Source organism: Symphalangus syndactylus, chromosome 4, assembly GCF_028878055.3.
Source record: "Symphalangus syndactylus isolate Jambi chromosome 4, NHGRI_mSymSyn1-v2.1_pri, whole genome shotgun sequence".
Taxonomy (NCBI): Eukaryota; Metazoa; Chordata; class Mammalia; order Primates; family Hylobatidae; genus Symphalangus; species Symphalangus syndactylus.
In genome coordinates, this window is record NC_072426.2 from 159413250 (window position 1) to 159528780 (window position 115531).

Below are 115531 nucleotides of genomic sequence, written 5' to 3' on the forward strand. Positions count from 1 at the left end.
TAATATATGAAATAGATAATACATACCATCCAAATTAAATTTATTTCAGGAATGCAAGTTTGATGTACCGTGTGAAAATCATTCAATGCAACAAATGATGTAAGGAAACAAGCATGGGATCTTCTCAACAGACGAAGAAAATGTCTTTGAAAAAAATCCATCATAAAAATTCTTAGTCAACCAGGAAGATAAGAATATCACTGTTATCTCTTCATGGGTATCTAGGGGAAAAAAACAACCACAAACTGCATACTTAGTGGTAATTTTATTCTGATTTTACTTATTCAAGAAGCTATACTTCCTGAGATCAGATAATACGAAGTGTCAGCTACCGCCACTGTTATTCATGATACAGAATATATTTTACACCCCAGCAGAGCAAGATTAAATTATTAAAGGGTCTTAAGAATTAGGAAGAAAGAAACAATTTGGTTTTTCACAGAAAACATGATTGTGTACATAGAAAATCCAAAATAATTACACACTTAAAAATACGATTTCAGCAACATCATTGAAAACAGTCAATATAAAAATTATGTGCATTTCTATATACTAACAACAATTAGATAATACAATTTATAAAAATACAATATAATAGCCTCAAAAATCAAATACCTAGGAATAAATTTAATGAAAATGAGTATATTAGAGTTCTTCAGAGCAACAGAATTATTAGGAGATATTAGATTATGTATTATAATCTAATGTATATATGGAGGGAGAGTTTTTCTTTTTTTGATTTGAGTGTATTTTATTTTATTATTATTATACTAAGTTCTAGGGTACATGTGCACAACGTGCAGGTTTGTTACATATGTATACATGTACCACGTTGGTGTGCTGCACCCATTAACTCGTCATTTACATTAGGTATATCTCCTAATGCTATCCCTCCCCCCTCCCCCCACCCCATGACAGGCCCTGGTGTGTGATGTTCCCCATCCTGTGTCCAAGTGTTCTTATTGTTCAATTCCCACCTATGAGTGAGAACATGTGGTGTTTTGGTTTCTGTCCTTGTGATAGTTTGCTCAGAATGATCGTTTCCAGCTTCATCCATGTCCCTACAAAAGACATGAAATCATCCTTTTTTATGGCTGCATAGTATTCCATGGTGTATATGTGCCACATTGTCTTAATCCAGTCTATCATTGATGGACATTTGGGTTGGTTCCAAGTCTTTGCTATTGTGAGTAGTGCCACAGTAAACATACGTGTGCATGTGTCTTTATAGCAGCATGATTTATAATCCTTTGGGTGTATACCCAGTAATGGGATGGCTGGGTCAAATGGTATTTCTAGTTCTAGATCCTTGAGGAATCACCACACTGTCTTCCACAATGGTTGAACTAGTTTACAGTCCCACCAACAGTGTAAAAGTGTTTCCTATTTCTCCACATCCTCTCCAGCACCTGTTGTTTCCTGACTTTTTAATGATCACCATTCTAACTGGTGTGAGATGGTGTCTCATTGTGGTTTTGATTTGCATTGCTCTGGTGGCCAGTGATGATGAGCATTTTTTCATGTGTCTTTTGGCTGCATAAATATCTTCTTTTGAGAAGTGTCTGTTCATATCCTGAGGAGGCAGTCTGTCTGTTCTCAGATCTCAACCTCCGTACTGGGAGAAGCACTACTTTCTTCAAAGCTCAGTTGGAAATGCCCGTCTTCTGTGTCGCTCACGCTGGGAGCTGTAGACTGGAGCCATTCCTATTTGGCCATCTTGGAACCTCGGTTTTCGAGAGTTATTTCTTTTAAGGGAAAAGGGAGCTGGCAAGTTTGAAATCAGTAAGGCAAGCTGGAAGGCTGGAAATTCAGGTAAGAGTTCAGTGTTGAGTCTGAAATCTACAGGACAAGGCAAGTAGGCTGGAAATTGTGGTAGGGTCTCTGTGTTGCCATCTTGAGGCCAGATTCTTTCTTCTTCAAAAAACCTCAGTCTTTTTTTTTTTTTTTTTTTTTTTTCAGACAGAGTTTTGCTCTTGTCACCCAGATTGGTGTGCAATGGCGCAATCTTGGCTCACTGCAACTTCCGCCTCCTGGGTTCAAACGATTCTCCTGCTTCAGCCTCCCAAGTAGCTGGGATTACAGGCATGTGCCACCACACTCGGCCAATTTTGTATTTTTAGTAGAGATGGGGTTTCACCATGTTGGCCAGGCTAGTCTTCAACTCCTGACCTCAGCTGATCCACCCACTTCAGCCTCCCAAAATGCTGGGATTACAGGCATGAGCCACTGAGCCTGGCCAAAACCTCAGTCTTTATTCTTGAGGTCTTCACTAGTTGGACGAGGCCCACTCACATTCTGGAGGGCAATCTGCTTTACCCTAAGTCTGCTGATTTAAATGTTAACCACTTCTTAAAAATACCTTGACAGCAATATCCAGATTGGTGTTTGACCACATAACCTGGCCCCATAACCAAATCGGCACACAAAATCCTTTATAGTAGGTAAGGCTTTGTCAAAGAGATCTAGAAAATGTTTCTGGGAGAAATTAACGAAGACCTAAATAAATGAAGTGATATATCATGTTCATGGATTGGAAGACTCAGTGCAGGTATTATAAAGATGTCAGTTCTCTTCAAATTGATTTTTATATTTAATTCAATCACAATTAAAATACCATCAGGGAATGTGTGTGTGTGTGTGTGTGTGTTGATATTATTCTAAAATTTATAGGGAAATACAAAGCACCCAAAATAGCAAGATAGTCTTGATGAATTTGAAAAACAACTTATATCAAGAAATATCAAGATTTATAAAATTATTAATTAAAATCATCTGTTATTGGCACACAAATGGACAAATAGCAATAGAACAGAACAGATCATATGCATGTGTACAATCCCCTGATTTATGACAAGGTGACATTCCGTGCATTGATTAAAAGACGGTCTTTTCATTAAATTGTATTGAATCCATTGAATATTCATATTTTTATTTAGAAGGGTGTTGAACTCCACTACCACATACATACACAAATACATTACAGATGCAAGTTCTTGAATCTAAATTAGAAAGGGAAGATTATGAAGCTTTTAGAAGGTTAATATAAGAGAGAATATCTGTTTTAGCTTGTGGTAGCCAAAGACTTTCTAAACAAGATGCATAAAACATTAACCATAATGAAAAAGATAAATAAACTGGACTTCATTAAACTTTAAAACATTCTTATTCATTCAAATACATCAGCAGTGGTTTGACTGTGTCCCCCAAAGTTCATGTGTTGGAAACTAATCCCCAATGCAACAGTGGTGAGAGATGGGACCATTAAGAGGTGATTAGGCCATGAGGGCTCTGCCCTCACAAATGGATTAATGCTACTATCGTGGGAGTGGGTTCCTAATTAAAGGATGAATTCAGCCCCCTTCTTCTTGCTCTCTCTCATTTACTCTTGTGCCTTTCACCTTCTGCCATGGGATGATGCAGCAGAAGGCCCTCATCAAATGTGGCTCCTCTGTCTTGGACTTCCCAGCCTCCAGAACCCTACCGGTCTATGATATTTGGTTATAGGAGCACAAAATGAACTATGACAACATCATTAAGAGGGTGATAAGGCAAACTACAGAGAGGAAGGAACTTGTAATACATAGCTGGCAAAGGATTTGTATTCATATATAATTTATTATATAATAATTGCTCATTATTTATAATTCCTACCTTCACTAAAAATCCAGACAATTACAAGGTTAAACATGGAAAATGATTTAATAGGCACTCTCTGAAATGGCCAATAATCTTTTGAAATGATGCTCACCATCCTAGGTCAGTGGGAAAATTCATACTAAAATTTCAATGCTCAGCCTAGGCAACATGGCGAAACCCTATCTCTGCTACAAATACAAAAATTAGCCTGGTGTGGTGGCATGCACCTGTAGTCCCTGCTACTCAGAGGGCTGAAGCGGGAGGATTGCTTGAGCCCGGGACGTTGAGGCTGCAGTGAGCTGAGATCATGCCACTGCACTACAGTCTGGGTGAGAGAGTGAGATCATGTCTCAAATAAATAAATAAATAAATAAATAAATAAATACATAAATAAATACTCAGTGCAGTTTTACTACAAGACCCAACTGAATGGCTTTGCGAAAAAAAAAAAAAAAAGACAATACCTAACATTAGCAAGTGTATGGAGCCACTGGAACTATCAGAGATTGCTCATGAGTGTGTAAATTGGTACAAATTTGGAAAACTGGCAAGAAGTACTAAGTCTAAATGTATGCATGCCTTATGACCTAGCAATTCCATTCCTGGGCATATTTACAGGAAGGAGAAATATGTACATATGTGTATCAAAAGATATCTACAACAGTGATCATACAAAATTCTTCACAACATAGGAAAACTGGAAATAACTGAAACATCCATTGGCAGTAAAATGAATGATAAATTATAATATATTCCAACAATGGAATAATATACAGCTGTGAAAAGGGAAAATATTACACATGGCAATATAGTCAATATAGATTGTCATAAATCAGGTGATTGTACACATACATATGATCTGTTCTATTGCTGTTTTCCATTTGTGTGCCAATTACATGATTTTAATTAATATTATAAGTCTTGATATTTCTTGGTATAAGTTATCTAACTTGTTTTTCAAATTCATCTCAACTCAGTGTTAAGAAGCCAGATATGTAGGAGTGCATGCTGGATGATTTCATGTTGTACTGCGTGATCTGGGTTGTGGTTACATGGAAGTGATGGTGTTTGTCCACGAAACTGGACGTTTGAGTGTTGTATACTTTATTTGATCCTGGTACTTGTGATTCAAAATTTCATAACAATTTCCTGCTACCCTTTATGATTTGATGTGTGTAAGTAGAGTTTGCAGATAATGTAGTTCTATACAGAGCTATGAATTTATTTTTATAATGTAAATTTTTTTGTATTAAGAATCATTCCAAGTGACAGAAAATTTGGGAAATCAAAGTATTAACATTTATAAAACCATTCTGTTGTTTATAACATATTCTGGCCATGACTTTCAAAAGCACTGATTTCTAGGGGGAGAGGGTATCAAAGAAAGACCTTGACTAAAGAAAGCTCTTTCAAGTGGGAAGGGCATCATAGAGACTGGATCTTGAGGAGGGAAAGTCAGGAGATGCCTTCCTACTCAGCTGCATAGCTCATGAAGCTAACAACCCGCAGAGTTATAAATGTTGTGGGTGGATTGCCTTCACATTGGCCTTGCAATCATCTGCTACACTGAGCACCATTACATTTCATGGTGGACATTCTAAGGTGTGACACTGTGTACTCTGCTGTCAGGAGGCTTTCCGGGGAGAAGCGTCTTGCCAAGGATTTCTTGCACTCCCAGCCACCTGACTGGTTTAGTCTGAAATTTCAGTATTCCAGGGTAGTATGAGAAAGGCCCTATCTGGTAACAAAGAAAGCATAAGAAAGATGGCTAAGGGAACAAAGGGACAAGGCTTTAATTTTGTTCTTCATCCACAGATTGCCTTCAAAATAAAGTGTCTAAGCCTGGCAGTCCAGGTCTCTTTAAGCTGGCTCCACCCTGCCCACCCACCTCATGCTGCATCTATCACTGCGTGGGACCCTGCTCAGGCAGGGGCACCTCGCTGCCCCTTGAGCTCATTTTATCCCGCCTGGCTCTGCAGCATTTCTGACCATTTCTGCCCTGGCCGAGACTCACTGCTGCCCAGAGCAATCTCCCTTCTCTGCTTCTAGAGGGGAGAGGTTGTATGTTACCCGCCTTGTTTTGTCCACAGAGGTTAGCAGAGACTGATACAGACAAACCCTTTTTCTTTCTAATTTTAGATTCAGGAGCACATGTGCAGGTTTGTTAAATTTGCCTGACGCTGAGGTTTGAGTTTCTATTGATCCCCTCACCTGAATAGGGAACAGTACCCAATACACAGTTTTTCAACCATTACTCCCCTTCCTTCCTCCCCCTTTTTTGGAATCCCCTGTGTGATGTAGACAAATTGTTTACTTGTATAGCTGTAATTAACCTTATTATAGTTCAGCCTCAACCCTTTAGAGAGGAGGAAACTAAAGCCCATGAGACTTGCTTAAAGATACTGAACATATTTATTTTTTAAAGTGTTAAAGTGATTAAACAATGTTGACGTGAATGAAATAAAAAGCGTTAAGTTCCCCATCTTCATTCCCACTCCATAGAGCTGATCAGTATTTTTACTTGCAGACATTAGTGGAGCCCTAGAGAAAGAAACCTTTTCTCCCAAACAAGGCATTACTTTACAGGACTTGTTTTGTTCACTTACTATTTCACGTCAGCACATGCAGATGACTTAAATTCAAATAGAGAAAAGCCTTAAGCATGTTTTTTTCCTGCACTAAAGAGGCCCTGCAGGTGGCTGTGGGCAACCTATGCAGTGGCTTCGAGCAAACGAACGTAATTAGTAATTAAGCAAAGCGGGCATCCAGGACATCAATTTCATCTTCCTGGCACTTTAGTAAGGGCCTGGCCTCTCGGGGAGCGACACTCCTCGCCCGGCCACTTTGTAAGAAGCATCGAGCGTGGAAAAGGGGCTGGGGGTCAGCACTGGGGCCCTCTGCCAGGAAGAGAGACTGGCGGCCAGGACACGCGTCTCCCCAGGCTGAAATGGGGCACCCTGTCGCGGTCCTTCCCTCCCTTCCCGGGCTGGGTGGCTGGTCTTGGCTCTTCTGCGAGTCCCCGGCGGTTGCGGTCTCCCGGCACCCGCTGAGCAGCCTCGCTCGCCTTCCTCTCCCACCCGCCTCTCCGTGCTCTCCGGGGCTCCAGCTTCCTCGGTCTGGTGCCTGGTGAGTATTTCGGAAAATACCTGGCTCACAACCACCTCATTTCGCTCCCAGTGTCCCCGTGCGCCAGCGGACACACACCGGTAGGTGACTTCTCTAAGGTTGTGTCCCCAAGGCCTCCCTGGATTACAGCGCCCGCTGCTCCGTGTGACCCCGCGGGAGCCAGAATGCGTTCCGCCTCCCGGGCTGCAGGTCGCGCAGGGAGCGAGCGCCGCGCGGCAGAGCTGGGCTCCGAGCCGGATGCGCCCTCCTTTCCGCTTCAGAGCAGGCTGCCCGCCCGCGGAATACCGCACGTCAGAGCGGCCTCGCAGGACCCGCAGACCAGCCCCGCCGGGCTGCCGCGGTGACTGTTCCGACGCCCCCGACCCCCCACCCCGAGGCGGCGGGAAGTGTCGCCGGCCTCCTCCCGGCCCAGCCTCCGGGCCTCCCGTGCAATCACTACGCCCTGGGACCCGGAAACCGTTTTCCGGTCTTTCGCTTTCGGCTGGCGCGGAGCCTGGAGGCCGCGGTGCTGCGTAGGCTGGGCCGGGCGCAGGAACAGCCCCGTGGCGCCCTCCCTGGCCGCCGCCCAGGCGGAAAACGTCGTTCCGGGGACCTGGCGACCCCGCAGCGGGGAGCGCGCCAGGTCCGTGCGGGGAAGGGGGCGGTGTGCGGCCGGCACCGCCTCGCACCACGCCCCCGCGGGCCCGCACTTGCCCAGAGTGGACCCCGCGGCCGCCAGCCAGGGCGATGGCGGGGCTCTGGCTGGGGCTTGTGTGGCAGAAGCTGCTGCTCTGGGGCGCGGCGAGTGCCCTGTCCCTGGCCGGCGCCAGTCTGGTCCTGAGCCTGCTGCAGAGGGTGGCGAACTACGCGCGGAAATGGCAGCAGATGCGGCCCATCCCCACGGTGGCCCGCGCCTACCCACTGGTGGGCCACGCGCTGCTGATGAAGCGGGACGGGCGAGGTAAGGGCCGGCGCCCCTCCTGGAGCGTAACGGGGTCCACAACCCCATCCCCACCCTCCGATCGGCCAGGAACCCGCTGCTTGTGGCGCTGGCCGCAGGAGAGAGGAGCCTGTCACCCTTTGGAGAATGCACTCCCAGTTCTATTCGTTGCCCCTTGGCACCCGCCGACACTGCTAGTGCCCCATCCCAAAGTGAGCATTTTCTTTGTGTGTAGCACCAGATGCGGTATTTCCAAACCGCTGCCCTCGGTCTTTTCCCACCTCACCGCTGCTCAGCTCTCAAAGCCCTGCCTTTTCCTCCTGCCTTGGCTTGGGAAGCCTTAGCAACAGAAGCTCCCTGGGAGCACAAAGCGGTTTTAAACTGGCCAACACCTTAACGCTTAGAGCCGCCCTCCTCTGGCTGCCACTTTGGAAAATAAGAGACTAGAGATTAATTGGAGGCTTCCTCCCAGCATCACAAGACTTGACTGCTACTTCAGTTCCCTCTTGACAACTTCATATTTTAGCCCTTTAAAGGAGGTTACATAATAACAATTAAGAGATGGCAGGGCCTTCAGGCAGACTTCTTTGGAGGGTTTCAAACGCCTTGTTTATTAAAGAGTGAATTTTTTAGTTAAAATCATGTTTTAAAACAGAGATAGACATTTTATTGATGGAAAAAAATCACGTTAAGTTAGAAAGCTCTCAGAAGTACCTGGTATTTACAACCCCCCGTCAGGGAGGGCGAACTTGATCTCAGCGTTTTATTTTCATCAGGGATTAAATTGAGGTACCCAGAACTGAAAAGATTTGCCCAAAATGGCATATTTTGAAATTGGCCCAGACCAGAATCCAGTTTCCTCTGGGATTATTTGTTAGTAATCATTTTACAGGTTGAGCATTAACTAACTACAAAGCTTGAAGGACTCTTTCTCATTTTCACTTGTTTTCTCTAATAAAAATAATGATGTCATTTCAACTTCACAAGATGAGGCCTCATGGAAGAGTGTTTACCAAAATATTAAAAATACTTTGACAGAAAAAAATCAAGCGAACTCTTTGCCAACCAAATATCATCATGAGTGATGTAACAAGTAATCCAACACAGATATGAAAATCACATTGGTAAAAATCATCTCAGTTAATTCTAAAAGCAGAGCTAACCACCCCTTTTGTCCTAAGGCTTTATGGTATTAAAAAATAAATTGTACAAAAATATAGATTTCCCCCTATCCCTTACCCCTGGAAAGTAACATACTGAAGTCTCATCATATTCTTTTGGGGATTCCAGTAATTAAAATCTCTAGTGAATAAAGACCTGTTTCAAAACAACCTGTGAGCTGATTGGACTATTTAAAGTAATTCTCCTTGCAGTCACTTTGAGAGTGAAGACAATGGCGAATACTGTCTTTTACAAAGGGACTTTTTATTCCACCAACAAATTCTGGATTTTGGCATCAGGAAAACCACTGTTCAATTTCCAACACTATAATATCCAAGTTGTTTGAGAAATTATTTAAAACTCTTTAACTTATAGGGTTTTTTTCTCCTTTACTTGTTAAAGTGACTATATTACAGAGTTACTTTAAGGATTACATTTATTGCATGCAAAGTTTCTAGATCACTGTCTGGAAGTTGGTTAGAGTAAGTTCTTTAGTTGTCAATCAAGCATTTATTAAGGCCCTGTTTTGTGCCCAGTGTTGACCTCAACAAAGTTGGGGATATCAGAATATTCTAAGATACACTCGCTGTTCTCAAGAATCTTGTCTTTCACATACAAGAGGTGTTGCCTTTCATTTTGTGGCTAATGTCCAAACGCTGGCCTCAGCCATTTCACCTTGAAGATTGCAGTTGGCTTCCAACTGGCTTCATGTCTGCCTTCCCCGGCTACTCCCAGCTGTTGGCCCTGCTGCCTTAGAACCACAGATGGAGACCTCCCTGTCCCCTCTGTCAGACCAGACCAGGGCAGGCAGTATATTTGCATGACACAGGATGATTGACACTGATGATTTCACCCAGCTCCGTTCATAGCAATTTTGACAAATGCTTCATGTGAGAGACATTTGGAAGCAGCATAGTGTATGGTGAAGTCCTGGAGTCTCGGTACAAGCCAGGTTCCACTGTTTACTAGCTTTGTGATATTGGGCAGTCGTTAGAAAGAATGCCTGTTCTGGGACATCAAAACCTAACAATTATTATTCTCTAATAGCTAACATGCATTATATGTGTTTATTTGCTGTGGCAAATACTATTTTGAAAAAAACTTTAGACTTACAGAAAAGTTGGAATATTACAGACAGTTCACACATGCTCTCTACCTGGTTTCCTCTAACAGTAACACATTACAGAATTAGTACATTTATCAAAATGAGAAAACAAACATTTGTCCAATACTGGTCACAACTTTCTCATCTTGATTGAATTTAAAATTTGATGTTTTTCCCCAGAATTTTTTCAGCAGATCATTAAGTACACAGAGGAATACCGCCACATGCCACTGCTGAAGCTCTGGGTCGGGCCAGTGCCCATGGTGGCCCTTTATAATGCAGAAAATGTGGAGGTGGGTACGTGTGAATATGATCAGTATTGTACTGTGTATCTGACAGTGTAAGAATCTCATCAGAATCAATATAATGTGTCCTTATATTTCAACCATTTCAGTGCAAAAAACATTCCATTAAGTATTTTAGACTATATAGGTGCAATTTAATGCTTTCCAGGTTTGCCTGAATCCTGGGAGATTAACATTCTCCAGATATAAGTGCACAACTGCTATCAGGTCCCGTTATATTTATTCTTTTTTTGAAAGGATCTCGTTTTTTAGAAACATAAATAAATTATTCTGCAAGGCGAGCACTTGTTATCCACCAGACACTATTTTAAGACTTCAAAAATATATGACTAATAAAATATGTTTCCCTCAAGTTGCTCAGGGTCTCATATCAATGATAAACTTAGTCCAAAGTTAAACGACAATGCAAATTTGATATTTATGGGATAAATATTACAAACCCATGCTATTGAAATTAGTCCTCCAAAAAGTTGTAGTCCTTTTACTTGTTGAAAGGTCTGGGGAAATTATCTTGTAGTATGGTGAGAAAAGGATTTGGGTCAGGAAATAAAGATGGGGCAAACAGAGCTGCTCTTCATTGACCAAAATTAAAGACCGAATTTCCTAGGAAGTAGTGCCAGGACATGTCTTTCTAATTATGGTGAAAATGCTGGAGTTTCTCATGCTTCTCCAGAATCCTGGCTCAGAGAAGACAGCGAGAAGGGCAGACAGGATTTCTGCCGCTGTTGGCCTAGTGTTAATAGAAGTTGGTGTGGTGGATGCAGATGGAGATCTGTCCAGAGTAGGGGACTTGAGCACGAAGCCTGGTGAGCACCCTGTGCTCAGCCCTAGACCCCATCCCTCCTCCCACTTCACGTGGACTCTGGGTGATCCGATCATACTCACGGCTTCCATCGCTGCCTCTATGCTGGGGACACGCAAAACAGGCATCTCCAGCTCAGGCCTTATATTGGCTGTCTCATTTGCTTTCAGACCACAGCACCTGAATGCCTCAAAGTTAACATCACCTGAAAAGACACCCATGATTTCCATCTCCCCAGATGCGCTCACCCTCCAGATTCGCCTCCTCCCCACCTCACTGTCCCCCTCCCCCCATTAAATAACTCCACTTGGTTCCTGGTTTATGGCGGGAACCAGAGAATCATCTGGGACATCTTTCTTTCCCCCAACTCCATTGAGTCCCCAAAACTGAATGCCAGTTTTATGTTCAAAACTCTAATTGAATGTCTTTGAGGCACAGGACTGAAAATGAACCACGGAGAAAATAAATGTTGTGAGTGTCCTAAAAACTAGCTGTATTCTAGCCAGTATTCCTTTAATTACAGGAAGGTTGTTTGATGTCTGTATGTCTCTAAAGTATGTTTTTCTCTTCCTAAGGTAATTTTAACTAGTTCAAAGCAAATTGACAAATCCTCTATGTACAAGTTTTTGGAACCATGGCTTGGCCTAGGACTTCTTACAAGGTACGCCAGCGCACCTTCGTAAAGCTGTCTATAGAAATGGTTACTTCTACGTGCAACTTGTTATTTCAAGAATTAACATAGGGTAGCTTTTTCTGTAGCAGGACTGTGCTCTCAGAAAGGAGGAGAAAAGCTGGAAAGGAAGGTCCAGCTGGCAGCTGGCCTTTGCCCGCCAAGAGGCCAACAGTCCAGGTGAACAGTTATCTTCAGCCTTGGTATTCAATAGCGACTGTCGCCAGTGTTCAGGAAGACTCAGGAGGTCCTGATGGATGGGAGTGGACGGGATGGAGGACACAGTAAAGCAAAGGAGTGTCTGGAGCAGGGAAATCTTGAAAATCCAATAAAAAAGATGGTCAGCCCCAGAAAAGTACAGTGAGCTGGTATCTAGAAACAAGGCTCCATCCTCTGAGAGAGGGCCCCACAGAGCAAGGCAGGAGCCTAGTAGGGACTTTGGAGAACTGGAGAGGGGAGAGATCAAGGTGGAACCACGGAGCCTGAGGATCATCTGAGGACCGAAGTATTGATGGAAGGAGAAACAAATTTATTATTAGAAACTCGGAACTAAGAAATTGAGAAAAATTCTTAAATTTTTCAATTTTATGAATGCTATTTTAAACATTAATATTATAGAACAATGTCCAAAATAGTCATATTTTGTAACTATAGATGAATATTTTATAGATATGTGTATATCTTTGCCATTCTGCCAAAAGCATTTGAGAACCTGTAGATGAAGCTGTTTCAGGAGAATTTTGTTGACTTGCTATATTTATGCTTTCCTCATTTTGGATGTTACTTTTCTCTTTCTCTCTCTTCTGTATATATATTTTTTGTAACCACATATTTTATTTCTAGTACTGGAAACAAATGGCGCTCCAGGAGAAAGATGTTAACGCCCACTTTCCATTTTACCATTCTGGAAGATTTCTTAGATATCATGAATGAACAAGCAAATATATTGGTTAAGAAACTGGAAAAACACGTTAACCAAGAAGCATTTAACTGCTTTTTTTACATCACTCTTTGTGCCTTAGATATCATCTGTGGTGAGTCTCATCGATCTGTTTCTAAATTTATGGCATAAAGAGAAAATGGCCCAAATAGGAAATCACACTCCACCGGGAAGGCAAATGGGGGGACGGGAACGGGTGACGGGCTCTTTAGCGCGGTTCTACTGCCGCGTTGGACTTCTGAGGAGCAGCAGCCATGCCCAGGGCTGTGAGTGGGGCAGGCACGGAGCAACTGCCCAGGGAGGCGAAGGGAGGGAAGAACAGGAACAGGGAGTAGAAGTGGACCGTACAAGAGAAGAGGGTAAAGGGAGGAAGAAGAATTCTGAAATATACAAGGACAAAGCAGGATGTACGTCTTTAGTGTCTGCCGCTGCAAAATAAACACGAGATAACGAACGTGCGTGAATTGAATGGTTGCTTCTCACCCGTATTTTATAGAAACAGCTATGGGGAAGAATATTGGTGCTCAAAGTAATGATGATTCCGAGTATGTCCGTGCAGTTTATAGGTAAATGGAGTCCTTTCAGTTATTTTTAAAAATTATTATTGATTTAGGCTTTAAAAATTATTGCTAACAATTTCTGTGTTGTATCTTTTTATGGTTTCAAAATTAAACATTAAACTAGAAGTTAACCTCATCATGTTAGCATGTGTTTAAGCAGTAAAGGTTATGTAAATTATGGCACATCTAGATTATGCAGTAATTTAAAATGATTATTCTCTAACATTGAGATTACATTATATTGTACATAATGATGCTTACATTATGATGCTGAGAAAAGAAAGATATAAACAGTTTTCTGTACCATGATAATTGTTATATTTAAAAATTATTCATAGAAAAACACTAGCAGATACTATAACAAAATGTTAGCAGTGGTTCTCATTGTCTCGTGTATGTGTTTCTCATTCTTGTGCTTTCCTTTTGTTGTTATTCTTCCCATATTTTCTGCACGAAGTAGGTATTGTTTTAGTCATCGAAACAGTCAATTTTACTCTAAAATTGCTTGAAATTATTCACCTGTTAAGAGGCAGGGCAAGGACTTGATGAAGTACAGAGAAGTGCATTGAGCTGAGTATATTTAAGTCTCCTGCTCATTTCACTTCATTTTAACCAATATTTATTAAGCATCTGTGATCTTCCAATCACTGCACAGGGTACTGACTGGTTTCGTAGTAGTACACAAAACAGAATAACACAGGAGGCAGGCATCGGACAAAGAAATTCATGAATTGTAATAATTGCTCAGGAAGAAAAGATCAAATTGATATCAGAGAGCAAAACAAGAAAGTGTCCTACAGAGTGAGAGGCCAGGAAAGGTCTTTCTGAAGAACCGGCACCTAAGCTGGTCCTGCAGGAGATCACATAGGGGTCTTTCTGCTCTGTGACTGGACATGAAAGGGAGGTGCTGGGACAGCCAAGTGACAGATGGGTACTTAGAGAGCCCTCGCTTGTAGAAGAGGGCAGCCAGTTGTCTTCTGTCACTCCAGAGGAGTGGTCAAACCAATGATTGACCTTAAAAGGAGGCCGATTTCATCTCAACCCCTGGTGCAGAGGCCCTAGGCAGAGTGGGAAACTCGCCCTGGAGAAACACAAGCAGAGACCAAATGGCTATCTAGTAAGGATGTTTTATAATGAATTCTTCATTCCTTTAAAGAACCCATTATTTTCTGAGGCTTCATGGAATGTTTAATAGCCCATGTCTTCACTGTTGAGCATAAAACATGGAACTCTTAGGAGCCTCTAAGACAATCATCGTCATTGCCACGATGGCCTTCATCAAGGCCAGGCACCAAAGAAGTGCTCAAGAAACACACATTTCTCATACAACAGCTGATGTATTTTTATCCCATTTATAGAATGAGTGAGATGATATTTCAAAGAATAAAGATGCCCTGGCTTTGGCTTGATCTCTGTTACCGTATGTTTAAAGAAGGATGGGAACACAAAAAGAGCCTTAAGATCCTACATACTTTTACCAACAATGTAAGTCCCTGACTTCTAAAATTGTGGTAAAATAGACGTAACATAAAATTTCCCTTTATAACCATTTTAACTGTACAGTTTGGTGGTATTAAGTGCGTTCACAACGTTGTGCAGCCGTTCCCACCGTTCATTTCCAGAACTTTTGGTAAGTCCAAGATGTTGATGTTTTGTTAACATACCCGGTGTAGGACTATGGAGCCTATGTCTCAGAAAATAAAAGTTGAATAATAATAGAAAAAAAGTTTTAGTATAAAAAAAACTTAAATTATGTATTATACTTAAGTATAAAAATGTATACTTAAATTATGTAGTCAACAAATATTAAGTACTCGCTAAGTGCTAACCACCATACCAAATGTCGGAAATGTAGTAATGAGTAGGACGTGTATATGGTCCGTACCTGAAAGGAAGTTATTCTAGTAGGAGAGGTGATCTATCAGCACATAATTACAACATGTGATATGAGCTATGAACACTTATTAACAAACAGGGTGCTGTGTAAAAGAATAAAGGAACAAAGATCTGTGCATAGGAGTTTTCTGGAAAATGTTTGGATTCGGCAGTCATTTTCAAAGGCAGAGGGCATTGATGTTAGTATCTTAACATGGAAAACATTAAAATTAACTAGATATTAGTATTCTATTTCCAATTCAAAAATAACCAGAAGATAGTGATGTTGTTTTGAATATAGGATGTCAATCTTTGTGTTAATAATGTGTTTTGAAAAAGCAAGATTTAATTGAAAATATACATCAAATTATAATTTCAGTGTATTGAAAAAAGTGCCTGTTTAAATATGTCCTTTCTTTGCTGTAAATTTTGGTTAAAATTTATTGGAATTACGTCCCTGTGGTGAAGTACATCCTACCCCCAAGAGAGCAAATGATGAATAAATCAGTAGATGTTCCATGAATGCGATGTTGGCTGAGCTGGCCACAGTGGAGTGTGATCACCTGGTTATAGGAGAATAGCCAGCAGGTTATATTTCATAATTATATTTTTCCTTAAATTTTGTGCATTAATATTTAATAGCAATAATTAAATGAATTCCAGACTGAATGGACAATTTTATTCGTTGAATAAACGTTGAGAATTGCCTACTAAGGCCTGGGCTCTAGGAATTCCACCAAGAATAAAAAAAGACATGGTGTTTTGCCCTCAAATTGCTTAGAATCTATTCAGGCCACTTAGTAGCAGGTTTGGTCAATTACTTGGTAGGAAAAGAAGGTTGAAATGTACAACCAAATTAAGTGTATTGGCCTTCATTCTTTTATCCATCCAAGAAATATCTAGTGAGTATTTGTTAAATGCCAAGCAGTGCTCTAGAGGTTGGAAATGCATCAATGAAAAAAGAAATGCACAAGCATGGCCGAGTTTGAGTTGGAAGAGAAAGATGCTAAATAACAAGTATAATCATCACATATAATAATAAGTATAATAGAAGTATCACATAATGTCAGGTGGAAAAGGAAATGGAGAAAAATAAGCAGTGTTAGGAAGCGTCGCAGTCCTAGGGACAGGGGTGGCAGGGATGAGGGAGGTCTCTCTGATCCTGTGACAGTGAGCAGAGATCTGGAAGAAGGGAGGGGGCAGCCATGCAGGCCTCTGAGGAAAGCATTTCAGGCAGCAGGAATTGCAAGCATAGAGGGTAAATTCACTAATCTACTTGCTGTTTCTTTTCTCTCCTACAACATGTAATTAAGTCTGTAATTAGACTATTGTATAATGATTGCATTCACTCTACCACTTAACCTTTTTCTCGTTAGCGTGATCAAATCTCTAGGGTACTATCTAGTAGACTAGGATTCTATTCTTGTGTTGGAAAGACTGCAAAAATAGCACGTGAAAATTAGGAATTTGCGTGACATTAAATTTGTTTTTAAAAGTTTCACCAGATAATCCCTGAAATATTAATGAGGCTTACTGTACTTTCACAAGAGCCTATATTGTTGAAATGTTGAACTAGAAAGGCTTAGAAAAATAAATGAAAGAAACTAGCATATTTTATAAGAAAATGTGTTACTAGGGTGCATCCAAGTCCAAACAGAAGCATGTGATTATCATTCAAATCATACAGGTCATCGCTGAACGGGCCAATGAAATGAACGCAGATGAAGACTGTAGAGGTGATGGCAGGGGCTCCGCTCTCTCCAAAAATAAACGCAGGGCCTTTCTTGACTTGCTTTTAAGTGTGACTGATGACGAAGGGAACAGGCTAAGTCATGAAGATATTCGAGAAGAAGTTGACACCTTCATGTTTGAGGTATTGTATATTGTTATGTTCCGATATCATTAAACAAATTTCAGTTATTGTTAGAATCTTTAGCATTATTTTTAAAAACTTAATCAAATTTTAAAGTAGTTTACTATAACTAAGGAAGATTCATTATATTTTAAGTAGAAATTACAAAATTTAAGAAAATGATTAAGTACCAGCTCAACTTCCTTCTTCAGAAAACGATTTTGACTAGTGCTGGGCACAGCAGTAGACACATTTGTTTTTCCTCAAGAAAACCTAAGATTTGTCAGTTTTCCCAAGCAGAAGAGCAGCCAGAGATTGCTCTCGGTTCTCCACATGGCTTCAGGCTTCCTTCTAACCTTCCAGACGCGCAAGTCCACTTCCTCACCACCTCCTTTCTGAGGTTCCAGCAGATGGGCACTTAGCTACTGCCATGAGCTGCTCTACCTAAAAAGGACAGTAAGAGCCCTCCAACAGAGAATCAGCCAGTTCATGATTCTAAAGAGATCTCTGATCTCAAATTTATACATATATATGTGAAGTACTTTTTACGAAGATAGCCTAAATATTAAATACTACAAAGAGGGACCTTCTCTATATGTGGATTGCAAAATAAATAAAACATGGTTTTTAGAAGCCATGTAGTAATATCTTCCACATGGAGCAGAGTGAAAGGCATCTGAGTTTTTAATGGCTCTGCCTGCCACCCACGTGTGAGCTGCTCTGCGGCAGCCTCTGCCGGCAGTGCCAGTGCTCCTGCACTCTGGGGTGAGGCTCCACGACACGGTAGAAGAAGGCTGTGTGAAGGGTCTTTCGATCCGAGTCCCAGTTCAGGCTCTGTGCTGATTAGCCAAATAAGACAGTTCTGGTCATTCCAGAGTTCTGTCACAATTTTCCTATGTGTAAAGCGAGAGATGGACTACATTGGTGGTTTTAAACTTTTTTAAGCAGGAAACTTTACTGAAAATAAATCTTAAGCAGAAGATGGACATCTAAATTAGCTGAAAAGTAGAGAGGCGCTAAGTGTGTGGGCTCTAAGACCAAATCCCAGCTAACATGCTGGAGCCACGACCTCAAGCACCTCACCTAGCGGTTCGGGCCTGAATATTCTTATTTTAATAGCACAAACCTCATGAATAGTTATGATTATTAGATTAGTAAAGGTGCTCTGAGAATCGTGATTGGCCCATAAGTATGCAGCACATACCGGGTGTTATTATTTGATGTTGGAGTAGAGAGATCTCACATCTTCACCTTGCCCATGTACACACACACACACACACACACGTGCATACACTCATGTAAACCCATTCACAAACACACACGCACACACCTACACACACACACACATATGCTCATGCACATACACATGCACAGACACATGTATATACCCACATACATTCACATATACACAAACACATGCACACACCTACACTCATGCACATACATGCACACACATACACAAACGTGTATATCCACATGCACACACACGTGCATACACACACAAATATACACACACACCCAGATACTCATGCACATACACACACATGCACAGACATATATACCCACATGCACACACCACCCCCCACAGAGGCACACATTCATGTACATTTATGCAAAAATCACACTTACAAAAACATGTACACACCTACATACACACATGTGCATATACACATACACATACATAGATGCACATATATACACACATGCACACACAAAAGCACACAGCTATATACACTCGTGTACATAAGCACAAATGCACACATAAATACATGTACATATCCACGCACACACATTGATATATGTGCACACCCCCATACACACGTGCACACACACATCCATCTCCTACCAGGAACCTCTCAATCTCACGTAAACAACCAGAACCAGACTAACGATTTTTCTTCCAACTGTAACATTCCTTGACATTCTAATTCTTTTCTTCTTTGCATTGAAAGGGAGGCATGCCAGGTGTGAGTGTGATACTGTGGCCTCTTCCACAGGCCGGTGCAGGCTGTAACTGCCCAGGTTCCAGCTGTGAGCTAAAAGTGGGCGTCCTCCCCTGCTCCACCTGTGTGCCTCGGCGCTTTACGTTTGCCTTATCATGCTTTCTGCGGATGGCAGACCAAATGAAATCGGAAGTTCGGCAGACTCCTCTTATTCATTTGGATCAGGCTTCCGCTCATAAATTCAAGGAAAGCTATTAAAATTGTTTAGCCAGAACGCTTCCTTCCGTACTTAGTAGACAACTGAGCACAACGGGCCAGAGCTCATCTGGAGTTCCGAGTAGGTTTTGTAACGGCAAGTGCCAGGAAAATGCAGAGGCGCCGACCTCAGGACCTGTAGGCTGTGTCTTTTAAGGACTGCAGAATAAGCCCCAAGAAATTCATTTTAGGAGCTGTTTTATAAAACAAGTACTTTGAATATTTCTGCACAGAGAATGAAATATTACAAAATCACTTGTGCCACATAGGAAAAATGTAAAAGTGAGATCTTTTATAGAGGAAATAATTTTTCTTTTTGTCCTCAAAGTTTCACTCAGAGAGGTAGATTACTGTTACTGATTTTCCAGATATTTTTTTTTCTGAAGAACTCACCACTTTTGCACATGGAAATGTGCTAGGGATATGAGGAGGTAGATAAGAGGTCACGGCCTGAAATATCAAATGGGTGGGGAAGAAGGTTGCGCGAGACGTTACACTAGCGTAAGAGGTGGCGGTGGAGACGTTACGCTGGCGTAAGAGGTGGCGCTGGAGACGTTACGCTGGCGTAAGAGGTGGCGCTGGAGACGTTACGCTGGCGTAAGAGGTGGCGGTGGAGACGTTACGCGGGCGTAAGAGGTGGCGGTGGAGACGTTACGCGGGCGTAAGAGGTGGCGGTGGAGACGTTACGCGGGCGTAAGAGGTGGCGGTGGAGACGATACGCTGGCGTAAGAGGTGGCGGTGGAGACGATACGCTGGCGTTAAGAGGTGGCGGTGGAGACGTTACGCTGGGGTAAGAGGTGGCGGTGGAGACGTTACGCTGGGGTAAGAGGTGGCGGTGGAGACGTTACGCTGGCGTTAAGAGGTGGAGGTGGAGCGTCCTTACTGCACAGGATGTGGAGGGAATGGCGTGGGCCCAGCTGGCTTTGTCATCAGACACGCCGCAGGCTCAGTTTCTGCCTCTGCCTCCCACTAAGCTTTTTAGCACAGGAGAAGTTATTTAACCACATCTTTGGCCTCAGTTTTTAATCTCTGAATTGTAAATAACAGTAATGAGTCTTTCATGGAGTTTTTGTGCAGATTAATTCAGTTTCTGCAAAGTGCTTAGTATTTTGCCTAAAACTCAGCAAGTATGAAATGAGGTTGTCAATTTTTAATGCAGAGGATATGACTTAGAACCACACCTCTACCCCCGGTGCCTGTCATCAACAGGTGAGGCCCACCTGACAGATGGGGGAAGGCAGAGAAGTACAGCCCTGACAAGCAGGCTGGTGAAAATCAGACTTCGTTCTATTCACAAAGGCCCAGCTCACCTAGTGCCCATGGAACGCCACCTTTATTAACACAGCACAGGCATGTCCCACCAGCGTGCAACACCGTGCGGCATGGAACTGCCATCTCTAAGCATGAACCTCCGCTTTTCAGGGCTTGTTTTCTTTGTTTATCACCGAGGCAAGGTGCTGCACAGAATTCATTTCTTATGTCCTGCAGTCACAGTGCAGTCATCAAATCCAGAGACAATTCGAAAGAGGTTTCTGGTCACTCCTAATCATCGCAGCATAACTCTGCTTTTTAAGCTATTGTTTTCTCCATTTGTAGGGGCACGACACAACTGCAGCTGCAATAAACTGGTCCTTATACCTGTTGGGTTCTAACCCAGAAGTCCAGAAAAAAGTGGATCATGAATTGGATGACGTGTTTGGTATGTTTGGCCCCTTCACTGGTTATATTGTGGTACTAAGTCCCCTGCAGAGATGTCACTGTGTTGTAAACAGTGCAATGAGCAGGAAGGCTCCCCCGCGGGATCCTTTCCAGTACCATCCCCTTTGCAAGGCCTCGCCCATTCACTCACAGGCCTCTGCCAGTCGCCTGGCAAGTGACTACTGGGCCGGATGCTGGGGTGCACCGATGCGTGCTGCCGTCCTCAAGGTTAGATGCTGGGGTGCACTGATGCATGCTGCTGTCCTCAGGGGTCTCACTGCTTCCCAGGCGAAACAGAAGCTTTGAGTCATGGGTTGTGCATTTGAGTGAAGAAGGTGCTATTTGGGAGAAAGGAGGAGCTGGTGAAACTATTCAGAAGGGTACAGGAAAGCTGTTTCACGGATTGCCTCTCACCACAAAGGAGAGAAAAGGTGGATTAAGCTACCAGGAGATACATTTCTATTATACAGCAAGCAACCCGGAGGAAAAGTCCTGACAGTAGGATGTCCAGGGTCCCAGACTTGCCCTTTTGCTCCGTGCCATCCCTACCAGCTTGGCTTTTGTCCTCAAGATTGGCGTTCCAAGCATCACGTTCATCTTCAAGGCAGGAAGACAGGGGAGGTGGGGGTACCGGGTGTGTTGGTATCCTGTGGCTGCTGCTGTGACAAATCCACAGACGGGGAGGTTCACAGCAGCGACTTCTGTTCCCTCACAGTTCTGGACACCCGAGTCAAAGATCGGTGTCATTGAGCCCACATCACCATGTGGGCAGGGCTGTGCCCCACTGGGAAAATATCCATTCCTCGCCTCTTCAGCTTCCAGTGGCCGCCAGCATTTCTTGGCTGACAGCCGCATCGCTGCCATCTCTGCCAGTCTCTGCATCACCTTCTCTTTTCTCTGGGTGTGTGTGTGTGCATGCGCGTGCATACGTGTGTGGTGTGTATGTGCATGTGTGTGTGCTTGTGTGTCTCTCTTGCAAGCATACTTGTGACATACTTGTGCTGGCGTTCAGGGCCCACCTGGATAATCTACCCACTGTAAGATCTTTAATTTAATCAAATCTGCCAAGAGTTCTCTTTTTCCAAATAGGGTAACATTTACAGATTGCAGGGATTAAGACCTGATATTTTGGGGCCATTATCAGCCTGCCACAAAGGGGCTTCCATCGATTTTGTCCTTTTTAAAAATCACGTGTCACATGGCCCCCAATAGCTGCAAGGTGAAAAGGAATAAAGTTGAGTTAGCCAAGCAACAAGTGGTATCTGATGCAGTTTTATAGTGAGAAACTAAAGGAATAAAGCTGGAGAGAGAAGGCGTTCTAGAAAGAGAGGAAGCAGATGAGCAACGGCACAGAAGTGGAAAGGTTTCTGGTGTGGAGGGCAATAGTGGAGCGGGAGAGACCGTGAGAACTCGTCTCTCATTCACTGGGAGGTGAGGATGGAAAAGCAGTTTTGTGTGCAGATTGTCCCAGGACTGGAATTTCATATTAAGAGGCAAGCTTTTATTTTGCAGAATGGACACCATCTAACACTTTTCACAACATTTTTGTCATCATTTTATCTTTTTAACACTGATTTTAGTTTTGCTTAGATTGCCTTGAGTGGATAAATTTGGTCTTCCAAAAGCTCACAAGTTCTGTTGGAATAGACTCCAATCTTTTGTATCCCCTACAATGTTTAGCTCATTACCAGTTTCACAGAGCTTTTTGGTCCTGCAGAATGAGTGACACAGTCATCATTACTAGAATCTTTGCTCTGTGCTTCTCATGTTTTCTGCTTATTGTGCCTCACTTTTTCTTCTACCCCCAATCATAGTTCTAAAATTTTTGAGCAACTAGGCTGGGCATGGTGGCTCACACCTGTAATCCCAGCACTTTGGGAGGCTGAGGTGGGCGAATCACGAGGTCAGGAGATCGAGACCATCCTGGCTAACACAGTGAAACCCCGTCTCTATTAAAAATACAAAAAAATTAGCCAGGCATGGTGGCGGGTGCCTGTAGTCCCAGCTACGCGGGAGGCTGAGGCAGGAGAATGGCGTGAACCCCGGGGGGGCGGAGCTTGCAGTGAGTAGAGATCGCACCACTGCACTCCAGCCTGGGCAACAGAGCGAGACTCTGTCTCCAAAAAAAAAAAAAAAAAAAAAGAAAAAAAAAAATTGAGCAACTGTTCTTTGTGTAGTGAGTTGCAAGTATTAATTCCTTATGTTATTTTTTATGAGGTAAATGTCACATAATGTAAAATCTACCATTTTAAAATGTACATTTCAGCAGCATTTAGTACCTTCACCATGTCGTACGATAGTTACGTCTACCTAATTCCAGAACATTTTCAGCACCTTGAAAGGAAACCTGGTAGGATTAAGCAGTCCCTCTTGATTCCTCCTTCCCCTGGCCCTGGCAGCCTCTGATTTACTTTCTGTCTCTATGGATTTACCTATTCCGAGTACTTCCTATACATGGATTCGTACAATATGTGACCTTTAGTGTCTGTTTATTTTATTTGGCATATTGTCCATTTTATTTTGATTATGCATAATGTTAGAAATTCTGCTTTAGCTGTGGGTATTTAGCATCCCCTGCCTTGATCCACGTGTTCTTCTTTGATGGGTATTTGATGGGTATTTAGCATCCAGTACCTTGATCCACGTGTTCTTCTTCAATGGGTATTTGATGGGTATTTAGCATTCAGTACCTTGATCCACGTGTTCTTCTTTGATGGGTATTTAGCATCCCATGCCTTGATCCACCTGTTCTTTTTCGATATCCGCACCCCTGGCCCCCACTGCTCTTTCGGGTCATCTTATTTACTTGCTTTCATCAGGGAAGTCTGACCGTCCCTCTACCGTAGAAGACCTGAAGAAACTTCGGTATCTGGAATGTGTTATTAAGGAGACCCTTCGCCTTTTTCCTTCTGTTCCTTTATTTGCCCGTAGTGTTAGTGAAGATTGTGAAGTGGGTAAGTATGCTATACCTTAAGTAGAAGGGAGAGGGAAACTTTCTAATGTCTGTCTTGCTCTGGTCTCATAACATATTGACTACTTCTTGACAGCGGGTTACAGAGTTCTGAAAGGCACTGAAGCCGTCATCATTCCCTATGCATTGCACAGAGATCCGAGATACTTCCCCAACCCCGAGGAGTTCCAGCCTGAGCGATTCTTCCCCGAGAATGCACAAGGGCGCCATCCATATGCCTACGTGCCCTTCTCTGCTGGCCCCAGGAACTGTATAGGTTTGTATCCATCTGAATTGGTTTGACCTTTCAGGCCCAATTGATGGTGGGTTTCTCACAGTGATTTCTTTGAGATGTGATGTGACATTGCCCATATGCAACAGCCTTAAAAAAATAGCTGGTTTCTTTTTTCCCTCACTGTGCTTTGTAGTTTTAAAATATTACAGTCAAAAGGTATATTAGTATATTAGCCTGCATGGGCTTCCATAGCAAAATACCACAGACTGGGTGGCTTAAACAGCAGAAATTTGTCTTCTCACAGTTCTGAAGGCTGCAAGTTCAAGATCAAGGTGTTGGCAGGGCTGGTTTCTCCTGAGGCCTCTCTCCGTGGCTTGTAGATGCCATTTTCTCCTCATGTCTTCACTTAGTCTTTCTTCTGTGTGGGTCTGTGTTCTGATCGTTTCTCCAGTCAGACTACACTAGGGCCTACCCCAATTACTTCGCTTATACTTACTGACCTCTTTCGATTACCTGTCTCCAGTCATATTCTAAGGTACGGGGGGGAGCTTAGAATTTGGAGAGAGACACAGTTACCCATAACATAAAACATAATTAGTTTCATGGTAGAGTTTCAAAATGTTGTAGAGTTTTAATTACAGTAGAATACAACTTATTGTGGTAAAAACTTTATTTATGATTACTTATGGTTAACCTACTTTTTGTGTTTATTGCTTTTAAGAATTTCATTTTGCAAATCAAAACAGAAAATGCTTGCCATATGGCCAGCTAAAGTACTTAAGCAAAATGAATGCACATCACCACCCTGCATTATAAACCCTTTTGGTTTTAGTATCTCTAGCATTTTGTCATTTATGTAAATGCAGACATTGGTAAAATGAGGCCAGAATGAAACAGGTGAATCTGAAGCTTTAAGACCCACTAAGACATAATCTAGAGTAGTGAGTCTCAAGCTTGAATGAGCTCAGGATTTATCTGGATCAGCTGGAGTACAGATTCCCTGGTCCTCCCCAGCTATAGATACGCAAGGTGGGATCAGGGAGGGAAACTCAAGACTTCATTTTTAACAAGTGTCCCAAGCCATTCTGATTCTCCTTCTGCCTACTGTGGAAATGTAAAATGGCTTGCTTCCTATGATAGGACCTCTTTTTTCTCATATTTGGGGTAAATCTATAACTAAAGTGATGGTATCTACATTAATTTGAAGGTCAAAAGTTTGCTGTGATGGAAGAAAAGACCATTCTTTCATGCATCCTGAGGCACTTTTGGATAGAATCCAACCAGAAAAGAGAAGAACTTGGTCTAGAAGGCCAGTTGATTCTTCGTCCAAGTAATGGCATCTGGATCAAGTTGAAGAGGAGAAATGCCGATGAACCCTAACTATATTATTGGGTTGTGCCTTTATCATGAGAAAGGTCTTTATTTTAAGAGATCCTTGGTATTTACAATTTATAGATCATGGGTTCAATATGCTTGAATCCCCTAGACTTAATTTTTCCTTGATCCCACTGATCTTGACATCAAGTCTAACAAAGAAAGAGTTTTGAGTTTTGTTTTTTCTTTTCTTTTTTTTTTTTTTGAAACCGTGTCTCACTCTGTTGCCCAGGCTGGAGGAGTGCAGTGGCGCGATCTCAGCTCACTGCAACCTCCACCTCCCAGGTTCAAGCAATTCTTCTGCCTCCCAAGTAGCTGGGATTACAGGTGCCTGCCACCACGCCTGGCTAATTTTTTTGTATTTTTAGTAGAAGCAGGGTTTCACCATGTTGGCCAGACTGGTCTTGAACTCCTGACCTCAAGTGATCCACCTGCCTCAGCCTCCCAAAGTGCTGGGATTACAGTCGTGAGCCACCACGCCTGGTCAGAGTTTTTTATTTTCATCACCGCCATAGAAGTTACAGTTGGCTGTGGTCCCAAAAGTAGAGTTAATTGTTACCTTTTGGCTTGAGAACTTCATTGAGCTCCAGAATTATTGTTACTCATATTTTAATCAGTAAGTCATTTAAGCTATGACAGAGTAGGAATTGAGAAATTATTTCATGTGCTGCAGTACTGAAATGTGGATGCTGCCTTGTTTTATAAGATGATGATCAAGGTTTGTGTGCCCATTACTTTTCTTCTGCTTGAAAGACGTGTCTCAAGAAAAATAAAGTATATTTTAGATGCAAGTGCTGCATTTTATTCTAAGAAGTGATGTCAATTCAAAACATAGAAAACCGTAAAAGATAAATCAGGAGATGGCTGATTCATAATGGGTAATACAATAAACAGCACTTTCGAGTTGATGTCATCAGTGACTCTCGGATTTTCTAACGAAAGGTTCCTGTACTGTTGTCAGAGACTGATTGTGAATTTCTCTGACTCCGAAGAATCAACTAGAAGAAGTAGAATCACCAGAACATTTTGCTCAGCTGAAAGCACAAAGTAAACTCAGCTACTCGGGATCAGCAAAAACCACAGGCATCACTGGTCCCAGGGATTTAGAGTCCAGAAACCTCTCCAGGTGATGGACTGTTGATTTGGGGCTCTATGCATGGTCACAGACAGCTGGGGATGTCAGTTTCTGGACCAAATGACCCAATAAGAGATGCTAGTCATAAAAATCCATTTTTATCTGGAATGTTTCTAGAAGATCAAAACATTTTTCCTTCCAGCATCTAATGCCTGAGTGATACATTTAAAAATTTTTAGTCTGCCTAGGCACCCTCTTTTTCTAGGAGCAGCACTCTTTATTTTTGAAATTATCCTACAATGAATTACCGGCTTTTCTTCTGTTCTCATCTTTCTCCTTCCCCAACATACACACACTGTAAATATGTGGTTTCAATTGGAGCTGCCATGTTCTTAGGCAATCCCACTTTCTCAACCTTTGTTGAGTGACCCCAGCAAGGTTAAATTCGAGTTCTCCCCCACGAGTTTTCCCAGCTGCAATTGCAGACGAGATACAGTCAATCTCTGTGGTGGAAAGTCCAGGTCGTGAAACTCAAGATCAATCAGCAATAGAACCTCTGGAGCAGCTGCTGGGTGATGAATAGAGAAGAAGCAGGCAGAAGAAATGGACAGAATCCTGGAGGAGCCTGAGTCCCACATGGAAGGTGATGCTGAGGTTCACTGCATGTCTGCCCTGCCCACTGTTCAGTGGGTCCACCCTACTTGGGAACCCAAGAGACAGTATATTGCCGTTTGCTTACAAGGACTGTCTTTCATTTATGACCAAAAGCGAGTTAGTGTGTGTCAGGTCAGCCGCAGGATGAAGGAAGGACCCCCATTCTCTGGATATGATCTTAGGTCTTCACCCTATTTTCTTTGTGCTGTTCAATAATTCTCTAGATTGGATTATCAGCATATATGCCCACAAGTCATTTAAATGCAATACCATTTAAGAAAATGCAGAGTTTTTTCTAGATAGTAGGAAAATTAAAGTTACACTGCATTGTTTTAGAAGACAGCTAGGCTTAACCTAACACATCAGTCTAGTTTTTTGGTTCTGCCTTGATGACTTTCTGGACTAATTAGTCATTTTTCTCCTCTAGTTAAACCAGGTTCATTTTCCTGCTGGCTAGCTGTATGCCACATTTCAGGGATAAATCTCTCATCTCTAATTACTAAAATGGACTGGTTGCATCCTTGCCTCAGTTTCTTGTCCAGAAGTTCACCAAATGGTTATTTCCTTGGGCCGAATTCAGTTTTGGAATTAACTCCAGCATTTAGCTGTTGATCTTGTTCTCTTTATCCTAGTAGATAAGTTTTTGGCACGTTCTTTCTCCTTCCCATCATTATCTCTGCTCTTTACCCATCACTTTTTTTCTGTTGGGGTTTGCATTTATTGATCTCTGCCTTTCCTGATACTACTCAATTTGTGTTTCACAGAAATAACGACTATACTTAAATGAAACTCAGATTCCTATATAAAAATGTTGGGATAACTTTGTTCCTTCAATAAGGGTCATACAGAGAGTATAGATCTTATCAGGAAGAAAAATTATCACAATATTTAGACATGACTGTCTTATTTTTAAAATGTTTTCAGTTTACTTTCAGATTCCATATATAGTTTTAAAATACATGTTTTAGCTGAATAGTAAGAAAAAAAAATGTGTAGGCACAGGAGTGTCTTTTGGGCACTCCTGGGAAGGAGAGTAGCCTGCCTTTCTTTCTTTCTTTCTTTCTCTTTCTTTCTTTCTCTCTCTCTCTCTTTCTTTCTTTCTCTCTTTCTTTCTTTCCCTTTCTTTCTTTCTCTCTCTTTCTTTTTTCCGTCCTTCCTTCCTTTCTTTTCTTTCCTTGCTTTCTCTCTCTCTCTCTCCTTTCTTTCTTTCCTTTTTTGTTTTTTCCTATATTCTACCTCTAGGCTTTGCCTCCTTGCTTGCTCAAGTCAAGCCCAAGTTTTGAGTTTTATGCTTATGGAAATACAGTACATTAAGACTTTATTTATTTATTTATTTATTTATCTATTTTTTGAGACAGGGTCACCTAGGCTGGAGTGCAGTGGTGCAATCGTGGCTCACTGCAACCTTCACCTACTGGGCTCAAGGGATCCTCCCACCTCAGTCTGCTGAGTAGCTAGGACTACAGGTGCATGCCACCATGCCTGGATAATTTTTGTGATTTTTCTTGTACAGTTGGGGTTTGGCCATGTTTCCCAGGCTAAATTAAGATGTTTAAATCACTCAGGCACAACTAATTTTTTCATATTGCCACATCTTCCTAGGAGTGGGATTGTGCTTCAGTCTTTTCAGCTGTCTATGCCTTAATTTTGACTCCCATCAATAATGCTTGATGTTGTAGCCAGTGTTGGTTTATTACTACCAAAAGCAATGCTGTTCTGGAAAGGCAAGGACTGCAGTGTCTCGTATGATGCAATCGGACAGAACCTTAAGACGACATTTGCTCCCACCAAAGGGCATTCAGCAGAACAAGGACCAATCAGAATTCATCCAGCAGTCATTTTGAGTGTCATCTAAGACTGGCAGGTAATAGCTTACGTGTGTGATTGTGACTCTCATGTGTGCATGAGATGGTCCACAACTGTGGGTAAAGGAACCTTCCTGTTCTCAATCTCTTGTTTTTAAAAAATATTTCATTCCTTATTCATGTGCGTATTTATTTATCATTTTACTCTTTCATTCATAAAAGTCTGCCAAGTGCTATTCAGGGAATTGGGGAAAGACAGCAAGCAAGCCCCAATCCTACCAGCAAGGTGTTACAGACAGTGGGCATCTGAAAAACAACAGAGAAATGGACAAGGAGGTAACAGAATGGCAGGGAGTGGAATCATTATGCAGAAAGACAATGGTAAAGAGACAGGAGGTGGAAGAGATGGAAGGTGCCTTTTCAGATGCGATGCTTGCTGGAGGATGGCATCCTGAGCAGGTGATGTTTGAGCAGGGGTCTGATTGAAGTGAGTCACGTGGGGATCTGGGACAAGGGGAGGTGGAGAGGGCTCCATCCTGGAACGTGTCTAAGGGGAGGTTCTGGAGAAAAATCCTCTTTCAAGCATGTGCAGTCTGTTGGAATATGCAGTGCTTTGGGATGGTAGGGGTGAAATCCTCATGTTCTTTTTGGCTCTTGTCCAGAGATGACTCTCAGGTCCTGCCCCGTGACCCATCTCAAAGCCAGCGCTGGGGCACTTCCCTGCTGTCAATCCCTGTTAACGCTCTGAATGTCTCTGACATCTCCTTACGCTGACCGCAGAGGAAAACTCTGCTTTTAATGGGCTCACGTGATAAGATTCCGCCCACTCTGATTGACTCCATTTTGATTAGCACAAAGCCAAGTGTTCAGTAATCTTAACCTCATCTGCAGAATTGCTTTTCTCATGTAACATAATCATGGGCAGATGTGATACCTTGTTTTATTCACTGTCCCCAGGATTTGAGTGGGAGATTTGGGAGAACTTTTTAGAATTCTACTTACCATGCCTCTTTTCAATTTAGTTCTGATTTGGTTCACCTGAATCTACAGAGGTTTTTTTTAGTTTTATTGTGTTACTAGAATGTAACATGTTTCACTGTAAGAAAACTCCAAACTAAACACAGAAGCATATTTAAATAGGTTAAAAGTCTGTAATCTCACCTTTTAGAGAAACAAACCCTGAGGGTTTCCGCTGTGATTTGAAGGCAGGGGGCTTTTGTCCCAATTGTTTTTGTTTGTTTGTTTTTGTTTTTGTTTTGTTTTTCTGCTGAGCCTGGTAGCAGATGAAATCTAAAATTTAAATTCTTTTCTACCGCACAAAGTAGAGAGATTTGTTGACTTCTGCTGCACCACTTGATATCCTAAATCTAAAGGACAGCGCAACATGCATATTTATAATATGCTACTTCATTCTCACCAGAAAATATTTTATTGGCAACATTATCCTACATTTCTAATAAATACAGTTCTGCATGCCAGTAATATACATAAAATATTTATTTAAGAATTAACTCCAAAAACTCCAATTTACTAATCAAGATGATATACTGTAATTTCCAAGAATAGAAAACAAAGGAGATTTAGTGGGCAAGTCATTGTGGTCTTTAAATATTTTAAAAGCAGAAAAAGAATAAATTGTTTTGTGTGGGTCTAGTACGTAAATATAGGAATGAAGGATAGAAGTTGCAAGGAGGTGTATTTCAGTATACAGGAAGTTTTTTCTTTTCTTAAAAATAAAATTAAAATAGAGCTCCCTGAGCTCTGAAATAAAATAAAATTAAAATAGAGCTCCCTGAGTTGGAGCAGGCTGCTTAGGAAACCAGTTTCTCCTCAGTCGAAGTATTTTGACAGGAAAGTCTAAAGTCTGTGTCAGAAGTGTTATCCAGCAGGTTTCAGCCAACCTTATCTGTAGAGTCAGATAGTAAATCTTCTTGGCTTTTGAGGCCATGCTGCCTCTGTAGCAACTTCTTAACTCTGCCATTGTAAGGAGAAAGCAGGCATAGACAGCAAGTGAATGAATGGCCATGGCTGTGTTTCAATAAAACTTTATTTACAAAAACAGGTGCAAAGCCAAATGTGGTCTGTGAACTGTGGTTTGTCAAGCCTGATATATTGCATTTCCTGAATCGGGTGGGAATAGGACCTAAACATCAAGCCAGTCCCTTCCACATCTAAGATTTCCGTGTTACATGATTCTTTGGTAGGGTGTAGGAAGGTATAGATATCATTTGCTAAAGTATCGCTTTAGGAGGAGTTATCCATACCCATCCATTATTCACTGTGCCTGCAAGCAACTCGAATTAAAAAAAGTTCAGTTACATGAGGTTTCAACTACACGCCACCAAATAACTGGGAACGTTATAAGCGTTTTTTAAAATGGAAACCTGTGCATAAACTGTGTGACCCTAAAAGGAAATTAGGGTCCTTTCGAGTGCAGCATTTTTCTACCTTTTCTGATGTATCATTTACAAATAAAAATTATATATATGTACTGTGTACAACATAGTGTTTTGATATACAGGTACATTGTGAAATGATTACCATAGTCAAGCTAATTAACATGTCCATTATTTAACATAGTTACCATTTGTGTGTGTATGTGTGTGTGCTGAGAACCCATCAGATCTATTCTCTAGTGAAGTCCATGTATATGATACAGTATTATGAACTATAGTCACCATGTTTGCATTAGTCAGGGTTCTCTAGAAGGAAAGAACTAATAGGATAGATGTACATATAAAGGGGAGTTTATTAAAGAGTATTGACTCACACGATCACAAGGTGAAGTCCCACAATAGTCCGCCTGCAGGCTGAGGAGCAAGGAAGCCAGTCCAAGTCCCAAAACCTCAAAAGCAAGAAAGCCGACAGTGCAGCCTTCAGTCTGTGGTTGAAGGTCCAAGAGCCCCTGGCAAACCACCAGTGTAACTCCAAGAGTCCAAAAGCTGAAGAACTTGGAGTACAATGTTCAAAGGCAGGAAACATCCAGCACAGGAGAAAGATGAGGGCCAGAAGACTTAGCCAGTCTAGTCCTTCCATGTTCCTCTGCCTGGTTTTATCCTAGCCCTGCTGGTGGCTGATTAGATGTTGCCTACCCAGATTGAGGGTGGGTCTGCCTCTCCCAGTCAACTGACTCAAATATTAATCTCCTTTGGCAACACCCTCACAGACACATCCAGGAACAATACTTTGCATCCTTCAATCCAGTCAAGCTGACACTCAATATTAACCATCACAAATCTACCCCTTGTCTGCTTGAACCCACACGCATCTCCTGAAGTCATATATAATCTTCAAATAAAGACAATAATAAGGTCATAATTATGTTAGGTAATACATAATACAGCCATCCTTCGTACAACCAGAAATGTACCAATCCCTAACCCAAATGCCATTACATGAAGTTAACATTTAAATGCTGATTTGAAGTAGATAAATCTTATGTCACATGATAAAGGAAAAAGAAAGGAAATAAAATGAAGATACTTCCTTAGTACAAGTGTATACATACACAAACATGTTCCTAACAAAATAAGGAGGAGATATGATAATTTCAGTCCTCATTTCTGCAGCTGGTTACATGGGCATAGCTGTTATTGATGACTACCTTCTTCTACTACCCATTCTGTATTCCTTTTGCCTTCAGCAAGCATCTCAGCAGGTTGTGGTTTTTTACCTGGTGGAGTGACCCAAACATTCATTCCTAAGGGGTCTGGGCCCTATGTAGCACTGCCTGGATTGGACTGTTGTAGTTTCCCATTGACCTTAATCACAGGGCATGGTAATACTAAGAGTTGCCTGAAGGGATCTCCTGTATTCCTCGCATACTCTTCCTTACCTCCATTGTGGAGTAGTAGACTAACTTGATAGTCCAGGTCAATCACCCCAGCCAACACTGCAACTCCCTTCTTAGCCTCTTGACTTAGAGGTAAAAGGAGCTCAAAGTGTCCAGGTGGCAATCTTAACTTCCAGTTTAGTGGAATCCTTGTTGTGTCTTCTGGTGGCAGCATTTTTCCCTCTGAAACTAACACCTCTAGGCAAGCAGAAAGTAATGTCTTGGGAACAGGAAGCAAAAATTTTGCTACTGGATCGCTAGGGGTGATGGTGAGTGGTGCCACTTCCACTTCTGCCCCTTGATTCCTAGACCTGTGAATCCTGGCTATGGGAGAAACAGTGCCATATATTGGACATTGACAGAGCATGCATAGCCTTCTGGAGAATTTTGCCCCAGCCATGCAAAGTATTGTCCCCTAGTTGGCATTGTAATTGTGACTTCAAGTGGACATCCCACTGTTCTATCAGTACAGCTGCTTCAGGATGATATGAAACAATGTTGTGCGTTAGATCCTCCAACCTATTCACACTGCATAATTGAAACTTTGGACCCTTTGACCAAAACCACCCCATAGCTGGCATTCCCCATATGCTGGCTATCACCATTCTACTCTCTGTTGCCATGACTTTGACTTTTTTAGATGCTGCATGTAGTTGTAAGTGCCTCTCTTCAGATGATCATATGATTTTTATCCTTCATTTTGTGAATGTGGTATATAGCATTTATTGAGTTGCATATGTTGAACCATCCTTGCATCCCAGGCTCAGTTGATCATGATCCTTTTAATGTGTTGTTGAATTTAGTCTGGCTAATAATTTCTTCAGGATTTTTGGATCTATGTTCATCAGGAATATTGATCTATAATTTTAATTTTATTTTCTTGTGATGTCCTTGTCTGGCTCTGCTATCAAAGTAATGCTGGCCTCATTAAATGAGATTGGAAGTGTTTCCTCCTTTTCAATTATTTGAAAGAGTTTGAGAAGGATTGGTGTTAATTCTTCTTTAAATGTTTATAGACTTCATCAGTGAAGACATCAGGTCTTGAGCTTTTCTTAGTTGAGAGTTTTTATTTCTGATTCAATCTGCTTACTCATTATTAGCCTGTTCAGATTTTCTATTTCTTCCTGATTCAGTCTTGGTAGGTTGTATGTTCCTAGGAATTTGTCTATTTCTTCTGTGTTATTTAATTTGTTGATATACTGTTTTTCATAGTAGTCTCACGATTTTCTGTATTTCTGTGGTATCCATTGTAATGTTTCCTCCTTCATTTATAATTTTATTTGAGTTTTTTTTCTTTTTCTCCTAATTAAGCTAAAGATTTCTTGATTTATCTTTTTAAAAACAGTAACAGTGTCATTGACCTTTTCTGTTGTTTTTCTAGTCTCTATTTCATTTATCTCTGCTCTGATCTTTATTATTTTCTTTCTTCCTCTGTCTTTGGACTTAGTTTTTTTTTTTTTTACTTTCTTATTGCTTCAGGTGTAAAGTTAGGATATTTCAGATCTTTCCATTTGCTTAAGGTAGGCATTTATCACTATAAATTTCCTTCTTAGAACTGCTTTTGCTGCATCCCATAAATTTTCAATGCCACAAATTTTGTTTCTCTTCATTTTCCTCAAGATATTTTTTGATTTTCCTTTTGATTTCTTCTTTGACTCATTGGTTGTTCAGGAGTATGTTAATTTTCACGTATTTGTGAATTTTCCATTTTTCCTTCTGTTATTGAACTCTACTTTTATGTCATTATGGTTGGAAAAGATGCTTGATATGATTTCAATCCTTAAATTTGTTAAGATGTTTTTCATGGCCTAACATATAACCTATCCTGGAGAATGTTCTGTGTGCACTTAAAAAGAATGTGCATTCTGCTGCTTTTGGAAGGAACGTTCTGCACATGTCTGTTAGGTCTATTGGTTTATAGCGTTTTGAAATCCACAGTTTCCTTTTTGATTTTCTGTCTAGGTGATCTATTCATTGTTGAAAGCATGTTGCTATTTATTTCTCCTTTAGTTATGTTAATATTTGCTTTATAGATTTAGATGCACTGATGTTGGGTACATATGTATTTACAATTGTTATATCCTCTTAATGAATTGACCCTTTTACCATTATATAATGACCTTCTCTGTCTCTTGTGACAGTATTTGACTTAAACTCTATCTCGTCTATTATAAGGATAGCCACCTCTGCTTTCTTTTGGTTATCATGTGAATGCAATCTCTTTTTCACCCCTTCACTTCCAGCTTGTGTCTGTCCTTAAAGATAAAGTTAGTCTCTTACAGGCAGCTTATAGTTAGATCTTGTTTTTTATTCAGTCATCCACTCTGTCTTTTGATTGGATAATTTAATACATTTGCATCTAAAGTAATTATTGGTAGGTAAAGGCTTACTACTATCATGTTGTTAATTGTTTTCTGATTGTTTTATAGCTCCTTTGTTGCTTCTTCTTGTCTCACTGTCTTCCTTTGTGACTTAATAACTTTTTTGGAGCAATTTGCTTTGCTTTGGTTCCTTTCTCTTTATGTTTTGTATATCTATTACAGACTTCTTCTTTGTGGTTATCATGAGGTTTACGTAAAATATTTCATAATTATAACCATCTATTTTAATCTGGTAACAAGTTCAACTGCATTTAAAAATACTGTATTTTAACTTCTCCTCCTCCCACATTTTATTACTTGTGCCATAGTTTATATCTTTTGTATGTTGTGTATTCATTAGCAAATTGTTGTAGTTATAATTATTTGTTAATACTTTTGTTTTTTAACTTTTATACTAGAGTTAAAAGTGACTGTTGCACAATAACAGTATTGGAGTATTCTGTATTTGACTGTATAAGAATACCTTTAATAGATTTTTATTCTTTCATATGTTTTCATGTTAGTTAGTGTCCTTTTGTTAAAACTTGAGAATTCCCTTTAGCATTTTTTGTAAGGCAGGTTTAATGGTATTGAAATCCCACAGCTTCTATTTGTCTGGTGATATGATTTGGCTCTGAACTTCCACCCAAATCGTATTTCAAATTGCAATCCCCAGGTGTCAAAGGAGGGACCTGTTGGGAGATGATTGGATCATGAGGTGTTTTCTCCCATTATGTTCTCATGATACTGAGGGTGTTCTCATGAGATCTGATGGTTTAAAAGTGGCAGTTACCCCTGTGCACATGCTCTCTCTCTCTCTCCTGCTGCCTTGTGAAGAAGGTACCTGCTTCTCCTTCACCTTCCGCCATAATTGTAAGTTTCCTGAGGCCTCCTCAGCCATGAGGAACTGTGAGTCATTTAGACCTCTTTTGTTTATAAATTACCCAGTCTCAGGTGATATCTTTTAGCAGTGTGAAAATAAACAATACAGATAATTGGTACTGGCAGAGTGAGGTACTGCTATAAAGATAACCTGAAAATGTGAAGGCAACTTTGAAACCGGGTAACAGGCAGAGGTTGGAACAGTTTGGAAGACTCAGAAGAAGATAGGAAGATGTGGGAAAGTTTGAAACTTCCTAGAGACTTGTTGAATGGTTTTGACCAAAATGCTGATAGTCATATTGGCAATGAAGTCCAGGCTGAGGTGGTCTCAGATGGAGACGAGAAACTATTGGGAACTGGAGCAAAGGTCATTCTTGCTGTGTTTAGCAGAGACTGGCAGCATTTTGCCCCTGCCCTAGAGATCTGTGGAATTTTGAACTTGAGAGAGATGATTTAGGGTATCTGTCAGAATAAATTTCTAAGCAGAAAAGCATTCAAGATATAACCTGGCTTTTTCTGAAAGCATACAGTCAAGTTGTATGCATTCACAAAGAGATGGTATGAAATTGGAATTTATGTTTAAAAGGGAAGCAAAGCATAAAAGTGTGGAAATTTTGCAGCCTGACCATGTGGTAGAAAAGAAAAACCAATTTTCCGAGGAGAAATTCAAGCCCGCTGCAGAAATTTACATAAGTAACCAGGAGCTGAATGTTAATTGCCAAACAATGGGGAAAATGTCTCCAAGGCATTTCAGAGGTCTTCAAGGCAGCCCCTCCCATTACAAGCCCAGAGGCCTAGGAGGGAAAAATGGTTTCATGGGCCCCGCTGCTCTGTGCAGCCTTGGGACTTGGTGCCCTGTGCCCCAGCCAGTCCAGCTCCAGCTGTGACTAAAAGGGTCCATAGCTCAGGCTGGTGCTTCAAGGGTGCAAGCCCCAAGCCTTGGTGGCTTCCATGTGCTCTTGGGCCTGTGAGTGCACAGAAAACAAGAGTTGAGCTTTGGGATCCTCTGCCTGGATTTCACAGGATGTGTGGAAACACCTGGCTGTCCAGGCAGAAGCCTGCTACAGGGACCCAGCCCTCATGGAGAACCTCTATTAGGGCAGTGCAGAGGTGAAATGTGGGGTTGAAGCCCACACACAGAGTCCCCACTGGAGCACTGCCCAGTGGAGCTGTGAAAAGAGTTCCCCCATCTTGCAGACCCCAGAATGGTAGATCCACTGACTGGAAAGTTGCAGGCACTCAGTGCCAGCCCATGAAGGCAGCCGTAGGGGCTGTACCCTGCAAAGCCACAGGGGCAGAGCTGCCCAAGGCCTTAACAGCCCACCCCTTGCATCAGCATGCCCTGGATTTGAGACAGGGGCTCAAAGGAGATTATTTTGGAGCTTTAAAATTTAGTGACTTCCCTGCTAGGTTTTGCACGTGCTTGGGACCTGTGGCCCCTTTATTTTGGCCAATTTCTCCCATTTGAAATGGGAACATTTACCCAATTCCTGTACCCCCATTGTATTTTGGAAGTAACTAACTTGCTTTTTATTTTAAAGGCTCATTGAGGGAAGGGACTTGCCTTGTCTCAGATGAGACTTTGGACTTGGAATTTTGGGTTACTGTGGAATGAGTTAAGACTTTGGGGGACTGTTGGAAAGACATCATTGGTTTGAAATCTGAAAAGGACATGAGATTTGGGAAAGGCCAGGGGAAGAATGATATGGTTCGGCTCTGTGTCCCCACCCAAATCTCGTCTTGAATTGTAGTCCCCACATGGGATTACATGGGAGGGGCCTGGTGAGACGTGATTGGATCATGGGGGTGGTTTCCCCTGTGCTGTGATCTCATGATAGCGAGGGATTTAAAAGTGGCTGTTTCCCCCACACATACACACTCTCTCTCTCCTATCACCTTGTGAAGAAGGTGTCTGCTTCCCCTCTGCCTTCCATCATGATTATAAGTTTCCTGAGGCTTCCCCAGCCATGGGTAACTGTGAGTCAGTTAAACCTCTTTTGTTTATAAATTACCCAGTCTCAGGTAGTATCTTTACAGCAGTGTGAAACTGGACTAATACATCTGGGAAATTCTTTTTCTCTCCTTCCTTTCTGAAGGACAGCTTTGCCTGATATTATATTCTTGGTTGCCAGGTTTTATACTTTCAATACTTTGAATATATCATCCCACTCTCTCTTGGCCTACATGATTTCTGCTGAGAAATCCACAGATAATCTTATGAAGCTTCCCTTGTATGTGAAGAATTGCTTTTCTCTTGCTTCTTTGAAAATTCTCTCTTTGTCATGGTGAGGATCTCTCTCTCTTTTTTTTTTTTTTTTTTAGATGGAGTCTTGCTCTGTCGTCCAGGCTGGAGTGCAGTGGCGCTGTCTCGGCTCACTGCAAGCTCCGCTTCCTGGGTTCACGCCATTCTCCTGTCTCAGCCTCTGGAGTAGCTGAGACTACAGGCGCCCGCCACTACGCCTGCTAATTTTTTTTTGTATTTTTAGTAGAGACGGGGTTTCACCATGTTAGCCAGGATGGTCTCGATCTCCTAACCTCATGATCCACCCATCTCGGCCTCCCAAAGTGCTGGGATTACAGGCGTGAGCCACTGCGCCCGGCTGAGGATCTCTTTATATTTAATCTAATTGGAGTTCTTTTGGGCTTCATAAATCTGAATGTTTATTTCATTTATTTCTCCAAATTTTGAGAGTTTTCTATTCTTATTTTTTAAAATAACTTTCTGCAACTTTCTCTTTCTCTACTTCTTCTGGAACTCTTATAATGCATATTAGTTTTCTTTTTTTTATTATTATTATACTTTAGGTTTTAGGGTACATGTGCACAATGTGCAGGTTTGTTACATATGTATCCATGTGCCATGTTGTTTTACTGCACCCATTAACTCGTTATTTAGCATTAGGTATATCTCCTGATGCTGTCCCTCCCCCCTCCCCCCCACCCCACAACAGTCCCTGGTGTGTGATGTTCCCCTTCCTGTGTCCATGTGTTCTCATTGTTCAATTCCCACCTATGAGTGAGAACATGTGGTGTTTGGTTTTTTGTCCTTGCGATAGTTTACTGAGAATGATGTTTTCCAGTTTCATCCATGTCCCTACAAAGGACATGAACTCATCATTTTTTATGGCTGCATAGTATTCCATGGTGTATATGTGCCACATTTTCTTAATCCAGTCTATCGTTGTTGGACATTTGGGTTGGTTCCAAGTCTTTGCTATTGTGAGTAGTGCCGCAATAAACATACGTGTGCATGTGTCTTTATAGCAGCATGATTTATAATCCTTTGGGTATATACCCAGTAATGGGATGTCTGGGTCAAATGGTATTTCTAGTTCTAGATCCCTGGGGAATCGCCACACTGACTTCCACAATGGTTGAACTAGTTTACAGTCCCACCAACAGTGTAAAAGTGTCCCTATTTCTCCACATCCTCTCCAGCATCTGTTGTTTCCTGACTTTTTAGTTTTCTTAACGGTGTCCTATAAGTCTTGTCAGCTTTCTGCAATTTTTATCATTCCTTTTATTACTCTGACCGGGTAATTTCAAATGACCTGTATCTGAGCATGCTGATTCTTTCTCCTGCTCAATCTAGTCTGCTGCTGAAGCTGTTTGTGAATTTTTTCAATTCAGTCATTTTGTTCTTCAGCTCCAGAATTTCTGTTTGGTTCTTTTTTATGGTTCCTATCTATCTTTTTGTTGAACTTCTAATTTTGCTCATGTATTCTTTTCCTGATTTTGTTTACTGTCTATCCATATTGTTTTGTAGCTCATTGAGCTTTCTTAAGGCAATTATTTTTAACTCTTTGTCATGCAGTATAGATCTCCATTTCTTTAGGGTCATCTCCTGCTGCTTTATTTCCTTCCTTTGGTGGTTTCTTGTTTCCCTGGTTATTTGTGATCAATGTGGCCTTGCACTGAAGTAGGCACCTATTTCAGTCTTTATGTACGAGCTTCAGCAGAGGAAGCCATTCACTAGTCAGATTGACCAGAGATTGTGGGTGGCCTGTCTGTTGGGGTCTATGCACAGGATTTCTGCTGGAGTTCTAAGGTGGGCAGGGCTGTATTCTGGGTTCATTCATTGTGGTTGTCTGTATTCTGTGCACAAGGACTGGTTTGAAGCATGGATCCTTGGGGGCTGACTTGGCACTGAAATGAGCCCTAAGCCTGAGTCTGCAGGGGCCAGCCTAACATAGGGATCACCTGGCACCTGAGTTCATGGGGATAGGTCTGTTCCTGAGTTTATTCAGGCCGTCCTGGGACCAAGGTCCACTGGGGTGAGCCCAGCATCTGGGTCCACATGGCCCAGCGTGGATCAAGATCTCTGGAGGCTGACCTGGTGCTGGATCTGCAGGGGATGGCCTGGATTCTAGGCCCATGGGTACCAACTTAGAGCCTTGGGTTGCTGGGGCTAATGTGGAGGCTAGAGTCTTGGGGGCCAGGCTAGAGCTGGAACAGGCCTGAAGTCTAGGTCTTCTGCGGCCATCTTGGAGCCTGAAGCCCCAGGGGCTGACCTGGTCTCGGGTGAACATGGGGCTAAGGCCACAGAGGCCGGTCTGGTCTGTGGCAGGCCTGCATCCTGGTGCTGGGGTTTACTGGAGTGGGCTTGGTGCTTGGGATCTGTGGTGAAGTTGGGCGCTATCTTAACTGCCCCTCCTCCATGCAAGAGGGTATCTCTCTCCATACTGTGCTGCCCAGGCTTGAAGGTGGGATGACACTGGTAATGTGAAATTGCCCTTCCTGTACACTTCAATGTGTCTTTTCTTATTTCTGTGCTGCAACCAGGTGGTATAACCTCTCACCTGATTCCTTAGCTCTAGTGAAGTTATTTTCGTGCATGGTTACTTGTTCAAATTGATGTTTTTGCAAGGGATGAGCGCTAGAAACTCCTGTTCTGACAAACTCCTATTCCTATTCTTGCTGACATCACTCCCTGAAATAGTTAATATACTTAACAGCTGAACACGGATAGGATGTTCATGGAATATGTTGACAGGACAAAAAGTTGAAACTGTTGGCAGAAACCCAAAGTCAATATTGAAGCCAGGCAAAATATTGCCTGCAGTGCCACATTAGAACAGCTTGAAGACCGTTCATTTTTAAGTGACAAGAGACTCACCTCCAAGAAGCAATTGTTTTCAGGTAGCAAATTTCTATTATTCTGATTGTTTCCAAATAAACTATAATTTTTAAAGTATAATTTTTTACTTTATGAGAAAATTAGTCATTTATATTCTAATTTCCTGAGGAGAGAGAGTATAGATAATGTTCCTTTATGTAGAAATATTTAAATGTAAGATGATTTTAAATCAGAATATTTGATTGATTTAAAATTTTTAAATGGGCTTTAATATTTTCAGAGGTTTTCTTTACTTAGGGATTTTTGGACTGACATTATTGCCATTATTTATTAATTTTATTTTTGCCAAATCAAGAGGTTTCATAATTGTTTACTCTCTCTCTACCAATTCCCTTTCCAACATTACTAGCCACAGAGTTGGCCAATCAACAATAAACACAACAGTAGTCTGGAGGTCTCAATTTGTATCTTGGGAAGCATTATAAATTTTCCAACTCTCTAGACACAAATGTACAAAAAAAACCCCTTGTTTCTATACCAGTAATTGTGTGCTTTGTCTTGCAATTCAGACATTTACAAAAAAATCTAAATCACCTTAAATTAAGATTTATGTTAAATGTGGTCTAAAACCAGCAGAGTTATGTATTGTTTTCTTTTTTAGAATGATTTTATTCAAGCAAGCAACTTATTTCATTTCCTTGTTTGCTACAGTTTCCTGTGGTAAGTGAATAATCTATAAAACATGGAATTCAGGCTAAGACAGGAGTAGCCCAGCAAGTGGCACCACCCCTGGAGAAAGCTATTGAACATACAGCTTCGGGGATGGAGATAGTCCCTGATGATTCAGGACACGTGTCTATCTAATGTTCCAGAACAAGGACCACTTGCCAGATATATTGCTCTAGACATAGGTTGCAGACCAGAGGAAGGAGCTCAGAAGTAGGAATGTGTTGGGACTTGTGTTAACAAAAACTTCTGTTCGCAGATAACATTCTGCAAAGCAAAACTCGAAACAAAAAAATAGTCCTCTATTTTGATTATCAACATTAAAAAATTAAACTTTATCTGAAAATTCAAAAGAATGCTAGGCATTTTACAGTGTCTAGGTCCAATCCAAGTATCTGTTAGGTACACGATACATAGTTTTACTCTGGACCGCTAGGGAACCATTTCAAAAATGAAGGTACCTGGTTTAAATTTAACTTAGCAAACCAGGCATTTGGATAGTTCTAGGTAAATAGCTTTCAACACCAGATTTCGATCTCATTTCTCTATTAATTTCATTAATTTTTGGAGAATAAAAATGATTCTGGACATTTCATTAATCATTGTAGAGGGAGTTTTCTCTGTGTCCCCACAAGGCATGATTCTGGGTCTACGGTGACTTAACAGGGCCACACAACAATGAGTATTTAACTTTCCTCTCAGATGTATGGCTACAATAAACATCTATAGGTAAGGTTTACATTCATAAAGAGACTTTTTTTTCCAGGAGAAAAGGCTTTTATTCCCCCTAAATCACAACTCCCCTGCGTCTGTCCCTCAACCCTGATTGCTCTTCTAAACCGTAGTTTACAAACCCATGTGCAAAGCCACTGAGAGCTGAGAAGGAGCATAAGCCGGAGACACTGGGAACCACGGCCAACTCCAGGGGGTTTTTCGTTTTTTTCTTTTTTTTTGGCAAAATAAATCATGATTATGTCTAGGAAAATTAGGGATGTAAATAAGCAAAAAATTAGAAACTACATATTGAACGTAGGCCCCAAATTCAGAAACAGTCATCGTTAAACATCTTTTGTTTAGTCTTTCAGATATTTTTCTACATATGCCTATTTGCGCATTTCGCAAAAAAGAGTTATTAACTATGGACACTCTTTGACTTGCATTTTCCACTTACAGCTATCTTTTGGTGCAAATAAGTAATATTTTTTGGAGCTTGCTATTCTTGTCTTTTTATGGTATTTTTGTGTGCACACTCTTATGCACTTATTCAGTTATTTCTGTAGAATACATTTTAAAAAATAAAAATACTAGATTCAAAGGTATGAATATTTTTGAAGGTTTTATGGTGTGGCATCATGAAATTATCTTTCAGAAAGGTTACTCCATAGTTGACTTTTTCTGCCAGGTAATAAGAGTGCTCATTTACCCCACTTAGGCCAACTCTAGCAGGCTTCTGTTGCTTTGCATCCTGACATATTTATCTTTCTGGGAACAGAGTCCTAATTTATTTCTGCAGAGCTACTGCCTCTCAGCTTTGGTCCATGTGGTTCTGGTGACTGTGATTCTTCTGCTGAACCAGGAAGTGCACACATCCTCCTGGCTGCAGTGACCCAATCAGAGCCAACGTCTTGCAACGAAGCTTTTGTTTAGACATCTAGAAATAAGTCTCTTACTTTTTTCTTTTTCCAATTTGACTTGAAACAGAAGAGAATACAGAGGCCTGAGTTGTTGGTGCTATTTTGCTACTACTTGGAGCTTGAGAGTAATGGTAACACCACGACTGGAGCTAGCAGAAGGAGACATATCGTCCACTGATGCTATCAGTTGAGCACAATGTCCAGTTACTTTTTAAGCCAGATTCACCATGGGCTTTTTGGATCCTGAACCAATAGATTTCATTTGTTTTCAAGCCACTTTGTACTAGGTTTTCCGTCGTTTGCAATCAAAACCAGTATACAAACACTGGTTATTTAATTTTTCATTTTTGCTAATCTCATGGATAAAATGGCTTCTAGTTGTTTTAACTTGCCTATATTGTGATTCCTCCCATTTTCATATACTTATCACTTCTATTTCTTTTGTAAATTATCTTTTCTTATTTGTCATCTAATTCTTTAAAATTGGAGTACTTTTCTTCTCATTATTGTTTATGGAATTGTTAAGCCTGAATAACCTGCCCAAAGTCCATGGACATGGGGGCCCATGTAAAAGCTTTGAAAGCCACCATCATTATGAGATAAATTCTATAATAGTATTTTACATATGCTCCAAAATACAGCACAGACACAGCTATCACTGTCATGATCATCATTATCATCATGATCACCAACTTATGAGGATAAGCAAGAACACCTACTAGAAGTTTCTTTCCATTCAGCAACAAAGTTGGTGTCTTTCTAGTCACTCCCTTCCCTGACTGTCACATGGCAGTTCACAGAGGCTCAGTTGCAGAATGAGAAGCTCTGGACCAGGACCTGCCATTGTGTGCATCCTTGCTTGTGAACTGGGGGCTGGAAGAGGAGTGACTGCTTGATAATTATGAGTCAGTCAAAACCACCAACTGTCTGAAAAAAATAGGCCTTTTTGTAACTAGTATTGTCAGTAAACCAACTCCTCCATGTTTTGTGCATACGTGAAATCTAGGCAATACACTTGTATTCCCAAAAGCTTCCTTGAAGAGATCTGTGCTCTTTCCAAATATAAACCTTACCCAAGAGGTGGTCATCTTGGCCACACCTCTGAGAGGGAGAGAAGCAGTCTTGCTGTGTTGGATGGTCATAATGGGGCTCAGGGCCAGAATCCCCAAGGGGTAGGATAGTGCAGAGAAGATGGCAGTCTCCAGTGCTTAATAAAATGCACGTGGTCTAAGCTGCCCATTCCCTCACAGGCAATAAAAATAGGTACTATTTAAATTGAAGAGTAACTACTGCCCCAGGGAATAGCCAGGTTGTCATTGGAATAGCCATGGTTAATGGTCAGTTGATGACTGAAATGAATGTGCTACCTGAACAGGAAAGCTGATGAAGCACACTTGGAACAGAGTCTTTCCAGGTAAATCCAAATTTACAAATTAAAGCCAGTAAAGACACCTAATTCTCTACTATTATGTGGGGTGCAGTGTATTCTAGAGCTGGGAATAATTCCAAACAGCAGATAGTTCAAAATTTATGTTCAATTTAGCATATGCATGTATTTGTTTAAACCGTCTTAAAAATGAGTAAAAAATATTGTCAGTTTGCTTGAATCATACTGAGATGAGGAATAATATTTAGCATTGCATGCTAAAAAAGGACACAGGATTGGGAGTCAGGGCTGGATGACTGTCACAGGACTTTGACTAACTGTGTGGATCTTGGGCAAGTGTGCCCTGAGATTCAGTTATTTAACTTTCTTTTAAAAAACATAATCCAGATGCAGATAATAAAGCCTGCCTCTGACTTCCCTTACAGAATTGTGAGAAGCTGGTGGAGATGTTTGTTACAAAAGTGTTTTGAAAATAGAGCAAATATTTCTCTTTTTAAGGCACGATATTTTCATAGCATGTCAGGCAGCAGGGAAAACCTAAGTTAGGATTTTATTTTATTGTGGGGAATTTATGTGCAAATTATTGTGCAATTTAATGAAAATAAGCCAATTTTTTATATAGAAGTACCCAGAAAATTAGATAACACTATACATTGTTCAAATAGTTGCCTTAATATATTTTATTTTCCCAGCATAATTAGTTATATTATACAGGTCTTTGAGTAGTCAGTGGGAGAAGTTAAGAAAGCAGATATCTTTTTATTAAAATTATTATTTGACTTATCCCAAATTAATTTTAATGGTTCTATCCCAGGATGTCTGACTCAACTATATGAAAACACCTTCTTCAGAGGTGGGGATGTAGCTTCCATGTACACCCCAAACGCCCAGCACTGCCAGATGAGGTGCACATTCCACCCAAGGTGTTTGCTATTCAGTTTTCTTCCAGCAAGTTCAATCAGTGACATGGAGAAAAGGTAAAAGTTGGTATTTCATTATTGGAGAAGGCATTTTCAAAACTGAATCAGTTTTATGCACAAAGGTGTAGTATAACTGAGAGTTCTTTCTCAAACGGGGTTCAAGGACCAGCCTCAGCAAAATCCCTTCAAGTGGTTCTTAGAAACGCAGATTCCTAGGCCACAACCCAGATGTGCTGAACCAAAGTTTCTTGGGACTAGAAATCTACATTTTAAACAATCACTGTGTTTATTTAAAGTAGTAGAAGCTAGTCATTTTCTATTCAAAGCCTCAAAATGCTTGAATATCACTGGGCTAAGAGACTGTCTCAAGAAAAAGTCTAACAGGTGAACATTACATCTAAATGAAGAAACAGAATTAACTGTGTGACCCATGATCACATTAGTGGATAGCACAGTCTGAAGAAAATAACATAAGACAAGCATTTTGCTGAGAATATAATTGAAAAAGATCTAGAACTTGTGATTTTGGGACAGGGCAGATCTAAATGGTGCCTAAAGTGAGCCAGTTTGGGCACCTACAGCATGATGCTATGTATGGTATGTGTGTGTGTATGTGTGCTTGTGCTTGTGTGAATATGTATTAACTGGAAATTTGTAAAAGTATTGGAAAAATAGTACTTACAAATTTTTTTTTGAGATGGAGTCTCACTTTGTAGCCCAGGCTGGAGTGCAGTGGCGTGATCTCGGCTCACTCCAACTTCCACCTCCCAGGTTCAAACGATTCTCCTGCCTCAGACTCCCAAGTAGCTGGGATTACAGGCACGCACCACCAACGTCTAGCTAATTTTTGTATTTTTAGTAGAGATGGGGTTTCACCACATTGGCCAGGCTGGCCTTGAACTCCTGACCTCGTGATCTGCCTGCCTCCACCTCCTAATGTGCTGGGATTACAGGCGTGAGCCACCGCACTCAGCCGTAATTACAATTTTTATTAGGTCAGAGAGATGCTTATTAATCACGAGCCACAGTTTTCATCTTAATGTTTTTTCATTTTGATTAATATCTAGAATAAGGTTTTCTTTGTTGTTCCCATTTCCATATTCATAACTGTTTTCTCATCTTCACTGTATGTGAGTTTACGAACTAGAAATTGGACAGCCATTCTCTGATCCTACATGTTAAACTTGTAGAGAAAACCCAGATTGTATGTGAGGATCATCATATTAAAAGTAGAGGTAGGTTCTAGAATTCTTATAAATAATGAAATTAACATGAAGGTTGACATTTAAGACAGAGGGAAGTCTTCCATTAAGTACAGACTACAAGGAGTTAATAAGCAAGATGAACACGATGTACAGATCCAGCTCTTATCACTAAGTTAACTTTTTAAGTAAATGAAAGTACTTGCAAAAATAATTACCAATGGAGGACGTAGTTGCCTGAAAGTTTAAGAACACAGGAAAAATCATTAACGCTTTAATATGGTTGACTTCCTGTACTTAAAAAATGAGAGTGTAAAGAAAATGCAATGCTGAAGTTAGATATTATGGGGATGTTATAAAATTACCTCTAAGAGTGTCCTTTCCAGCAAGTATTGGGGAAACTATATTATTTTCCTTGTTCCTGGTTTTATTTGTTAGTGTATAGAAGATGCTAGACATTTCCTCAATGTATGTTTATTTTTCTACTTCCTAAGTAAAGCTACTTTTAAAACAGGTTTGGTTGCTTCTTGAAGGATAGTGTTACAGGAACCCTGCCAAAAGTACATCGAACAGGTGCAATTTCTGGACATTCCTTAAAGCAATGTGGTCATCAAATAAGTGGTAAGTTGTGAATTTCTTAGCTACATTTGAGTTAATATTGGATCTCCCTTAGAACAGCTTTTGCTCAAAGTTCGTACTGCTACAGCCTTTTGGAAGGCATCACTCATAAAGATAGGAGATGGGGCAGTATTCTGAACACAAAAGAGGGACCCATATTCATCTGGACACTTCTATTGTCTTTATCAATCAACACATACTTAATGAGCCTCTATTATTTATGAGGTTAGCACTCAAGTGTAAGATTTACAGAAAATGAATCCAAATAGTCGTGTCTCCTTGTTTCCAGATACGAATTGTTAAGAAAACACTAGGGAACATCTCTCTCAGGTTCACTTGGGGGTAATTTTTATATCAGTGATTCTCAACCAGCAGTGATTTTGTATCTTCCATTAGGGGACATTTGACAATGTCCGGAGACATTTTTGGTGGCTACAACTAGGGAGGATGCTATTAGCATTTACTAAGTAGAGGCCAGAATGTTTGAATGCTGCCCAACATTCTACAGGGCACAGGGCAGTCGTCCACAGCAAATAATTTTCTGGCCCAAAATGTCAACAGTGCTGACATCAAGAAACTCTGTGATATACCATTAGGCCCAAATTGAAGAGCTGAATTCTGCAGATCTTGTTAAGAATAATACTTCTTAAAGGAAACTTGAGGACTAGGATGCTAGAGAACTTTGATTCTAACATCTGAAGCTACTGATGTCTTGGGAAACAGTTTCCAACGCTATCCTAATAAATTTAAGACAAATGAACTATTTCTCAAACATGACTGGGACTGATCAGAAAGTGAAAAGTGCTGAAAAGATTCAACTGATGGGTTGTCAGAATCTTAAAATAGCTGTGCTGTTATTCTACGTATAACTATATATCATTACTATTTTATTTTCATTATGCACAATTAATTTTGTAGGTTCAAATTTCAAATGTTTTTAAATTTGTCATCCTTTCCTCCCTCACTGATACCACCCCTTCACTACATACACACTTTGAGCCTGCTGTTTGCATTTTAACCAGTTATCAAAGGACAGCAATGCCTTCACTATAAATCTGGGCCTGACTTAGCCAGTATAATAGGTGTAGTCTACCTGAGGTGGAGTACATTTCCTATTTTAAAAGATCAATTTGTATGTTAATCTAATTTGGTATAAGTTACTCGAGTAAGTGCTATTTCCGATTGTTGTATCTTGTAGCGAAATTTAAAGAAAAAGTAATATTGTGCCTTTCTCAATATTCCCATTATTGTTAACGTATTCTAAAACTCAGTGTTACTCACTTAGCTTGCTTTTAATGTTTTTTTCCTAACTTCATCATCTTAAAGTGAAAAATTGTTCCCAAGTACATAAAATCTCTACACTCAAGAACAATTCTAGTCAAAAGCATTTAGAGCTTTCATATGAACACTTAAAAAGTTTTTATTTGTAAGAGTCCCATCCCAACTCTTAGCCTATTCTTTTCTCACATGCAGAAAAATAGGAAAGAGACTTCATTTCCACAATCTTCAAATTCCTGTGGTTAAGAATCACAGTGAATAATCCACCTCCCTGCCCAACTCAACATACTGTCGTATAGTTTTCCTGACAGTTTGTATATTTTCTGTCTTTCTCACCCTTAAATTTAATTTTATGACTTCAACCATACTTCTTAGGAGTGGAAAGTTATCTATAGTAGATTATGGTTTATTCCACATAATCTTGGGGAATAAAACTTTAAAAAAGTATACAGTTTATACTTCTGGTTACATTACTTCCTTAACCAAAAGTCTAACCAAGAAATTTGAATCTTTTTCAAAAAAAGAGCCTAATTTTGCTTCACTGTCTGTGAAAACAATTATCTGTATCTTTTGCATGTAAGACAAATCTCAGTGAAAAGGGTGCTTAAATAGAAGTTAACGCTATTTTAAAGCAAGGATGAAAGTGGTTTCACCATGTGTAAACAACAACTTTCCACATTTTGTAATGATTGATCCAGATGCAATTTGTAATCAGACAGGAGAAGTCGAAAGCAGAGAAATAACACTGGGAGATAGAGAAGCTCCTTCATTCAATGCAAAAGGTCAAAGGCACATCAGTTTCTTTAATAATGCAAACCTCAGCACACATTATCAGTGTCCTCATTATTATTGCCTTGTTTATTTCCCACTGCTCACTGATAATTTCAACGTGAAATTTGCCTGCGTTGCTGCATGCATCGTGCAGTTTAAGAAGTGAAGTAACCCAATTTCAAAGCTAGTGCTTTAGGGAAAATACTGGATTGTATTTACTTCAAGCAGAGTTCGATAATTTATGGACATAATAAAAATTTTAAATCCCTTAATTAATATAGCAGTTGCCAAAACTGGGCTATTGTCCTTCTAAACTACCAGCCCACATGGTGGTGGGTATCTAGTCTACCTCTAGAAAGAAAATGGACTGTGTTTGCTCTATGCATTTTTCTTGTACAGCTTGCCACCGAGACATTTATAAAGGAATTGATATGAGAGGAGCCAATTTTAATGTATCTAAGGTTAGCAGTGTTGAAGAATGCCAAAAAAGGTGCACCAATAACATTCGCTGCCAATTTTTTTCATATGCCACGCAAACATTTCACAATGCAGAGTACCGGTGAGTACAGTTCAAGGTGTTTGTTCTTTGTATTGGTGCCTCCAGGATTTGACTGTGTTCTTCATAACCTCTTTTGTTCCCGAACTAAAAAGCAAACAGGGCTTTTACTCCTAGCCACTTTCCTCATTTACTTGCTCTATTTTTTTTTATCTTTTATTTATTTATTTATTTATTTATTTATTTATTTATTTATTGAGATGGAGTCTCGCTCTGTCGCCCAGGCTAGAGTGCAGTGGCGCAATCTCAACTCACTGCAACCTCCGCTTCCCGGGTTCAAGCAATTCTCCTGCCTCAGCCTCCCGAGTAGCTGGGATTACAGGCGTCCGTCACCATGCCTTGCTAATTTTTGTATTTTTAGTAGAGACGGAGTTTTACTATGTTGGTCAGGCTGGTCTGGAACTCCTGATCTCGTGATCCACCCATCTCGGCCTCCCAAAGCACTGGGATTACAGGCATGAGCCACCACGCCTGGCCCTTCATTTTTTAATTAACTAATTCATTTAATTTCATTTGTTTCTCTACTCCTTTCCCCTGGCATGTAATTGTACCGCATCTTCAAAGCCTGGCATCCTCTTCCCCTACTTCTGCAAAGCTGATTCTTTCAGGTCTTTCCTCAAATACCATCCCCTCCAAAAGGCCATTTCTGAGCATTCTCTTTTAAGTCACACTCAGCTCTGTTTATTTCATTCATAGAGCTAATCACAATTTGATATTAACTTGTGATTTTTTTTTCCTTATTTTTAAATCTTATTTTTATTTGCATAGATGTATGGGGTACAAGTGTCATTTTGTTACTTTGATGTATTTTACAGTGGTAAAGTCTGGGCTTTTGGTATATCCATCACTGGAGTCATGTACATTGTACCCACTAAGCAATTTTTCATCACCCACCACCTTCCCACCTCTCTATCACCTTCCCAGTCTCTACTGTCCATCGCTCCACGCTCTACTCACTTTCGGTGTCATTTTTCCTGAAGTCATTTTCTGAAGTCTGTGTCGTTTTTCGCTTTCCTGAAGCGAATTTTGGTGTCATTTTTCCTGAAGTTCCGTTTGCCCCACACATAGGCCTTGCTTACAGAATGAGGGTTTAGCATCACGGTGTCTCCCACCTCATTCTCACCCTAACTCTCCCTTTACCCCTTTGCGAGGGGAAGGATGTCCATTTGATTAATAATGCAAACCCCTAACCCACTCATTATCAGGGTCTTTGTTTCCCACTGTCCATCTGAATACTAACTGTTACCTGCACTGCACGGCTCCCTGCACCTCAAAGTGCAGGAAGCAAAGTAACCTCTTTTCTTCCCGTTCAGGAACAATTGCGTATTAAAGTACAGTCCCGGAGGAACACCTACCGCTATAAAGGTGCTGAGTAACGTGGAATCTGGATTCTCACTGAAGCCCTGTGCCCTTTCAGAAATTGGTAATTGTAGGACTACTTCACTTTGTGATTGTAGTAGGCAGAATAAGAGCCCCAGAGACGTCCCTGTGCTGAGCCCTGGGACCTGTGCGTGTGTTCCCATAGCTGGCAATTAAGCGTTTCTGTCAGTGGGATTCAGTTAAGGGCTTTGATGGATGGGGAGTTTACTCTGGATTTTCTGGATGGGCCCAATGTACTCACAGAGTTGAGTGCTCACAAGGCTAATAAGAAAAAGAGAGAGGCAGAAGGGTCAGAGCCAGAGAGGTTTGAAGGTGTTACACTGCTGGCTTTGAAGATGAAGGTCCATGAGCCAAGGAATGCAGGTGGCCTCTAGAAGTTGAAAAGGGTGAGGAAACAGTTTCCCTGTGGAGCGTCCTGGAGGAACAAGCCCTGCTGATGTCTTGATTTTAGCCCAGTAAGACCGAGTCTCTAGAACGGTAAGATAATAAATTTGTGTTGTTTTTAACTACTAAGTTTGTGGTTATGCCCCTAGAGTAGCAGTTATAGGAAACTAGCACAGTGATATTGTTATAGTTATAGGTACAGTGATATTGTTATAGTTATAGGTACAGTGATATTGTTATAGGTACAGTGATATTGTTATAGTTATAGGTACAGTGATATTGTTATAGTTATAGGTACGGTGATATAGTTATAGGTACAGTGATATAGTTATAGGTACAGTGGTATCATTATAGTTATAGTTCCTGCGATATAGTTATAGATACAGTGATATAGTTACAGGTACAGTGATATTGTTATAGTTACAGGCACAGTGATATTGTTATACTTATAGGTACAGTGATATTGTTATAGTTATAGGTACAGTGATATTGTTATAGTTATAGGTACAGTGATATTGTTATAGGTACAGTGATATTGTTATAGTTATAGGTACGGTGATATTGTTATAGGTACAGTGATATTGTTATAGTTATAGGTACGGTGATATTGTTATAGGTACAGTGATATTGTTATAGTTATAGGTACGGTGATATTGTTATAGGTATAGGTACGGTGATATTGTTATAGTTATAGGTACAGTGATATAGTTATAGGTACGGTGATATTGTTATAGGTACAGTGATATTGTTATAGGTACGGTGATATTGTTATAGTTATAGGTACGGTGATATTGTTATAGGTATAGGTACAGTGATATTGTTATAGTTATAGGTACAGTGATATAGTTATAGGTACGGTGATATTGTTATAGGTACAGTGATATTGTTATAGTTATAGGTACGGTGATATTGTTATAGGTACAGTGATATTGTTATAGGTACGGTGATATTGTTATAGTTATAGGTACGGTGATATTGTTATAGGTACAGTGATATTGTTATAGGTACGGTGATATTGTTATAGGTACAGTGATATTGTTATAGTTATAGGTACGGTGATATTGTTATAGTTATAGGTACAGTGATATTGTTATAGTTATAGGTACGGTGATATTGTTATAGGTACAGTGATATAGTTATAGGTACAGTGATATAGTTATAGGTACAGTGGTATCATTATAGTTATAGTTCCTGCGATATAGTTATAGATACAGTGGTATAGTTACAGGTACAGTGATATTGTTATAGTTACAGGTACAGTGATATTGTTATAGTTATAGGTACAGTGATATTGTTATAGTTATAGGTACAGTGATATTGTTATAGTTATAGGTACAGTGATATTGTTATAGGTACAGTGATATTGTTATAGGTACAGTGATATTGTTATAGTTAGAGGTACGGTGATATTGTTATAGGTACAGTGATATTGTTATAGTTAGAGGTACGGTGATATTGTTATAGGTACAGTGATATTGTTATAGTTAGAGGTACGGTGATATTGTTATAGTTATAGGTACGGTGATATTGTTATAGGTACAGTGATATTGTTAGAGGTACAGTGATATTGTAGCAAAACTGTAAGGTCATTCCTTGGTTGTGTCCCTATCTAGTGAAATGACTCTACCGGGGTAGGGAAATAAAACTCTGTTGTTTCACACAAAAAGGTAATTTCAATGGAATTATCCAGAAAAGTGCCATGACATTCCACCTCATGTAGCATATCAGGATGTTAATGACAAGATGTTACTAAAAGCAAATCCCTTACGGCCAGTTCTCTGCAGTACTGGGTGCTGGCTCTGTGCCTGGCCCTGTACTGGGTGCTGGGCTAGGATTGCCCTGTGGAAGATTGGGAAGGTTGGTTACAAAGTGTCTATTTTCCTGTCTCCTCTTTGCGACAGCACACCTTCTCCATGGTGTGTGCCAGGTTCATGTGCACTGGTGATTTAATTTTAACATTTATATTATTTTTTTCCGGGAGTTTTTGAAGGCTGCCGGGAGGCAGGACTCGATGCAAACATGCTCCATTCTGTACCCAGCCCTGTTGCTGGAAGGATTTGCTGCACTTACCCAGGGAACAGGCAAGCTCATGCTGTGGCTCTGGGCTGTCACGGCTGCTGTCCACACCTGGGAGGGCACCCTGGGTGGCTCATCTGTGTACTTGCTTTCTTGTTAAATTGCAGTGAGTTCACATGTGATTTAATCTGATCAAATGGCCTTTACAGACTGACAAAAATCTGGCTGTTTCAGGCAGTGTTTTAAGCTGCTAAGGACATGGCTTTTCACTGAGTACATGGTCCCCATTCCTCAGGGAACGCCCAGTAACCACACGCCTCCTAAACCTAGAGTAGGGCTGTCTCCTGGCCTAACTGCCCAAATGAGATTCATAAGTTAGGGATGATCTGTAGTCATCACTACAGACTTGTCCTTAGTTTCACCAAGGATTTTCCTAATTTTACAAACAAAACCCCTAAGGCTCCTAGAAGGAGGGTAGAAGTGAAGGCGCTCAGGAGTCACATAGCTGATGAGCTGAACCAGAACTTGACCCTTGGGTCACACAAATTTCACAGTGCTCACTCCCCCTTTTGTTTTTTTAATGGATTTAATGGTGTTTTAAAGCCTCCTGCCTCTCAACGCATATGAATTCATTGTATTTACAGATTTCCTTCTCTTGTGGTCCATCTTCCTGCATAGATCTTGAGAGATGTCAGGGTAACCACGTTTCCTCAGTTAATTTAACAAAACCATTTGCAACTCTGACATGGAAAATTCCTACCATGTGACTTATTAATTTATCAATTCAGATGGTAAACATATTTTCCAGCCAAAAGGAGGAGAACATAAACTGGAAAAAAATTTTTTTTTTTTTTTTTTTTTTTATCACCTCTGGGGAAGAAAGTCTGATAAATGAAGCTAGTTGATAAAATTGCAATTAGGGGAAGCAACATCATGGTTTCTGTTTGCAGGCTAACCAGATGGCATAGTTGAAATAGAGAATGTCCTAGAAATCAACTGGTTGCTTGGCCAAAATATCTATAAATAGTGCCCAACATATTAGATAGGAAAAGCAAAGTAAAAACAATTTTAACAGGTTAGGACATTGGGCTGCAGTATTGCATATATTTAATGTCATGTGTGCCCGTGTGAAGAGACCACTAAACAGGCTTTGTGTGAGCAGTAAAGCTTTTTAATCACCTGGGTGCAGGCAGGTTGAGTCCGAAAAGAGAGTCAGTGAAGGGAGATGGGGTGGGGACATTTTATAGGATTTGGGTAGGTAGTGGAAAATTACAGTCAAAGAGGGTTGTTCTTTGGCGGGCAGGGGTGGAGGTCACAAGGTGCTCAGTGGGGGAACTTCTGAGCCAGGAAAAGGAATTTCACAAGGTAGTGTCATCAGTTAAGGCAGGAACCGGCCATTTTCACTTCTTTTGTGATTCTTCTGTTACTTCAGGCCATCTGGATGTCTACGTGCAGGCTTGGGCCCAGAGGCCTGACATGTAACATGGATAAATGTAAAGTTCTTAGAATCATACATACACATTGGAAAAGATGGGGCTTAATAGCACTTTATAAGAAGACTTGAAGGATGTTTGAGAATCACTATGAAACTGCTGAAAATATCAAGAAAATTTAATTCTTATGTATATAAATAATGTGTCTCTTACATGAATCCCTTCTATCAAGTTTGGTATTTTAATATAGCATATATTGTTTTTTCATAGTAGATTTAAAATTTTTGATATATAATTTAGATAACATAAAATTAACCCTTTGAAAGTGTACAACTCAGTGGCTTTTAGTATATCCACCTGATTGCACAACAATTGCCACTATCTAGTTCCAGAACCTTTTTATTACCACGAAAGAAAGGCTGTATGCATTGGCCGCGTTTCTCCATTCCCTACTCCTCCAATCCCCTGGCAACCACTAATCTACTTTCTACGTCTGTGGACTTGACTCTTCGAGACATTTTACATAAATGGAATCATGCAATGCAGCACATTTTGCATCTAGCTTTTTTCACCTGGCATGTTTTCAAGGCTCATTCGTATTCTAGCATATATCAGTACTTTGTTCCTATTTAGGACTAAATAATATTCTATTGTATGAATAAAACATATTTTGTTTATATACTTAGTTTGATGAACATTTGAGTTGTTTCTGGATTTTTTTTTTTGCCTCTTATGAATAATGCTTCTACGGACAACAGTTTTTGTGTAGGCATGCATTTTAAATTCTCTTATGTATATACTTAGGATTAAAATTGCTGGATCATAGGGTAACTCCATGTTTAACTTTTTGATGAGTTGCCAAACTGTTTTTGAGAGCAGCTGCACAATTTTACATTCTTACCAGCAACAACTGAGGGCTTCAATCTCTCTGCAACCTTAACAACACTTGTTATTGTCTTTTTTATTGTTGCCTTTCTAGGCAGTGTGAAGTGGTGTCTCACCGTGGTTTTGATATGCATTTCCCTAATGACTAATAATGTTGTATATCTTTTCATATGCTTATTTTCAATTTGAATAAATTCTTTGGGAAAATCTCTGTTTAAATCCTTTAGCCATTAAAAATAATTGGGTTATTTTGTTTTCATTGTTGAGTTGTATGAGCTCTTTATATACTCTGGATACTACACTCTCATCACATATATTATTTTCAAAAATTTTCTGTGCATCTGCAGGTCATGTTTTCACTTTACTGATGGTGTTCTTTGAAGCACAAAAGTTTCTAAACTTGATGAAATCCCGTCTGGCTTTATTCTTGCATGTGCGTTACCTAAAACGCCAAAACCTAATTCATGGTTATGAAGATTTTTGCTTATGATTTGTTCTTAGAGGTTTATAGTTTTAGCTCTTACATTTAGGCATTTGATGCATTTTGAATTAAATTTTGTATATGGTGTAAAGTAGGAATCTACCTTAATTCTTGCATGTGGATATTCAGTTATTCCATTGAAATAACTGAAACCCTTGAAACCCTTTTTGAAATCAATTGTCTAGAAATGTAAGAGTTTATTTTTGGACCATCAGTTCTATCCCATTGACCTATATGTCTATCCTAATGCCAGTTACACACAGTCTTGATTACCATAACTTTGTAGTAAGTTTTGAACCCAGACAGTCTGAGTGCTTTTATTTTGTTCTTTTTCAAGATTAATTTGGTTATTCTGGATCTTTTGCATTTCCATATGAATTTTAGGATGGTTGTCAATTTCTGCAATAAAAAGGCAGCAGGATTTTGATAGAGAGTGCATTGAATCTGCAGACCAATGAGTATCAATAGAATTATGTGTTATCAAATTTAGTAAACTACATAAATGATATGAACACAATAAAATAAAACTAAGATATAAGACCATATTAATGTAATGATAATAAAAGTGGATTGTCTCCTGTTCTAATTTTAATGGGCACAAGGCATTTTTGTTAATCACTTCTTATTAAAGAATTTTTTATAATATTCAGGAAAATGCAACAAAAAAACCCTTACATTCCTAAGGCCTCAGAGTCAGAGTAATATAAAGGAGATGTAAACACATGCGGAGTAATGCAAACATTTGGCAGTGGTGGTGACTGGAGCTGGGAGCACAGCTTTTATTTCTCTGAAATAGGAATTTGCCCCTTAGAGTAATTAGACCAATTTTGCCTTCTTCTAAATGGCAAACAGTTTGGAGATATTTTACAGGACATTTTTTCACTTAGGGTGTTTAGTACTGTGAATAATAAATAGTCACAATTTCCTTAACCATGGTGACAAAATACAAGCAAATTTAGCCTCGTGTCATTTCCTAAGGAACATCTTCTCTCTGTGAGTTCACAGGTTGCCACATGAACGTCTTCCAGCATCTTGCATTCTCAGATGTGGATGTCGCCACGGTTCTCACTCCGGATGCTTTTGTGTGTCGAACCATCTGCACCTATCACCCCAACTGCCTCTTCTTTACATTCTATACACATGCGTGGAAAATCGAGTCACAAAGGCAAGTATGCATGGGGAGCACTTGCTGCTGTACTTTCATCACTTTTATTTTATAGTCTGAGTCTTTAAAAGTTTCGTTCATTCCCCTCAAAACACTTGAACCTGCAGTGTAAGTAGGTACTTTTCTGCCAGGTGCAGACTAGTTAAGAGATTAGCAGACTTCTCTGCCTATCTTCTCTTACTTTAAAACAAATGTTACCATTGAATCAAGGAAGCAATAGCCATGAGAAGAAAGAAGGATCTGACGCCTTTGAAAGAAGATTCAAAACATGATCTTCATGTTTTGTATTAGCTTGGAGTAAAATCCACTCACTGGCAGTATAGCCCTTAAGCTTGTTGCCTCTTCTCTTTGTTTCAGAAACTAGAGCCCTGTTTATTCTGATGAAGGCTCTGGCCCACTGTCTTTATCTCAGATAACCCACCCTCTTCTACACACAGCATGGAGCTAAAAGAAGGGTGTCTAGTTATGTAATATCATCGGCAGCATAAATTCCCAGAATTTGTTCTTTGATTTTTTTGTTTGTTTGTTTTTCCAGTTAGAAGGTGGAACTTCGTCATTGTCCTCTTTTCAGGTTGTCTGTGCCTATTAGTTTTCTCCAGAGGGAGTTGTGGTTTGATTTAATCTCTGCAATTTATTAGAGTCCTGTAGTCGGATTTACTTTGAAGAGAGTTTCCCAGAAGAATAAAATTTGCTGAGTTGCTTTTTGGGTGTGAGCTGCTTTTGTATTTGCCCAGTGCCTTTAACACAAATTTCTTTCTTTCTGTCTTGCTTTTTTTAAAAAAAATAGAAATGTTTGTCTTCTTAAAACATCTGAAAGTGGCACACCAAGTTCCTCTACTCCTCAAGAAAACACCATATCTGGATATAGCCTTTTAACCTGCAAAAGAACTTTACCTGGTAATGTGATTTGATAATAATATTACATAAAATGTAACCTATTTCATGACTTTTAACAGCAACAGTGATGAAACAATCCTCAAGGTAACAGAAACTTGTGTAAATGTCATTCGTTGCTTTTCTCATTTGATATCTTTTTGCGTTTATAATTGACACAGAACCCTGCCATTCTAAAATTTACCCGGGAGTTGACTTTGGAGGAGAAGAATTGAATGTGACTTTCGTTAAAGGAGTGAATGTTTGCCAAGAGACTTGCACAAAGATGATTCGCTGTCAGTTTTTCACTTATTCTTTACTCCCAGAAGACTGTAAGGAAGAGAAGTAAAGGAAATTTTATTTTTCAAAGACAGTCGACATGACCGTTTCATATTCTCTTTCCCCTGGTGAAGGCTTACTCTTTCTACTGTTCATTTCATCTAGGTGTAAGTGTTTCTTAAGATTATCTTTGGATGGTTCTCCAACTAGGATTACGTATGGGACAGAAGGGAGCTCTGGTTACTCTTTGAGATTGTGTAACACTGGGGACAGCTCTGGTGAGTAACCTCACTTTTTCATGGAACTGTAAGGAACGTCTGTCATGTTGATAGTTTGCTTAGTCTTAAGGAATTATGTGTCTTGTTCTCCTTGGTTAGAGGGGACATTGATTCACTTCTAATTCCAACCATTAGTGTCAACACTCTCTTTTCAGTCTGCACAACAAAAACAAGTGCACGCATTGTTGGAGGAACAAACTCTTCTTGGGGAGAGTGGCCCTGGCAGGTGAGCCTGCAGGTGAAGCTGACGGCTCAGAGGCACCTGTGTGGAGGGTCACTCATAGGACACCAGTGGGTCCTCACTGCTGCCCACTGCTTTGATGGGTAAGTGTTGGATGCATCTCATCCAGAGTCTTATCTTGGCTTTTCATTTTGAAGGATCTGTGATCAGCTGCTTCACTGCCATATGACTTTATGAATAGAGACGTGTTAAAGTGGGGATGGTATTCACAACATTTAACTAGTAGGGTCCAAGCACTGACCAATCTGACCATTAGAACAGAGTGTGGTCTCTATACAAGACTGATGGCCCTGGGTGGGTATTCTCCTGCAGAAAGAGAAACGAAGACAATACCCCACTCCTCCAACCCACCACCCACCACCAATCCCACCACCAATCACACCACCAATCCCACCACCAATCCTGCCACCAATCCTGCCACCCACCACCAATCCCACCACCAATCCTACCAGTCCCACCACCAATCTCACCACCAATCCCGCCACCAACCACCAATCCCACCACCAATCCTACCACCAGTCCCACCACCAATCCCACCACCAGTCCCACCACCAATCTCACCACCAGTCCTGCCACCAATCCCACCACCCATCCTGCCACCAATCCCACCACCAATCCCGCCACCAATCCCACTACCAATCCCACCACCAATCCCGCCACCCATCCTGCCACCCATTACGCCACCAATCCCACCACCAATCCCACCACCTACCACCAATCCCGCCACCAATCCCACCACCTACCACCAATCCCGCCACCAATCCCACAGCCAATCCTTCCACCAATCCCTGATGTGTTCTTCAAAGACTTATTTGTCAGGCCCATAGAAATGTTACTTCTTGCTCTTTGATTCATAAATATACTAAGTAATAATAATTTTTTAAAGTGAGAGTTTTGTACTCTGTATATTTCAGTGTATATAATTTGATCTATTTCAATTTTATTGGTCAAATAGTAGACATGTTAGGTAAGTCTTAAAACACTGAGGCTTTGGAGTTAGACAGAACATGGCTTGAGTGACAGCTTTGCTGCTTATTAGAGGTGTGGCCCTAGGAGATTTGTAAATCCCTCTGAGCTTTATTTTATCTAAAATATGAATAATAATAGTAACGAATTTGTAACGTTATTGGGAGGATTAAGTGACACATTTAAAATGCTTAGTACTGTGTGTAGAACATGAACACGATTCCAAAAATGTAAACTATGATTTCCATATTCAATAAGAAATGTAGAAATGGACAAAGCATATAAAAAGCAAAAGAAATACTAGAAGACACTTGATTTTTCTCAAAAATAAACACAAAGTATTTTTGTTTTAGTGAAATTCATGCTTAGATGCTGTACACTAGGATTGAACATACTGCCGTCAAAATACAGCAGTCGGTGGTACACAGGGGTGGAGCAAGGCCCCTCCACCTTGTCATCGTGTGAAAGGGCTCCGCCATACATGAGGTTTTAAGGTGGTTGTAAGTGGCATTTTAAATCTGTCAGACATTACAAAACCTCTTGCATGTGGTTTTAAGGTGGTTGGCCTGGAAGAAAAGGCCCAAGATGGGAAATAGTAGGTGTCTTTTTTACTAAATGCCCTCCAATTTGGGACCAAGAATTTTCATTCTTGAAGGCTCAGTGTTGTGAGTTTATAAGAGATAATAGACATAAAAGTGCAATGATTTCATTGAAAAAAAAAAGCCCCTTTGCACCTGATATCTCCAACATTTTTTCTAGAACTTTGTGCACACATGCCTTGCACTACTTGGTGATGATAAAGGTTTCCAGATCTTTGCACAGAATAAGGCTTTGCTTTAAATCATAATTTGGGGTGCACTTAGTATACATTCATCTTTTAAAGAATTTATTTAAATTTTCATACTTTCCAAAATACAGATATACTTTATTTATATATTTATTTTAATTAATTATTATTTTTTGAGATGGAGTCTCTGTCACACAGGCTGGAGTGCAGTGGCACAATCTCGGTTTACTGCAGCCTCTGCCTCCCGGGTTCAAGCAATTCTCCTGCCTCAGCCTCCTGAGTAGCTGGGATTACAGGTGCCCACCACCACACCTGGCTAATTTTTGTAATTTTAGTAGAGACGGGGTTTCAGCATGTTGGTCAGGCTGGTCTCGAACTCCTGGCCTCAAGTGATCCACCCACCTCGGCCTCCCAAAGTGCTGCGATTACAGGTGTGAGCCACTGTGCCCAGCTGCATAGAGATATTTTAAACAACACTAAAGTCCTCCTACTCTGCCTAATTAGAAGAGCATTAGAAGATCAGCCTGACTTCTTGATCGTTCTGAATTTAGTGGAGCAATGAGGTTCAGCTTGGTGAATGAGCTTAATTTTTCCATGATAAATTGCTCGTCTCTTCCCACTACAGTGTCTCTCAGAAATGGGACAGCAGCATCCTTTTTGTTTTCACTTGCAGTAAGCATGATGCAATTACATAAATGTACTACACTTTTCAATTTGCTAAATAGAATCTTCAGAGATTCACTACTGCTGCTATTGGTGATGAAAAATTACCAGAAGGAGGAATTAGGTGGGAGAAAATGTGTCCTATGTAGTATTTCCTTCCCAGTTCTCTTTGAAAGAGAGTGATAGGAAAAAGGAACGATATTGAAGGAAGGCCTGCCCAGTTTCAAACAGGTATTTATTTTTCTCTCCTAGGCTTCCCCTACAGGATGTTTGGCGCATTTATAGTGGCATTTTAAATCTGTCAGACATTACGAAAGAAACACCTTTCTCACAAATAAAAGAGATTATTATTCACGAAAACTATAAAGTCTCAGAAGGGAATCATGATATCGCCTTGATAAAACTCCAGGCTCCTTTGAATTATACTGGTATGTAGCATATGTAAGAAGGTGGATAGCAGAATTGTACTGGTTGATATTTTCATATCAATTTGAACAAGAGGGCACATCTAGAGAGACTATCGTTCTTTTCTGACTGGTGGAGTTGAGGGAAAGGTGAAGGTTGCATGGGAAGTGAAGTGAAATCTCTTCTACTTAAAGCGCAAGAAATGTGAACTAATTCTTTCAGGGAGGAATACAACTGCATGCAGGTGATGGAAATAATGGGTGTAGGAAATGTCTGTGCCGTCTGAGAGGCACTGGGCTTGCTTGACAAGAGTAGCAGAACTGTCATTGCTTTGGGCTTAGGGATATTAGAATGTGTGAGGGCAAGTGGGATCAGATATCTCCTTCCAGGTGTAATTTGGGTAGGAAAGAGACTGATGCAGAAAGAAGCCCTGGAAAAGCCAGAGCATCGTGATCAGAGGTGTTGCCTTTGGAGGTTCATTGCTGCTGCCAGGAGCTGAATACCCACTGTATCCAGTAACATTAATGGTCAGGCATGGTGGCTCACACCTAGAATCCCAACACTTTGGGATGCCCAGGTGGGAGGATTGCTTGAGGCCAGGAGTTTGAGACCAGCCTGGGCAACACAGTGAGAACCTGTCTCTACATAAAATTAGAAAAAAAACAACTGGGTGTGGTGGTGTGCACCTGTAGTCCCAGCTAGTCAGGAGGCTGAGACAAGAGGATCACTTGAGCCCAGGAGGCCAAGGCTGTAGTGAGCCAAAGATCGTGCCACTTCATACAAACAATTATGTAACCTCAGGCAAATTGCTTTACCTCTTTACACCTCTAATTTCCTCATCTGTAACATGAGGATGATAATTTCTTCCTGGATTTGTTGTCATAATCAACATATTAAAGTACTTCATGTCTGGAACAGTGAAGACACCCTGCTATGACTATTAAGGACAGTATACATGGAATAAGACGCAGGAACTTCTAAATGCTTTTGACCGTAGATTTAGGTTCTGAGTTTTAAGAATTTAACTCAGGAAATTGTAACACCAAAAATGTCACGTGAAAAATGGTGGTGGCAAATTTTCTTGAATCATTAGCCTTAGAAGTTGGGCAGAAAGCAAAAAAGTTATTCTTGATGCTACTCTGTAGAAAGAGAAGACAGAAAAAGAAAAAGATGTATTTTTAAAGTCTATATCCGTAACTTTATTTGACCAAACTCTAATTTAAAAATTATGTTTCAGAATTCCAAAAACCAATATGCCTACCTTCCAAAGGTGACACAGACACAATTTATACCAACTGTTGGGTAACCGGATGGGGCTTCTCGAAGGAAAAAGGTAAGCATGACGCTTTAAATATTGCTCTAGAGCAAGTCTTACATGTTGAAATACATGGAGTGGGTCGTTTTAATCGGCTTCTGTCTGAAATTATATCTAAACTCTTTATCTTTCCTATCTATTTATTCCCAAATATTTATTCAGTTATTCTTAAAAAAAGTATTTTTGCTTTGGCTTGAAAGAAAATTTTTAGGGAGACTTTTAAGCATCTTACTTCATTATAAAGATCATTTGCTTGACTTTGCATGAAGCAGATTGGGCCCATCTAGGGCTGACAAGCCCGTGCAAGACCATCCGGTCCTCAGTGTTAGCAGCGTTCCCGTCTCCCAAAACCGTGTTCTCCCTGGATGCTGATGGCCGGGAGCACAGGCAGGTGTGTCGTCTCACTATGGAGAATCATATTTGTGTCATTCTTTACAGAAGAAGGTAGCTTGCCAAACTCTCTCCATCTTTCCCGATTCAGTCCTTTGTGCAAGTAATTCACATTTTTAGATTTTTTACTGGTAATCTGAGACACGAAGAAATCTAAAGTAATCTTCACTAAGCCATGAAAGCTCCCAACACCGTTCTCCATGAGAGATGCTCGCCTGCATTTATTCAAAAGCAAAAGACCCCTCTGTTGCCAGAGCTCTGAGGGCTTTTCAGAAACAATATAGTTTTAAATTATAATTTTGAATATATAAAACAAAAAAATGAAAAGTGAGAACTTCCAGGCTTTGGATTGTTAGGTGATAAATATAAAATGGGATTTCTGGGGGACTGCCACTGAGATGAGGGGATGGCAGAAAACATGGAAGCAAGGTCTCTGGTCAGCCCAGGGTGCTGGGCTTGTCCCCACACCACATAGGCAATAAGAGGACAGTACAGGGTGCTGTCTCTCTCCCTCTCTCTCTCTCTTCCTCTCTCTCCCTCTCTGTGTGTGTGTGTGTAACACTATCTTCCCAATTTTTACTATTTGTATTCAAAGATAAGGTCCTTATGAAAAATACACTGCTCTGATTCACTTTAAAACTCATTTCCATATTTACTATTTATTGTGTTTCCTCCTTCTGAAGTTATATATTGGTTACTCACAGGTGAAATCCAAAATATTCTACAAAAGGTGAACATTCCTTTGGTAACAAATGAAGAATGCCAGAAAAGATATCAAGATTATAAAATAACCCAACGGATGGTCTGTGCTGGCTATAAAGAAGGGGGAAAAGATGCTTGTAAGGTAATGCATGAGATTATGAAGAACACAATAGGCTGCTTGAGGAAATTCATTTCAAAATATATTTTCCAACAGTATACTTTATCATAGTTTTTTAAAAAATTCAGAGACAAATGATCTGATAAATTTATAAGCAACTTTTAACAAATTGAATATATATAATACATATTTACATATTTATGATATATGTCACAATCTATGCATGCACTAACTTAAGAGGGGCAAATGTACATACAATAATATAAAAACAAACATTAGACTTCTTTGTCATTGGGATGATGATATCAAGATTTCTTTGTTAGATTTATTTCAGATGGAAAAGGGGATATGAAAAATGCAGGCACATAAGATACTTGGAGAACTTTAAGACAGAGTGTGTGTGTGTGTGTGTGTCTGGCAAGCAAGGTCTTGCACACACACACACACACAGCACTTTGGGAGGCCAGTGCAGGTGGATCACTTGAGCCTCGGAATTTGAGGCCAGTCTGAGCAATGTGATGAAACCCATCTCTACAAAAAAATACAAAAGTATGTGTGTGTGTGCGTTGCTGTGTAGTGGACTACAGAATTTTAGAGGCAGTCACTTATTCAAATCCCATTGTCGTAACTTTCTACTATTTTATTTTTCCACTGTGACTCAGGGAGATTCAGGTGGTCCCTTAGTCTGCAAACACAATGGAATGTGGCGTTTGGTGGGCATCACCAGCTGGGGCGAAGGCTGTGCCCGCAGGGAGCAACCTGGTGTCTACACCAAAGTCGCTGAGTACATGGACTGGATCTTAGAGAAAACGCAGAGCAGTGATGGAGAAGCTCGGATGCAGTCACCAGCATGAGAAGGAGTCCAGAGACTAGGCAATTCTTACAACCCGAGTTCAAGTCAAATTCTGAGCCTGGGGGTTCTTATGTGCAAAGCATGGAGAGTGGCATCTTCTTTGCATCCTGTCACAAGGACAGAAGACACAGTGCACTCAGAGCTGCTGAGGACAATGTCTGGCTGAAGCCCGCTTTCAGCATATGCCATAACCGGGAGCTGACAATGCGAGATCGCAACTGAGATCTCCATGATTGTGTGTTGTGAAATAAAATGGTAAAAGATCACGATTAGCAAATGTTTTCTTCTGGTTGTGAAACAGAACTGAAAGTAAGTAGTCGAGGTTCCAGCACAGTTCCTGGGATCCCTCTAATTGCACTGCTTCGTCTGGAACTCAGTATATCTCAAAGATGTAATTTCCTCTCTGTGCTGCACCTGGTTGGCCACTGAAACCCACTATTGCCTGCTTCACGTGTGGCAAAGAGCTAGTGGGCTTGGGTTTTGTTTTGCCGAGAGGAAGGGAGAACACCCACTTTTATAAGAAAGAGATGAGTTACCTGAACCCATCGGGCACCTTTGCCTCTTGGCCTCCTAACTTTGCTACCAGGGCATAGCTAGGAAGGTCCAGGCTGCGCATGCCGAGGAGTCGAGGGGCTGCAGCATTGCACAGCCTTCATGGCAGGCAAGGAATCTGCTTTACAAGGGGCATTAGCCCTGGAGGCTCAGTGGATATGGGCTATTGCAGTAGTAATTCAAGGAGCATTTTTAGGCCTGGCATGGTAGCTCACGCCTGTAATTCCAACAGTTTAGGAGCTCGAGGCAGGTGGATCACTTGAGCCTAGGAGTTCGAGACCAGCCTGGCCAATGTGACGAAACCCATCTCTACAAAAATTAGCTGGGCGTGGTGGTGCGCACCTGTAATCCCAGCTCCCCCAGAAGCTGAAGCAGGAGGACCACTTGAGCTCAGGGATGTCATGGCTGCAGTGAGCCGAGATGGCACCGCTGCATTCCAGCCTGGGCGACAGAGTGAGACTGTCTCAAAAAAAGGAAGCATTGTTTGTTAGGTATAAATAATAATAATAATTATTATTATTATTGAGATGGAGTCTTACTCTGTTGCCCAGGCTGGAGTGCAGTGGTGCAATCTCAGCTCACTGCAACCTCCACCTCCCGGGTTCACGCCATTCTCCTGCCTCAGCCTCCAGAGTAGCTGGGACTACAGGCGCCCGCCACCATGCTCGGCTAATTTTTTTGTATTTTTGTATATTTGTATTTTTAATAGAGACGGGGTTTCACCGTGTTAGCCAGAATGGTCTCAATCTCCTGACTTCATGATCCACCCGCCTCGGCCTCCCAAAGTGCTGGGATTACAGGCTTGAGCCACCACACCCAGCCCTGCTAGGTATAAATTATTTCATAAAATTCAGACTTGTAAATTTATGGTAGCCTTTGGAATGGATGATAGAAGTCCTATGCCACACAAATTCCTCATATGCTGAGGCTCACCATAACTGATACCAGCTCACTTGATTCAGTTCAGTTAAACTGAACAACATTTACACAGAATTGGTGATTTACAAAATCTTATGTAAGTAGAAAAATAGAAAAAAAGAGGTTTTCTGAAAGAGTTTGGGTTTTTCTTTCAATTCTCAAGAACAGAAGTCCCCAACCTTTTTGGCACCAGGGACCAGTTTTGTGGAAGACAGTTTTTCCACAGACCAGCGTGGTGGTGAGGGATGATTCTGGAGTGATTCAAGTGCATGACATTTATTGTGCACTTTATTTCTATTATTACTACATTGTAATATATAATGAAATAATTATGCAACTCACCATAATGTAGAATCAGTGGGAGCTCTGAGCTTGTTTTCCTGCAACTAGACAGTCCCATCTGAGGGTGATGGGAGACAGTGACAGATCATCAGGCATTAGACTCTCATAAGGAACCTAGATCCCTCACATGTACAGTTCACAATAGGATTCGAGCTCCTATGAGAATTTCATGCTGCTGCAGATCTGGCAGGAGGCGGAGCTCAGGCGGTTATTATGCTTGCTGGCCTGCCACTCACCTCCTGCTGTGCGGCCTAGTTCCTAACAGGCCATGGACCGGGTACTGATCTGTGCCCTGGGGGTTGGGAACTCCTGCTCAAAGACACACTGGGTGGTAGGAGGGGCTAAAGGTGGAGAGGCTGAAGGAAAACATGAGGTCTGGGCTATCCGCAAAAGAGACAGTAGGAAACTGAAGAGTTAAAAATTTACTTCAGAATTGAATGGCTTTTGTAAAATCTGGCTAGATTCCATGAAATGATTTTAAAAACGCACTATTTAAACTTTTGCCTTTGCATGCGATGAAGACATTAGTCTTTGTTCATGTGGATGTTTTTTATGTTTAAAAGGGAAAAAATGGTTTGCAATGAAACTCTTTTATCTCAGTCTTTGAGTATTGATCACAGGGTGTTGGAACAGGACTTTGGAATGCTTGCAGGGTAAACCTTTGGCCTCTGTTAGTCAGGGAATGACCTAGTTTGGCAAAACAGAGGAGAGTTTTGAAATATGGAACTTTCCCGAGGCATAAATTGTCATTTTAAAGTTGTCAATCAAAGCCCAGTAGGACTGGGATGGTGTCGTGGTGACTCACTGTGTGCTCATACACAGGGGTAACCGAGGAGCCCTTCACACAGTTATAGCCTCGTGGGACTAAAAAGTGTGAAATGGACTAAGAAAATGAGAGGCTGGGATGACTTCACTCCCACGAGGAAGAGTGAAGGGAGGAGGCGTGGGTCACTGGCAGTTCTACTTCACAAAGGCTGGTGGCAGTGCCAATCCTGCAAGCTGGCCTTGCCCTCCTGCAGTGGCAGTGTACACGTGGCATGCAAGCACATGCACAAGCCATCTGGCTCCAAGGTCAGCCAAGGGCACCAACATCTGTCTCAGTCCCTGCCAAGGCATGGGAACCTCCTCATGTAAACTTGGAACTTTTCAATTATTGTTTTTGTCTGTCTGCTTTACTTGACTGTGAGTGGCTTTTAGGAAGGCTCTCTCATTCATATTGCATATCATGGGCATTCAGTAGTAAATGGCTAATGATGATACACCTTTATTACAAAAATAAGGCAGTGGAGACTTGAAGAGGTAAAATGATTAGCTCAAGGTCACTGGCAAGACAGAGCTGGAACAAAGCTCAGCATTCCTATCCCAGACAATGTCCTCTCACTGATATCCTGTTGCCTCTCACTAGGAGCAGGATGAAAGATGACAGAGCATTTATAACTGCCATTTGTTATTTTCATTATCATCTGACACTGGTCTTTCTCCACCAGGAGCGATTTTGCCCTCCCTTCACCTCAGGAAACATTCGGCAATGTCTAGAGACATTTTTGGTTGTCCTAATGGGAGAGGGTGTGCAACTGGCTGTAGTGGGTAGAGGCCAGGGATGCTGCTAAACATCCTGCGATGTGTGGGACAGCCCCTCGCAAGAGAGAGTTATCCTGCCCCAGTATCTATAATGCCAGGGTTGAGAAAGCCTGATCTCATGTCAGCATTAAAACCTCATAATGAAAAGAGGACATTTCAGGAACAGCAAGAAAGGGGTTGTAGGACATGGCAGGCTGTGCCCTTTCTCTTCCTTTATTTTTTACTTTTTGATACATTCTATTTGTACATACTTATGGGGTGCATGTGAAATTGTGTTATGTGCATAGAATGTGTAATGATCAAGTCAGCGTGTTGGGATACCCATCACCCGACCATTTCTATTTGTTGAGTACATGTCAAGCCCTTTTCTAGCTATTTAGAAAACTATAATACCTTGTTGTTAACTGTAGTCACCCTACTCTTCTATCAAACATTAGAACGTATTCCTTCTATCTAACTCTATGGTTGTACCCATTCACCAACCTCTCTTCGTCCCCACCCCCCCACCCACACACCCTTCCCAGCCTCTGGTACTCACCGTATACTCTCTACGGCCATGAAATCATCTTTCGTGGGATCATGCGATGTTTGTCTTTCTGTGCTTGGCTTATTTGACTTAACATAATGATCTCCAGTTCCATCCACATTGCTGCGAATGGAATGATTTCCTTCTTTTTTATTGTGTCCGTTTTCAAGGCAAGTTTTGATAGATGAGAGAAGGAGCTCTGAGAGTTGATTACGGCCACACCTGAGAAGGGGTCTCAGTCAACTGATGCCACTGTGGTCTTTCCTGTCCCAAGCAGAAGGACTTAGGTCACAATGTGTCCAAATGTCCTATACATCTCCCACCTATGATCCATTGAAAAGAAAATAAACCTCGGGACCCCCCAAATCACTAAGCCACATGGAAGAGTCAAGCTGGGAACTGCATTGGGCAAACCTTCCTCTCATTCTATTCCTAAATAAGGTAGCTTTCTTAAGCTATAAAAAACCTTTTTTAAGCTTTAAAAAGGTTTTAAAAAGCTACATTCCTCCCAATTTGCCCATGAGGAAATTCCTTGTGGAGAAAGGACAGGCAGAAGTCAGAATCACCCCTCTGCCGACATGACACAAGTGCGTATCTGATTGCCTCATTTGTCATATTGTTTCACTGGGCCACACTAAGGCATGAGTGACTATTCTTGTAAATTGCGTATTTGGTGAAAGGCGAATCAGAAACTCAAAAAAATGCATCTGTTTGTCTCTTATCTACCTATGACCTGGAAGCCCCCTTCCCTTCTTCGAGTTGTCCCACCTTTTAGGACCAAACCAATGTACATCTTGCATAGATTGATTGATGTCTCATATCTCCCTAAAATGTACAAAATCAGCCTGGGCCCTGACCACCTTGGACACATGTCATCAGGACCTCATGAGGCTGTGTCATAGGCACATCCTTATCCTTGGCAAAATAAACTTTCTACATTGATCGAGACCTGTCTCAGATACTTTTTGATTTATAATCTTAACTTCTGACTTGCACTTGGGTCTCTGCAGACTAACTTCTAGATTCTTCCTAAGACTTTGTCTAGTTATTCCTGATTTTCATCAGTCTTCAAATATTCAAAAACATTTCATTTCACTGAAAAAAAATTAAGATAAAAGTAGTTGATATCAGAATTTTAAACTGCAATGCATTAGTTGAAAATAATTTTTTAAGAATATCTATGGTCAGTTTAAAAGAAAGGTCTATTTAATCTCAAAGAGTTTCTATGTAGTCAAGACTTTTATTCTAGGCTGGGCACGGTGGCTCATGCCTGTAATTCCAGCACTTGGGAGGCCAAGGCAGGTGGATCGCTTGTGCCCAGGTGTTCCAGACCAGCTTAGGCAACACAGCAAAACCTTGTCTCTACAAAAAATACAAAAATTAGCCATGTGGGGTGACGTGCGGCTGTATTCCTAGCTACTCAGGAGGCTGAGGTGGGAGGATCACCTGGTGGCTGCGTTGAGTCGAGATCACACCACTGCACTCCCGTCTGGGTGACAGGAGTGAGACCTTGTCTAAAAAAAATTATGCTACTTTTATTTGAATAGATAAAATTTTTTTGAATCCTGATACTATTTCAAAGACCTTAAAGATTTCACTAACTAGCTAAATCAAACTTAGGAAAATATTATTTGGTTTTCCAGTGAAGCATTTCTCTTATTTAGAGCCTGTTTCTCTCAACAGGGTTGAAGAGTTATCCTTATCTTCTTTTCACTGGGGCTTAAGAAGAGAGATGAGGTTCCATGAAGTAAACAATACAAGGATATAAGGACCTCATATAACCTCACATATCCGTTTTCCACGAAAGCCATTCTTGGCACGAATTTGCCATTCTATGTTTGAGCCTCGTAAAAGGCAATGCATCATAAATATGCACTTTTTGGGTAGCTGGAATGTACTCAACTTTAAATGAGAAACTCAAGAAAACAGCTAGGAACTCTTTATGCCAGGATAGGTCAAATGCACTGGAAATAGGTCAAATAAAAATATCTGAGTAAATGCCTTCCAGAAAGAACATCACCCGAGTTCTTTGACACTTTACAAAAAGACCTGTTCTCAGTTCACATTCCCTTAATTCCCTGTCATTTCTCCCCTGGTCTTCCAAATATGTTTTTTAAATTATGATTCCATGTATAAACACAAGATCATATTTTGCTTTTCTATGAAAAATTGAGAGCCTTCTCTGAATCATAAAAGTATCTTTCTCCAAAATGTATTCAAATCAGGCATATTGAAAACTGTTTTGTGTTCGTGTTGTGAGGTTTTTTAGGGGACGGCACAGAAACCCTCAGCACTAGTTAGTGCCTTATGTTCTAAAGGAGGAAACTGAAGCCAAGGACCTGCAGGGGGCTGGTAACAGTGCACGGGCTGGTTCCGCTCAAGTCACATGACTCGGCAGCCAGTGAGTAGGTCTGGGTAGCAGTAGGCACGGATGAACACGCCCTCCATAGGCTTTCAGACCTTCTTCAAGGCCAAAGGGAAGGCCTTCATGGAGATATAATTATGTGAAACACCCCAGAATTTTTTCACAAACTTTCCTGCCTATAAACGACAGGTCCTACCACTGGAAGGCTCCCTCCAGGGCAAAACCACCCTTTCCTTCAGGGATGTGACCTGCTGTGCTTTCGTTGACTGTCATGCAGCCGCTAGACATGTCACTTCCTAGCTCTCCATTCGGGTCTGTGTCAGGATCTAAAGAAAGCTAAAAGCAGCCGGGCGTGGTGGCTCATGCGTGTAATCCCAGCATTTTGGGAGGCTGAGGCTGGCGGATCATTGGAGATCAGGAGTTTGAGACCAGTCTGACCAACATGGTAAAACCCTGTCTCTACTAAAAATACAAAAAAAAAGAAAAAAAAATTAGCTGGGCGTGGTGGCGCAGGCCTGCAGTCCCAGCTACTCGGGAGGCTTAGGCAGGAGAATCACTTGAACCCAGGAGGCGGAGGTTGCAGTGAGCCGAGATCGCGTCATTGCACTCCAGCCGGGGCAACAAGAGACTCCGTCTCAAGAGAAAGAAAGAAAGAAAGATAGGAAGGAAGGAAAGAAGGGAAAGAGAGAAAGAAAGAGAGAAAAGAAAGAAAAGAAAGAAAGAAGAAAGAAAGAAAGAAAGAAAGAAAGAAAGAAAGAAAGAAAGAAAGAAAGAAAGAAAAGAAAGAAAGAGAAAGAAAGAAAAGAAAGCCAGCAAGCTAAAATAGCTTACTTTTCTGTTTTAAAAATAGACTTTTATTGTTCACAAGTAAGAATTAAAAAAAAAGCTTGGCCTTAGGAGGAATCCTATCTGCATAGGCCTCTGAGAGGCAGCGTTACCCGAAGGGAAACTGACTGCACCAGAGCCAGGCACTTAGAGATTCAAGGTAAGCTAGAATTAATGGTTAACAGCTGACAGGTGAAAGTGTGGTTAAATGCAGCTCTGGCTAGCAGGCACATTGCGTGACTGCTAAGGCACACAGGCAAAATCAAGCTCTACAGCTATCTCTGTGTATGTCACTTGTTCGAATACGAAATAAAATTAAAAAAATAAATTCAATGTATTGAGAAAGCAAGCAATTCTCTCAAGGTATATTTCTGACATACTAAGATTTTAACAGACTTTCACAAATATGCTGTACTGAGAGACGATGTTACATAACATTGAGAACTAGCACAAGTAAATATTAAAGTTAAGTGACCATTTCCTACACAAGCTCATTCAGAGAAGGATGAAGACCATTTTGGAAGAAGAAAAACACCCTTATTAAGAATTGCAGCAAATAGGCAAACAAGGTCTTTTCAGGTACAGTTTCAGAACTTATTTAACATTCCTCTCAAGCAAATATGCCTTGAAATGCTTTTTTTAAATCACAAGAATTTAAAAATACTTTACAATAGAGAATGATTGATTTTTAAAATGTGTCTGATTTAGCTTCGTAGAGATGTTCCGCTGATATCCATAACTGGTTTGAGAGGAAATGTGGAACAACAGAAGAGTAACAGTGTCTACTCAGTAACAAGTGTTTTACGAGTTAAAAAGACATCCAAATGCAATACTGAAAAATCGGAAGTCTTGATTTGTCTCACTGATGACTCCGTTTTTCCTAGAGCAGTCTGTTGAATGCTTAGTGGGGATAAATAGATTTATAGGTGACCAAGACAATCTATTAATGTAATAGCCACAGATTTTTTTAATAGAAAATTTTCTAAGTAGGAAATCATTCATAGCTCTTTGAAAGATATAGGGAGAGGCCTCAAGAAAAAAAGAAAGGAAAAAAATTGGGAAAGGAAACAAAGATGAAAAATTGGGGTGGGGGGAGCGGTCAGATGGTGGCCTTGAGAAGGGTCTGATCATAGCAAGCAGCGGGGCTGGCGGGGAAGGAGGGAGGAGAGGAGAGGGCTGCTCTCCTGTGGGTTCTGGCTTCTGCAGAGCTGTAAGAGTTGAATGCTACACACACAGCCACACGAAGGAATGCTCCAGGATTGGGAAAGATAAAATTCAACATTATAATGAGAACCCTGTGAACACTATTGAATTAACTATTCCCCTCTCTCTCTATTTCTTGTAAATCTTAGTGTCAGTAAGCTAATTATAAATTTACATTTTATGTTCTAAAAACATGCATCTTTTTCTCATTGTAGGATGATTTTCTTATATCAAATGGTACAGTTCATTTTATTTACTTCAGTTTCTGGCAGTAAGTAGAGTGTTCTCTTAACTACGGGCTGGGAGAGGGAAACCACACTACAGTCTCAATCTCCACACGTGGGAGAATCCCACACCATTTATGCCGGGGAAGGAAATAAAATGTTTTTATTAACTTCCTGCCTGAGGCTCCAGAGGTTTTCAAAGCAGGGTAGGAATTGAGGTGAAAAAATTGTTTGTACTGGTAGGAATCTCTGTCTATATATATACTGTATCTACATCCATGCCTACATACATCATTCATTTAAATGATATTTAAAAGCAATATTAAAAAGAAGAAATCTTGATTTGCCTCACTAATTAATTGGTTTTTCATAAAGCAGTCAGTTCAATGGCACATACACACACACATAAAATAGGAATTTTGTACTGAAAAATGTTATGTAAATATTCATACATAGTTTATGCATTTCAATAATTTAACTACCCTGTTAATCTCCACCCTATGTCACACCTGCTAAATTTGTTTATAAATTACTTAGCCAATATTAAGTAGGGTATATCAGTACAAGTATTGCTTAGTTCCATGACCATTCTTTATTTAAAATGAAAGCTGACGCATTCCTTTAGAAAAATAGCTTATGTATACATGTTATACTTAATTTCTGATACTATCACTAGCATTTTAAGCACAGTAAATTCTTTTTGCTGGCCTATGTGAAAATAGGCAAATCTAGGTGAAGATATTAAAAATAAATTCCACTTAATATATTAAATTACACAGCTCATAATTTCAATTTTCTCTGTGACAAGACTACTGCTCGGGTTATAATATTCCTTTGTTGTAATTATCTGGAAATTGTATTGTTATTTCATTGGTAAATATGTTAGCGCTAAATAATTTGATATATTTTGAACACTGGACCTAATAACTGCATAAACGATTGACCCTGAATCACGGGTTCCACATCCATGGATTCAAACAACCTTGGAGTGAAATATTTTTAAAAAATTGTCTCTGTACTCAACATGTGCAGAGTTTTTTCTTGTCATTATTCCCTAAACAACACAGTATAACAACAATTTACATAGCATTCACATTGTACTAGGTATTATAAGTAATCTCGAGATGACTTAAAGTACACAGGAGGCTGTGAGTAGTTTATATGTAAATACTATGCCATTTTCTATCAGGGACTTGAGCGTTCATGGATTTTGGTATCTGCAGGAGGTCTTGCAGCCAATCCCCCACAGATATCAAGGAATGATAGTGTACATATATAGGTCCTTTATACACGCATATGGAACATTTACAAATACTGACCACACACAAGCCTCTGAAACAAGTCTCAACAAATTTTAAGGGGTTAAAATTATACTGATCGTGTTATTCAATCACCGTTAATGGGAGCTAAAATAATAATAAAAAAGGAATTGAAAATCTCCAAATGTTTGAAAATTGAGTGTCCCTTTTTAGATTAATATGAATCAGAGATGAAATCACAACGGTAATTGGAAAATGAATTGTAGAATAATGAAAATACAGTGTATCAAAACTTTGAGATTTAACTGAATCAGTGTTGAGATCAAATGTATAGATTTACATGTATACATTAGAATACAGAAAAGGTAAAAATTAATGATATAAGACAACAAGAAGATAGAGAATAACAACTTAAATGCCAAGAAACTAGAAGGCAGAAAGAATAAATTGCAGAAATTAATTAAATGGAAGACACACATATTTGAGAGGTCAACATAATCCCTTTCCAACCCATTTTTATAAGGTCAGGGTAATCTTGACACCAAAATCTGATAGGAAAATTCTGAGGAAAAAAAATTTCACAGGCCTTTTATCTTATGAACATATGTACAAATATCCTAAACAAAATATTATCCAACTTAACCCAGTAGAATGTTAAAAAAATTAAAGGATAATTACATTGTGATATTGTGAAAAAGTTGGGTTTATTCCAGGAATGAAAAGTTGATTTAACATTCAAAAATCAATAGACGTGTGACTTTGGGGTACATACCAAAAAAAAAAAAAAAAGAAAAAGAAGGGAAAGCAGGAACTCACACAGATATACTTGTACACCCATCTTCATAGCAGCATTATTCACACTAACCCAAAGGTGGAAGCAGCCCATGTGTTTATCGACAGGTGACTGGATAAACAAAGTGTGGTACATACACACAAAGGAATATTACTCAGCCCTAAAAAGAAAGGAAATTCTGACACATGCTATGACATGGATGAACCTTGAAGACATTACACTAAGTGAAATAAGCCAGTCACAAAAGAACAAATACTGTGGGATCCCACTGATATGAGGCACCTATGGTAGTCAATTTCATCAAGACGGAAATTAGAACAGAGGTTGCCAGGGGCTGAGGGGTCAGGGAAGGGGTGAGAGTTGGTGTTTAATGGGCACAGAGCATCAGCTGGGGAAGCTGAAAAAGTTCTGGAGGTGGATGGTGCTGACGGTTGCACAGCAATGTAAATGCACTTAGTGCCACAGAACTGTACACTCAAAATGGCTACATGGCACATGGTATGTGATCTGTCATAATAGAAAATAAAAATAATTTTAAATGTTAATATGTGCCGAAAAATGCTTGCTAAAATTCTGTTAATGATCAAAACTCTAAGTAAACTGGAAATGGAAGAGAACTTTCATCAGCTATTAAATGGTATTTTAAACAAAAGCAAACAAAAATCCAAACCAAAAATCTTCAAGAAACATAATACGTAATAGTGGAATATTGAAAGCTTTCCCAAGGGATTGAGAATAAGACAAGAATACTTCCCATTATTTCCATTTACTCTTATATGGAGGTACTCGTTGGTGCAGTAAGGAAGGGAAATAAAAGGAAAACAATTAGAAGGAACATAAGCTCTCGTTTTTCACAGATGATATGATTGTGTACCTAGAAAAATCCAAAATTAACCATCACATAAATTATTTGAGCCAATTAATTAAATTAATAAGAAGTCTGGATACAACGTCAATATACAACAGCAAGCACTTGCTCGTTTGCAGAAACAGATTAACTAGTTTTTACTGACACTAGAAGCTGCGTGTGTTCCACATCCATGGATTCAAACAACCTTGAAGTGAAATATTTTTAAAAAAATTGTATCTGTACTCAACATGTGCAGAGTTTTTTTCCAAAAATTTTTTCCAAAAATTTTAAAATGTTTATAAGTTTAGGGGGAGTAAGTGCAAATTTCTTACATACATATATTATGCAGTGGTGAAGTGCCGGCTTTTAGTGTACCCATCACCCAAGTAGTGAAAACAGCCTCCAACAGGTAATTTTTCAACGCTCACCCCACTCCCATCCTCCCACCTAGTGGCATATTGAAAATCAATTTGTCTTGTAAAATTAAATAATCCAATTAGGAGGGGAATATAGCCTAAGAAAATTAGTGCATGGTGGACACACACACAGAACACGTGTGTGTGCATGTGCACACAGAGAGAGAGAGAGAGAGAGAGAGAAACTGGGTCTTGCTCTGTTGCCCAGGCTGGAGTGCAGTGGTACAATCACAGCTCACTGCAGCCTCAAACTCCCAGGCTCAGGAGATCCTCCTACCTCAGCCTCCCGAGTAGCTGGGATTACAGGTGGAAACCACCATGCCCAGCTAGTATTTTTTTTTGTATTTTTTATAGAGACAGGGTCTTGCCATATTGCCCAGGCTGGTCTTGAGCTCCTTAGCTTAAGCAATCTGCCTACCTTAGCCTCCCAAAGTGCTGGGATTACAAGCATGAGCCACTGCGCCCACTCCGCATTATTAAATATAGAACACTGATTTGATTCATCAGTTAATATTCTTCTTAAAAGTAGTATTTTAATGTAGCAAGATTGCTTTCCACCAAAAGGTGTGGTTTCCATGGTGGGGATTCCAAATTATTCTCAATGGGGTGAGGATGTGTGTTACCACACCCCCGAGCCATCAGCTGCTATCAGAAAGTCACCACTCTGGAGTCTTTGTTTCAAATAAGCACAAGGTTTGGACAAAGAGACGCAATTAGGAAAGGAAAAAGCAGAAGGCTCATTCCAGACCTGGATGAGATCCCGAAAAGCAGCAGCTTTTGCCAGTAAAGATCCTTGAAATGATTCAATTACCCTCAAAGCACTCCTTGTCTCCAAGACAAACACTCAAAAGCACAATTCCATTGAAGCCAACGTACCATTCTGTGATTTTCATTTCCACCTGAGGCTGTTCATTCAACAAGCTCACATAAAAGTGTTCATTGCCTTGATTTCCAAATTCAGGTGTATTTCCTGGTAAGTAAAGCTACTTGCCTTGCCTTTATGAGATTACTACCTAATTAGATGTATGCCCAGTAAAATCCAAAATAACGCATGCCATGTATTACATCACAGAATGTGTGACTCAGTTGTTCAAGGACACCTACTTTGAAGGAGGGGACATTACTACGGTTTTCACACCAAGCGCCAAGTACTGCCAGGTAGTCTGCACTTACCACCCAAGATGTCTGCTCTTCACTTTCACGGCGGAATCGCCATCTGAGGATCCTACCCAATGGTAAACCCTTATGTGTCCACATCGAGGAGACAGATTTTTAAAGGGAGATTGCTATTGTTAACACATTTCCATCTACCATTTTATAAAATTTAACATTAACAACTGGAAGATAAATTGTCTTTCAGTTGAAATATTATTCCAGAAAGAAGTGATGGTGTTCAGGCAATTGAGAAAAGAATAAATATGCCTCCAAGTGTAGACTTTCCAGGCCTCTCTTACAGTCTCCTATTAATGGCATGTTTCTTCTGTTTGTCTCAATTTTTATGCTTCTTAAACATTTCACACTTTGCTTTTCTATCGATTATTAATTTTTGTGGTGCTTTAAACTGGAACTTCTCCCAACTATTTTATTGGAAAAAATTAAATATTTAAAAAGATAATTTGAAAAAATAGTACAGTACAATGATCCCTTGCCACCACCAAAACTGCAATCTTTGCTATATTTGTATAGCAATATACAATATACGATATTAATACAATATAAAATACCTATTTTTTTTTTTTTTTAGGCAGAGTCTTGCTCTGTCACCCAGGCTGGAGTGCAATTGCGTGATCTCAGCTCACTGCAAGCTCCGCCTCCCAGGTTCACGCCATTCTCCTGCCTCAGCCTCCTGAGTAGCTGGGACTACAGGTGCCCACCACCATGCCCGGCTAATTTTTTGTATTTTTAGTAGAGACGGGGTTTCACCGTGTTAGCCAGGATGGTCTCAATCTCCTGACCTCGTGATTTGCCCGCCTCGGCCTCCCAAAGTGCTGGGATTACAGGCGTGAGCCACCGTGCCCGGCCACAATACCTATATTTGTATACATGCTTAACCATTTGAAAGAATTTTAAAACATGCCACTTTACCCCTAAATACTTAAACATGCATTATCCTACACAAAAGACATACGAAATTTAACAAGAATTCCTGTATATTATTTCAGTTTTCCCTCAAATGTAATTTATAGTGATTAACCAGAATCTTACTAAGAGTCACTGACTGCACTGGGTGGTTTGTCAGGTTTAAAACATTTTAAACAGTCCGCCAACCATTTGTGTTCCCATCCTGAGCTTGAAAACTTAATAATAAGCCTTTCTGTAGAATTCAGTTTTCAACATCTTTGTGTATTATTGCTACATTCACAGGCATTTATACAGCACCCGGAGCTTATAAAATTTACTATTCCAGAACCTAGAACAGGGATTTGCAAATGTCTTCTTAATAACGCAGAGTAAATATGTTAGGCTTTGTGGGCAAAACCCACAGTAAAGCCAAGGATATTATATAAGTATTTATGTCACCACTTAAAATGTAACCATTTGAAAATATAAAAATCATTTTGTATAGCTAACAGGCTAAACAGAAACACACAGATTTTTGGTTGCATTTTACCAACAGGACCTAGTTCACCCATTCCTGTTTGTTCCTATTAGGAAGGAGTATTACATGTAGTCTCTTAAGTGTACGGATGTTGAAGTAAAAAACAAACTCAGAATCTTGCTAAGAAAATCTTTGTTTTGGCATGAGATAAAGTAGTTTGTTTCCTTCTCTTTGGCTTTCTGTGTGCTGACTTTTAAGACCCATTATTTTAAAAACATAAATTCCTATTCAGTAATATATATTTTTAAAAAAACAGGTTTACTTGTGTCCTGAAAGACAGTGTTACAGAAACACTGCCGAGAGTGAATAGGACAGCAGCGATTTCTGGGTATTCCTTCAAGCAGTGCTCACACCAAATAAGCGGTAAGATACGTTGTTAGAATCAACAAATACTAGCTGTGATGTGTGCATATCGTCACATCGGATGTGGTCTTAAGGCTATGAAATAAAACACTGCTATGTGGAAATAAACCCCCTTAATGAAGTTCTTTCAGTGTAGAGTATAAACTAGCATACATGCATGCCTGCCCTCCAACACACTGGAAAAACTTCTTTACCTCATAGAAAGACATAGCTTACTACCTCACTTCCCATCATTTATTTATATTCTTTCTACTTCCCAGCCTAAAATCTTAAATGAAAGTCTTTTTTTTTTTGATACAGGGTCTCACTATGTTGTCCAGGCTGGAGTGCAGTGGTGCAATCACAGCTCACTGCAGCCTCAACCTACTGGGTTCAAGCCATCCTCCTGCCTTAGCCTCTGGAGTAGCTGGGACCAGAGGCATGCACCACCATTCCCAGCTAATTTGTTCATTTTTCCTAGAGACAGGGTCTCACTGTATTGCCCAGGCTGGTCTCAAACTCCTGGCCTCAAGTGATCTGCCCACCTCGGCCTTCCAGAGTGCCGGGATTCCATGGTGCCCAGTCAAAATTCTTTATTAAACGTATTAATCCAAATCGAAAGGAGCAAATATAAAGGTTGAAGTGACACTTGTCTTAATATTGAATAGATACTTGAATCACTTAATTAGTGAAATAATCAGTGCAGTTAGGGAGAAGAGAGGCTAGATCAGAAAATCAAAATGTGAATTTACAAGTCTAAAATTGTTACAATGGAAGAAGGATATTGGCATTCTTTTACTGCCTCCATTCAAGAATAAGAATTTTGGAGAGTAACATAACAAAAGACTTCTGAGGAAAGGTTGGTGAAAAAGTTAAAAGGGTGAGTCAGGAGGGACAGTTGCATAGGTCATTGCCCCTGGAATCTGGAAGGTACTCATGTCTTCTGCTTTTATATCCAGCTTGCAACAAAGACATTTATGTGGACCTAGACATGAAGGGCATAAACTATAACAGCTCAGTTGCCAAGAGTGCTCAAGAATGCCAAGAAAGATGCACGGATGATGTCCACTGCCACTTTTTCACGTATGCCACAAGGCAGTTTCCCAGCCTGGAGCATCGGTGAGTGAGCCCCAGGGCTTCGAGTGGCCAATGAAAAACAGAATCATGATTTACTAAAAAGCTTTTGCCATGAACTTTATGCCAGAATTTATTTTGAACCCCTAAAAGACATTTCTATAAAAGTACTCCTAGTTTTCTTCATGAAAAATACACTTAAAGCCTAATTTGGATGCATTTCATTTATGGTAAGGAGTCTATCTTTTAATAACACTGTCAGAAAAATATATACACTTAGCTAATTTCAAAAGCGCTACACTTTTAAATTGGCACTTTTGAAACAGCTGCAATTGGTATGATTGTCAGTGCCCTTCCCAGTCTAAAAAATGTTACAGTCTAATAGAATAAAAATAAAAACCTACTCCTCTCTCTCTCTCTCTCTAAATAACAGTTCCTTACCTAAGACAAAATACTCATGTAAAAAGTTTTATCCTGGTCCATACTGGATTTTGAAATATTTCAAGGATAAATCTATTGCATAAGGATTTAAAAATTATCTCATCTCTAATAACCAAATCTGTGTTCTCGTCTTTAAAAATTTACTAGGGAAATAGATTATTAATTTGTATATTTGGAAATATTTGAGATGATTTAGATTTTCATAGTAAACTGCATTTATCTGGAATCATCAGAAAAGTGAAAAACATTCAAATTACTAACACTTGTGTTTTAACATTGGCTTTTAACATTCTGCTCCCCACATTCACAAAGAGGAGTAAACAGAAAGCAAACAAAGCATCAACGAGTTATTTCAAAACCAGCAGTGGTTAAAAACACACACACACACACACACACACACACACACACACACACACACACGCCAAACCCCTAAATTAGTCATTTGACTTGCAAAGCTTGTCTTTAGCTCAGCTCAGACGACAGCTTTTATGTCTAAGACTTAACAATGTGAATTGCAAGACAAGAAAGTGGAGGTTTCTAAGCAAGATAACGTTAAGTCATTAAAAGTAAGAAGGACTTAGCCAGGCGCAGTGGCTCACACCTGTAATCCCAGCACTTTGGGAGGCCGAGGCGGGCAGATCACCTGAGGTCAGGAGTTCGACACCAGCCTGACCAATATGGTGAAACCCCATCTCTACTAAAAAAGAATACAAAAATGAGCCGGGCGTGGTGGGCACCTGTAATCCCAGCTACTTGGGAGGTTGAGACAGGAGAATTGCTTGAACCCGGGAGGCGGAGGTTGCAATGAACCAAGATCGCACCATTGCACTCCAGCCTGGGTGACAGAGCGAGACTCCATCTCAAAAAAAAACAAAAAAATGAGAAGGGCTTGAGAAGTCATTCATTCATGCACTCTCCTTCATGTGGTGACTCTCTCAAGCTGTCATTGTACTGAAGAAGAAATAAAGTTACACAATTCACAGGTGCTTAGCAACACTGCTGGGACCATGCCCAGCCATTCAGCCTCCCAGATGGATGCCTCGGGGTCTCGCAGGTCCTCTTTCCAAAGGGGACTTTCTTATCATCTCATGTTTTTTCCTCCTTGCAGTTGGAAGAATAAGACACTTTTCCTTTTTCTTTTTATTCAGTAACATTTGTCTACTGAAGCACACCCAAACAGGGACACCAACCAGAATAACGAAGCTCGATAAAGTGGTGTCTGGATTTTCAGTGAAATCCTGCGCACTTTCTAATCTGGGTAACTATTGACTTTTTGATGACGTAGTTCAACCATTAAACATGCTGATGATTACAATAGATCTCACTCAGGATACCAGCTTATGCTCACGATGAAATGGACCCAAAGATCTTCACCTTCTTCATGTGATAGATTTCATCATGTCCTATACAGCTAGATCCTCTATTTAAATTTCAAGTTTAAAACAATCATGTCATTTTCTTCTAAATAAGAAAAAGTTAAAAGATCTTGGGATACACTTACATGTTTTCATATGGAATTTACACATACTGTGACTGGAGTTTTCCTGATAGCTGATGAATTGAGTTCCTAACATGGTTCTTCTGTTGTGCAGCTTGTATTAGGGACATTTTCCCTAACACAGTGTTTGCAGACAGCAACATCGACAGTGTCATGGCTCCCGATGCCTTTGTCTGTCGCCGAATCTGCACTCATCATCCCGGCTGCTTGTTTTTTACCTTCTTTTCCCAGGAATGGCCCAAAGAATCTCAAAGGTAAGGAGTTAACAAGTAAGGATAACTTGTTATCTTTTAAAAATAGCGGATCAAAATCCATCATTAAAAATTCCAAGTAACTAAAAATTTACTGTAAATGTCAGTATAGGATAAAAGTTGCAAATAATTTCTAGCCCTTCTCCCTTTCTATTCCCCACCTACTTACCACAAACCCAACATTACCGAGGACTCTTTTTTTTTTTTTTTTTTTTTTTTGAGATGGAGTCTCACTCTGCTGCCCAGGCTGGAGTACAGTGGCATGATTTCAGCTCACTGCAACCTTCGCCTCCCAGGTTCAAGCGATTCTCCTGCCTCAGCCTCCTGAGTAGCTGGGATTACAGGCATGGGCCACCACACCCGGCTAATTTTTTTTGTATTTTTAGTAGAGACGGGGTTCCACCATGTTGGCCAGGCTGGTCTCAAACTCCTGACTTCAGGCGATCTGCCTGCCTTGGCCTCCCAAAGTGCTGAGATTACAGGGTTGAGCCACTGCGCCCGGCCAATAAATTTTAAAATAAATATTATTTTACCTAAATAAATTTTAGATACAGGTACAGTTGTGTTACATGGATATATCGTGTAGTGGTGAAGTCTGGGCTTTCAGTGTAGCCAAATAGTATACATTATTCCCATTAGATAATTTCTCCTGCCTCATCCTCCTCTATCCTCCCAACTCTCTGAGTCTCCAGTAGCTTTCCTTCCACTGTCTCTGTGCCTATGTACACTTTATTTAGCTCCCACTTAGAAGTGAGAATATGCAATATGTGACTTTCTGTTTCTGAGTTGTTTCACTTGAGATAATAGCCTCCAGTTCCATCCATGTTGCTGCAAAAGACATGATTTTATGATTTTTTTATGGCTAAGTAACATTCTACAGTATATTCTATACACCACATTTTCTTTATCCATTCATTTGCTGATAGACTCCTAGGTTGAGCCATATCTTTGTTATTGTGAATAGTGCTGCAGTAAACATGTGAGTGTAGGTATCTTTGTGATATAATGATTTTTTTTCTTTCTTTTCCTTTGGTTATGTACCCAGTAGTGGGATTGCTGGAGGTCTCCACCTTGGCAAAGGGAGAGTTGTCTAGTTCTAAATAAAATGAAGAGATTCCATTTCCATTTCATGACCACTAAAAGACCATTCAGTCCAATGCTTTGTTTAAAATAATTGAACCAGGAACAGAAAGAGCTGAAAATGTCGGTGAAATGTCAAACTCAAAGTGGAGAGAGAGAGGTGGAAATGAATGTCTCCATCAAGTGGGTTAGGGTGGTGGTGGAGGGAGGTTTGAGAATTGAGTTCCTGTTTCCTTACCAATGGAAATTAATGTAGGACATCAGAAACAGCATGGAAAATTTCTCTGATTATCAAAAGGACACTAGCTAAGGTTGCTGTCCCTCTTTATTTATTTATTTAAGACAGGGTCTTGCTCTGTCACTCAGATTTGGGTGCACTGTGTGTGATCTCAGCCCACTGCAGCCTCCACTTCCTAGGCTCAAGCAATCCACCCGTCTCATCCTCCCAAGTTGCTGGAACCACAGATGTGCACCACCACCCCCAGCTAATGTTTGTTTTTTTGCAGAGACAGGGTTTCGCCATGTTGTCCAGACTGGTCTAGAACTCCTGGTCTCAAGCAATTCACCTGCCTTGGCTTCTCACAGTGCAGGGATTACAACCCTAAGCCACCATGCCCAGCTTGCTATTCCTCGTTGACAACATTCACTTAAACAAGCAAACAAATATCCATAAAATTAAGTCAACTTTAAAACCTAGCTTGTATATATCTCCAAATTGGAACTCTCAGAGCCCTCAGCACTTGCTTGATTGGCCTCCTGTTGATGAAAAGGTGTCCTCCAGACAATTCAGCCAACGGGAGCCCTGTGTGCCTTGCCTGTCACATGAGCCTCACTTTCCACTGAGTGAGGCTGCAATTTCAGAAGCGCCGGGTCTGTCACATGAAAATATATCTGTTACCATCACTTACTAAACAAATTTAGTAGGATTTGTTTGGGGCTTATTATATATCAGGCATTGTTCTGAAGACTGGGGATACCATTTATTGAACTAAATAGATAAAAACTTTGCCTATTGGACCAGAGTGGAAATGAGAGAGAAGTGACCAGATCATATGTTATCAGCAGAGAGCAATAAGATTTGCTGATGGATTGGACCACGGATTGTGAAGGAGTCAGTGATAGCACCAAGACTTTTGGCCCAAGGAACAGGAAAGACGGAAATGCCGATGACAGAGATGTGGAAGATTTCGCAAGCAGCAGAGTGTAGGAGAAGCAATGCCCGTCGCACATCTAGGGGAAAGGGTTGAATTGGCAACTGGAAATAGAAGTCAAATTCAGGAGAGAGGTTTATGTGTAGATCTGTATTTAGGTGTCACCAATATACAGCTGATACTTTTTAAAAATCTAGTGAAATTATCAAAGGGTTAAATGCAGAGAGGGAAGAAAGTAGGTCCAAAGGTTGAGCCTTGGGACATTGGAAGTTCAGAAATAAGAAAGATGCCATTGTCACTTGTAATTTTGTTAGTCACTGCTCTTTTTCTTTGTCTTATTCCCTTACTGACCAATTCCTAGAATAACACATTTGATCTTTAATACAGAATGTGATAGGAACATGGCTTCTGTAAGCCCAAACTTGGGAATTTAAATTTAAATTTATTAAAATTAAATAAAACTGGCTAGGCACAGTGGCTCACGCCTGTAATCCCAGCACTTTGGGAGGCCAAGGTGGTGAATCACGAGGTCAGGAGTTCGAGACCATCCTGGCCAACATGGTGAAACCCCGTCTCTACTAAAAATACAAAAATTAGCCAGGTGTGGTGGTGCGTGCCTGTAATCCCAGCTACTCAGGAGGCTGAGGCAGGAGAATCACTTGAACCCAGGAGGCAGAGGTTGCAGTGAGCTGAGATCATGCCACTGCACTCCAGCCTGGGGAACAAGAGAAAGACTCTGTCTCAAAAAAAAAAAAATTAAATAAAACTAAAAATTCACCTCCCAGCTGTATTAGCCACATTTCAAGTGCCCGATAGCCACATGTGGTTGGCGGTTACTGTATGGGATGGCACAGACATAGACTATTTCCATCACTGCAGAAAGATCTATGGACAGCCTTGCTCTAGACTGTGATTTTGTCTGCTTAGGCAATGTCACTCTTTTCCAGGAAGATGCTTCCAAGCTGTGGAGTCAACGATGGACTTCACGCATCTCCTTATAAACCTGTTGCAACCCTGGATAGGAGGTTTCTAGGTAGCATGAAGACTCTTGAATCTTTATGATAGGCTGGGAGTGTTGAAAGGAGGGAAATGAAAAGGGGAGATACTAGGAAGACTGACACTAGAGCAAGCTCAGAAAATGTTTACGTAGCCAGGTGATTTAGTTAGAAAATTTGTCTGCAACCTAAGGGTCATGGAGTGTGACTCCGTGGTTTATGAGTGTGACTCCGTGGTTTATGAGTGTGACTCCGTGGTTTATGAGTGTGAGTCTGTGGTTTATGAAGAGTACTTTCAAAATAGGAAAATCTTCACAATGAAGTATCAGCATGAGCTGACTTTACTTTCTCTAGGTGCTGTAAAAATGTTTTAATGTGTTCGATATGATATATTTCTACTTCCTTTTTGTTTTTGTTAGAAATCTTTGTCTCCTTAAAACATCTGAGAGTGGATTGCCCAGTACACGCATTAAAAAGAGCAAAGCTCTTTCTGGTTTCAGTCTACAAAGCTGCAGGCACAGCATCCCAGGTAAACTGAGAGTTCTGCATTGTGGCTGAGAGTGTCCAGCCCCGAGGAGGCTGATGCATACTGAGGGAGGGTCTCGCTCTGACATGTGGTCTGCTGTCTAGTGTTCTGCCATTCTTCGTTTTACCATGACACTGATTTCTTGGGAGAAGAACTGGATATTGTTGCCGTGAAAGGTCACGAGGCCTGCCAGAAACTGTGCACTGATGCCGTCCGCTGCCAGTTTTTTACCTATACCCCAGCTCAAGCAGCTTGCCACGAAGGGAAGTAAGCCGTATGAAGGGTTATGCAGATACCCTTGTCCCGTCTGCCTGTGAGGTGCATTATGTTTATACCATTTTGTTTCCAACTACAGGGGCAAGTGTTACTTAAAGCTTTCTTCAAACGGATCTCCAACTAAAATACTTCACGGGAGAGGAGGCATCTCTGGATACACATTAAGGTTGTGCAAAATGGATAATGGTGAGTATAATGTCACTTAAAAAAATATAGCTGAAGGAATTATTCCATACTGAATCTATCACAACCAAGACTGTCAGTTATAGCCACAGAGGGGAGAACATTCATGAAATAACAAATTCTGCAATTTTCTATTATATTCACTCCTATCACTCAAGCTGACCACGTTTTAAAGGTAAATATTGGGGCTTGACTAAACTGTACATTGCCTAATATTAACTAAATATATGTTTTAAGTTGACACATTTATACACATGGCATTTCTGTTTTCTTTCTTTGTTTTTTTTTGAGATAGAGTCTCACTCTGTTGCCCAGGCTGCAGTGCAGTGATGTGGTCAGTGTTCACTGCAGGCTCTGGCTTGACCTCCTGGACTCCAACAATCCTCCCACCTTAGCTCCCTGAGTAGCTGGGGCTACAGGCGGGCACCACAACACCCAGCTAACCTTTTGTAGAGATGTGGTCTTGCCATGTTGCCCAGGCTGGTCTTGAACTCCTGGGCTCAAGCAATCCTCCCGCTTTGGCCTCCCAAATTTCTGGGATTACAGGCTTGAGCCACTGCACCCAGCCACAATGAGACCCAGACTCTGCCAACACTCCTGTTATCAAGGCCAGTAATCTTTCCTATTATCCTTCGTAAGGGAAATATCGATCAGCACTTTGGTTAGTCAAATTAGTAATTTTCTTCTAAAAATTGTGTATCTATTCAAGAAACACTGGAGCACCTCCTCTTTAGGGGTCTTTAGTTATATTCCATGCAGGGTTCTGGAGACTTCGGAATTGGCAAAGGTTAAGGTAAAACTTTACTAATAACAATGAGTGTGGTAGGGTGGAAATAAGAGTGTTTAGATTACACAAGACCTATAATAACATAAAAGTTACGAGAAAAATCCGACCAGCAGTGTTTCCATCCCAGTGGCCAATTTCTGAGCACAGTCGCAAGTGATGGTTTGTAGGCAAACAGAATTGTTCTAAGGGACAAAATTCCCAACAGGAAAGAACACACCACAAACACTCCTGCCCGAATTACCATAGGAACTTAGGATGGCTTTACTATATATTGATTTACATAAAGCTGCATGTTCTTAGACTGTTTATTGCTAAATGTCCAATATTACAATACACTATAAGATGCAACTGAGATTTAATGAATAAAATGAAAGTGATAATCCTGCTTTGTAATAGTTTTAGAAGCACAAACCTTTTGTGTCAGATTATCTGCTGTACTGAGAAGGCGAATCAATCCTTAATTTCTGAGAACTTGTTTTGTAGAACATAAAGATGTTATATTGCCTCCAACACTGATATCCTAACTAGCAAACTATGCCTTCCTAGAGTTTAGAGGTGCTCCGATGAAAATCTTTGGATGGCTCAAGACTTCTTAAAATGCAAGTCAATTAAGTCGTATCTCATACATTCTGTTTTCCTCACAATAAATTTCCCTAAGACAAGAAGAAGCATTCAGCACCATTCTATTGTTTTTCTTCTACTTCTAAACATTAGAAGGGACGCTTAGCAAATGTTGCTGTTAAGTAATGTTGACATGGTTTAAAAAATGGGAACGAGTACGTATACCTCAATACATTGCAGATTGCATTTTCCCCCTTCTTTCTTCATTATGGCTTTCTCTGCTGGATTTATAGACTCTGGCCTGTAGCAGTTACAGAATATACCAGGTATAGATTGATAGCTACAGGAGAAAATGTAAGATAAAGGAAAATAAAGTCTTACGTCTTTTCAGTGCACCTTCGGAGGGAGTGAATTAGATAACTAGGTTTTTACTGCACTGTATTTCATGAAATAACCCCCTAATGTGAAAGGGAATAGCTACGTGAGATATTTATGGTGCCTTGTCTGTCACTTGTCTACAATGTAACTTTCTTTTTTTTTTTTTTGAGACGGAGTCTCGCTCTGTCACCCGGGCTGGAGTGCAGTGGCACAATCTCGGCTCACTGCAAGCTCCGCCTCCCAGGTTCACACCATTCTCCTGCCTCAACCTCTCGAGTAGCTGGGACTACAGGCGCCCGCCACCACGCCCGGCTAATTTTTTGTATTTTTAGCAGAGATGGGGTTTCACTGTGTTAGCCAGGATGGTCTCGATCTCCTGACCTCGTGATCTGCCCCCCTCTGCCTGCCAAAGTGCTGGGATTACAGGCGTGAGCCACCGCGTCCGGCCAATGTAACTTAACTTTCTGAAGATAGATAGCAGCACCATTAAAATAAACATTTCTTAACACAAAATATGATTCTAAACACATATTTTCAGCATTTCGTTTAAACTGAGAAACAACATAGGATGAACCTCAAGGCCTCTCACCTGTACCTTGAGTTATTTCTAACATACCTTAGTTACTACTTACCTATTAATTTTCATAAAATTTACCTTTATGACGCTTCCCACCTTGCAAACTATAAAGGCTTCCCAGAAATTCCAGAGTAGAGGGCCCTCCAAAATGAACGTTCGCCCTACCAGCTCTAAAATGAGAGCCTCTGTTCAGGCTTCCGAAGTCACATCGAGCTCGTTCTCACCTCAGTTGCTGTTAGCTGCGGTTTCCTTCTGAACGCCTTCTCTCATCCTCTCCTCCTATTTGAAATCCGCCCCAGAATTATACACTCATTTTCCTACCAAGGAAACAAAGGCCTAGAAAGGTTGTTTTACACCCACAAAACCAGTGGATGGACCTTCTAGGATCCAGCTTCTCACAGTGATTCTCCTGGTAACTTAGAGTCCTTCTTTGGCTCGGGACACGGAGCCTGAGCACCTGGGCCTGCTTATTCTAAGTGTGATCTGGGCACAGCACATTGGCATCACCTGGGAGCTTGTTAGGAAGAATTTCAGGACCCACACAGACGTTACTGAGTCAGAATCTGCATTTTAAAAGCTACACAGGTGACCTACAGGCACATAAAAGTTTGAGTCGCATAGGTGTGTGTGTGTGTGCGTGTGTGTAGTGCACGTGTGTGTGTGTGTCTAGAATACTGCTGTCTACGAACACCTGACTCCCATCCATCTGTGTTCCATGGCTCCAAATGGGAGTGCGGGTTCTTGTGTCAGGCATCCAGTACGTAGAAATAGAGGGAACTGTCCTGTCTAGGCAGCCACAAGAGAAAAGAAACACAGGGATGAGCCTGAGTCAAAGTCCCTGAAAAGTACCAAGGACCCCAGAGAATCCAAACTGTCAACAAGGCCAAAGGTCAGAGGAAGCTCGCAGCAGATCAGTCTTACTTTGGACGTGGATGGAGCAGGAGTGACTGGGATCATGGTCAGCAGAGTCACGGGGACAGGGCAGGAACTGGACAATGGCTGCAGCCTGCGGGCAAGGTGCTCGCCTTTTCTTTCTCAGAGTAGTTGTCAAACGCCAGCAGGGCTGGTTCAAACACAGATGGCTGAGCTTCCAGGCTGGAGTTTCTCATTCACTGGCTCTGAGGTGGGGCTGAAGAATGTGCATTTCTAACACGTTCCCAGGTGACGCTGTTGGTCTGGGGACTGCACTTGACAACCACTGGTTTAAAAAAACCATTCATGTTATCATTTGAAGGAGGGTAAGACAGCCTTGTAGTACCACACAGGGAGGGCGCATTCTTTGGGGTGTGTAATTACAAGATGACTCAGTCAATTCCATTTTTTACGTGCATGTTTTGCTTTGGCAACTTGATTATAAAGTCTCTGTAACTCAGGGTCATGATAAACTATTGACTTGAGGGAAGGTTTTCTCCGTCTTGTCCCTGAAGGAGCATAATTACTGATGGAAAGGAAGATGCAGGACGCTGCTCATCACGATGCTTCTGTTGCAGAGTGTACCACCAAAATCAAGCCCAGGATCGTTGGAGGAACTGCGTCTGTTCGTGGTGAGTGGCCGTGGCAGGTGACCCTGCATACCACCTCACCCACTCAGAGGCACCTGTGTGGAGGCTCCATCATTGGAAACCAGTGGATATTAACAGCCGCTCACTGTTTCTATGGGTCAGTACCACGGCTGTTTTTATTAGTTCATCTTCTTCACACATTTCTAAAAAATATTACTAGCATGTTAGGAAATAAATACTTTAACCAATTAAATTGTCTTTTTGCAAAATTAATTAATTCCTTCAGTGGTAAAAAAGGCAAAAAGGAAGAGCTCCCCATGGTCTCCCAGCATCAGAACAGGTGCAAGTACATGCCTGCTTGACTGCCTGCTATTCTGCTTCCCATTTAACCGCATCCACATCCCCAAGGGCCTTCATGTTATTCCCTGCAAGAGCATACCTCCCTCTGTGCCTCGCTCTGTGCACTGCGCCCGGAACTAAACTCAGAGGATTTACCATTGTCCGAATCAAATTTCTAATATGTGTGTGTGTGTGTGTGTGTGTGCGTGTGTGTTTAAATACAGACAGTGGCCAGGTGTGGTCGTTCACGCCTGTAATCTCAGCACTTTGGGTGGCTGAGGTGGGAGGACTGCTCAATGCCAGGAGTCTGGGGTCAGCCTGGGCAACATAGTGAGACCCCGTCTCCAAAAAATATTAAAAAACTAGCCTGGCATGGTGTTTTGTGCACCTGTAGCACCAGCTGCTCGGAAGGCTGAGGTAGGAGGATCGCTTGAGCCCAAGAGTTCAAGGGTGCAATGAGTTACTACAGTGCCACTGCACTCCAGCCTGAGCAACAGAGCGAGACCCTATCTCTAAGTAAATAAATAAAATACAGAACGAGTTCAGTACGCATCCTCAAATTGGATTCCTTACTTAGGTCACTTTCAGCATTGGCCAAACATAAAGGCTCCAGCTGGGGGTATATATATTCCAGGGAAGTTACGTTGGCCAAACTTTCCGTTTGCTACTTCAGTATCCTCCGAGTTGTTTCCAGACACAGTTTTGTGTGCTTTTTAGTTTTGGTTTTCTTTTTTAATCAACCTGCAGCACACTCACGTTAAACTCAAGAACACATGTGAGGCCAAGAGTCCCCGTTACCTGTCACATATGGGAATGGAGTAGCAGAAAGGCTGCCTGAGTTTCTCAGTGTCACAGCTAGTTACTGGCGAGATTGAGACTAAGTCTAGCGGTCTTCGCGTGTGTGTGTGCGTGTGCATGTGTATGTGTGTGTGTGTGTGCCTGTGTGTGTGTGCTGGAGCATGGAGGGAGTGCTCATTCATTTTTTGTGTATAATGAATTTTCTTTATAGGGTGAATATGTTTTTTATCCTGAAAAATCTTAGGATAAGATTTTTTCTACCTAAATGTCCATCATTGGCAGAAAATATTAGTAATATTGTCCACTTTTTTCCACCTAATGTCCATCATTGGCAGAAAATATTAGTAATAGTTAAACAGTCACACACTTCACAATGTCTGGGAATTATTTTTAGTAAAGGAAATTTCCTTCCCTCTGTTGTTTGTTCCTTAGGGTAGAGTCACCTAAGATTTTGCGTGTCTACAGTGGCATTTTAAATCAATCTGAAATAAAAGAGGACACATCTTTCTTTGAAGTTCAAGAAATAATAATCCATGATCAGTATAAAATGGCAGAAAGCGGGTATGATATTGCCTTGTTGAAACTGGAAACCACAGTGAATTACACAGGTATGGAGAATTTTATCTGGAAAGTTATCTCCAGTGGTGAACTGGAGAAAATGTTTAACGCTACTAGACTTACGGCCTCACCCTGCCAATCTCTCCATGCGTTATCATCATGAAAGGGAGAGGGCCTGGAACGCTAGTCATTCATTCTGTTAAGGCTGACACACTTTCCTGGCTATTGAAACTTATTTTGGGAATGTGGCTGAAGAGATACGTTTTCCTGAGGCTTCTTCAGGTGCATAGAATGACATAATTTCATAATACTTTGGAATAGTAAAGATTATTTGGTCTAAAGATAATTTAGTAAGGATAATTTAGGGATGAAGGATTGAAGGTTAGAACAATTAAGCAACTTGTGTAGGATCAAAAGTGAGCTGGACGGGGAGTTAGCGGCGAGGGTGAGGCTTGTCCCTCTCTCGCCGCCTCTTCCCAGCACGTGTGCGATGTGCTGAACCTGAGAGAGGAATATACACAACAACAAGGTAAAACATGAATATAGTAAACAAAGAAAACACAGAAAATGTACAGCAGAAGAAGAGTCTCTTCTGGAAAAGAGGATATATTTTGCATCTCATATTTAAACCATGATTTTTTAAATTCAGATTCTCAGCGACCCATATGCCTGCCTTCGAAAGGAGATAGAAATGTCATATACACTGATTGCTGGGTGACTGGATGGGGGTACAGAAAATTAAGAGGTAAAAATGGTGTTGTTATATGTGCTCCATCCTAGAAATGAAGAACGGAACCTTTTCTGCCCTGTCAACTCACGTAGCTGAAGCACAAGTCGAGTCACACTACTTAGCTGCAGGAAGCAGATTAATAAAGATGGAGAGGCAAAAATCACCCAAGTGAGGCTGGTGCCTCATCTGTTTGATTGGAAATTTTAAATGTGACTAAATCTCTTTAAAGACTAATTATATTTAATGAAGTTTAATGTGAAGCCTAGCACTTTTCAGTTAATGTTCTAGCCTGCTATCCAATTACTTTCTCTGGGAAGTCATTCCAGTTAGAGTCATAATTAATTTTTGAACTTAATTAACATTAACAAAATGGTACATGCAATAGTGGGAATAATGTCTTCTTCATACTTGTAATTATAAAAGGTCTGTGAAGTAAATCTAACATTTTTTCCTTCTAGATTTTTATATAGGCATGATTTTTGTTGTTGTTGTTGCTGTTGTTTTGAGATGGAGTCTCGCGCTGCCACCCAGGCTGGAGTGCAGTGGTGCGATCTCGGCTCACTGTTACCTCTGCCTCCCGGGTTCAAGTGATTCTCTTGCCTCAGCCTCCTGAGTAGCTGGGATTACAGGCGCCCACCACCACCCCAAGCTAATTTTTTATATTTTTAGTAGAGACGGGGTTTCAACGTGTTAGCCAGGATGGTCTCAATCTCCTGACCTCGTGATCCGCCCACCTCGGCCTCCCAAAGTGCTGGAATTACAGGCTTGAGCCACCGCACCCGTCCATGATTTTTATTTTAAATATATGTGGCCGGGCACCACCGGTGGCTCACGCCTGTAATCCCAGCACTTTGGGAGGCCAAGATGGGCAGATCACTTGAGATCAGGAGCTCAAGACCGGCCTGGTCAACATGGTGAAACCCCGTTTCTACTAAAAATACAAAAATTAGCTGGGCGTGGTGGTGCATGCCTGTAATTCCTGCTACTCGGGAGGCTGAGGCTGGATAATCACTTGAACTTGGGAGGCGGAGGTAGCAGTAAGCCGAGATTGCACCACTGCACTCCAGCCTGGGTGACAGAAAGAGACTCCATCTCAATTAAAAAAAAAAAAAAAAATATATATATATATATGCATATATGTTTATGTGTATTGTATATGGTTACTCTACAAACAAACCAAAAAACTTTTTTTCAGACAAAATACAAAATACTCTCCAGAAAGCCAAGATACCCTTAGTGACCAATGAGGAGTGTCAGAAGAGATACAGAGGACACAAAATAACCCAGAAGATGATCTGCGCTGGCTACAGGGAAGGAGGGAAGGATGCTTGCAAGGTAATGGAGTGTTCTTAGCCAATGGAACATATGCAAATTGGAATGCCTAATGCATTGGTTTTTTTTTTTTTTTTGAGACAGAGTCTGGCTCTGTCGCCCAGGCTGGAGTGCAGTGGTGCGATCTCAGCTCACTGCAAGCTCCGCCTCCTGGGTTCACGCCATTCTCCTGCCTCAGGCCTCAGCCTCCCGAGTAGCTGGGACTACAGGCGCCCGCTACCAAGCCCAGTTAATGCCTTTTTTTTTTTTTAGTTTTAGTAGAGATGGGGTTTCACCATGTTGGCCAGGATGGTCTCAATCTCCTGACCTTGTGATCCACCCACCTTGGCCTACCAAAGTGCTGGGATTACAGGCGTGAGCCACTGCAACCGGCCGCTTAATGCATTTTAAAAAGCAGTCTCTGCCAATGAGCAGGGAACACAGTGTATTTGTTTGACTTAGACTGAAATCAAAAGTGAGGAGACTGACTGGATGAACACAAGCACCCAGGTTCTCTGCAGTATATTAAGGGGCCAAGACAGCATTTTAGGCAAAATCAGCCTGAGCAAGATGTGCTGAAGATGGGAAGCGTCTGAGTTGATCTGTGCACATTTTCTTGTCTCCCCTTTTTCTAGGGAGATTCGGGAGGCCCTCTGTCCTGCAAACACAATGAGGTCTGGCATCTGGTAGGCATCACGAGCTGGGGTGAAGGCTGTGCTCAAAGGGAGCGGCCAGGCGTTTACACCAACGTGGTCGAGTACGTGGACTGGATTCTGGAGAAAACTCAAGCAGTGTGAACGGGTTCCCAGGGGCCATTGGAGTCCCTGAAGGACCCAGGATTTGCTGGGAGAGGATGTTGAGTTCACCGTGCCAGCGTGCTTCCTCCACAGTAACACGCTGAAGGGCCTTGGTGTTTGTAGGAAAATGCTAGAAGAAAACAAACTGTCACAAGTCGTTATGTCCAAAACTCCCGTCCTATGATCATTGTAGTTTGTTTCAGCATCCAGTCTCTTTGTTTTTGATCACGCTTCTATGGAGTCCAAGAATTACCATAAGGCAATATTTCTGAAGATTACTATATAGGCAGATATATCAGAAAATAACCAAGTAGTGGCAGCAGGGATCAGGTAGAAGAACTGCTAAAAGAAGCCACCATAAATAGATTTGTTCGATGAAAGATGAAAACTGGAAGAAAGGAGAACAAAGACAGTCTTCACCATTTTGCAAGAATCTACACTCTGCCTGTGTGAACACATTTCTTTTGTAAAGAAAGAATTTGATTGCATTTAATGGCAGATTTTCAGAATAGTCAGGAATTCTTGTCATTTCCATTTAAAAATATATATTTGAAAAAATCAGCTTGAGTAGACACAAGCTAAGAGTGAATGTGAAGATACCAGAATTTCTGTGTGGAAGAGGATTACAAGCAGTAATTTACCTGGAAGTGGCACCTTAGGAGCAATCCTGAAGATACACTTTCCTGAAGATGATTTGTGATGGATTGTATTTTTATTTAAAGTATCTTGGGAGGGGAGGCTGATGGAGATAGGGAGGCGTGCTCAAACCTCCCTAAGACAGCTGCTGCTGTGACTGTGGGCTCCCAAAGAGATAGACCATATATTTATTTGACAAAAATCACCACAGACTGCATCCATACTACAGAGAAGAAACAATTAGAGCACAAATGGATAGTTACAGTAAAGTCTTCAGCAAGCAGCTGCCTGTATTCTAAGTACTGGGATTTTCTGTTTAGTGCAAATATTTATCTCATTATTGTTGTGATCTAGTCCACTAACCTAGAATTTGAATTGTCACCACATAGCTTTCAATCTGTGCCAACAACTATACAATTCATCAAGTACGAAATTTTTTTTTTTTGAGACGAAGTCTCATTCTGTTGCCCAAGCTGGAGTGCAGTGGCATGACCTCAGCTCACTGTAACCCCCATTCCTGGGTTCAAGCGATTGTCCTGCCTCAGTCTCCCAAGTAGCTGAGATTACAGGCACATGCCACCACGCCCGGCTAATTTTTGTATTTTTAGTAGAGACGGGGTTTCACTATGTTGGCCAGGCTGGTCTTGAACTCCTGACCTCGTGATTTGCCTACCTCGGCCTCTCAAAGTGCTGGGATTACAGGTGTGAGTCACTGCGCCCGGCCATGGAAAATATTTATTGAGCACAATTATGTGAGAGCATCATGCTGAGCTTTGAGGATACAGTGGTGAGCAAACAGATATGTCCTGGCTTCATGAAGCTTATACTCTAGTTAACATGAGCAACAAAATAAAATAATCACACAAAATATATAGGTTCAAGCTGAGATGAGCGGCTGCAACAGATTCTATGAGATGAGAAAGGAAGAAGGACATTTTTCACCAAGTTCAAAGACTGGAATACAAAGGAATTTGTCCTGACAAAGACAAAACAAAAACAACAACAAACAAAAAACCCAAAAGAACAAAATGACGGTAGAATATAACGGGGCCAGATCCAAAATGCTGACAGGTTCCCAAAAGAGCAAAATGACGGTAGGACATGACGGGGCCAGATCCAAAATGCTGACAGGTTCAAACAAAATTGGAATTGAAAATCAGAGTGCCTTCAAGAGTATCAAACAATATTATCTTGTCACTTGCTTATTACCTTAGTAGACTGGAAGCAACACTTCACACAAAAAAGGGTTGGATGTAATTTCGGATAAGAAGAGATGTTTCTGTAAAGTCTTTCCTGAGAAGCATATTTGAGAAAAACATATTTTTTGTTTTTAGTATTTCACTTTGTATAATGTCTTAGTTTTTGAAGAGCTGGTATATTCCTACGATTTGTTATGAAAATACTATAAGATATAAAATATACAATAAGAAGATCTCCTCTTCTGTACCAGAAGAGTGCACATTCTGCACACTGCGTGGCACCTTTCTCATTTACGTCCTGTCTGGGAACACTTCTGATTGACACGCAGAGGGATCCCTCTGTCTGTGGATATTTCTGATGGGTACCGAGAGAGCTTCCTCTGTCTTGGGGTATTTCTGATGTGTACAGAAGGGCTGCCTCTGTCCATTTTGAAAGGCTGGTGTTCACAGCAGGGATTCTGCACTTCATTTAAGCAGTCCCCTGTGGAAGAACACTTGAGTTGTTTTCAATCTTTCCCTTTTTCATACATATGCAGGAAAATTTGTAGGATAAAGTCCAGATGTAGAATTGCTGAAGACAAAACAAAACGAAAGCAGCAGATGCAACTGTAATTTTGAATATTGCCAAGTTTCTCTTCAAAAATCTGTAGCCATTCTCTCCCACCAGCAATGTAAGAGAGGGCCACATTCCAGCTACCATAACACCACAATTAGGAATTTTTGACAGTCTCATAGGTGGGAAAAGGCAGCTCACTGTAGTTTATTTTGCAGTTCTCTTACTATGACAAATTAATATAAATGACATTATGTTAATGTGGTGTATAAGATCACCAAATTGTTCCCCGCTTCATTTTTTACTTAAATACTAATTTGGTAGTTATCACGTAGACAAAAATAGAGTGTGCTCCTTGCAGTCATCTAAACATGGTAAGAGTTTTGCCAAAGAACAAAGCAAACCTTCCAGAGCTTATGTTGTTCAACCTTGGTAGTGGCTCAGTGTGGCAGACATACTGGCTGTCCAGCCTTCTCCTTGTGTGTTATGGACAGAAATTTGGGGTGCAAGTGGCCTCATCTCCAGTTCGAGGGGTGGATCCTGATTCCTACACATTCCCTGATGGAATAGCATCCTCGTTGCCCTGGGAATCGGTTCCCGGCAGTGCAGGTCAAGGCAGTGGGCACACGCCTTCACCCCACCACAGTGACTGGCTCAGAGTCAGCAACCTGGGCAGAGGTTGAGAATTTGGGTGTCCTGTCGGAACAAATGCTTTCTCTTTCCCTTCCACGTGAATGAGGAAGCGTTGGCCCTGGAGGTGGTGGCACTAATCTTGAGAAGCCACCCCAGGCCACTGATGCCCAGATAGAGGGGCTGAGGTCTGCACCTCTGGGCTTCCACAGCAATGGCCCCCTTCATTTTAAGCTGTGCGTTTCCTACGACCTGCAGTGGAACATCCTGTGTGCCAGGACTTGGGTTATTGATCACAACCCTGAGTCGATGAAATGTAATTGACTTTCATTAGGCATGCATTTTACCATAGTGTTCTATGGGACACAGTTTTGTTTTTTCCAATTTTAAAAGTTGGAAATGTTCTTGAATAGTTTTGATCCTAAAGCCTCAGAGAAAGTCTGTCTGTGACCCGCTCCAGAGCTGCCTCACTCTCTGACACAAGCGGTGCTCTTGGACAGCCGGCAATGAGGCCACGCTTGTGATGGACGCTGCTGTTCTCACCTGCGGCACCCTGGGCACCAGTGGCTGGTCATTGCCCTACACTCTACAGAGGGAAACTAAACTTTGGAATGAGAATCATATATTTAAGAAAGTCTTCAGAAATAATACATTTACATTATACATGACTCATGGCATTACCTGTTGTCCTACCTCATGAAAGCATCAGAGGAAACGTTCCCCATTTTGCTAAGGGGCATGTCTCCATCCCGCCTGTTGGGTCCACTTCTCCCTTCATCCTCGCTTTGTTCTGTGATTTTCTGCTCCCTTCACTGGTCTCCATCAGAATGTGTCTTTCCCAGGCCAGGTGCGGTGGCTGACACCTGTAATCCCAGTACTTTGGGAGGCCAAGGCAGGCGGATCACGAAGTCAGGAGATGGAGACCATCCTGGCTAACATAGTGAAACCCCGTCTCTACTAAAACACAAACAATTAACCAGGTGTGGTGGTGGCGCTTGTAGTCCCAGCTACTCAAGAGGCTGACCAGGGGAATCGCTGGAACCTGGGAGGCAGAGGTTGCAGTAAGCCGAGATCGTACGCCACTGCACTCCACCTGGGCAACAGAGCGAGACTCCGTCTCAAAAAGGAAAAAAAAAAGAATGGGTCTTTCCCTTTGCTGGTGTGAGAGGATTTTCCGCATTCCGGCCGGCAGCATCCCAGAGCTCAGCTGTAGGGAATTTCCCGACTGCACGGAGGCTCCGCCGGCCCCGTGTGCTCAGGACAATCCTCTCTTTGAATGTCCTTTCCACCAGGTGTCTGTGAGGCCACCTGTCACCTGGGAGGGCTTCCCTTTGTCCAGGCAGAGGTGTTGGCCACAGTATCACGGCTTCCCACGCGCCCCGTGAGCCCCACCCCACTCTCCTGCCTGTGTTATGCACGCGTGTTAATTACTCACAGCAGGCCAAGCTGCTTTCAGCACGACATCTCCTCCTTTTCCAAGGCAATCCCACAAACTAAAAATAACTGTTTAGAGCAGTTCTTCGATGAGGAATGTCCATGTGTGTGTCTGTGTGTGTGTGTTTGACAGAGAATGAACATGAAAACGACCATTTCTGATACCTGTAACGCTTACGCACTCCAGCTGCACTGCCTCTCTGGTCCCTGGGTTTCCTCATCTTTAGATGCTGTGTTACTTTCCTCTGGATTCTGTAGCAAATTACCACAACCCACCAGGCTGGCTGAATAGCCCAGATTTCTCCCCGTGGCTCTGGAGGCTGTAACGCTGGAACCACGGTGTTGGCAGAACTCGGCTCCCGTCGAGGCCTTAGGGAGACCCTGCCTTGCCTCTTCCTCGTTCCTCGGCTGCCTCCTTCTCCACGTGGGCCTCTCCCACCTTTCTTCTCCCTTTCTTGTAAGGAAACTAGTAATATTGGTTAAGAACCCAAGCTGCTGTCCACAGTATGTACTATATGCGGCACATAGCACACAGCTTACTGTCATTTTCCATTTAGTTCTAACTTTCAGAGAAGAGACCATATTCAAAATGCCTCCCACAGTAACGGGCACGCATAGCGCTCAACAAACTAGTTCCCAGGCCGGGCGCGGTGGCTCACGCTTGTAATCCCAGCACTTTGGGAGGCCGAGGCGGGCGGATCACGAGGTCAGGAGATCGAGACCACGGTGAAACCCCGTCTCTACTAAAAATACAAAAAAAAAAAAATTAGCCGGGCGTGGTGGTGGGCGCCTGTAGTCCCAGCTACTCGGAGAGGCTGAGGCAGGAGAATGGCGTGAACCCGGGAGGCGGAGCTTGCAGTGAGCCGAGATCGCGCCACTGCACTCCAGCCTGGGTGACAGAGCGAGACTCCGTCTCAAAAAAAAAAAAAAAAAAAAAAAACAAACTAGTTCCCTCTCTTTTGCCCTTGGGTATCAGGCAATTGTCTTACAAATGTAACAGTGTATGGTGGACTCACTGATGGAGAGACTTGCTCGTGTATGTGTTTGTTACCTCATCTACCCAGAGAGGTGTCAAAATGTATCTTGTATGTACGGATGCAGCTTTTCTACTGCACCCAGCACTCCCCAGGAAACACGAGCACGCTTTGAAACCACCGATAACTTTCAAAGGCCAATGCTGTGCACGGGTAGAGATGTTCATGTGCTGTGGTGACTGTGTGGGTTCCTTCAATGCTCAGGCACTGTCAAAACGGCAGTCAGAACGGCCCCCATGAGCTTGGTTGGAAGGCACCTTTACAAACGATACAGACTAGAAAACCTCTGTCATCCCACGGAAAACACTATCAAACACAACACAGAAGGATGGGTTTTGGGGTTTGGAGGGTTTTTCGATAAGTTTCTGCTGCCACCAACTGAAATAATTATCTTCACTATTAGAACGAGAAAGTAAAGAAAGAATCAAGACAAAAAGTGACTTCTTCAGAAATATTTATAAACTTGAGCAAATTAATATTTGATTTGGGTGAATCTCAATGTATTTCTCAGGTAATTGCTTCATTAAAAATAAAACTGTGGGCTGGGCGTGGTGGCTCACGGCTGTAATCCCAGCACTTTGGGAGGCCGAGGCGGGTGGATCATGAGGTTCAGGAGATTGAGACCATCCTGGCCAACACGGTAAAACCCCGTCTCTACTAAAATACCAAAAATTAGCCAGGCGTGGTGGCACGTGCCTGTAGTCCCAGCTACTCGGGAGGCTGAGACAGGAGCATCGCTTGAACCCAGGAGGCAGAGGTAGCAGTGAGCCGAGATCGCGCCACTGCACTCCAGAGACTCCGTCTCAAAAAAAAACAAAAAAAAACTCATGTTGCCAGGTGCAGTGGTGCATGACTGTAGTCGCAGCTACTCAAGAGGCTGAAGCAGGAGGATGGCTGGGGCCAGGAGTTTGAGACCAGCCTGGGCAACATAATGAGATTCCATCTCAAAACAACCACCACCAAAAACATAAAAATTAAAAAAAGCCTCGTGTGAAGAGAGTTCTCTCTGCTACCCCTGAAGATCAGAATAACATAACAAGTTCCAAGTTGCTCTGGTATCCACTGAAACCTACTGCTTCGATTTTTTGCATTGACCAAAGTGCTAATGGTAAGGAAGTAACAAGACCAATGGAAGATGCTATTTGGCACATTAATTATTGGGGACCCATAAGCTGTTATATGTGAAAGAGACTTTAGCAATCATTCCATAGAAATGAAGCTCCGGGTGGGGATGTGACCTCTCCCAGCTCACATGGCCTGTTAGGGCGGACGCTGAGCCTGGGAAACGTGCCTCAGTTCTTCGGGGGCCAACGTAAATGAGAAGGGAAGTTGGGTAGTAGAGTTCATAAATAGCGGTTCCTCTGTCAGGCCTGTGTTTCTCTTTGCTGCTACTTACATATGAGGAAGAAACATGTTTCTGAGATGCCACAGTTATCACTTAAAGGCACTTTTCATTGTATTGCTGTCGGTCTGTACTCACTGCTGACAGCAAAGGCAGGCTGCCATCCTCGGAGCGAGGACCTGTGGTTCTCCTTCCTACTTCGTCTGAACCCCAGCAGCTGCCAGCACAGCATCTAGGAATAGCGGATGTGGACATAATTAGGAGTTTCTTGGGCAGCCTAGTTAACAGCCTCACAGAGGGCGTGATCAGAAGAACGTCACTCATGTCATCATCATTTAATTCTATCCGAAAAGAGTTAAAATGGACATTCTGGAGTTAAGCGAACAGCTTGTTAAATGAATAACGTAGACATAAAATCCAGTGGGTCCAACCAGCAGTGATTACTATAGTTAATAATAATAATATCATCTTGATGAACAAGAATAGGAAATAGAATACAGATAAGACTGTCGCCATATTCACGTCTTTCGGGATCCTGCTCTGTGCTGTGCACCATGCAGTGGGCTTTCCTTCTCACCAGCATGGTGCACGTAGCATATTATTATTATCCCCTTTATAACATAATCCATGTGTTTTACAGGTGGAAAAGAAAGACAAGACAAACCTGCTGGTAAATATTTTCAACCTAATTCTCCATTTTCCCACTAGATGGCACTTTTATACCTCTCTTTGTTCCATTTTAAAATCACAGCAGATGGGCAGAGTGCACTTAATTTATGGTAAGTTTAAACAAATCCTATGTATATATAATATCTGGGAACATTAAATCAAATAAACGGCTTCCACTCAAATATGCTTTCCTTTTCAAATATAACACTTGTAAATATCTGGTCCCCGGACAGCAGCTTCGCCTTTCCACCAGATGCTCCAGGACGGCTCTGGGCCCTTGCCCAGACTGCCCAGCCTGAGCCCCGGGGCCAGGTCCACGGTGCCCGCGGGCGCTGCGTTCTGCGGGGGCCGGGCTCAGGGCTGCTTCGGCCCTCGGCGGCTTCCTCTGCGCTGTTGCTGCCCTCCCCACACCCCTACCCCTGCTCACTCAGCTCCTTCACCTCTTCCCTGATGAACCGGGGAACAGTATCCCCAACCTTGATCCCGCAATGTATTGTTAAGGCTGTGTTGTATTTTTAAAATAAACAAACATAAACATTTGAATGCTGAAGGCTTAGTGATAACAAAAATAAATAAATCTACCCACCCCCACATCACATCACAACACACACACGACACACGCACATAAAAACATACCTTCACAAACATGAAACACACACATAAAACACATTCACACACGAAAGACAAAACACACACAAAACACGCACACAACACACCAAATACACACAAAACACACATGAAACATACACATGAAACGGACACAACACACGAAATACATACAAAACACACATGAAACACACACAACACACAAAATACACACATGAAACACACATATATATGAAACACGGAAACACATGACACACATAAAACACACATGAAAGATACATGAAACACGCACACAACACAAAAAAATACATGAAACATATACATGAAACACGCACACAAAACACACATATGAAATACACACATAGAACACACATGAAAGACACAGGAAACACACACACACATACACACATGGAACGCACACACACATCGGGAAGCGGCGATGGACACGCTCATTCCAAGACCCCAGCTGCCCGCAGAGGCTTCCCGGGCCGGTGTTTGCTGCCAGCCAAACCTAAGCCCGCTCCCCGCAGGGCCCTCGGGGCACCCCCAGGTTCTGTGCAGCTGAAGCTTGTACCATTTTGTGACTGTGACACAGGAAGCCTCCTAGGGACAAACTTCGGTCCGCATTTGGCCGTCCCCTTCCTGTGCACAGAGAGAAAGCCTGAGGTACGAATCAGCCCTGACTCGGGGACAGTGTCTCATAAACGGATCAGCTAGTTAGGGACTTGGAAAGAGACTGGGGAAATGGGTGAGCAGAAAGCCTGGGGAACCGAGCCCAGCGGCGCCAAGTCGCCCCGGCGTCCACCTGCGCCCACCAGAGGGCGCCGGGCCCCCGCGAGCGGAGCCTCCGACCGCAGCCCCCGGAGGGCTGGGCGGTGCTTGAAGCTTAAACGCACTCCCTTCTCAGTCCCACTTTTGCCCTCTCTTCACCTGGGAGCCCCCAAGTTTCCAGAAGATACTAGAATCCGGTCTCAGCCTGAGCACCCTATAACAAAGTTAGGATTCAGCCCCACTAACTGGAGGTAACTGGATCCTGTGGGAGGCCCAGGTGTGCAGAGCCCCCTGAAAAGTTACAGCGTCTCCACCTGGGCGTGGAGATCTGGGCCACCCCAGCCCCGCTGGGCATCGCAGGAATGGGCTTCCAGTGGCTCCCCGGTGTGGCCATTACACCATCAAGCCAAAACCACCTCCCATGGAATATATATATATATATTCCATATGTGTATATATATATATATTCCATATGTGTATATATATATATTCCATATATATATATTCCATATGTATATATATAAAACAGAACAAAACAGACCCCTTCAGAAAGTGAACTTAGATGACTCCCCTCTGCTAAGAGGTGCCTGCTGGGCAGGTATTTCTGTGAGTGCCACATACTTTTGGGGAAAATGAGTCCTTAGCAACTCATATTTTTATTCACAAATAAGCCATTAAACTGTTTATTGAAGGAAGAGGGTGTGGTCTCTATTAGAAAATACAGAACAAACATTTACACAGAAGTATTATTTTGGAATGAATTCCAGTCCAAGGGCTCCCTTTGAAAGTCACCCTAAGCATACAGGTTGCTACACACAGGGCAGGATTCAAAAATGCAAATATCAAAAATACTCAAAACTTGCAGAAACAAACCAGTGAAATTCATTGTCCTACTCATTATCCAATTTATCCAACAGCAATCATTACGATTGATTTCCAGGCCCGTAACTGCCTACTTTCATGGCCTGTAGAGAGGGTAATATAGGGTGCAGGCAGGAGTGTCTGAAGGCACAGAAGTCTCTGCCTGGGCATTAACAAAATGAGTGGAAAAAGCAGACAATTGCATCTGCGGGCATTGATATCTCTTATCTGCACGTTAGACTTAGTTTTATGAGTAACAAAATTGAGTTGAGACTCTTAACTGATGTTCAGGTTCACTGCCAGCACTCCCCACGCATACCAGGAACACCCTGTGTTCCAGTGGGCAGACACATGCAAGCCCATCCCCAAAGCCTGGGGGTGCAGAGAGGCCGGGGAAAGAGGCTGACAAACCCAGACTCTCAGAAAGAAGCATTGAATAGGGACTTATCCCCCAGCTGCCCTCCAGAAAGCTAGTTTTCTTTCTTTTTCTTTCTTTTCTTTCTTTCTTTCTTCTTTCTCTCTTTTTCTTTCTTTCTTCTCTTCCCTTCCTTCCTTCCTTCCTTCCTTCCTTCCTTCCTTCCTTCCTTCCTTTCTTTTCTTTCTTTTTTGATATGGAGTCTTGCTCTGTCGCCAGGCTGGAGTGCAGTGACGCGATCTCAGCTCACTGCAGCCTCCGCCTCCCAGGTTCAAGTGATTTGCCTCAGCCTCCCGAGTAGCTGGGACTGCAGGCGCCCACCACCATGCCCAGGTAATTTTTGTATTTTTAGTAGAGATGGAGTTTCACCATGTTGACCAGGATGGTCTCAATCTCTTGACCTCGTGATCCACCTACTTCGGCCTCCCAAAGTGCTGGGATTACAGGCATGAGCCACCGCACCCGGCCCAGAAAGTGTTCTTTCTACAGCAAGCTTTTATAAGACTGGTGCACTACACCCTCTTGCAAAACTGCTGACCAGTGGGGAGGTTGAATAAGCATCTTTATAGGGGTCGTCTATGCCCCAGGCATTGTTTGTTTGTAGGGGTTGCCTATGCCACAGGCATTGTTTCTGAGGAACTAATCGGTGTGCAGGGGTCCGACAGTCACTTCAAGATGGCCTTACTCTTGCCATGCACTGATCTTGCCACTCAGAAAATGCTCAAAGGCCACTTTCTGGTGCACACATGAAAGGTCTCTTCTCTTCAGCTGAATCAAAACATTTGAAATTGGCTGTGTTTGTTTTCAAATCTGTTCAGGTCAATTTAACAGTTACTGTAAAGAAGTAGTTTACTTATAATTACATAAGCCCCAACCTGAAAGAATTCCCAATAACCAAAGCTGGAATAACTTGAGTGACAGAATGAAAAATCTAGCACTGGATTACATCTTAAAGTAAAAAATAAATATCCATAAGTTCATACTGGTACAAAATGATGGAATGAATAAAATAATGAGAGAGAAGAGAGAAATCTCCCATGTAGGATTCCACATAAGTTACACCATTACTCCTCTCTCAAGGGTGTGGAGCTTAACCCTCTACCCCTTGCTTAGGGAATTGCTTCCAAAGAGTAGAGCATGGATAGGAGTGAAAAGGTAATTTACAGAGGAGAAACAGGCTAGTTGATGACTTAACATCGTCATGATAAGTCATCTTGATAGCGTGCACTGTTTAACAGACAGATTTATTGATATATAATTCATATATACCCAAACTTCCATTTAAAATGATGATTCGGTGATCTTTAGTATATTCTCAGAGTAGTGTGATCATTAATCTAATTTTCTATCATCTCATCACTCCCCCAAAGAAGCCTCATACCGATGAGCAGTCATTTACCCATCCATCCCAGCCCCACTACTCTACTTTTGGTCGCTGTAGACTTTCCTTTTCTGAACATTTTATGTAAATGCAGTCATACAACATGGGGTCTTTTGTGACCTGTTTCTTTCACTTTCACCTTGTTTTCAAGGAGGAACCATGTTCTAAAGCCTGTACTTCATTCCTTTTTATTGCCATATAATAAAAAGGAATTGCCGTTGTATAATTATACACATTTTATTTATCAATTCATCTATGGAAATGTGGGTTTTCTCACTTTTTGGCCATCATGAATAATGCTGCTATAAATATTCATGTATGAGTTTTTGTGTGCACACATGTTTATCTTTCTGTTGAGCGTGTACCCAGGAGCAGAATTTCTGGGTCATATGGGAACACTATGTTTCATATTTTGAAGAATGATGTTTTTGAAAGTAGCTACACCATTTTACATTCCCACCAGCAATGTCTGAAGGCTCCAATGTCACCACATCCTGGCTAACATTGATTATTCTGTCTTTTTGATTCTAAGGCCGCCTTAGTGGGTGTGAAGTGGTATCTTACTGTGGTTTTGATTTGCATTTCGCCAATGATTAATGATGTGGAGAACATCTTTATGTATTTATTAGCCATTAGTATATCTTCTTTGGAGAAATACTTATTTACTTATTTTCTCCATTTTAATTGGGGTATTTGCTTTTTTTTTTTTTTTTTTTTTTTTGGAGACAGAGTCTTGCTCTGTGTCCCAGCTGGAGTGCAGTGGCATGATCTCAGCTCACTGCAACATCTGCCTCCTGGGTTCAAGCAATTTTCTGCCTCAGCCACCGAGTAGCTGGGATTACAGGCGCCCGCCACCACGCCCAGCTAATTTTTTTTTTTGTATTTTTAGTAGAGACAGGGTTTCACCATCTCGGCCAGGCTGGTCTTGAACTCCTGACCTTGTGATCCACCCGCCTCGGCCTCCCAAAGTGCTGGGATTACAGGCGTGAGCCACCGTGCCCGGCCTGGGGTATTTGCTTTTTATTACAAAGTTGTGAGTTCTTTACATATTCTGGATACTAGTACTTGTCAGATACATGATTTGCAAATATTTTGTGCCATACTATGGGTTATCTTTTCACTTTCTTGATGGTATTTTGTGAAATACAGAAGTGTTTATTTTTGATGATGTCCAGTATATCTTTTTTTTTCTTTTGTTGATTATAATCTTGAAGTTGTGTCTAAGGAACCATTGCCTAATCCAAGGGCACAAAGATTTATTCCTGTGATTTCATCTAGGAGTTTTATAGATTTAGCAGTTACATTTAGGTGCATGACCCACTTTGAGTTAATTTTTGTGTGTTGTGTGATACATTTGAGTCCAAATCCATCTTTTCCATGTGAATTCCAGTTTCCCAGCACTGGAACCCTTGTCAAAAATCAACTGACCATAAATGTGAGGGTTTGTATCTGGACTCTCAATGTTCTTTCATTGATCTATATGCTCCACACAATGTTGACTGCTGGAGCTTCGCACTAAATTTTGAAATTGGGCAACATGAGTCCTCCAAATTAATTCTTCTTTTTTAAAATACTATTTTGGCTATTTTGAGTCCCTTGCATTTCTACATGAATTTTTGGATCAGCTAGTCTACTTTTGCAATAAAAGACAGCTGAGATTTTGATAAAGATCCATTTGTAGAGTGTAGCCATCTTAACAATATTAAGTCTCCTGATCCATGAATGTAGAATATCTTTGCATTTATTTAGATTTTTAATTTGTTTCATCTTTAGCATATAAATTTTGTACTTCTTTTGTTAAATGCATGCCTAGAAATTTTATTTTTATGCTATTAAAATGCATTTTTTCCTTAATTTTCATTTTTGTATTATTTATTGCTAGTGTATATAAATAAAATTATTTTTGTATATTGACCTTGTATGCTGCCTCATGCTGAAGTGGTTTGTTAGCCGTAGTGGTTTTTCTGCGGATTCCTTAGGATTTGTTTATATATATGATCATGTCATCTGAAAATGGAGATCGTTTTAACTGTTCCCTTTTTTTTCTTCTATAATTGCCCTGGCTATAACATCTGGCGCGATGTTGAATAGAAGTGGCTAGAGTAGGCATTATTGTCTTATTCTTGATATTAGGGAGAAAGCATTAGTCTCGCTCCGGTAAATATGATGTTAGTTGTGGATTTTTCATAGATGCTTCTAACCAAGCTGTGAAAGTTTCCTCCTATGTCCAGTTTGCTAAAATTTTAATCAAGTTGAGGAAGGTTCCTCCCATGTATATAGTTTGTTAAGCGTTTTTATCATGAAAAGGTTTTAGATTTTGTAAATTACTTTCTTCCGTCTATTGAGGTGATGGCCATGATTTGTGCTGTATTCTGTGAATATGATGCATTACATTGCTTGGTTCTTGGATGTTAAACTGACCTTACATCACCGTAATACATTCCACTTGGTCATAGTGTCTGATCTTTTAATATGTGATGGAATTAAGGTTGCTAATAATTTGTTGAGGTTTTTTTAGGCTATAAGGGTTATCACTGTGTGATTTTTTTTTCTTGCGATGTATTTGGTTTTAGTGTTAGGGTGACACTAGCTTTACAGCATGAGTGGGGAAGTGTGCTTTCTGTTGTATGTTTTGGAAGAGTTTCTGAAGAATCAGTATTCATTCTTTCAATGTTTTGTAGAATTCACAGTGAATCCCTCTGGGCCTGGGATTTTCTCTGTTGAAGTCTTAAAATTCACAATTCAAGCTTATCCATTTCTTCTTGAGTCAGTGTCAGTAATTTGGGTTTTTCTGGGAATTTGTCCATTTCATCTGAGTAATTTGTGGCATGCACAATTCATAGTATTCCACTATAACCTTTTATGATTGTTCATTGTATTCCATTATAATCTTTTTTATTTCCATAAGGTCAATGGTGATGTCCTCTTTTCCATTCTGGATTTTATTAATTTGATTGTTCTCTCTCCTTTTTCCTGGTGTCACTAAAGGTTTGTCGATTTTATTAATCTTTTCAAAGAATTCACATATGTTTTTATTGATTTTTCTATTTACTCTTTCCTTTATGTCTACTGTAATCTCATTTCCCTTTTAATAAACTTTTTTGACTATGCAACGACCAGTTCCAGTGGGTATGATGGGGAGCCCTGCCACAGCGTTCGTTACCCAGGACCCAGTTCTGGTGGATATGACAGACAGGCGAGCCCTGCCACAGCGTTACCCAGGACCCAGTTCCGGTGGATATGACAGGGGAACCCTGCCACAGTGTTACCCAGGACCCAGTTCCAGGGGGTATGACAGACAGGCGAGCCCTGCCACAGCGTTGCCCAGGACCTAGTTCCGGTGGGTATGATGGGGAGCCCTGCCACAGTGTTGCCCAGGACCTAGTTCCGGTGGGTATGATGGGGAGCCCTGCCACAGCGTTGCCCAGGACCCAGTTCCGGTGGGTATGATGGGGAGCCCTGCCACAGCGTTGCCCAGGACCTAGTTCCGGTGGGTATGATGGGGAGCCCTGCCACAGTGTTGCCCAGGACCTAGTTCCGGTGGGTATGATAGGGAGCCCTGCCACAGTGTTGCCCAGGGCTTTGCAGATGGTTTGGAATTTCCCTCTCAGTGCACTTGAACACCTTTATGGAGGTCTGTTCTGTGGCATAATTCAGATTCTGGAGCCACAGTAGAAGAGATTTCCCCAGATTTGTATTCACATTGCTGAATCTCAGTCTGCCCATCTCTAGCTGGAAATAGAATATGAGGTCCCATTGTGATACTAACAGTATATAGGCACTTACACTTTTGAAATTAGGCAATGTGTGTTCTCCAACTTAATTCTTTTTTTCCATATAATTTTGGCTATTCTTATGCTTATTTTACAGATGAGAAGACTGAGGCACATAGAGGTTAAGAATTAGAGGAGAAGTGAGTAAGTGGTAGGGTAGAAAATCAAATCCATAGCATCTGCTCCTGAATCTCCACTTTTCCCCACCACCTAAGGAATCAGCTAATAATGGCTTCTGAACCAAATCTGGCCTGCTCTCTGTCTTTGTAAATAAAGTTTTATTGGAACACAGCCATAACCATTCATTGACACATCATGTATGGTTGCTTTTGCTCTATAACAACAGAGCTGAGTAATCGAAGGGGAGATCCTGTGGCTCACAAAGCCTAAAATATCTACTACCTGGTGCTTTCCCAGAAAAGTGTGCTGATCCCAGCACTAGCTATACTGACGGTCATTATAATCATACATGCCTCAAGGCCATTTTGAAAATAAATAATGCAACTGATTATGCCTAGAAGAGTGTCTAGCACACACATAGACACATGTGTATGTGTGTATATAGATAGATAGATAGATAGATAGATAGATAGATAGATAGATAATAGATCGATAGATACATGTGTGTGTATGGGTGTGGGTGTGTGTGTATATCAAGGTCCTTTTTCTGACAGTCTGCCTGTCAGTAATTAATTGTATCCTACATTATTTCTCTATTTTGGTTTTAGAGATTAGGTCATACCCACCAGTCTGCTTTCCTTTCTCATTTTGGGTCTCATCTGAGCCCCATTCAGCTCTTTTCCATCGCTAACATACAAGAAATGTCTGCCGAGGTTGTGAAGGATGAGGTCATGATTCACACTCGAAGGAGAAGAAAGGAAAGGCTGGTTTCCAGAGTGAGACTCTGGTTTTTGGCAGAGCCAGTGACCTGACCAGAATGAAATGACATTGTGAATTTTCATTCCAACAAAGAAGAAAGAAATCCAATTTAAAACTAGCTTTGACTAGATTTTGCTGCAAAATAGAAGATGATATTGAGCTAAATAATTCAAATTCTTATTCAGAACATAGAGAATGTGGGGGCATTCGCTCTCTACTGTCAAGAGCCTGGTAATGCAATTTCAGCTGCTCCATGCTCCCCTTGCTTCCAGCCTCCCACATGGCCAGCCTGGAAAACTGCCACCACCTCCACAGCCTGCCCAGATCTCACCTGCTAGAGCACGGGCTGCAGGGATCCGCTCCCCAGCACGTCACTTTTGGTCCATCAGAAACAGAACATTAGAGAAGACTCTCAATACTGCTCATGTTAGAATAAAGCCAGCTTCTTTTCTATTAAAACAAAATGGTTGTCCACCTCGCATGAGGTTTGTCAGCGCTGCAGACGAGGAGCTTTTGTTGTTGCAGGGGTAATACCTTTCCATTTGTTTTTCTTCACAGAATTTTCTCCAGCTCTCCCATTTAACACTGTGTGCCCCACCCCAGCCTGGCCCTATGCGATGCTTTGGTGTTCCAGGGTTGCCGGTGGTCCTGCAGGGTCTGCAGTCACACAGGTCTCTCTCCCGGTGGCAGAGTCCTTGTGGGTCTCAGCCATGTTCTTCTCCCAGTAATTGGTCAAATGCAGAAGTGAAAACAAAGCATTTCAATATTTACTGAATTACCCTATTTGCTAGCCTGCCCTTTCATTTTCAATTTATTTTTACACATATTTGATACCTATTACGTGTAGGGTACAGAGCTAGGTTCCGAGAGGAAAACAATAAGGAAGAAGCATTCCTGTTCCTGATAAGTGATATTCTCTATTGAGAAAGTGGAATGAGGACAGAAAGAAATTCACAAATAATTGTAGTACAAGCAGAATCACGTTGTTCCCAACTCTGTCCACAGAAGGGTCGCTGGGCTTCTCAACGGCCTCTAGCCGGGGTGTGGGATGTTACTAGAATAGACGTGCACCATTCTTTGATTCATTCATTCACTCACTCCCCACCTCACTTGCTTCTTATGCCCCACCCAGCCAAGTCAAATCTCCTTCTATCTCTCAAAAGTGTCACACTGCTTCAATCTCTGGGGCACAGCATTTGTCATTGCTTCTGCCTGCCCCTTAATAACCATATCCACCTGCATATATATATATATATTTTTTTTTTTTTTTCTTTTTTTTTTTTTTTTTTTTGAGACAGAGCCTTGCTCTGTCGCCCAGGCTGGAGTGCAGTGGCGCAATCTCGGCTCACTGCAAGCTCCGCCTCCCGGGTTCACGCCATTCTCCTGCCTCAGCCTCTCCGAGTAGCTGGGACTACAGGCGCCCGCCACCACGCCCGGCTAATTTTTTGTATTTTTAGTAGAGATGGGGTTTCACCGTGGTCTCGATCTCCTGACCTCAGCTTATATTTTTTAACTGAGTCATCAGTCACTTCCTCCATGAAGCTGTCGCAAGCTTTCTCAGGATGATGCCCCCCTTCCGTGCTGCATTGTTGCCTGCTCTGTGCCTCTGTGGAACTTGCCACATTGCATTATGGCCAGAGGCTTGTGTGTGTCCCCACTAACCCTGAGCTCATTGTTCTACCTACTCCCTGCACTTAACACAGTGTTTGGCTCACTATAAATGCTGAATAAAGGTTTGCTGATTATTGCATACAAGACTGTATTCAAAAATCTGCAGCATCAGATATTAATGCAACCAAAACAATAAGATCTTGGCTATTTTGCAGAGTCCATAGCTCTGAGAGCCAGGGGGAAAACAACATACACTGAATTCCTGTGTGTTCTATTTGCTTTATGTATTGAGCAGGTGTGTACTCGTTCCAGAGAATAATGGGGGTATAAAATTGGACACACCCTCGGGCAGCCCGTAGGAAGCTAACTATCAGCCAGCCGATTCCGTAAGATGAAACCACCTCTTGGGCAAATGTATATGGCCTTTGATTTAGAGGCTTCTAGAAATTCATTTGGCACTCCATAGACTAGACATTAGCACCAACTCTCAACATTTTATCTTACCTCAAACAATATTGCTTTAATTACTGCTTGAGTGGCGTTGTCCATAACTTTCTGCAGTTATGGAAGTATTATTTAATTGTGCTGTCCAGTGTCACTAGCCTCATGTGGCAGTCAAACACTTGTAAAGCGACTACTGCAACCAAGGAACTGAATTTTCTTTAATGAAATTTAAATTTAAATGGCCTTCTGTGTCTAGCGGCTATCGTGTGAATGTCCTCCCGTGTCTAGCGGCTATCGTGTGAATGGGCTCCCGTGTCTAGCGGCTATCGTGTGAATGTCCTCCCGTGTCTAGCGGCTATCGTGTGAATGTCCTCCCGTGTCTAGCGGCTATCGTGTGAATGGGCTCCCGTGTCTAGCGGCTATCGTGTGAATGTCCTCCCGTGTCTAGCGGCTATCGTGTGAATGTCCTCCCGTGTCTAGCGGCTATCGTGTGAATGTCCTCCCGTGTCTAGCGGCTATCGTGTGAATGTCCTCCCGTGTCTAGCGGCTATCGTGTGAATGTCCTCCCGTGTCTAGCGGCTATCGTGTGAATGGGCTCCCGTGTCTAGCGGCTGTCGTGTTGTGCAGCACAGCTCTAGAGGCTTGGGCATATTATACCACCCTATCTATGTACACTAAACTTCGTGACTGTGGATGCTTGTGATGTAATAAGCTGGGCCCTGCAAGTTAAAATTATTTTTGACATGGAGGTAGCGTGTGATTAAGTGCATTGATGGTAGCTACACACACACACACACACACACACACACGTTTAACAACAGCCTATAAAGTATAACAAAATCCAATAAAGTTTTAGTTTTTCCTGTGTTTTAGCTTTTTCCTCTTCAA

General features: G+C 41.3%; 4 protein-coding genes across 10 annotated transcripts; 3 read left to right on the plus strand and 1 right to left on the minus strand.

Annotated features, from left to right (window-relative positions):
* Positions 1 to 6431: 6431 nt before the first annotated feature.
* On the minus strand, positions 6432 to 7160 carry LOC129480190 (uncharacterized; the record flags this gene model as incomplete). The annotated part of the gene is made up of 1 exon (XM_055273927.2): positions 6432 to 7160. A coding segment is annotated over one exon (729 nt), but the record flags the coding sequence as incomplete, so codon positions are not given.
* On the plus strand, positions 7099 to 26197 carry CYP4V2 (cytochrome P450 family 4 subfamily V member 2). Its single transcript, XM_055276656.2, has 11 exons — positions 7099 to 7702; positions 10128 to 10240; positions 11630 to 11715; positions 12568 to 12758; positions 13161 to 13230; positions 14583 to 14709; positions 16787 to 16972; positions 20746 to 20848; positions 23667 to 23801; positions 23895 to 24074; positions 25240 to 26197. The coding sequence occupies exons 1-11, from the start codon at positions 7489 to 7491 to the stop codon at positions 25410 to 25412; spliced, it is 1578 nt and encodes a 525-aa protein (XP_055132631.1). The 5' UTR covers positions 7099 to 7488; the 3' UTR covers positions 25413 to 26197.
* A 618-nt stretch (positions 26198 to 26815) lies between these two features.
* Positions 26816 to 66063, plus strand: KLKB1 (kallikrein B1). 7 transcript variants are annotated; one of them, XR_010120631.1, is made up of 18 exons: positions 26816 to 27124; positions 27563 to 27774; positions 28819 to 28999; positions 41753 to 41811; positions 45653 to 45815; positions 47475 to 47581; positions 50027 to 50186; positions 51497 to 51606; positions 57768 to 57927; positions 58715 to 58824; positions 58983 to 59145; positions 59245 to 59357; positions 59513 to 59681; positions 62267 to 62442; positions 63657 to 63752; positions 64007 to 64125; positions 64829 to 64968; positions 65607 to 65738. XR_010120631.1 is itself a non-coding variant. In XM_063638478.1 (17 exons), the coding sequence occupies exons 4-17, from the start codon at positions 41754 to 41756 to the stop codon at positions 65796 to 65798; spliced, it is 1917 nt and encodes a 638-aa protein (XP_063494548.1). In that variant the 5' UTR covers positions 26816 to 27124; positions 27563 to 27774; positions 28819 to 28999; position 41753; the 3' UTR covers positions 65799 to 66063. The 7 variants fall into 7 exon arrangements, 6 of the variants coding, with proteins under 6 accessions (XP_063494548.1, XP_055132625.1, XP_055132626.1 ...); XM_063638478.1 differs by lacking the exon at positions 64007 to 64125 and having other exon boundaries at positions 65607 to 66063; XM_055276650.2 differs by lacking the exons at positions 27563 to 27774; positions 64007 to 64125 and having other exon boundaries at positions 28815 to 28999; positions 65607 to 66063.
* Positions 66064 to 73378: 7315 nt separating this feature from the next.
* On the plus strand, positions 73379 to 97468 carry F11 (coagulation factor XI). The gene is made up of 15 exons (XM_055276658.1): positions 73379 to 73485; positions 74325 to 74380; positions 78724 to 78886; positions 80507 to 80613; positions 81552 to 81711; positions 83256 to 83365; positions 83700 to 83859; positions 87502 to 87611; positions 87713 to 87875; positions 87964 to 88070; positions 91861 to 92029; positions 93442 to 93617; positions 94217 to 94312; positions 95493 to 95632; positions 96244 to 97468. Exons 2-15 carry the CDS (start codon positions 74326 to 74328, stop codon positions 96403 to 96405), a joined length of 1878 nt encoding a protein of 625 aa, XP_055132633.1. The 5' UTR covers positions 73379 to 73485; position 74325; the 3' UTR covers positions 96406 to 97468.
* The last annotated feature ends 18063 nt before the right edge of the window (positions 97469 to 115531 follow it).

Excerpts from the sequence above, each read along its gene's own strand:
- CYP4V2 (XM_055276656.2), top strand. The coding sequence starts at position 7,489 with ATGGCGGGGCTCTGGCTGGGGCTTGTGTGGCAGAAGCTGCTGCTCTGG. Across the intron at positions 11,716-12,567 it reads GGCCTAGGACTTCTTACAAG|TACTGGAAACAAATGGCGCT; the intron begins GTACGCCAGCGC and ends TTTTATTTCTAG. Across the intron at positions 12,759-13,160 it reads TGCCTTAGATATCATCTGTG|AAACAGCTATGGGGAAGAAT; the intron begins GTGAGTCTCATC and ends CGTATTTTATAG.
- KLKB1 (XM_063638478.1), top strand. The coding sequence starts at position 41,754 with ATGATTTTATTCAAGCAAGCAACTTATTTCATTTCCTTGTTTGCTACA. Across the intron at positions 41,812-45,652 it reads GTTTGCTACAGTTTCCTGTG|GATGTCTGACTCAACTATAT; the intron begins GTAAGTGAATAA and ends GTTCTATCCCAG. Across the intron at positions 47,582-50,026 it reads ATGTGGTCATCAAATAAGTG|CTTGCCACCGAGACATTTAT; the intron begins GTAAGTTGTGAA and ends TTTCTTGTACAG.
- F11 (XM_055276658.1), top strand. The coding sequence starts at position 74,326 with ATGATTTTCTTATATCAAATGGTACAGTTCATTTTATTTACTTCAGTT. Across the intron at positions 80,614-81,551 it reads GTGCTCACACCAAATAAGCG|CTTGCAACAAAGACATTTAT; the intron begins GTAAGATACGTT and ends TTTTATATCCAG. Across the intron at positions 81,712-83,255 it reads TTTCCCAGCCTGGAGCATCG|TAACATTTGTCTACTGAAGC; the intron begins GTGAGTGAGCCC and ends CTTTTTATTCAG.